Here is a 144,179-nt window from a genome sequence, read left to right as displayed (position 1 = left end):
AAGAGGCCCACTGACACTTGCCCCCACCGGGAGTTTTCCTGGTATCCCGGTGGGCCAGTCCGACACTGGTGCATGGGCATGAGCATCAGGTGCCCCATTTTGGTACATATGAAAGATTTTGGCATGATTTAAAGCTTGCCTTAATAACAATGTCCACAAAATGGCTGCTGCCTGTTTCACATGACTGTGAATCCCAAGACTAAAAGAAACAAGATTTAAATAATTTATATAGTGTAAGTAAAGTTTATTTTGCTTGACTCACATCATAAAACAGGATTAAGAATTATTTTTTAGGATGACAGGTCCCCTTTAAACTGCCTGCATAGTTTAGGTGTGTGGGAGGAAGTACCCAGAGACCATAAGAACTTCCTAAAGAGGAATGAACTGCCCCTGAACTGCCTCCCGCCGGTTAGAATGTAAATCGCCGGCAGGATGGCAATGGGTGCGCTTCGTTTTCCGAAGTTGCCTCACGAGGAAACTTCGGAAAACGAAGCGATCCGAAGATTATTCGCCCCAAAGAAGAGATTTGTTGCTGGGCGACTAATCTCCCCGAATCTGAGCGTGTGTCTCTGCCCTAAGAATTGAATGCTGTAAATCAGAGGAACAAATTGTGTATTCGACTCTAAATCATAAGCACAGTCAGAAGCTCCAGCCTGTTAAGCCGCCTGAGGCAGCGTTCAAAATGCCGCCCCCCCTGCCCGTCATGCTTACTTTGAAATCGCCGACTGGGGTTCGAGGGTGCATCGGTAGCACAGAGAGCGAAAATGCTCTCTGCACTAGAAAAGCCGAATTTCCGGTTTAAAAAACGGAAATTCAGCTCTTAAAGTTACCAGGAGCGGCATTTTTGCCCAGGGGGGCGCTACCACCTGAGGCCTCAACTCGCCCCATTGGTGGAGCGCCCCTGAGCACAGTACATGAGTGTCAGTGTGAGTTTTACATGCTATTAAATTGGTGCAAAGTAATTTGCATGATGGAGTAGGGCACTAATGGGGATCAATGGCACGTGTTATACACAAAGATCCCTTGGCTTAGGCACATAATATACAGCAAAGCTGAAGGTAATGGTACAAATTACAAACCATTGGACACACATTCATCCTTTTTTTGTGCTTAAAGTAAACTAATAAACAGTCACTTTACAGGGAAAGAAAAAAAATATTTGTAGCTGCTGATGGGTATGGGCATGTGCACTTAAAGGAATAGTTCAGTGTGAAACTAAAAACTGTGTAAATACATAGACTGTGCAAAATAAAAAATGTTTCTAATATAGTTAGTTAGCCAAAAATGTAATGTATAAAGGCTGGAGTGACTGGATGTGTAATAAAACAGCCAGAATCCAACTTCCTGCTTTTCAGCTCTATAACTCTGAGTTAGTCAGCGACTTGAAGGGGGGCCACATGGGACATTTCTGTTCAGAGTTTGCAATTGATCCTCAGCATTCAGCTCAGATTCAAAAGCAACAGAAATGACCCATGTGGCCCCCCCTCAAGTCTCTGATTGGTTACTGCCTGGTAACCAGGGTAACCAGTCAGTGTAAACCAAGAGAGCTGAAAAGCAGGAAGTAGTGTTCAGACTGACATGTTATACGTCAAATCACTCCAGCCTTTATACATTACATTTTTGCCTAACTAACTATATTAGAAACATTTTTTATTTTGCACAGCCTATCTATTTACCCAGTTTTTATTTTTACATTTAACAATTCCTTTAAGCCATAAGCTATAGAGCACTGATATACAATACTTTCACTGTTTTACTCTAGTGTTGTCACTTTGGCCTACATTTCTGCTTCTACACACACAATCTATCCCTAATATAACTGTTACTATAGGCACCATCTCTCCCTACTATACCTGCTATCCCACAGTCACACTCCCTTCCCAGAGACTATTATCTCCACTGTTACTATAGACACCATCTCTCCCTACTATACCTGCTATCCCACAGTCACACTCCCTTCCCAGAGACTATTATCCACTATTACTATAGGCACCATCTCTCCCTACTATACCTGCTATCCCACAGTCACACTCCCTTCCCAGAGACTATTATCCACTGTTACTATAGACACCATCTCTCCCTACTATACCTGCTATCCCACAGTCACACTCCCTTCCCAGAGACTATTATCCCACTGTTACTATAGGCACCATCTCTCCCTACTATACCTGCTATCCCACAGTCACATTCCCTTCCCAGAGACTATTATCCACTGTTACTATAGGCACCATCTCTCCCTACTATACCTGCTATCCCACAGTCACACTCCCTTCCCAGAGACTATTATCTCCACTGTTACTATAGGCACCATCTCTCCCTACTATACCTGCTATCCCACAGTCACACTCCCTTCCCAGAGACTATTATCTCCACTGTTACTATAGGCACCATCTCTCCCTACTATACCTGCTATCCCACAGTCACACTCCCTTCCCAGAGACTATTATCTCCACTGTTACTATAGGCACCATCTCTCCCTACTATACCTGTTATCCCACAATCACACTCCCTTCCCAGAGACTATTATCTCCACTGTTACTATAGGCACCATCTCTCCCTACTATACCTGTTATCCCACAATCACACTCCCTTCCCAGAGACTATTATCTCCACTGTTACTATAGGCACCATCTCTCCCTACTATACCTGCTATCCCACAGTCACACTCCCTTCCCAGAGACTATTATCCACTGTTACTATAGACACCATCTCTCCCTACTATACCTGCTATCCCACAGTCACACTCCCTTCCCACAGACTATTATCCACTGTTACTATAGGCACCATCTCTCCCTACTATACCTGCTATCCCACAGTCACACTCCCTTCCCAGAGACTATTATCCCACTGTTACTATAGACACCATCTCTCCCTACTATACCTGCTATCCCACAGTCACACTCCCTTCCCAGAGACTATTATCCACTGTTACTATAGGCACCATCTCTCCGTACTATACCTGTTATCCCACAGTCACACTCCCTTCCCAGAGACTATTATCCACTGTTACTATAGGCACCATCTCTCCCTACTATACCTGCTATCCCACAGTCACACTCCCTTCCCAGAGACTATTATCCACTGTTACTATCGGCACCATCTCTCCCTACTATACCTGCTATCCCACAGTCACACTCCCTTCCCAGAGACTATTATCCACTGTTACTATCGGCACCATCTCTCCCTACTATACCTGCTATCCCACAGTCACACTCCCTTCCCAGAGACTATTATCCACTGTTACTATAGGCACCATCTCTCCGTACTATATCTGCTCTCCCACAGCCACACTCCCTTTGCAAACTCTGTTGTCCCCAGTGATATTGCTGCCATTATTTATGAAATGTTTGTGAGCTTTGTGTCCTTTATCAAATTGTAAGCAAAAAGTACAGCACTGAATGTACAATATGTGTAGCTCCGGCTCTTATGGTAAAGTAGAATCAATCTTATATACAAGGAAGAACAAAATGTCTCCATATGAGAGAATACAGCACAAATAATACAAAAAGTCGCCAAATCAATGAATCACCCTTGTGACTGACGAAACTTTGCTTGGCAGTGCTCTTCTGAATCTATTGTAATGAATTACTTTATGTATCTACAGAGCCCAGGTGTTCTCGAAAAGGTTTAATACAGGTGCACGGGGGGGTGAAATTCTCATTTTGTGTCTGCCAAAACACATGGATAATACCAAAATATATAATAATAAATAAATACATTTAATGTGACTTCAATAAAGCAATGTCTTGATCCCTCTTCTTACAGAACGATAACAATGTTCTGAATTTGAAGATAGTCATGTCAATTCAAGTGTTTTTTTTAGCAGGCTTACTGGGAGAAAAATATGTAAAAGGGTTTATATAACAAATAATATTTCTAATCCATAAAATATAAAGGCATTGTAACACCTATGGTCTTGTGCCTTTATATGGTCACAGAACCCCTCAGTGACTTCTAATATCCTTATCATTTACAGTAGGGGGTACATTATCCCTTATAATACATGAGTGATACTCAGAGTTCCCTGTATAACTCACCCTGCAGCCTTGTGCCTTTATATGGTCACAGAACAACCCCTCAGTGACTTCTAATATCCTTATCATTTACAGTAGGGGGTATATTATCCCTTATAATACATGAGTGATACTCAGAGTTCCCTGTATAACTCACCCTGCAGACTTGTGCCTTTATATGGTCACAGAACCCCTCAGTGACTTCTAATATCCTTATCATTTACAGTAGGGGGTACATTATCCCTTATAATACATGAGTGATACTCAGAGTTCCCTGTATAACTCAGCCTGCAGCCTTGTGCCTTTATATGGTCACAGAACAACCCCTCAGTGACTTCTAATATCCTTATCATTTACAGTAGGGGGTACAATATCCCTTATAATACATGAGTGATACTCAGAGTTCCCTGTATAACTCAGCCTGCAGCCTTGTGCCTTTATATGGTCACAGAACAACCCCTCAGTGACTTCTAATATCCTTATCATTTACAGTAGGGGGTACAATATCCCTTATAATACATGAGTGATACTCAGAGTTCCCTGTATAACTCAGCCTGCAGCCTTGTGCCTTTATATGGTCACAGAACAACCCCTCAGTGACTTCTAATATCCTTATCATTTACAGTAGGGGGTACATTATCCCTTATAATACATGAGTGATACTCAGAGTTCGCTGTATAACTCAGCCTGCAGCCTTGTGCCTTTATATGGTCACAGAACAACCCCTCAGTGACTTCTAATATCCTTATCATTTACAGTAGGGGGTACATTATCCCTTATAATACATGAGTGATACTCAGAGTTTGCTGTATAACTCAGCCTGCAGCTTTGTGCCTTTATATGGTCACAGAGCCCCTCAGTGACTTCTAATATCCTTATCATTTACAGTAGGGGATACATTATCCCTTATAATACATGAGTGATACTCAGAGTTCCCTGTATAACTCAGCCTGCAGCCTTGTGCCTTTATATGGTCACAGAACAACCCCTCAGTGACTTCTAATATCCTTATCATTTACAGTAGGGGGTACATTATCCCTTATAATACATGAGTGATACTCAGAGTTCCCTGTATAACTCAGCCTGCAGCCTTGTGCCTTTATATGGTCACAGAACAACCCCTCAGTGACTTCTAATATCCTTATCATTTACAGTAGGGGGTACATTATCCCTTATAATACACGAGTGATACTCAGAGTTCGCTGTATAACTCAGCCTGCAGCTTTGTGCCTTTATATGGTCACAGAACCCCTAATTGTGTTCATATGAATATTCCTGATTGCTGTTCATTTCTCCAGGGCAGGAATAAATATGTGGCTAAAATGTATTTACTCTGCAGTGTAACAGTACTGGCTCCTATTCCTGTATTTAGCTAAAAAGCTCACTTTGGCACACGGCTTGACTGGGTTTTTCTTATCAGGCTGCGTATTAATCAAATAAAGGGGATATTTCAAGAATAGCAATAATTTCCTTTGATGAAAAGGCAGAGTAGTGGAGGATTCTAAATAAGTGCTGAGATATTGGCACAAGGGACAGAGACGTTCTGCTCACATCCTTTTGTACTTATACATATGGCGCATTTCCGTATTAATAGACTCTCAGGCTAATTACAAGCAAAATCAAAGTCCCTTGTAGACAGAGATCCCATGTCCCACCCAGGGGAAGGTGAAATATGGTAGAGTTAGGATCTATGGCAAAACATTGAATGAAGGACACCAAGACATAAATATGTTAATGATGCACTTACAGATAAGGTGCCATTTATTAAGTGATGTTTACTCCTAATGAAGAGGCTTTTCTGCACAGGATAAACACAGCGGGGCTTGGACCACTTGCACTTCTAACTTCTGATTCCTGTGAATTCCAGACAAAGGCATGGAAAGGTCATTTATTTCAGATGCACCAGCAGTTTGATTCTAACTGAGCTCCTGTAATTGGTTTGGAGAGATTGGAGAGGGCATCGTTTTGTACACAAGTCAATAGACTTAGGAATTGGTCATGGGGGGCCAAAACCTATTTGCCTTTAAGACAGAACAAGTGGGTGTTGGTTGCTGAACACATGGAAGATGCTTTTTGGTTTTACTGGTGGTTCCTCCGTCTTTCCTGTAACATTCTAACAGAAGGTAAGAAAAAATTCCAGCATAAATTTCTACCTACATGTCCTAAGGAAGTGATCCCCAACCAGTGGCTCGTGAGCAACATGTTACTCACCAACCCCTTGGATGTTGCTCTCAGTGGCCTCAAAGCAGGTGTTTATTTTTGAATTCTTGGCTTGGAAGGAAGTTTTAATTGCATAAAACCAGGTGTACTGTCAAGTAAAGCCTCCTGGAAGTCTAAAAGTCCTCATAGGGGCCTTAATTTAGCATGCCTATTGACTTTAGTCATGCTTGTGTTGTTTTCCAACTCTTTTTGCATTTGAATGTGGTTCATGGGTAAAAAAAAAGTTTGGGAACCTAAGGTGAGGCAAAGGTGCAAAGTCCAAGGGCAAATTTACTAAAGGGGAATTTTTGCCTGGAAAGGCTTTGCCACACAATTATTTATCAAAATGTGAGGTTTTATCTCGGCAGATGAACGATGACGAAACTTCGTCAGCGTGGACATTTCTAAGCAAATGTTCTGCCTAGTGAAACTTCGTTAAAATGCTTACGTCAATCTAAATAGGGTGATATACATAGGTCATATATACGTCTTTATTAGAGATGTTGCTGCAAATGCTTGAAGTGGCCACTTATTATTAAAAATGTCCAAGGAAGCAAAATTAAGACAATAGAGATCCTCTAATGTCCTAGACATGAGCCCACCCTAAAACAAATGTGGCATAACCCTCATGACACTCAATTGGTTGGAAAAACTGTTAAAATAAAAATTCTTAAAGGAAAACTATACCCCCCCAAACAATGTAGGTCTCTATTAAAAGATACTGAGTGAAACAGCTCATGTGTAAAACCCTGCTTCATGTAAATGAACCATTATCATAATAATATACTTTTTTAGTAGTATGTGCCATTGGGTAATCATAAATAGAAAATTGCCATTTTAAAAAATAAGGGCCGCCCCCTGAAATCGTAAGATTCACTGTACTCACATACAAACCACATGTAAGGTCACATGAGCCAATTAACAGACAGATTTCTGCCTTTTGCTTCCTCACTTCTTCCTGTTACAGTTAAGGGCAGATTCACTAAGGGTCGAATTTCGAAGTTAAAAATACTTCGAAATTCGACCCTCGAATTGAAATCCTTCGACTTCGAATATCGAAGTCGAAGGATTTAGCGCTAAACGTTCGTTCGATCGATCGAAGGATTTTTCGTTTGATCGAACGATTAAATCCTTCGAATCGAACGATTCGAAGGATTTTAATCCAACGATCGAAGGAAAATCCTTCGATCAAAAAAAGGTTAGCAAGCCTATGGGGACCTTCCCCATAGGCTAACATTGACTTCGGTAGGTTTTATCTGCCGAAGTAGGGGGTCGAAGTTTTTTTTAAAGGAAAAGTACTTCGACTATCGAATGGTCAAATAGTCGAACGATTTTTCGTTCGATTCGTTCGATTTCGTTCGTATTCGAACGAATTTAACCAATTCGATGGTCGAAGTACCCAAAAAATACTTCGAAATTCGAATTTTTTTCATTCGAATCCTTCACTCGAGCTTAGTGAATCGGCCCCTCAGTGTTGTAGTATTTCTGGTCAGGTGATCTCTGAGGCAGCACAGATACAGTCACGAAATGGTGGCTCAAGGCAAGAGATGTAGAAGGGCAATATTTATGTAAATATATATTCCAGTTTGGTAAGATTCTTTAATATATCATTCAATTTGATATAAACTATCTGTTGCTTAAGTATTCATTTTGGGGGTATAGTTTTCCTTTAACAGTTACAACTTTTAAAGACAATCCTTTTTTTATAATTTTGCAGAATACAGGATATGATGTCACTGACATAAGATTGAGGAGGAAGTGGCTTCATCTTATCAGTTCGCCAGGTCTAAGCTGGTGAAGGAAACTCTGGCGAAAGAGGTAACGCTCTGTAAAATTCACATTTGTGGAGTAACGATCGTTCACCTGAGCAAAGAATCACCTGGTGATAGGGCGTGAAACTACACTTGCGACGGTCTCTTTCACTAGCGAATTGTTCTCAACGCCTGCTAGGAAATCGGCGATCTCTCTGTGGATGGGATTTCTGGTGAATTTTCCCTAGCGATGGTCACTTCACCCTTTATTAAATTTGCCTGCCAGAATCTGCATTGTTTGGTAGAGATAAAGATATAAAATGATTAGAAATGAATTACCTAAGACTCAACTGAATCTAGGTAAGTGATCTGATAATGTCTTCTCAGATCTCCAACAACCATTCATTATTTGACCTGACCAAAATAGTCATTAGTGAACATTTTAATTTAGCTCTGCCCTTCCACCCCCAGTTATCTGTTCTCTTTGATCCTCATAACTTTGCATGTTACCAAATGAAGTACTGCTCTATACTGACTCTGAAGGGTATTACCAATAAAGAATAATTAGAAGCATGTTCCTTGTGTATTCCTATCTTTATCACTGTGCAATAATTAGGGGAGGTATTTGCTAAAACTCGAGTTTGACTAAAACTCCGATCTAACTCCCATCCATGAATTTAACTCATTTATCAACAAATCTTCTCAAAAAAGTCGGAGCGAAAAAAGTTGCTGATCACAATATCAAGAAGCATCTTTAGGGACATCTGCCATTGACTTCTACATGACCTTGACAAGTTTAAAAATGGAGTCTTTTCGGATTTGGATTTTTAGCAGCTTTGGGGTATAATAAACCTCTAAAAATTGAGGGTTTTTTTTTCAATAAAATTTCTCGTTTTCCCATTTAAAAACTCAACCAGAAGTAGTGACGGGCGAATAAATTCGCCAGACACTAATTTGCGGTGAATTTCCGTGTTTTGACGCAAGCGAATTAATTAATTCACAAAACTGCAGCGACAATTCGCTGGCGAAAAATCCGCCGTATCAAAAATTATTCAGATGCCCATTGACTTTAATGCATTTGAATCGTGCGTATAGAAATTATTGCTCAAGTCAAAATTGGTGCACGTTAATATCATTTTGATGGCCATTGACTTCAATGCGTTTTACAAATTTTTTGCCATTTCGCAAATTTCGGCACAGATTCGCTCATCACTAACCAGAACAATTGGAGGTTTAATAAATATGCCCCTAGGGGGCAGATTTATCAAGGGCCAAATTAAAAACTTCGACTTCGACCATTGGCCATCTAAAAACTGCCGAATTGCTGTTTTAGCCTATGGAGGACCCCCTAGAACCTATTTGGAGTAATTTTTTTTTTTCGAAAAACTTCGAATCGAAGTAGATCGAATACGATCTTACTTTGATTTGAACGATTTGAATACAGCCTATTCACCCACAGAAAAAAAATTGATTTTTTTAAAAAATATATTTCGGTTGGACATTTTTTCTTCGAATTTCAAAGTTATGGGAGTTCAAAAAAACTCCCGTTACTTCGAAATTTGACACTTGATAAATCTGCCCCTTAGTGTCTATCAGTATGTGCAGGCACATTTTCTGTTGCCTTGTGTGTGCTGTTTATGTGCAAATGTTTGGTGGAATAAAATACTTGTTCGGAAATACCATTGATTCACAGATATATTTTCATGTATCACATTGTAAGAGTTAGAGTGAGGCCCTCTCTTGCTATAAAATAAATTCTTGATAAAACAGTATATCTGAAGTCCAAGATAGGCCCCAGAATCCACAAGTATTAAAAAGGGTAAGTAAAAGGGTAAGTAAAGTCTAAAATAGAATAAGGCTAGTAATGCTGTATTTTGTATACTAAATATAAACATGAACTTACCGGACCACAAGCCTAATCAAACAAATGAGTTATGCTTTCAAAGTTGGCCACAGGGGGTCATCATCTTGTAACTTTGTTAAACATCTTTGTAAGACCAAGACTGTGCACATGCTCAGTGTGGTCTGGGCTGCTTAGGGATCATCATAAGTTATCAAAACAGCATAGGTCAAATAACATCTGCCAGAAACATGACTGATTAATAATCAGAATATACAGACTGCACTGGGTCCTGTGTTGTCATGTAATTTAATGTGGATTTTATAGTTTTTGTATTGTTTAATATAAACTTTCTCCAACTCTGCAGAACCAGTGGCTGCAGCAAAGTAATCTCCAAATAGAATCTGGCTCCATGATCTTTGTCCCTGCAGCTGGAGTTACAAACAGTAAAGGGGATGTAAAGGCAAAATTAAAATCCTATACAAATCTTTACACAGTCTGCGACTGCTCTACAGGGAAACAAACAAAGCTACTTGAATTCTACATGGCTGTGAAGTAAGGCAGGGGCTCCCCCTGCTGTTCATAAGTATGATTGTTTCCCTGCAGAGCAGTTAGGGACCATCTGACAATTCCTATCCACAGCAGTAAATGAAGGGAGAATTTCACTGCATACATTCAGGTTTCTTATAAAAACGATACACATTAATAAAGTGTATTGAAGATAGGTTTCTTTTTCATTAAAGAAAGTAAAAATTCGATTTTATTTTTATGCCTTTACATGCCCTTTAAAGAGGGTGTAAAAATGTTACCAAAGTTCTACAGACGCCCAGAGGTAAGAATGCAGTGGGTCCCTTCGATTAAACTGAATGAAAGCAAAGGGTTCAGTGACCAGGAAAAGTATAAATATATGTGGCCAATCAGGGAGACACTGGGTTAGGGAACAGCAGACTAAGGGTACTATGGGTCACTGGGACCTTTTTTCAAAAAAGTTCATCTTCAAAGTGTCCACAAGTTTAATATAAACATAACTTGAACAAAACTGTAAACAAAAAAAAAGCTAAAAAAGACTATAAATACAGAAAGAACAAATGATTCCTTCTGACATATGATAATATTGGGTGCCGGACATAACAACATGGTGGTTGGTGGGAGCTCCTTCCTAAGATGCTTTATGGTGATATTATCACTGGGTGGGTAGAATTTTAGGGAAATACATGTTGTGTATTAGTGTTTCAAGTGCATTTTACAAATTAAAAATCCTTTTAATTGATATGCTGGAGAGTGCTGTGATTATGGTCCTTTTCGGTTGTTATTGAGCAAATTTTCTTGTTGTTTATACCAGATACTTTGATATGAAAGTCAGAATATACCAGGTCTTTCCATAAACACTGCTTTTACTGTTGATATGGTTCAGAATTTGTCTAATGTTGACTTTGTCTTTCATTTTAGAGGAGATGAATTCACCATGTCGCCATCACCAGCTCAGAAGAATATGCACCTGGCCATTTATTTTATCACCATCCTCACTGGATTCCCAACAAACCTACTGGCGCTCCATGCCTTGATCCGAAAGCTGCGCAACAAGGCCACGCCCAATGCCATCCTCCTCTTCAACTTGACTATTTCAGATCTATCGTTCCTAACGTTCCTCCCTTTCAAGGTAGCTGAAATCTATCAAGGCCAGTGGAAAATGCCATCGTTCCTATGCCCTCTCAGTGGCTTGTTCTACTTCAGCACCATTTACTCCTCCACCTTGTTCCTGACTGCTGTCAGTGTTGAGAGGTTCCTGGGAGTGGCCTACCCTCTAAAATACAAACTGTATCGCAACCCCAGCTATGCCGCAGCTATAAGTGGCTTCTTGTGGGTCTGTTCCTTTGCTCACTGTAGCATTGTCTACGTTACGGAATACAACCATGATGCCAATACCAGTATGAGGATTGTCTGTTACGACAACTTCACTGAGAAACAGATGGAAGTCCTTGGGCCTTTTCGCCTTGAGTTAGGAATAGTGCTTTTCTGCTTTCCATTCCTCATAACCTGCTTCTGCTACTGCAGCTTTATCAGGATTCTGGTATCTTCTCCCCATATCCACAGAGAGAAGAAGCAAAGGGCCATTGGACTGGTCATTACCACTTTGAGTGTCTTCGCTATATGCTTCGCTCCTTACAATGCTTCTCACTTGGTTGGGTTTGTGCAGAGGAAGAACGTAGCTTGGAGAGATGAGGCCCTGCTCCTCAGTACCCTCAACGCTTGCCTGGATCCCATCATATTTTACTTCTCTTCCACTGCCGTACAGCATTCCTGCAGGAGCTGCTTAGTAAAGCTGGGCCTCTGTAAAACTCATTCAACACTTCAAAAAATTATCGGCAAACCCCACATGAAAACTAGCCCACCTGACATTTCTGATAGCCAAATTCATAGTTCAAAGTTTTAATATTTCAAAGTTGTGACCAAGACTTATCATGGTGATGTTACTATTGTCGCAAAACCATCTAAAGGGGGGGATTACTTGGGCCCAGTGCGTGTATCAAAAGGATACAATGGTACATTCCAATAATATACAGATGTGTGACAATGGCTCCTGCAGTGGTATGATCCCAGGACTTTTAGGGGGTTATTTATCAAAATCCAAAAATATCACATTTATTTCTGAAATAAACTCCGACCGAATCCTCAAGGGTTATTTCCCCTTATTTATCAATATATTTTCCAGAAAATTTCATGTGCAGGAAAAAATTGTTAAAAAATCAGAAATGTTTTTGATTTTCTGCCCGAAAACACGAAATCTTCGGATTTTTGCACAAAACCCAACGCAGATCAGAATATCTTCGGGACTTTTTGACTTATGTACAACCTCGGTAGGTCTGAGATGCCGGATTTTCGGATCCTCGGGGTATAATAAATCCCGAAAAACTTTAGGGTTTTTTTTTCACATTTTTGGAGTTTTTGGCATTCAGACTTTAATGAATAACCCCCTTAGACTTTCAGCACATGGTCAATGGAAGAGTTTGAACATGGAAATTATGAGAACATTTTAAAAAAAACTGATATTCCATATACATTTTAGGAATAAATACAAGTATATAGTGTATATCATCTCGGGTACTAAACATCTCAGGGAATAAATAACAGTACAGGCATGGGATCCTTTATCTGGAAATCTCCAAATTACGGAAAGGCCGCTTCCCATAGACTCAATTTTATCCAAATAATCCATATATTTAAAAATGATTTCCCTTTTCTCTGTAATAATAAAACAGTAGTTTGGACTTGAACCCAACTAAGATATTATTAATCCTTACTGGAAACAAAACCAGTTTATTGGGTTTATTTAATGTTTACATGATTTTATAGTAGACTTAAGGTATGAAGATCTAAATTACGGAAAGATCCATTATCCGGAAAACCCCAGGTCCTGAGCATTCTGGATAACAGGTCCCATACCTGTAGTACAAACACCCACATCTCTGTATATAAAAGTCAGTTAATGGAAGATACAGATATTTATTGCAATGACCAGAACATGTGTGATGGATCTGCCTTGTTTATTAGGTTATTATAAGAAATATCAAGCAATGGAAAGTAAATAAAACAAGGATTTACAACCCCAATGGGCATATACCTCTGTAGCAGCGGATATTTTTGTTTTAACCAAGTTGCGGGAATCGTCAGCAGTCACCTTTTGTATCAGTTCTGTGCACAGCTGTTGACTACATGGTGTGTTTTGCTGCTGTGTTTAAAAGCAAAGATAATTTAATATATATATGTGTATATATTTTTCCTTTTCGATGTGTCCTTAGTTATGTGATTAACTTCTTGATTCTCAGGGAGACTCGATGTGTTTCAACTGCAAAAGAAGCCTGAAAACAAAAATATTTAACTTCTAATAAATATAAAGAAAAATGGTGAAGAAACAATTATCAGTGTTAGCATGTTATTCAATACACACAAGATGTAAGATGTTACACAGATTATACTGTAACTGTCAATTGTAGACTTGGATTCAGCCCCTCTCTATCTGTTTGCATTTGGTCAGCTTCCATTAGCTCATAACAAGGTTACAGATATATAGAAACACTGGGGTAACAGTCACCCTGCTATAGTTCCAGGGGTACCCAGGGTACAAATAAACACTCACCCCAAATCTCCCCCTAACTGACCTTCAGACTGGGCCCCCTTAGCTCATAACAAGGTTACAGATATATAGAAACATTGGGGTAACAGTCACCCTGCTATAGTTCCAGGGGTACCCAGGGCACAAATAAACACTCACCCCAAATCTCCCCCTAACTGACCTTCAGGCTGGGCCCCCTTAGCTCATAACAAGGTTACAGATATATAGAAACACTGGGGTAACAGTCACCCTGCTATAGTTTCAGGGGTACCCAGGGTACAAATAAGCACTCACCCCAAATCTCCGCCTAACTGGCCTTCAGGCTGGGCCCCCTTAGCTCATAACAAGGTTACAGATATATAGAAACACTGGGGTAACAGTCACCCTGCTATAGTTCCAGGGGTACCCAGGGCACAAATAAACACTCACCCCAAATCTCTGCCTAACTGGCCTTCAGGCTGGGCCCCCTTAGCTCATAACAAGGTTACAGATATATAGAAACATTGGGGTAACAGTCGCCCTGCTATAGTTCCAGGGGTACCCAGGGTACAAATAAACACTCACCCCAAATCTCCCCCTAACTGGTCTTCAGGCTGGGCCCCCTTAGCTCATAACAAGGTTACAGATATATAGAAACATTGGGGTAACAGTCACCCTGCTATAGTTCCAGGGGTACCCAGGGTACAAATAAGCACTCACCCCAAATCTCCCCCTAACTGGTCTTCAGGCTGGGATTCCTTAGCTCATAACAAGGTTACAGATATATAGAAATATTGGGGTAACAGTCACCCTGCGATAGTTCCAGGGGTACCCAGGGTACAAATAAGCACTCACCCCAAATCTCACCCTAACTGGCCTTCAGACTGGGCCCCTTAGCTCAAAACAAGGTTACAGATATATAGAAACATTGGGGTAACTGTAACCCTGTTGAGTTTTGTTTTTCTGTTAGGACATACAGTATTAGATAATTAGATCAGAACATTTCATTGAGTTCCAGACTAATGTGATATAGTTTAATGGCAAAACACAGCTGCTTCCAGTGAGATCCGACTCTGTAGCTGCCTGAACTTACAAGTCACTTGCTGAATTATTAAAGGTTCAGAGCTGTAGAATTCTGCTTTCTCTCAGTGGAAAATCCCCAACATTCCAAAGAAGTGTCACTATAAGGGCACAGGCACATGCAAAGATTCGGGGAGATTTAGTCACCTGGCAACAAATCGCCTATTCTTCGTTCGACTAATCTCCCCCTAATCTCTAAATCGCATAGCATTTGGATAGCATTTGGATTGCTTCGTTTTCCAAAGTCATCCGAATTTGCCTCACGAGGAAACTTTGGGCGACTTTGGAAAATGAAGAGCCCCGAGTGCCATCCCGCCGGTAATTTCGATTCTAGCCAGCGGAAAGGCTTTTTAGGGGGAATGGCTGTGAATATTTGTGTGTGTCTCTGCCCTAACAGACTGTGTCATGTGCTGGAGAGTTAAAGGGCCTAAAATTGATCCCCTAAGGGCCCATGCAGGGAGCACTTGAACCCATGGCATTCATTGGCTACAGGAAGCCCCAGGCAGCTGGGAAATTGACAATATGTCTAGCCCCATGTCAGAATTCTAAATTGAATATAAAAAAATCTGTTTGCTCTTTTGAGAATTGGATTTCAGTGCAGAATTCTGCTGGATCAGCACTATTAACTGATGTGTTTGAAAAAAAAAACATGTTTTCCCAGTATCACAGTATCCCTTTAATAAATGTGCCTCATGGTGTACAAGACTCAGAAAGTGAATGATAATTCTATAAAGAAAATGATGCTTTTGTTTTGTAGGACTGTCGGAGTGAAACAAAACGTCATCGAATGAATTGTTCTGGGAAAGTGGATTGTCAGACTTGACCTGACACGTTTCCTACAGCCTGAAGAGCCTGAATTTGGCAAAATAAAGTGTATTGTTGTGAAAAACGGTTTGTCCAACAGATTCAGGAAATCCTGTTGGGTCTGTGACACACAAAGAACAAAAGCCGTAACCCCCATGATTCATTTTAGGTTCTGGGAACTACAGTCACAGAGAATCGGAAATGGGTCAGCTCCTGATTTGCACTTTAATCTCACTTGCCAATATGTGCCCATGAGCTTCCCTTGATCCAACAGAACAAACCACCCAACTGTCCCATTTTTCGTGGGACAGTCCTCAACCTAGAGTCCTGCAGCGGGTCGGGTACCCGTGGGTTACCCGCAAAAAAAGAATGAGGGGAGGATTTTCAGGTGCAGGTATAGATGTGGGTCTGCAGGTCGCGGGTCGCGTTGCAAGTCTCATCTAAATTTCTTATCTTATATAATATTGTCTATATTTTACTCCTTTTAAAGTTTTACAAAAGTTTTTTCTGTCCCCAACCACTTTTGATGACGTCACTTCCTGTTTGATGCAGGTCGGCGGGTTGCGGATCAAAGTGGGTAAATATGTGGGTTGCGAGTTCGGGTCCAGGTCTTAGAAATTGGTTATTTGCAGGACTCTACCCACGGTCCTGGATTGTTATTGAAATGTCCCGACTTTCAGCCAGAAAAAGATACAAAGTTTCTAATTTAATGGCTTAGAATATGTGGCAGAAGCATTTAGATACTTTTGTAATAATTTAAGATAAGCAAAGAAACAATTGTAACAATTTAAGATAAGCAAAGAAACAATTGTAAATATTTAAGATAAGCAAAGAAACAATTGTAACAATTTAAGATAAGCAAAGAAACAATTGTAACAATTTAAGAGAAGCAGGTCTCTTGGGGAAACTGTGACTTGCAGCTTAAAGGGCAATTCACATTCATTAGCAAAACTGTAATAACACATAAAAAACACAGAAATGTGTTTAAACTTTCCTAACCTGCCAAATTATGTAAAATGAACGTGGAAATTAGGGGGTGTGGCCACAAAATTGGTGGTCATAAACTTTTTTTCTATTTCCAAAATGTTGGGAGGTATGGTCACACTAACACAGACATAAATATTGTACTTATTGATACTATTTATTAAAGCTACTTGCATCCAAATACACTCCTTGCACATTGTATTCTTCCTGGTGAACCCTGAGCTACTGCCACCTTCAGCATGGTGATAATGTCAGGGATCCCACAGTGGGTTGCATTAAAGGGGTTGTTCGCCTTTAAATGAACTTTTAGTATGATGTAGAGAGTGATATTCTGAGACAATTTGCAATTGGTTTTCATTTTTTATTATTTGTAGGTTATCTGGTTGCTAGGGTCCAAGTTACCCTAGCAACAATGCTTTGACTGCAGTACAAGACTGGAATATGAATAGGAGAGGCCCTGAGTGATGAGTATTTAAAAGCAGCAATAACAATATATTTGTAGCCTTACAGAGCATTTGTTTTTAGATGGGGTCAATGTCAGAAAAGTTGATTATTATTATTATTATTATTATTACAGGTGTGTGTTCATATAATGGATACACTCAGGGCTGTTTATTGTGCATTCATTAAGGCAATATAACAATACAGCGCCAAGAACAGGCTTAAGTAGCTGCATTTATAGCCCCCAGTTACCAGGGTATCTATGGTTATGTACTATTGTTCCCTGTGATTATAATAATATTCACTGAAGCTGCCACTTCACTTACCTGCACTTTATTATCCCTTATCAGTTGTCTTCACATTTGTAAAGCAAATTGATGCTCAAATTGGAAATAAAAGTAAGCATGATGCGAGTTAAATTACAATTATATCATCCTCCTGGATTGTACTTAGTACAGGGAATACCTATGCTGCCATAGTTTTATGGGATCTCTCTGTACAGACTATGAGCAAACTTAGGGGACTGTTCCTGCTGAATTGTGCTTAGTACAGGGGAATACCTATGCTGCCATAGTTTTATGGGATCTCTCTGTACAGACTATGAGCAAACTTAGGGGACTGTTCCTGCTGAATTGTGCTTAGTACAGGGGAATACCTATGCTGCCATAGTTTTATGGGATCTCTCTGTACAGACTATGAGCAAATTTAGGGGGCTGTTCCTGCTGAATTGTGCTTAGTACAGGGAATACCTATGCTGCCATAGTTTTATGGGATCTCTCTGTACAGACTATGAGCAAACTTAGGGGGCTGTTCCTGCTGAATTGTGCTTAGTACAGGGAATACCTATGCTGCCATAGTTTTATGGAATATCTCTGTACAGACTATGAGCAAACTTAGGGGGCTGTTCCTGCTGAATTGTGCTTAGTACAGAGGAATACCTATGCTGTCATAGTTTTATGGGATCTCTCTGTACAGACTATGAGCAAACTTAGGGGCTGTTCCTGCTGAATTGTGCTTAGTACAGGGAATACTTATGCTGTCATAGTTTTATGGTATCTCTCTGTACAGACTATGAGCAAACTTAGGGGGCTATTCCTGCTGAATTGTGCTTAGTGCAGGGCAAAAATATATCAGTCTCAGAGATCAAAATTAACCTTAAATACCATTTTCCATTATGAATTCTTTTGGCCCTTTTGGGTCATGGATCAAAAAGAAACACTAAAAAGATGTGTACTTTTGAAAATAATTTATTTCACCTACTGGTGACACTCATGTATTACATTATATGGATTTTTATTCACAGGAAACAGGAATACCCATACTGGTATATATTTATGGGATCTCTCTTTACAGGTTATGAGCAAACGTAGGGACTGTTCCTGCTGAATTGTGCTTAGTACAGGGGAATACCTATGCTGCCATAGTTTTATGGGATCTCTTATAAGAGGCTTTGATTTAGGAGGGGCCCAATGCGATATATATATATATATTATTTAACAGATACATATCACTGTATTTCACCTTTAAACACAAACAGAAATTGAGATGTAGTTACTTTCATATTGTCAATGTCTGAACTATCTGAAATAGCCTGCTCCATCATTAAGGAAAAAAAGTTTGCTCATAGTCTGTACAGAGAGATCACATAAAACTATGACAGCATAGGTATTCCCCTGTACTAAGCACAATTCAGCAGGAACAGTCCCTAAGTTTGCTCCTAGTCTGTACAGAGAGATCCCATAAAACTATGTCAGTATAGGTATTCCCCTGTACTAAGCACAATTCAGCAGGAACAGTCCCCTAAGTTTGCTCATAGTCTGTACAGAGAGATCCCATAAAACTATGTCAGTATAGGTATTCCCCTGTACTAAGCACAATTCAGCAGGAACAGTCCCCTAAGTTTGCTCATAGTCTGTACAGAGAGATCCCATAAAACTATGTCAGTATAGGTATTCCCCTGTACTAAGCACAATTCAGCAGGAACAGTCCCCTAAGTTTGCTCATAGTCTGTACAGAGAGATCCCATAAAACTATGGCAGCATAAGTATTCCCCTGTACTAAGCACAATTCAGCAGGAACAGCCCCCTAAGTTTGTTCATAGCCTGTACAGTGAGATCCCCTAAACTATGGCAGAATAACTCTCCACATGCATTCTCCATAAACAAAGTTAAAGTTTCCCTGTCTATTAGTATCATGCTCATTAGCAAGCCCAAAACAAGGCAAACCTTTATTATACTTATATACCATAAAATGGTTCCCCAACAACCAGTGCTCACCAGGATCTACCACAAAAATGATAAAGAAGAGCCCATGAAATGGCTGCACCCCATGGGTTGGGCAGATTTGGGCTGAGACATAGAACTGCAGTTGTGGGGTTCAGTAAGGAAGAGAACTAGACTTGAATGATGATGCATCATCCGCTGGTGTTGATTTGGTGTGACCATCACAATGACCTATTATTGTGTAGCAGTTGACCTGAAGCCACCCAATCCTCGGGTCCCGTGGGCTTCAGGTTGGCCATACATCACTACTACAATAAAGTATTCCTGCTAGTAAGTATTCATCTTTATGTTCGAACGACTAATGTGCTGAGACAGCGGTCCCCAACATTTTTTGAACCACGGACCAGTTTCAAGTAAGATCATTTTTACAAGGACCAGGATGGGGGGCGGTAGATGCACGTGGGTGCGTTTCAGGCTTACGAAAAAAACTGTCCAAACAGTATTTTTGTTTTCGCAGCTATTATAGATTGCGGCTGGGACCATAGGAAACTCAGTTTGGCACAGCCTGTGGCCTGGTGGTTGGGGATCCCTGTGCTTGGAGACTGAAATACTAGAGGTTACATATCATTAGTATAAGTGATATATATATATATATATATATATATATATCAGTTATTTAATTCACAGCTCATACACAGGCATCCTGTCACCTTCAGTAAACCACTGACACACAAAAGTGTTCCAATCCTGGTTGGAGCCTTTAAAACTATTAGTGGAGAGTGAATGTTCTGCTGTAGACCCTAATAGCTCCGTCTATCTCCAGTACTGTCAATCATGGTGTGGACTTGCAGTCTCTGCCTACTTCTGATGGGGGGCTTTTTGCCCTAAGGTACGTGATCAGTTGCCCACAAAGTTAGAATTTGGTTATTTGGTTATTTTAGTTGTGTGGGCCAAAAAACACACAATCCATACCCGACCTTAACCCACACCCGACCTGAATCCGCAAAATGTTGCCCATGACCAACCAATTCCAGCGTATTTTCCCTCTGTATGCTATTTATATGTTCTCCTCTGGTTCCAATATAGGGAACATTCAGGAGCAGTGGAAGATTGTACTTTCCCAGTCTAAACTGCACCCAACCCAAAACGGTTGGCCAAATTTCAACCCACCCAGCCAGTGGTCAACCCACAGGTCACCATGGGTTTTAGATCAATCACTAATATTGATCTTTCTGTTAGATGACTAATGTGCTAGGAGAGTGAAATACTTAGGGGCACATTTACTTAGCTCGACTGAAGGATTAGAAGGAAAAATACTTCGAATTTCATAAGCATTTTTTTGGCTACTTCGACCATCGAATTGGCTACTTTGACTTCGAATCGAACGTTTCGAACTAAAAATCGTTCGACTATTCGACCATTCGATAGTCGAAGTACTGTCTCTTTAAAAAAAACTTCGACCACCTACTTCGCCACCTAAAACCTACCGAGCACCAATGTTAGCCTATGGGGAATGTCCCCATAGACTTTCTAAGTAATTTCTGATCGAAGGAAAATCGTTCGATCGATAGATTAAAATCCTTCGAACGATTTTTCCTTCGATTGTTCGATCAAACGAATTACGGTAAATCCTTCGACTTCGATATTCGAAGTCGAAGGATTTAACTTCGATTGTCGAATATCGAGGGTTAATTAACCCTCGATATTCGACCCATAGTAAATATGCCCCTTAATGTTACATATCATTGGTATAAGTAATATATAAAGGTCTTAGGAGCAGACCGAAACGTTGGCCGAATTTTAATGTAAATTAATAAATATGGAATTTTAATTTTTGTATACAAATCCTGGTGTGCATCTTTTTTCTTTTTGCTATTTATATATATATATATATATATATATATATATATATATATATATATATATCAGTTATTTGATTCACAGCTCATAGACAGGCATCCTGTCACCTTCAGTAAACCACTGACACAAAAAGGCAAATTCCATAAGCAGCGAAAATTCGCCAGCGAAGGATTTGTAGCCATCGTTACACTTCACCAGGTGTAAATTAACTAGGGCAACATCAATTCCCTAAAGTGCGAAGTTGCGTAGCTTATTTTTTTTTTTTTTAGAAAACCCTTTACCAAACATAACCAACCACATTTAGGGGGTTATTTATCAATACATTTTCCAAAAAATTTCCTGTGCGGGAAAAAACTCGAAAAAATCATGAAAAAATCGAATTGCACAAATTTTACGCCCGAAAACTCAGATTTTATCAGATTTTTGCCTGAAAAACACAAAAGCTTCGGATTATTGGACAAAACCCAGCGCAGATCAGGAAATCTTCTGTACTTATCCCATTGACTTACTGTATATACAGGTCTGAGATGCCTGATTTTCAGATTCTGACTTTTACTATCCTCGGGGGTATAATTAATCCCGAAAAATTCTACGTTTTTTTTCACAAAAAATTCAGATTTTATATTTAAAAGGTTAATAACCTTAATTTAATATTGTAACCTATATAATCATTAAAATTGGATTCTAAGAAAGCTAAACCATACTGTATCCTTTTGGAACTTTAATTTGTCAGTTTAACTGAAGTGTATTAGTTATTCCCCTTGGGGTCACACACCCCAATTCAAACGTCCAAAAAGCTTCTTTCTGTTAAAGCAACTGATTTATATCCCCACCCCTGCGGGGTGAATACTCCATATTTTTGTGGATCTAGGGTTTTCCAGATAATGTATCTTTCCGTAATTTGGATCTTCATACCTGAAGTCTACTAGAAAATCCTGTAAACATTAAATAAACCCAATAGGCTGGTTTTACTTCCAATAAAGAAGCAAAGAAGCAGAGCATTCTGGATAACAGATCCCATAACTGTAATACAAGCTGTGAACAGAAATCTGTGAATTGGATATAAATGCAACAAAAACCGTAAAATGGGTGGTTCACTTTTAAGTACATTTTTAGTAGGCTATAGAATAGTTAATTCTAAACAACTTTTCAATTGGCCTTCATTTTTTTTATTTATTATAGTTTTTTTTTAATTATTTGCTTTCCTCAGACTCTTTCCAGCCCTCTCCTATTCATATTCCAGTCTCTTATTCTAATGAATGCATGGTTGCTAGGGTCATTTGGACCCCAGCAACCAGATTGCTGAAACTGCAATAATAACTCAAAAACCACAAATAATAAAAAATGAAAACCAATTCAAATTGTCTCAGAATATCCCTCCCCAAGGGTAATAACTAATACACTACAGTTAAACTGACAGGCAGATGGAAGTTCCAATAGGATACAGTATGGTTTAGCTTCCTTAGAGTTAATCCTATTTAAATAATTAAGTTGGTTACGACATGGGCAGGTTATTTACTAAAATCTGAATTTATCTCATTATTTTAACAAAAAAAACCACAACCAAACTTCCATACCCGATTTGACCTTATTTATTATTTAAAAAGCACAAATTCATCGGTTCAGGGAAAAACCGGAAAAAAATTGTAAAAAAAAATCTTAGGTGCAGATTTATCAAGGGTCCAATTTCGAATGTGAAAAACTTCGAAATTCAAATTAAAAAAGACCAACCAGAATTAAATCAAAGGTTATTTTTGGCCGAATAGGTCAGTTTTAGTCCGAATAGGTCTGTTTTCGATCGAATTCAAATCATACGAATCAAAGTAATAGCGCATTCAAATTTTACGATTTAAGTATTTTTCCAAAAGTCCACCAGTTCTAGGAGGTCCCCCATAGGCTCAAACAACAATTCGGCAGGTTTTAGATGGCGAATGGTCGAAGTTGAATTTTTAAAGAGACAGTAAATGGTAAATTTCGAAATTCGAATTTTCCTTTTTTTTTCAAATTCGAATCGAATTTGGACTATTCCCTAGTCGAAGTACACAAAAATTAGCTCGAAATTCGATTTTTTTTCATTTGAAAATTCCCCTTGACCTTTTGATAAATCTGCCCCTTAGTGTATGATTTTTTCCGTTTTTTCCCGATTTGTATCATTTTTTTTTCGGGTTTTTGGGCCGGAATGATCGGATTTTTGGGCTAAACCCAGTGTAGACCACAATAAAATCCAATGCCATTGACTGATACAAAACCTAAGCAGGTCTGAGATGTTGGATTTTTGGATTTGGGCTTTTGCAGCATTCGGCTTTAATAAATATTGAAAAACCTGAGTTTTTGTTTTTTTAAAAAATTTAATTTTGCTCCAAAAAGCCCGACCAGATAAATTCAGAGTTTAATAAATAACCCCCTAAAAGAGGTTGCTTATGTTGGTAAAGGGTTTTCTAAAAAAAGAAAAAATAAGCTATTAGTGCCAGTAACGCAGTATCGTTTGTTACAATGTTTCTTTTGAATGTTATTAATGGCTTTTTCATATGTAATGAGGGTCAGTAACATTCCAATAACACTATAATTACAATTTGATAAAGTGATATTGATGTATTGATTTATATATTGTGGAAGATACTGTCGGTTAATTTTCAAGCCATACAAGAGTTAACTGTGATGATGTCATAATGCAGGGAAGTGACCTATAATGACCTTGCTGTAAAACCCAAGGCAATTACAAAAGGTCATTGACCTCTAAAAGAATTGCTGGTGATGTCATCGTGTTTTGATGATGTCACTTGTGCAAGGTTACGTGTAAACAGCTGTACAGAGATCATTAGGCTTTGGACACTTGTAGAGAGTAGTTCAAAATCCTTTTATCAATCTTTATCAAAACTTTTTTTTATTTTATCAATCAAAAAACATGTCAACTATAGAAAAGAAACGAAGGAATAGTTCTACAGACCAGAATGATTTTAAGATACTGCATCTCCCGCAGATGATCCAGACAAAGAAACAGAATTCTTCCCACGCCAGACGTTTCTTTGGACTTTCAAAACCTCTGATCATATTATTATTTGTCATTTGTGCTTTGATCGGATGTGTTAGTGGCTGGAACTGGAGCGTTTTTAGTGGATTCCCTTCTTTCACGGCCGCAGATGTATTGGAAAAAAAAGCAAAACCGCCAGATTTGTCCATAGATGAATTTATAGAGCAACTGACTAGATCACGGCTCTGGGAGAAAGAATACAAGCTGAGGGAGCTGGTGAAGCAGAGAAAAGAAAACGAGCAGTTTCTGAAAATAACCAGAAACATGGCTGCCAAGCTAACCGAAAAAATCATGGTCATACAGCTCAAACAGCGGGAATCCATATTGATTTCTCAGAACCTACAGGAGAATATGAATCAGCTGAACAAAGCGATGGCTGAAACGAGGGCTGAGATGAAGAAACTTCAAAGTTCAACCAAAAATTGGAAAACCTTATGGCAAAGGCTTGTTTCCCTCTCACATTATGTTCCCAATTTCATCAAAGAAAAGATCTTCTAGTATCTACAGAAGACTCGGAAAAGGAGGAAAACTGACTTATAAAAACAAATAAAATAAAAAAAAAGAAGTTTACAATGTCTTTTGAATTCATTATTTCCATTTAGTCTCCTGTAGGCTAGGTTATAACTTGGGCAGTTCCCCTGACTTGCATGATGGCTAGTCTCAGAGGTTGGGGAGAGCTTGTATTGTGTTTTACGTAGGTTTAATATCAAAGTAAAAGTTATGGAATTGTAGTGGAATTGTAGTGGAAGGTCTGAGCAGGGCACGGAGCAGGAAAGCTACCTGTCTGTTAGGAATTCCCAGAGGGGCTGGAGGTGCTGCCGTAATTATAGAGATAATATTTTGTAGTTACAATAATGGAAATATATATAGGTATGGGATCCATTATCTGGAAAGCTCCGAATTATGGAAAGGCTGTCTCCCATAGACATGGGGACCTTCTCCATAGGCTAACATTGCACCTCGGTAGATTTTAGGTGGCGAAGTAGGGGGTCAAAGTTTTTTTTTAAAGAGACAGTACTTCGACTATCGAATGGTCGAATATTCGAACGATTTTTAGTTTGAATCGTTCGATTCGAAGTTGATGGTCGAAGTAGCCAATTCGATGGTCGAAGTAGCCAAAAAAAGTTTTTTTTTATTCTATTCCTTCACTCGAGCTAAGTAAATGGGCCCCGAAGTATTTCAGTCTCCTAGCACTAGGGTTGCCACCTGGACTGTATTTTTTTGCAGAAAAGATGGCAACCCTACCTAGCACATTAGTCATTCTAAAAGAAAGATCAATACTAGTAGGGGAGAGCGACAGAGGAGGTAGAGGGCAGAGCAGCGGAGGGGAGAGCAACAGAGGGGAGAGTGGCGGAGGGAAACAGAGGGGAGAGCGGCGGATGGGTGGGAGGGGAGAGCAAAAGAGGGGAGGGAGGGGAGAGTGGCAGAGGGGAGGATGGGGAGAAGGGCGGAGGGGAGAGCGACAGAGGGGAGGGAGGGGTGACTGGCTGAGGGGAGGATGGGGAGAGCATGCTTGACAAAAGGGGTTATCCCCGAAACATTGGATTGCACTCCGCTTCAATACAAGATTAAAATTTTCACGCAGACCTGAGTGCCGTGAGGTTTTTTCCACAGAATTGCATTGGAAGGTTGCCGAGCCTCCACCCACATGCACCAGGCTTATCTATATCCGTTTGAAAGGAAGGTGTGTGAATCCACACTACATTGTTTGGACTTGCTGTAATCTGAGCCCAGAGCTATGAGTGAGCAGAGAGAGACTAAGGTAGGAAGTGATGTCACACCAAGCTAATATGGCAGCTGCTATCCTAAACAAACAGAGAGAGCTTCTAGAGCTGCAATAAGAAATTATCCTGTTTTTGTGTATTATCTGAGGGAATAGTAATTTTTTGGCAATACTTTGGTGACTCCTGCAAAGAAGAAGAAAAGGGGTGAGCAAATGTTAGACCGCAACCCAACCTAGTAAGTCTAAATAGCACTGCATTAATGGGATATTGCAGCAATATGCACCACCACAGTTACTCTCCTATAGCACAGTGCATGTCCCTCACCACCATAAAGGTTGAATAGATTGTACCTGGATCATGTGTGTTGTTATGAGCAGTAATATGGTGCTATGGTGCCACATCTCTAGTAGATCATGTATATTTATATAGTAAAATTCAAACAAGTCTTGGGTACTCTCTTTTAAAGGGATTCTATCATGAATTTTTATGATGTAGTTTTTATTTCTAATTTACAATGTTTATACTGCAAATAATTCACTCTACAATATACTATATAAAATTTCATTCCTGAACCAACAAGTGTATTTTTTAGTTGTACTATTGGTGTGTAGGTGCATCTCAGGTCATTTAGCCTGGCCATGTGCTTTCAGAAAGAGCCAGCACTTTAGGATGGAACTGCTTTCTGGCAGGTTGTTGTTTCTACTACTCAATGTAACTGAATGTGTTGCAGTGGGACCTGGATTTTACTATTGCGTGCTGTTCTTAGATCTACCAGGCAGCTGTTATCATGTGTTAGGGAGCTGCTTTCTGGTTACCTTACCATTGTTCTGTTGTTAGGTTGCTGGGGGGGAAGGGGAGGGGGGTGATATCACTCCAACTTGCAGTACAGAAGTAAAGAGTGACTGAAGTTTATCAGAGCACAAGTCACATGACTGGGGGCAGCTGGGAAACTGACAATATGTCTAGCCCCATGTCAGATTTCAGAATTAAATATAAAAAATCTGTTTGCTCTTTTGAGAAACGGATTTCAGTGGAAATCTGCTGGAACAGCGCTACTAACTGATATTTTTTGAAAAAAAAAACATTTTTCCCATGACAGTATCCCTTTAACCTTGTTGTTAACCCAGTTTTCATTATGAAACTATTTCATCACCCAATTACAGTAAAACCTTCATTATTCATTCCATTCCATTCTGGAATTGTTGTTGTTTTTTTCCTGGTCCCACGCAAGCAAACTGTATTGTTTCTTTCATAGATTTTATGTTTTCCTAAAATTCAAGCTGTTTTGACACAAAAGTAAAATTGGAATTCTGCTGTAGACAACCAACAAGAATGGCAACTTCTAAAAATTTGAATAAAGAAAACATGTCAGAGAAAAAAGGCTCCCAATACCGATGTGAATGTCAGCTCCATAATGAATGTTGCCTTTAATTTTAAGTGGGCAAACATGTTCAAGTATCCAGTTCCGTGTAATAAATCCAAGAAGTCCTGCTGGGTCGGTAGAGTAGAAAAGGCACAACTCATGGCCCATTTTAGGTGCAATCTGGAAACTAGAGGGATAATAATAATGTATAAGGTAATAATAATCTCATGATTTTATGTTGTTTCATATATTAAACTCATTTAGTGCTATTCTTCCTAAGAAACTTAGTAGGAATTCATCTGATTCCATGTGGTCAATGTGGCTTTAAAGGAGAACTAAACCCTAAAAGTAAATAAGGCTAAAAATGCCATATTTTATATACTGAACTTATTGCACCAGCCTGAAGTTTCCTCTTGTCGATAGCAGCAATGATCCAGGACTTCAAACTTGTCACAGGGGGTCACCATCTTGGAAAGTGTCTGTGACACTCACATGCTCAGTGGGCTCTGATTGGCTGTTGAGAAGCTAAGCTTAGGGCTCGTCACTAATTATCCAGCAGAAAATGAGCTTCCCCTGTAATATAAGCTGATGCTACAGGTTTGCTGATTATTAAATTCTGATGCTAATTGTATTGGTTTCTGTGCTGCCATGTAGTAATTACCTGTATTAATTACCAATCAGCCTTATATTGTGACAATTCTATTCTATGTGTACTGTATATTGTGAGTGGGTCCCTAGGCTCAGTAAGTGACAGCAGCACAGAGCATGTGCAGTGAATCAGCAGAAAAGAAGATGGGGAGCTACTGGGGCATCTTTGGAGACACAGATCTTTACTGCTAAAGGGCTGTGGTTGCCTTGGGCTGGTACAGAAGCACAAAACATAATGTACAACTTTTCTATCCTACTAGTTAGTTATCCTTTACGCGGCTTTTCACAATACATTCATTTAATTCCTAAAACAGAGTAAAGGGAGTCATATCTCTGCCAGGTCTGTTAATCCTCTGGGGCTTGCAACATGGTTTCAGGAGTCAAAGTCAAGAGTACAGATGATGTAAACAGCTTTCAATAGCAAATAACTTTCAGTCCAGTTAATATATTTAATTACCCATATAAAAATATAATTGCCCCTAATAAAGGATCCCTCCTCCCATTTTTTAATTTTTTAATTCCAATGTATAGGGCCACCATTAGGGGGTGATGGGCAGCAGTCTTCTCAATGGCCCAGATGGAAGGCAGGACCTCCTCTAAATGGGAGTGTTTTGGTGGATTGGGGACACTTTATATTGGTATGATCACAGCCTTACCTAAATGTCCATCTATTTCCTTTTTTTACACCTCTTGCCAACTAGAAAAATGAAAAAAGATTGATTATTACCAAAAAACAAGAGTAACAGTATGCTATTATGTATTCACTAAAAAATAAAGAACATTAAGCACAGAGAACAGGGTTAATTGCTTTGGTTTATACAGAGGGTAGTACTTGGGGATTCAATAGTATTCCATAAGCAACACAATTCCCACTGATTATAAAGCAAAATGCATTCCCTTTAATAAAATATTGGTGGATGGAAATATCATAGGTGGGGGTTGGGATGTCCAAATCCTAGTTTTAATGCACTCCTAATTCATTTTCCTTTCAGGGCTGAATAGAGTATAAGGGGATATACACTAGATTATTGTATATAGAGAGAACCATCCTTTTACAGAAATCTGCCTTCATTCCTGGAAAATTTAATTTTGCTCAACACGGCACAAGCAGTTAGTTCTAAGATCATTGATTGTTTTATAGAGTATCATAAGACTATTGTTTGCTCTATTTATAGCTATAGCAAATGCTTCAGTATAGATAACCAACATGGCAGCTCCTAACAATAAATGCAAGCACACAGCTTAATATGTGAGCACAAATCTGAATTATGAATACTCTATATGGGGAATTCATGGAAGGATAAAATAAAATTCTTGTTACCCTACCTGTTAGTGTGATGCTCATTAGCAGGCCCAAAACAAGGCAAATTTTAATGATATTGAGATATTCCATAAGCTGGTTCCCTGACAGCCCGTGTTCCCCAGGATCTGCCAATAAAATAATAAGGATTTAATTAAATGGCTGCATATAATTATTAACAAATCTTCTTCCCAGAGTTGCTGGGTAAATTTAAAACACAGAAAAACACATTTCTCAAAAGTAGAGATGCACCGAATCCAGGATTCGGTTCGGGATTCGGCCAGGATTCAGCCTTTTTTTCAGCAGGATTCGAATGAATCCTTCTACCCGGCAGAACCGATTCGGAATTTGCATATGCAAATTAGGGGCAGGAAGGGAAATCGCGTGACTTTTTGTCACAAAACAAGGAAGTAAAAAACGTTCTCACCTTCCCACCCCTAATTTGCATATGCAAATTAGGATTCAGTTTGTTATTTGGCCGAATCTTTCGAGAAGGATTCGGGGGTTCGGCCAAATCCAAAATAGTGGATTCTGTGAATCCCTACTAACAAGTGATGAACTGCCAATTTTGCTTATGTGAAAGGTTATTTAATTCAATAAGAATGGTTTTCATTTTCTGAGATTAAGGGGGTTATTTATTAAGGGTCGAGTTGTGTTTTCCATGAAAATTCGAGTTTTCAAGTTGATTTTTTTGGTCAAAACTCACATTTTCAGGTTAACAAAAAAAACAAAATCTTTTTCTAGTTTTTTAAAAAAAAAAAACCTCTAATTTTTTAAGATTTATTATACCCTGACCCTGGAAATAGCTCAAATCCCAAAATACTCCTCTAAAACCTGTCGAGGTCATGTAAGAGTCAATGGCAGAGGTCCCTTGAACCATTTGAAGATGTTAATAGTCTTCATGATGTTTGAGCTTTTTTCGGAGGGTTTTGCCTCTAAACTCGATCAATTTGAGCGATTAGAGTTTTTTCCTGCCAAAAAACTCAATCAAGTAGAGTTTGGGTCAATCAATTGGGTTTCACAACTTGCAGAATCGAGTTGTGAGTTCATTCTAGCTAATTTGAGGTATCAAAAACTCTAACCCCCTAGCTGTTCCATGAAAGTCCATGAATTATACATTCCCGGTTATCTTTGCTTTATGGCAGTTTATACACATACTCTCAACAATAATCTACCTAATCTAGTTTCTAGACTGTACCACTTTTTTACTATAAAACCTTTCACCTCCCACAGACAGATGCACAAAGTACATAGTATTCTAAGCATAATTAATATTGTAACCCTTTAAGACCGCACATAGTAAAGAAGACAATTATAATTCTCTTGCTGTTATATTTAGCAACCAGCATATAATACATGAGTAGACTCGATGGGCTACACCTTCTGTCCATTTACAGCATCCTCGGCAATTGGGTATAGGGTTTTGAACTATTTTCCAAGTAAAAAAGGCAAAAGATTCAGCTCTTAATTTGTTAAAGAGGAAAATTCCCATCAAGCTCACCGTATGTGTAGTTACTGCTCAGCGGCTCCACCAAGGAAACATGTCTAACAGAGCAAGTGAAGGTCTTCCATGTGGAGCTACAGGGTATGGCCACATAATGGATGGACTGAAAGTCTCCAGATTCCGATTTCCAAAGCTCTGCTGGTCCAAGAGCTGTTATCGATAGATCTGAACTATGCCAGCTGAAGTTAACCGGAGCTGGGTGAAAACCAAATGTCCTACATGCCAAAACTATGGTTCCTTCTTTCTGTCCTTGGACCTGGAGGTAAATCTCTGGCTGGTTTGGATGTCCTACAAAAACAGAGGTACACTGACAGTGTATACAACTTTAACACATATATCTGCAAGAGAGGAATACAGTTAATTGGTAAACAAACAAAGAAGTTGTTGTTTGCAGCTCTACATGGTATTTCTATTTTCTAGAAATATTTCCTATCTCTATAAACAAACTTACAGGGTAGTTCCTGCTGAAATGTGTTCAGTTTAGGGGAATACCTATACTAGAGTGGATTTATGGCGTCCCTCTTATCAAGATCCGTATATCGGTTGTTATGAACCCTTAGGTACAGTGCTACTAATCGCTACTGAATGTTGATGCTTCATAAATTGTTGTAGTTCAAATTCTTTTACTGGCCAAGCCCTATTGGTTGTTAGGCTATGTTTTCCATTCTTTCTCTCTCTTGAAAATCTGTCCAACACCTCTACTATTAAGGTTTTCTGGAAACATGAGTGAGAGTCAATATATTCCATGCTTTCTACTGGTGCAATGATAAAGGCTAGATCTGCTAAGCTTTCTATCAAGGGCTCAATTGTGGAACCAATGTTACCATCCTTACCATAAACAACGAGCCGGGTTCCATTACCTTCTTTCTCTTCCTTTCCCCATAACCAGACCTTGCAGACATAGATACCAGCATCTTCCCAGCTTATATTACTGATGATTAAGGAACCATCCCCTTTGCCCAGCGAAGTCCTAGGATAAGCCAGGGAAAAGTGTCCTCCAAGAGATATAGCTCGGCCAGAGCTTCTGTCTTCTTCCAAACTGAACCTGTTCCAGGAGACTGCACCTTTTCCATTAGGGTCTCCAGCTGGGAAGGAACAGTTTAGAATAGCTTGGTCCCCCTTAGTCAGCACAAGAGATGGGGGTGATTGTAAGACATGTAAATCTGCATCAGCTGGAAAAGGAAAATAGATACGGTGCTGTATTGATAATTTGGCACCTCAACCAAAGTGTTTTTGAATTCAAAGCAAGATGCAAGACAGTTGGAGATGTGGAACTTGGTGGAGAGTCAGGAAGGAATTGTTTCCCTTCTAAGGCAAATTGGAGAGGCTTCAAATGGGATTTTTTGACTTCCTCTGGATCAACTAGCAGTTAGGCAGGTTAAAATAGAGTTAAAAGGTTGAACTTCTATGTCTTTTTTCAAATTTTCTAATGAGCGAAGACTGACAATAGCTTACTTCAAAAGTGCTAATTTATTTCTCTCCATAAACTTCATCCATGGGCAAACTTAGCTATCAGTGGTTTACTGAAGGTGGCAGGTTACCTATCCATCAGCTGAAACAACTGATATATTTGTTACTCTTCGCAATAATATGTAAGATGTAGAATTTCAGTCTCCTAAAACATTAGGGGGCAGATTTATCAAGGGTCGAAGTAAAAATTCAAATTTTTGAATTTCAAATTAAAATTTTCAAGTTTTTTATGGCCAAAACTGTTCAATTCGACTAGGGAATTGTGAAAATTCGAGTCAAGTTTTTTTTTAAATTTAAATTAGATTTTTGAAATTTATCATACAGTGACCCTTTAAGAATTCAAATTCGACTATTCATCTTAAACCTGCCGAATTGCTGTTTTAGCTTATAGGGGACATTCTGGGATCAATTTGGAGTTGTTTGCTGCCTTTCTGAAAATCTAGATTTTACCTTTTGAATTGATTCGAGTTTGCGGGTCGATCCTGTTCACCCGAGTACAAAAAATTATATTTTTTTTAATAAATTGCAGTCAAATTTCGAGTTCAAGTTTTTTTATGGCCAAAACTGTTCAATTTGACTAGGGAATTGTGAAAATTCGAGTCAAGTATTTTTTTTTCAATTCAAATTAGATTTTCGAAATTTACCATACACTGACCCTTTAAGAATTCAAATTCAACTATTCACCATCTTAAACCCGCCGAATTGCTGTTTTAGCTGATAGGGGACGTTCTGGGATCAATTTGGAGTTGTTTGCTGCCTTTCTGAAAATCTAGTTTTTTTGTTTTGAATTCGATCCTGTTCACCCAAGTACAAAAAATTATATTTTTTGCTTTAATGAATTTAAAACAACTCCCATGAACTCGAAATTCGACCCTTGATAAATTTGCCCCTAGTTGTTGTAACAGAAAGAGCAATACCTACTAACAGGATTATTTAAGGATAGATAAATTATCTGTTAGGGAGGACTCACTTTTTCGTCCTGGTGCATGAGGCTCCATAAATGCTACAAAAAAGCAAAAGTGTGAATAAACAACTATTAAAAAAAAAGGTATTTCCTAAAGGGCTTTCCAATATGTCCTATTTCCTGAAGCCATCTACTATCTAAGACCAAAAGAAAAGTTCTACCATTTCCCAAATGGAAAGAGCTCTGAGCTAAAACTACAGGTATGGGTCCTGTTATCCAGAATATTCAGGACCTGGGGTTATCTGTATTTTGGATCTTCATACTTTAAGTCTACTAGAGAATCATTTACACATTAAATAAACCCAATAGGCTGGTTTTGCTTCCAATACAGATTAATTATATCTTAGTTGGGATCAAGTACAAGCTACTGTTTTATTATTTCAGAGAAAACGGAAATCAATTTTAATTATTTGGGTAAACTGGAGTCTATGGGAGACGGCTTTTCCATAATTCAAAGCTTTCTGGATACCGGGTTTCCAGATAATGAATCCCATACCTGTACTAATAGTATAAGAGCTTTTTGAAACCACTATTAAACTCAATTTCTCGAAACCCACAAATGCCATGAAAGTTATTCAAAGATCTGAATATAAAAAGTGTGAATGGAAAAAGTGCTGAACGATTGAAAAAAATATGAATATCTCTAAAACCTCAAATGTTTAAATTTTTTGGACAATTACAAGAGAAAAATAATCCAAAAACATCTAAAAGTCTGAATGGCTAAAAGATTTTTCAATAGGATCAGCGCAGCTCCCAATAACTTCTATGGGACCTCGATTGCTTTTACAGGGAGCTGTTTTGTACTAGAGTTTTTTGTAGTTTTTATACTTAATAAATCTCAAATATTTAGGGGGTTAGTTATTGTACACCGAATGCCAAAAACCTGAAGAATTTGTGCTATAAAATCAGAATTTTTAGTGGAAAAAAAGAACACAAATGTTTGGGGATTTATTATACCCCCGTTGATGGAAAAAGTCTGAATCTAAAAATCCGGCATCTCAGACCTGCCGAGGTTGCATATAAGTCAATGGGAGAAGTCCCAAAGATATCTTGATCTGCACTGGGTTTCGTGCAATAATCCGAAGATTTTGTGGTATTTAGGCAAAAATCAGAAAAATATTGAGTTTTCAGGGGTGGAAAATTCAAAAAATTCATATGAGTAATTTTCAGAAATTATTGAGATAAATTCAGACTTTGACAAATGGGCCTCTTTGAGTTTTAGGGGGTTATTTACTAAACTCAAAATGCAAAAATCATAAAAAACTCGTGATTTTTTTTATAAAATCGGACTTTTAATAAATCACAAATTTTTCAGAATTTATTAAACCCTGAGGACGGATAAGTCCGAATCTGAAAATCCGGCATCGATTGCATATAAGTCAATGGGAGAAGTCCCAATGATTTTTTGATGTGCGCTGGGTTTCGGGTAATACCCCAAAGTTTTCTGGCGAAATTTGGATGAAAAGGTCAGAAAAATTCGTGAAAATCTGATTTTTTCCCCACACAGCACATTTTTGGGAAAATGTAATAATAAATAAGCGTTACAAACCTGAGCGGATTTGATGGGAGTTTGTAGCAGAAAATATTGAGATAAATTCGGCCTTTGATAAATAACCCCCCTTAGAGAAATAATATAAACATATTTTTAAAAATGATAAATGCTTGGAATACTCTTCAACATTTATTAAACAGGGAACATAAAGGTTTATTTATTGCTGCAAAATAATTTACATTGTGCAGATGTTTTCTCTTTATCTTCTTTTATTACATTATCAAAAAGGTGGCATTCTGCCCACTAAAAAACAAACAAACTACATTTGTCATATACTTTATCAAAGTCTGAATTTATCTCAATATTTTCTGCTACAAACTCAGATCAAATCCGCTCAGTTTTTTTGCTCTTATTTATTATTACATGTTCCCGAAAATTTGCTTTGTGGGAAAAAAACTGATTTTCACTGATTTTTTTGGACTTTTTCACCCGAAAACTCTGAAATCTACGGGGTATTGACCGAAACCCAGCGCACATCAAAAAATCATTGGGACTTCTCCCATTGACTTATATGCAACCTCGACAGGTCTGAGATGCTGGATTTTCAGATTCAGACTTATCCATCCTCGGGGTTTAAAAAATTCCAAAAAATTTGGGATTTTTCAAGAGTCAGATTTTATAAAAAAAATCAAGAATTTTTCGTGATTTCTGCATTCGGAGTTTAATAAATAACCCCCTTAGTGATCTTCAGTTTCATACTGATCGTATACATTAGATAAAAGGGAAATAAGAGGGATATTAATCCGCATGGGTCACCCACATTAAGAGCTCTAAATAACACTGGCTGTATGGGAGGGTGGTACAAGCCCTTTCTCAATAAGAACATTTGAAAACATCTAAATTTTGCCCAACTGAAATGCAGTTAAATGTTTTGTGGTCAGATGAGACCAAGATACAGCTTTTTGGTTAAAGTTCAAAGTAATATGTGTGTTGCAAATCTACCACTAAAAAACTGTATGCCAAGAGTTCTCTAACATAAAACACTGCCACATAAATACATGGACATTAAACCGTGAACCATATATGATTAAACATGGATGATCGAGGGATACTAGGGCTCATTTACCAAATCAGAGATTCATGCAAAGAACTAAATTTGCAATGTATTGCAAATAAATTAGAAATTTGGTTTTCAAAATAAATTTGAAATGTAAATCTGCATATTTTTGCTCACAATGCAGCATCATTAAATATTCTGCACTATAACTTGCATGAAATGCACCAATGCAGGTTCCGATAAGTATGTGCTCTGGAGAATTAAGGGGCACATTTACAAAGCTCGAGTGAAGGATTCGAATTAAAAAAACTTCGAATTTCGAAGTGTTTTTTGGGCTACTTCGACCATCGAATGGGCTACTTCGACCTTCGACTACGAATCAAACGATTCGAACTAAAAATCGTTCGACAGTCGATAGTCGAAGTACTGTCTCTTTAAGAAAAACTTCGACCCCCTAGTTCGGCAGCTAAAAGCTACCGAACTCAATGTTAGCCTATGGGGAAGGTCCCCATAGGCTTGCCTGAGTTTTTTTGATCGAAGGATAATCCTTCGATCGTTGGATTAAAATCCTTCGAATCGTTCGATTCGAAGGATTTAATCGTTCGATCAAACGAATAATCCTTCGATCGTTCGATCGTAGGATTTGCGCTAAATCGTTCGACTTCGATATTCGAAGTCGAACGATTTTAGTTCCTAGTCGAATATCGAGGGTTAATTAACCCTCGATATTCGACCCTTCATACATCTGCCCCTAAGTGTAAGCAGTGGTGTCGATTTTTTTCAGTGGGATAGTGGGAATCGCTGCACTTTACACCAACAATAACAAGACACAAACAAATTGTTAATTCCAAGGTTCCCTTCTAATCTATGCAGCCTACAGTATCATTTAGATTAGATCTTGCGTGTAATTCTCCAGTAGAGTAGTCTAATCTGGAACATTTTTTCCAGGATCCTACCAAGCTGCTTCAATTAATTTGCCACTAGATGAATCAATTGCCCAAGAAACTGGGGAATAAATATTTCAGAACTGATATCTACAAAAAAGGAGAGAGAAAAACAAACACAAAACTCTACAGGAAGAGTGACAAATAAGCGTGCCTCCTAAAACTCACATTTTAAACTTCATCAAAAATAAAAATAAACTCATTCTAGTTGTGTGGGCAGCTGATCACTTACCTTTGGGCAGAAATCCCGCCAGCAGAAGTAGGTTGAGACTGCAAGACCACACCATGATTGTCAGTACTGGAGATAGAGGGGACTCTGTAATTCTTTAAGCCCTTACAAAGGTGGAGCTATTAGGACTCTGTCTACAGTCAGCGATTTGTCTCTACCTGTGGTTTCTCTTATATATAACAGCTTATTTTATGCAATTACTATGAGAGTTGTGCAGCAACATGGGCAGAGGGTTCCACCCACCCAGTAACACATAGCAACTAAATAACACTTTGTTTTCTTGATTCCAACTGTGCTAGAGCAGCAAAAGCTGAATGGTTTCTATGGGCAGTGGAAAACTTCTGCCCATGTAATTAAAACACAACTGTAATATCCCCTTCCTGCCCACATTGTCACACTGAGGCTTGAACTTTATCTGTCACACTGGTGACAAAGTATGGCTGTCATAAAAAATTAAAATTGCATCTTATACTGATATAATAACTGGGGAGAATGCTTAAGGCGGCCATAGATGTTAAATGGGTGGTTTACATTTAAAACTACTATTAATATAGTTATAGAGTGGCCATTTCTAAGCAACTTTTCAATTGGTCTCAATTCATTTTTTTTATAGTTTTTTAATTATATTTCATTTTCTTCTGATTCTTTCCTGCTTGCAAATGGGGGACACTGATCCCATCTAAAAACAAATGCTCTGTAAGGCTACACATTAAGGGGCAAATTCATCAAGGGTCGAATACCGAGGGTTAATTAACCCTCGATATTCGACTGGGGAATGAAAATCCTTCGACTTCGAATATTGAAGTTGAAGGATTTTGCGCAAATACTTTGATCGAACGATCGAAGGAATAATCGTTCGATTGAACGATTAAATCCTTCGAATCGAACGATTCGAAGGACTTTAATCCAACGATCGAAGGATTATCCTTCGACCAAAAAAAGTTAGGCAAGCCTATGGGGACCTTCCCCGTAGGCTAACATTGAGCTCGGTAGCTTTAAGGTGGCGAACTAAGGGGGTCGAAGTTTTTTCTTAAAGAGACAGTACTTCGACTATCGAATGGTCGAATAGTCGAAAGATTTTAAGTTCGAATTGTTCGATTTGAAGTCGAAGTCGTAGGTCGAAGTAGCCCATTCGATGGTCGAAGTAGCCAAAAAAACAGTTCGAAATTCGATTTTTTTTTTTCTTCTATTCCTTCACTCGAACTTATAGAATGGGCCCCTTATTGTTGTTGTTAGTTTTTATTACTCTTTCTATTCAGGCCCTCTGCTATTCATATTCCAGTTTCCTATACAAATCAATGCATGGTTGCTAGGGTAATTTGGACTCTAGCGACCAGATTCCTAAAATTGCAAAATGGAGAGCTTCTGAACAAAAAGCTAAATAACTCAAAATACACAAATGAAAAAAAATTGAAAACCAATTGCAATTTGTCCCGGAATATCTCTCTCTACATCATACTAAAAGTTAATGAAAAGGTGAACAACCTCTTTAAGATTCTTCTACCTGTTTTTGTGCAATCCAACAAGTCCATCAAATTATCGTGAGTTTAGTGGGGCACCAAATGGTCGTGCATCTTACCATTTTCATCCGACATCAGTCAGAAAATCAATTGGTCAGGTTATAAGATTTTCATTGGTCCAATTGTTTGCAGGGCCAAGCAGGCAATTACCCACAGTAGACAATATAGTTTGAAATTGTAGTTTTTGTACAAATTGTACACTTAAAAAATCATTTCAGGTCCTACGATAACGAAAAGATCTTTTAAAAAACCTAAACCTCTATGGCCACCTTCACTCTTTAAAGCCTCACTTGAAGGGCAGTTAGGGATAGATTTGGCATGAAATTATATTTACTGCCCTGGATATTCTAAGGGCAAATGACTAATAAACTGGTTTCTTCTTATATATATCACCTTGTTATGAGTTTGAGAAGCCCTCACCAAGGGTTGGACATCAAACAAGGGCTTTAACTGAAAAAATTCCAGCAACTACTCCAGAATATGGCTCAAGTACCTAATATATTTTCATTGGTTGGATAAAAAGGAATTTTCCTGCCTGTGACCAGTTATTATAAGATTTTGGGCAAATGACAACGTTTTGCTTATATATGGGTGACTCTTAAAAAGAAGGAAAACAGGGATGACCAAATGTTATGTTATGGTATTATTATTATTATCATCCACTTGGAAGGATAATTATATGGTAATTCTCTTTACATGGTACCTCTGGCTACTCTCTTTTAATGGTGTTGCTCCAATTTAACCATGCGTTTCCAATATGACCATTGTCTTATTTGCATTGTGCAACTCCCACTTACAGTAGAAGCCTAATTTACATTTGTCTGGTCCCATACAGTCCAGCGGTGTTTTCCTGATTTTATGCTGTTTTGACACAGTACCCTGGAAAGTTTCAGTATCCTAAAATTGTTCTGGTACAGTATGTAGAAATATTGGGAATCATTTTACCTCCCTGTCTTTTTACATTCGTTTTGTATCATCATCATCATCATCAAGCAGCTACTGAAGCTATTGCGTGATGTTGAAATAGAGCTTGAGAGATACGTGTGGGTAATGGGACATGTAAGCATCACATATAGGCTGCGAAAGAAGGGCAGCAAATTGCTGACTCTGTGGGTCAGTGGTTGTTTGTGCTAAAATGACATATTTACCTTCCTGTTGCTTTAATAGGAAACCAGAAGTTCTATCTATAATTTCAGTATCTTTTGTGGGGCGATGCTCATAGTTTGTGAGAACAGATTTCCAGTATTACGCACAATTCTTGGGTCAATACCATGGGTTTCTGCATATAAAAATGTTTGAAATTTGGAAAGACCGCAGATCTGCCATGCTATGTATCAAGGAACACAGATGCAGAGGATATATTGACGCGTGGAGTTAATCACATGATACATTATCCCAACTGAAGGTGCCACACAAGCGTCTACCTGTGAATTTGTTATCTAACAGTATATGGCACCCTAGTTATTACAGTTTCACTGAGCAGTGAGCAACTTTCATACCAGTCTAGTTAGAAAATAAAGAATGATTTAATTTTTTATATATTACCTAAATCAGGGAAAGAAGCTGAAAGGAGAAAGAAAAGTTAAATAACTGGGATGTACCAAGTTGTTAAGCATTCCCAAGTGATTCTAGTGGCTTACCTGCTACACCAGGCTGGCACTCCTATTCTTCTTCCTAAAATAACTGAATCACTGAGGGGTGTTTACTTTAAAACATGAGCAATCAGGGTCGGACTGGACATTGGGGGGCCCACCAGGTTCCAAACCTCTGGGGCCCCCCGCATGCACTCCTGGCCCTACACATCTGCGCAAACTCCTTTCTCCCTGTGTGCATGAGCGAACGGTGGCACACAAGCGCAAATGCCGGTGCATATGCGCAAAGTCTGACATGTGCTGCCTCAGTTTGTTTTTTTGGGGGGGGGTCTATGGGAAACAGACATGCTGTAATATGGAGTTCTGGATAACGGATCCCATACCGGTATAATCATTTCAACTTCTACAGCTCAGATCTACTAAGCGACCACGGAAATCGGTGGGAATTGGGTGATTTGGATATTTATGTTTTTGTTTCCCAAAACTTGAATATTCACTTTTTTTTATAATGAAAGGGCTGGAGAATGCAAAGAATGCTGGGATTCGAAAAAATATATATATAATATACTTGAGTATAATTTTTTGATTAAGGCCTTGAGCTATTTCTCAGCTACAGTTCGAATCAAGGAAGTTTGGGATTAGTATAGGTATTCAACGGGGATTACTTGAGACATGACCATGAGATTTTTGATAAATGATAAATGTGACCCTATACATAAGGATTAAATTGATTTGCATAGTCTTCATAACTACGGTATAGTCTGTCTTAACTAATTCAGTTATACCATCAGAGAAGATCGACTAAAATGTTTGTTAATTGCCATGTGCAATATAAAGTGATCGACTAAGCCTTGTGTATTTATACAGTTTTTGATACTTTCTTCAGAGCCTAAATCTTGAATTAACTAAAAAGTAGGATGCTTCATAGATGTAACAATGAAATTTGGGACTCTTGGTAAGTATGTATGTACCGTAACAGGTTGCCAAGACTCTTATTTGGAGTTTTCTTCTCCTTTAAATAATTTGTCTACTAGTCTTCTAGACCAAAGAATGTTTACACTAACAGGCACTGAGTTTCTATTTGTTGATCATAAGATTTTCTTGCCTGACTATCTTCTCATACAGCTTAGCCATCATACACACGCTCTCCTCCATCCCATGTGGCTTCTTCCAGTTTCTAGCAATATCTTTTCTCCATATCCTATTCCATCGACCCTTATTAAGATTTTGCAAAGAGATCAACCAGTGAGCCTGCTCATGGATTTGGAGTTCTTGGGTACACCTTTCTGCTGTTTCTAGTTCTGATTCTACTCTAGATATTAAGTCCACATTTCTTCTTCCTGTTATGACCTCTTCTTTATTTCTGCATTCTGTTCTTCCGTTCATGGATTATTTTATTCCTTCATGAACCTAACTACCATAATCTCTCCAGCCAGCAAACTTAAGCGATACTTGACGACTCCCTTCTCTTTTTTTCAGGTTGATTAGTCAACTGGGATTCCTTAGTTTCACCAGCCCAAAAGCTTGGGTTTCAAAACTTCGAACCTAATGCAATGAATGGGCAGGCACCTGCAAAATAGTAGGAAATCTGGAGGTAAATAACAGAACTGCAGAAGGGTGGCTGCTTCAATATAAAAATGTATACATATATCTTACCTTTTGCCGTCAGTTTTTGACCTATCTACTTGTTCTGCATAAACTGGACATGATTGTCCTTATGTGTATATCAGAATACTCTAGATACTAAGTCAATCTTTCTTCTGCCAGCTGTGACCTCTTCTTTATTTCTGCATTCTGTTCTTCAGTCCATGGATTCTCTTCTTCCATCTTGAACCTAACTACCATGATATCTCCAGCCAGCAAATTTTAGCAACATTTGACGACACCCTTCTTCACTAGCCCAACAGCGTAGGTTTCTAAACTTCGAACTCAATGCAACCAATATCTAACCTTTTCACGGTGGATTTTTGACCTATCTAGTTGTTCTGTATAAAGTGGACATGATTGTCCTTATGTGTATATCAGAAGCCTTTTATTGGCAGGCTCTATCAAAATGACCCACTTATCGGCACTTACTTCCTGAGGCCTGCTCATTTGCAATTTTATTAACATGAATCAATTTTTCATTGGTTCAGAAAAAAATCAGCGGTTGCTGACCTTGCACAACATTATAACATCTGCAGCAGGTGAGGCAGGAAATCACTTTTCTAGGTCACATTTATTTTTGTCACAAGCTCCTTCTCTACTGCAGAGTATATGGCACAATTAACCACAATGATTATATTCCACAACAATTATCTGACGTTTTAATCCTCTCCTATTGGCAAGGCCCCCCTAACCAAACTCCTTTTTATTTTCACCAGCTTTGTCGAACATAACTTTCGTACGATTGCTGTTAGGTGCAGAACATCGACTGATCTGTTCTTTAACTACTTTTTTGATCTGAACGGTTAGTGGCAGGTCGGGAGATGAGGAAGTCCAATCGTTCGATGCCCGGCTTTAGGGGGGCTGTTCCTGCTGAATTGTGCTTAGCACAGGGGAATACCTATGCTTGCATAGTTTTATGATATCTCTCTGTATAGGCTATAAGAAAACGTAGGGGCTGTTCCTGCTGAATTGTGCTTAGCACAGGGGAATACCTATGCTTGCATAGTTTTATGATATCTCTCTGTATAGGCTATAAGAAAATGTATGGGCTGTTCCTGCTGAATTGTGCTTAGTACAGGGGGATACCTATGTGCCATGGTTTTTATGGTATCTCTCTATACAGGCTATGAGCAAATAGTGAGGTGTTACTCGATACAATCATACCATGCTCCCTTTGACCCTTTGACACTACACCCTGCCTCTAACACAACAGGTTATAAGGAAGCTTAAAGGAGAATTCAACCATTTTCAAAAAAAAAAACCCTACTCCCACCCCACGTAGACACCCCCCCCCAGCATAGCTGCCCCCCGGGTAAATGCCCCTAACTTTATGAATCTGTGCTAAAATATGGGGCATTTCCCTGGGGGGCAGCTATGCTGGGGGGAGAGGGAGGGGGTTCTACGGCTGAATTCTCCGGTGTAACACCAAATAGAGCCTCCTGTAGGCTGCCAATTCACATAGGCGCTAACAAATAGCCAATCACAGCCCAATTTGGTACCCCCAAGAACATGTTTCATGCTTGCGTTGCTCCCCAACTCTGTTTACAGTTGAATATGGCTCACGAGTAAAAAAAAAAAAAAAGTTTGGGGAACCCAATCTAGAACAATTTTGTGTTTTCCTTATGCGTCTAGGTTTCCTATGTAAAATAAACAGGCGGTTTATTTTGCTGATGATGAAACAGTCCCTAGACTATGTGAACTAGTGATGTGCAGGTTGGGTTTTTCCCGACCCGCACAAAGCTGCTTGCCCTCCCTCCACCAGCCTACCAGCTTCCTTTTATATGCCAACATGCCAACCTGCCCCACCAATGATGTCAAAAAAAGAGGTGGGGCGAGCAGTCAGAAGCCGGCAGTGCAAGGTGGCGGGCGGGGAGAGCAGGAGAAGAGCTCTGGTCACCCGCGAAGAGAAGTTCGAGGTTAGCCCGAACCCACCTGACCCACGGGTATCGGGTCGGCCAGCACATCACTAATGAGAACGTAATATAAAGATTGTATTATTTTACATAAAGGATAGAATAATAAACAGACAGCGTATATTTACCAGCCCTGCATACGATCATGTATAACAATCCACAGCCGCAGCTCATAGAACAACTACTGCGTGTTTCGCTCTTATGAAAGAGAGTCTATTAGTAAGATTAATAATAAATAAACCAGCCTCAGGGTTAATCAGCTTTCTGGTTTCCATGGATCCATTTTGCTTAATTTGCCGCCACAGATTATTGGGAGATATCAGTGTGCGCGCATGGAATACACAAGACTGCCTGTTCTTGCCACTGAGGATCAATTAGAGCAAGTTACATAGTAGCTGAGATTGAAATAACGCCTGGTCAGTAATATTTCACTCTTAAAGGGATACTGTCATGGAAAAAAAGGTTTTTTTCAAAATGAATCAGTTAATAGTGCTGCTCCAGCAGAATTCTGCACTGAAATCCATTTCTCAAAAGAGCAAACTGATTTTTTTTATATTCAATTTTGAAATCTGACATGGGGCTAGACATATTGTCAATTTCCCAGCTGCCCCAAGTCATGTGACTTGTGCTCTGATAAACTTCAATCACTCTTTACTGCTGTACTGCAAGTTAGAGTGATATCACCCCCTCCCTTTTCCCCCCAGCAGCCAAACAAAAGAACAATGGGAAGGTAACCAGATAGCAGCTCCCTAACACAAGATAACAGCTGCCTGGTAGATCTAAGAACAATACTCAATAGTAAAATCCCATGTCCCACTGAGACACATTCAGTTACATTGAGAAGGAAAAACAGCAGCCTGCCAGAAAGCATTTCTCTCCTAAAGTGCAGGCACAAGTCACATGACCTGGGGCAGCTGGGAAATTGACAAAATGTCTAGCCCCATGTCAGATTTCAAAATTAAATTAAAAAAAATCAAGTTTGCTCTTTTGAGAAATGGATTTCAGTGCAGAATTCTGCTGGAGCAGCACTATTAACGGATGCGTTTTGAAAAAATTTTCCTATGACAGTATCCCTTTAAAGTATACTGGAGATAGATTTATTTTTCATTTTGCCTTTACATCGCCTTTAAGGTGGCAGTGCAGAAGGCAATATAAAGGCTGGTTGCTACGGGTTACTGGACGTGGAGTAGATTTTGCATTATACCCCTTTCAAATGGCTGCCTACACAGCAAGCAGAGGATGTGCCAGGGTATCACACTCAAATGAAGCAAGTTTTATAGTCATTTATAGTGAATTTTACCTCAGAAAGTAAAAGCTATACACACTAGGGCCAGTTACTGGCAACATTTGGATCAGATGCATTTGTTGAGGGTGGCACACAATACACTACAGTACATTACTGCCAATATTTCATAATTATGATCAGGGACACTTTGTTGGTGGTAGTAAAGGCGGGAATACACCGATATAAAATGATTATTTGGCCTATATCTGTCAGGTTTCACGTATTATTGTTTCTGCAGCCTGGTAGTCTCCAAGTTACCCACAATTCCCCCGCCCGCCACCAAACACGTCCCTGACAGCTCTTTACTCCGCCCCCTCAGACAGCGGGCGTGGCCAGTCTCTCCCGAGCTCCCGCTTTGTCTATTAGTAAGGGCGGGGTTGGGCGCTACAGCGCTCGTGCACGCGCACCATAACAGGGACGACAATCCCCAGCAGGGGGCGCAGCTTTATAGGACAGTGCAGCCTGATTGGGCAACAGCTGCTGGAATCATGAAACTGTGGGCAAAATAAATTGGTTCGCTTAGCCTAATAGGGTTCCTCTGTTTCCCAGTATAAATGAACTCTGCCTTTTTCCCGCCCGCTATATAAATGTTATGTTTCTCTGTCTCAAGCGCGTCATGAAAATTTTTGTTGTTTTGTTCTCAGGCCCGCCCGCTCTATAATAATAATTTTTTCAAGGTTGCCGCCACACGGAAGCTTTAGGGGTGCCCTAGTGTCGCACACCCGGTCCATTAATCCACGTTTGTTTCTCCGTCGCTTGTGGCTTCTCAGCAGGCCCGCCCGCGTCTGTCAGCCTGTAGTTTGTCGGGCCCGCCCGCGCTCTTGTGTGAGTGCAGTTGTTTGGGCCCGCCCGCGCTCCTGTATGAATGCACTGCGTGTCGGGCCCGCCCGCTTCTCTTTCTCGGCGCAGTTTCCGTGTGAAGCGCGTTCCCGACGTTATTGCCGTTCGGTGACTGTCGGTTCCGGAACGCTCTAGCTCTCTCCCGTGCGTAACGCATTAGCCACAGACACAGCGTGTCTCATCTCCACGCCTCCCTCCTCACGTGTCCCGGCGGCGGTACAGGACAGGCAGGGAAGGGAAAGCTCCTCACATGACCCGTCTGTTTGTCCCCGTGATCAGGAGAAGCACCGCCGGCTCTCACGCCTCCCCCTTTCCGGGCCGCCCCGGGCCCTGGGCCTGTAACGCCTGAGTCTGGGGGGACTCGGGCTAAAGATTCCGCCCGCTGCCTCCCAACCCAGACGCTCGACACATGGACATGCTGGATCAGGGCCTCGACTCCGCCAGGTGAGCTAATCTAGGCCCAGGCTGTGCGGCCTACACTCCCATAGGCTTTGGCTGTGACTTCTCTCAGCACTGGGACTGACTGAGACATCATTAGGGTCAGACTGATTCCTATAGAAATGTTATTATTCATAGGGAAAGCTTTCTCCCTGCCCCTCCTCCTCACCCACTTCTATTATTATTATTATTTCATGAACATCCCAATATATATTCACTGACCATTTCCACAGTATAAAGCTGATAGATTAGCAACGTTTGTTTATTCTTCTGACTCTTTACAGCTTTCAGGGGTCACTGACCCCATCTAATAAACAAATGCTCTTTAACACTTCACATTTATTGTTATTAATGCTTTTCTATCATACTAACAGTTCAAGGTATGGTGGGTAGGTAATATGTTATAGAATGGTCAGTTCTAAGCGACTTTTTAATGGGTCTTCATTATTTTTTTTTATAGTTTTTGAATTGTTTCCCTTCTTCTGACACTTTCCAGTTTTCAAATGGGGGTCACTGACCCCATCTAAAAAAAACAAATGCTCGGTAAGGCTACAAATGTATTGTTGTTGATGCTTTTTTTTCCATACTAATATTTAAAGGTATGGTAGGTAGTCTGTTAAAGAATTGTCAGTTGCAAGCAACTTTTTAATTGGTCTTCATTATTTATTTTTTTTTATAGTTTTTTGATTTATTTCCCGTCTTCTGACACTTTCCAGTTTTCAAATGGGGGTCACTGACCCCCATCTAAAAAAACAAATCCTTTGTAAGGCTACAAATGTATTGTTTTTATTACTTTTTATTACTTCTCTTTCTAAACAAGGCTCTTCTATTCATATTCCAGTCTCTTATTCAAATCAATGCATCGTTGCTAGGGTAATTTGGACCCTAGCAACCAGAGTGCTGAAACTGCAAACTGGAGAGCTGCTGAATAATTAGCCAAATAACTCAAAAACCACAAATAATAATAAAAAAACCAAATTGAAATAAGGTTGCCACCTTTTCTGGAAAAAAATACCGGCCTTCCTATATATTTATCTCTTTTCCCTATTAATAACATTGGGATCAACCATCATTTTTACTGGCCAGGCCAGTAAAATACCAGCCAGGTGGCAACCCTAATAGGAAATTGTCTCACAATATCACTTTCTACATCATATTAATAGTTAAAGGGGTGGTTTACAGTTGAGACATCTAGAATGTCTAATTCAGGCCTCTCCTATTCATATTCCGGTCTCTTATTCAAAGCAGTCCAGGGTTGCTAGGGTAATTTGGATCCTAGCAACCAGGTGGCTGAAATTGTAAACTGGAGAGCTGCTGAATAAAAAGCCAAATAACTCAAAAACCACTAATAATAAAAAATGAAAACCAATTGAAAAATTGTCACGTCATACTAATAGTTAATGGGGTGGTTCTTCCTTAAGTTAACTTTTAGCATGTTCTAGAATGTCTAATTCTAAGCAACTTTTTATTTGGTCTTCATTATTTATTTTTTGTTGTTTTTGAATTATTTGCATTCTTCTGACGCTTTCCAGTTTTCAAATGGGGGTCACTGACCCCATCTAAAAAAACAAATGCACAGTAAGGCTACAAATGTATTGTTACATTGATTGATGCTTTTTATTACTCTTATTTCTATTCAAGCCTCTCCTATTCATATTCCAGTCTCTTATTCAAATCATTGTATGGTTGCTAGGGTCATTTGGACCCTAGCAACCAGAGTGCTGAAATTGCAAACTGGAGAGCTGCTGAATAATTAGCCAAATAACTCAAAAACTACAAATAATAAAAAATGAAAACCAATTGCAAATTGTCTCAGAATATCACTTTCTACATCCTACTAACAGTTAAAGGGGTGGTTCACCTTTAAGTTAACTTTTAGTATGTTATAGAATGGCTAATTCTAAGCAACTTTTCATTCAGTCTAAATTATTTATTTTTTTATAGTTTTTTAATTATTTCCCTTCTTCTTACGCTTTCCAGTTTTCAAATGGGGGTCACTGACCCCATCTAAAAAACAGAAACTCTGTAAGGCTATAAATGTATTGTTATTGCTACTTTTTATTACTCCTCTTTCTATTCAGGCCTCTCCTATTCATATTCCAGTCTCTTGTTCAAATCAATGCATGGTTGCTGGGGTCATTTGGACCATAACAACCAGATTGCCTTAAATTTAAAACTGGAGAGCTGCTCAATAAAAAGCCCAATAACTATAAAAACCACAAATAATAAAAAATGAAGACTGATTGCAAATTGTCTCAGAATATCACACTCTACATCATGCTAAAAGTTAACAACCCATTTAGTCAGTTGGCTTGCTGCACTGTTTCAGGAGTCAGAACCAGTAGTGCAGAGAATATAAACAACCAGACTGATCCTGCTGTCAATAGCAGTTACATTTACAGATAACGTTAATGTGCATCACCATTTTAAAGAGGCAGTAAACCAGATTTTTCTACATGAGCTCAGTGCATAGGACTTGTGCCGAACATAGTTTTTGCCTATCGTTTTCATAAAGAACGAGCTATGGTTTTAGTTATTACTAACAAACAAGGAATAGAAATCAAATTTACTTTCCCATTTCCTCTTCTGCCGAGTCACTTTACAGAGGAGAAGCTGATCTAACAAATTACCAGTCTGCAGATAAGCCTGCTGTGAAGTGAGCTGATATTTACTACAAAGCCTGAATCTTAGGGAAGGGGCACAGGTTGTTTATACAGGGAACCTTCTCTCCATAAGTACTAATTACCTTGTTTATAAGGGGAGAGGAGGGTGTGAATTAAGGTAAGGACATATTTTCCATTAGTGCTTTATAATAGTTGAAAAATAGGTATATTTTGTTATACAAGCACTACCCATGTTACGTACAAGGTAGGGGGTCTGTAGGTTTGTTCTTAATTTGAATTGGTATTTAAGTTGAAACCTATATATTTACTCATTAAATGCAACAAGATAGATGTTTGTCTTAAAATAGTATTTATTTTTACCTTTCTGTGCTCTGCAGAAGATAACACACAGCAAAGGGGATATGGGCAGGGGGTTTATTAAAGCTAAATGCTTATAAAGGCCAAGCAAACCACAGTACGTTAATGTAATAGCCTCTGTAAGTATGAGTTGTATGTACAGTTAGGCCCATAAATCTTTGGACAGAGACCACTTTTTTCTCATTTTGGTTCTGTACATTACCACAATGAATTTTAAATGAAACAACTCAGTTGAACTGCAGACTTTCAGCTTTACTTCAGTGGGTTGAACAAAAAGATTGCATACAAATGTAAGTAACTAAAGCCTTTTTTTAACAGTTTCAGTAATTCAGTTTCAGCAGTTTGTTTATATAAACTATAGTAGTACTGTTGTTATCTATTGTGTATCCTGTGCTTGAATGGCTGCCCCCATGGCTACACATCAGCTTGTTTATATAAACTATAGTGGCAGCTTGTTTATATAAACTATAGTAGTACTTATCTGTTATCTACTGTGTATCCTGTGCTTGAATGGCTGCCCCCATGGCTACACAGCAGCTTGTTTATATAAACTATAGTAGTACTTATCTGTTATCTACTGTGTATCCTGTGCTTGAATGGCTTGTCCCCATGGCTACACAGCAGCTTGTTTATATAAACTATAGTAGTACTTATCTGTTATCTACTGTGTATCCTGTGCTTGAATGGCTGCCCCCATGGCTACACAGCAGCTTGTTTATATAAACTATAGTAGTACTTATCTGTTATCTACTGTGTATCCTGTGCTTGAATGGCTGCCCCCATGGCTACACAGCAGCTTGTTTATATAAACTATAGTAGTACTTATCTGTTATCTACTGTGTATCCTGTGCTTGAATGGCTGCCCCCATGGCTACACAGCAGCTTGTTTATATAAACTATAGTAGTACTTATCTGTTATCTACTGTGTATCCTGTGCTTGAATGGCTGCCCCCATGGCTACACAGCAGCTTGTTTATATAAACTATAGTAGTACTTATCTGTTATCTACTGTGTATCCTGTGCTTGAATGGCTGCCCCCATGGCTACACAGCAGCTTGTTTATATAAACTATAGTAGTACTTATCTGTTATCTACTGTGTATCCTGTGCTTGAATGGCTGCCCCCATGGCTACACAGCAGCTTGTTTATATAAACTATAGTAGTACTTATCTGTTATCTACTGTGTATCCTGTGCTTGAATGGCTGCCCCCATGGCTACACAGCAGCTTGTTTATATAAACTATAGTAATACTTATCTGTTATCTACTGTGTATCCTGTGCTTGAATGGCTGCCCCCATGGCTACACAGCAGCTTGTTTATATAAACTATAGTACTTATCTGTTATCTACTGTGTATCCTGTGCTTGAATGGCTGCCCCCCCATGGCCTACACAGCAGCTTGTTTATATAAACTATAGTAGTACTTATCTGTTATCTACTGTGTATCCTGTGCTTGAATGGCTGCCCCCATGGCTACACAGCAGCTTGTTTATATAAACTATAGTAGTACTTATCTGTTATCTACTGTGTATCCTGTGCTTGAATGGCTGCCCCCATGGCTACACAGCAGCTTGTTTATATAAACTATAGTAGTACTTATCTGTTATCTACTGTGTATCCTGTGCTTGAATGGCTGCCCCCATGGCTACACAGCAGCTTGTTTATATAAACTATAGTAGTACTTATCTGTTATCTACTGTGTATCCTGTGCTTGAATGGCTGCCCCCATGGCTACACAGCAGCTTGTTTATATAAACTATAGTAGTACTTATCTGTTATCTACTGTGTATCCTGTGCTTGAATGGCTGCCCCCATGGCTACACAGCAGCTTGTTTATATAAACTATACTAGTACTTATCTGTTATCTACTGTGTATCCTGTGCTTGAATGGCTGCCCCCATGGCTACACAGCAGCTTGTTTATATAAACTATAGTAGTACTTATCTGTTATCTACTGTGTATCCTGTGCTTGAATGGCTGCCCCCATGGCTACACAGCAGCTTGTTTATATAAACTATAGTAGTACTTATCTGTTATCTACTGTGTATCCTGTGCTTGAATGGCTGCCCCCATGGCTACACAGCAGCTTGTTTAAATAAACTATAGTAGTCTTTTTGAAGCAAACACACTAGTGGTACCAGTGCAGGGCAACAGTACATTATATTATCATTCCTTTAACCCTTTCCCTGCCAAGAACGTAGCTCCTGTAATTGCCAAGAACGTAGGAGCTACGTTCTTTGTTTAAACGGCTGCCTCTCTGCACTTCTGCCAGAATCGAAGTGCAGAGAGGCTCTCCTGGCTGCTCAACCCCCTAGACAACAAGCCGAGGGGGCTGCCACTAGGGTCTTGTGATGCGATTGTCGCAGGACCCGACTTCTTACCTGATCCTGTGTGTGCAGATCTGCTTCTAATTGTTTCTTCTCCAAAAAACACTAAGTGCCCTTCTATTTACACAGTAACACACACACATACATGCAATTACACATACACAGCACACGCATAACTAAAGGTAGATTTTTTTTTTAATTTTCTGGCTTTTTTTGTATTTTACAGTGTCACATACAGATATGCACACACTTATACACTTGTTAGAGCTGTACACACACGTTTACACAAAGCCACACTTATAGGTCCTTTTTTTACTTTTTTTATTTTTTTAGTTCTTCATTTTATCAGTTTCCTCCTTGTTATTCCCCTAAAAGCTGTTGCTTTCCCAGTGTGACTATTGGATCAAACATTCTGACCACCAACCACGCTGTTGGATCAGTTATTTGATTTGTATTTGATTTTTGTGATTTGTATGCTTGCATTGTTGTTCCTTACATTTTTTTAGCGCCATTTGCTCTTTGATCATTTGGAGTACAAACACATTTTTAGCAATTTGGATTCGTCAGAATGTGTACTTTCCAAAAATATATGGTTTTGTTGGTCTTTGTGCTGTTAGGAGGGTCTTGTAGCACATAATAAGCAGTCTGGGTCTATATTCACAAAAGGCGAATTGGCAGCCAAAAAAATTCATATGCCCTGTTTTTATTTGGGGTCTGCACATGCCAGCTGCTTTGGTTTATCTTTGCATATTGGGCATCAAACTGTTCATTAGACCCTTGGGGGCCGATTCACTAACTTCGAGTGAAGGATTCGAAGTAAAAAAAAACTTCGAATTTCGAAGTGTTTTTTGGGCTACTTCGACCATCAAATGGGCTACTACGACCTTCGACTGCGACTTAGAATCGAAGGATTCGTACTAAAAATCGTTCGACCATTCGATAGTTGAAGTACTGTCTCTTTAAGAAAAAACTTCGACCCCCCTAGTTCGCCATCTAAAAGCTACCAAACTCAATGTTAGCCTATAGGGAAGTTCCCCATAGGCTTTCCTACGTTTTTTTGATCGAAGGATATTCCTTCGATTGTTGGATTAAAATCCTTCGATTTTATCGTTCGATCGCACTATTTGCGCTAAAATACTTCGATATTCGAAGTCGAAGGATTTTAATTCCCAGTCGAATATCGAGGGTTAATTCGACCCTTTGTGAATCGGGCCCCTTGGTGTCATTATTTAGGGTGTTTTACAATTGTATGTAAGAAATTGGGTGAGATAAATGCGGCCAATTGCAATGTTTTTAGGCGATTTTGAGAAATATCATAAAAACTTCTGCCTTTAGCTTAGCGTTGCAGTATGGTAGTTTGGCGTAGACAGACATAATTACCTATTTTTGATTCCTCAGAATGTGTACTTTCCAAAAATATATGGCTCTGGGGGGTCTTTGTGCTGTTAGGAGGGTCTTGTGGCAGACAATGCGCAGTCACAGGTCTTTGTCCACAGAAGGCGAAGCAGAGAAAAGTCGTATGCACTGTTTTTATTTGGGGTCCGCACATGCCATCTGCTTTGGTCTATCTTTGCATATTGGGCATCAAACTGTTCAGTCAACCCTTGGCGTCAATATCTAGGGTGTTTTCCAATTATATGTAAGGAATTGGGTTTTACGTATGAGCTGATTTTTGCTATATTTATAGAGACCTACATTGTTTGGGGGGGGGTATAGTTTTCCTTAAGTTTTTCCCTAATTTTATTACATAATTTTTTTTCGTGTGTGTGGTCCCACCTATATGTCATGTTTAATACATTTCACTGATTTTACATTTTCCCAGATTTTATGCCATTTTTTTCTGGTACCCAGAAAAAGAATTAAAATGGAGGTTCATGGATGTTGTTTGCTCACCCCTTTCCTGCTATTGGACTATTCCTTTACCTTGCTGTAATGTCCTCTTGACACAGGCCTCATCATAATATATGACATGCTTGTATATAGATGAAAAATAGTTTCCCCTTTATTCTTTGTGTGTTCACAGCAATTATTTCTGATCCCAGTTTTTTCCAGAATGAGCTGTTCCTTATTGTCGGATCAGTGCTTTTACTCCTGCGTGCGACACTTTATATTGAGCTGCTGTTTCTTCCGTTGTGAGGATCCTGGGCCGTAGCAATCGGATGTGTAAAACTGAACCTGCTCATCCCCCCCTGTGTACCATTGCCCAGCATTATAAAGATGCCATAATGATCTATACACAATCCCTGTTCATTTATTCATTCTTTTACTGGATTCCCCTGTAATTTTATTCCTACATCTCATAACTTTGAACATCTGCTTGGAAGGAAACAAAATAACCCCACAGGCAGAGATGTTTGTGATTGTTCCTAGCGCTGCTTGTGATTAGTAACTTATTAGAACATAGAGAATTCACTCTTCCCTGCTTTTGTATCCACCTTTCACCTTGAGCTCTTGTCTAGTCAGGCTGTGCCTGTGATTGGCCGTTCATTGAGCACCTCCTGGTTTACTTTGCCCTTGAGCTGGGATGGGTGCAGCTATGGTTGTTCATTCTGAATGCGTCACTCACATTTATCCTAGGGTGTATGTGCACTAGTGGTGAGAGGGCCCTCCTGAAATCTGTGGCACTTGCAGGATGGGGCCGATAAATCTGTGGTGAGGGATACAGCCTATGGTGTAGCCTACCTGCCCTCTGTCTGGGCAGGGTACATCAAACGCCATTTGGACAGATGGCATCTCATCTGGCCCTCTTACTGGGCAGGGTACCACTCATTCGGACAGAGGTTCTTACCTGGGCCTCTGTCTGGGCAGGGTACCACCCGTTTGGAAACAGGGCATCTTACTAGACAGGGTACCACCCACTTGGACAGAGGACATCTCATCTGTCCCTCTTACTAGACCTTGTACCAACCACTCAGACCAGAGGGCATCTCACCTGGTCCTCTTACTAGACAAGGTACCTCCCACTCAGACAGAGGGCATCTCACCTGGCCCTCTTATTAGACAGGGTACCACCCACTCAGACAGAGGGCATCTTATCTGGCCCTCTTACTAGACAGGGTACCACCCACTCAGACCAGAGGGCATCTCACCTTTTCCTCTTACGAGACCTTGTACCAACCACTCAGACCAGAGGGCATCTCACCTGGCCCTCTTACTAGACATGGTACCACCCACTCAGACATAGGGCATCTCACCTGGCCCTCTTACTAGACATGGTACCACCCACTCAGACATAGGGCATCTCACCTGGCCCTCTTACTAGACATGGTACCACCCACTCAGACAGAGGGCATCTCATCTGGCCCTCTTACTAGACAGGTACCACCCACTCAGACAGAGGGCATCTCACCTGGCCCTCTGTCTGGGCAGGGTACATCTGTGGTTACAAATTCTGTATGTACTAGCTTTAGCAATAATAATAAAAAAAGCAGTCAGATGTTCTGAAAAACACACAGAATAACTAGTCTGATGAGACAGCTCACTGGTTTCCTTGATCTGAAGGCAACGTATCACAGCAAGTAACGAAGTGCCCGTGGCGTCGGGGGAATGGTTAATGATCACACAACTCCGTGGATACTAAATTAATCAAATGACCCAGAAATCTCCGCATGACTGCGAAATAAGAGTCTCTATGGGATGTTAATCTGCTTTAATTGTTAAAATATCTAATTATACTGGGGTACCGGATCGGAAACTTTATAGTGCAACATACAGATGCGCAGAGCTAATAGGGGAAATATGGCATGCAAACGTATCTGACCTTTTATCCCTTTGGCTAGGGTTTGTTTACTGACTCCGCTCCATAGAAAAGCTTTGCATATCATTGGATGCTTTTGTTTACGATTCTTCTTAAGGGGGTTGTTCACCTTTAAATTAACTTTGAATATGCTGTAGAGTGATATTCTGAGACAATGTGTAATTTGTTTTCATTATTTGTGGTTTTTTAGTTATTTTGAAATGTATTCACCTGCTCTCCAGTTTGCTATTTCATCCATTTAGTTGCTAGGTTCCAAATTACCCTAGCAACCACGTGTTGATTTAATTAAGATACTAGAATATGAATAGGAGAGGCCTCAATAGAAAGATGAGTAATACAAAGATGCAATAACAATACATGTGTAGCCTTACAGAGAATTTGTTTTTTTAGATGCGGTCAATGACCCCCATTTGAAAGCTGGAAAGAGTCAGAAGAAGAAGGTGAATAATTCAAAAATAAAATGAAGACAGATTGAAAAGTTGCTTGGAACTGTCCATTCTATAACATAATATATATTAACATAAAGGTAAACCACCCCTTTAATCTGAGCATCAACAGAAGTCGCCCGTAGTGCACCTTTACCTCATACAGTCGCTGTACTCAAGCCCTTCTGTTTTCAAATAAAATATAATCGTAATGGGAGTAGTGGTAGCCAGAGTGTTGGGCGTCTAAGCTTGGGCATAGACTATAAAGATTCTAAAAAGGGTGATGCCATTATACCCAAATTAAAAATACAAAGCACTGGTAACGGCTTTGCTCTCTAAGGTTGTCATTTTTTTTTCTAGTCACGACAAAGGACAGGAGACGGAAGAAGTTGTAGAGTTGCATGAAGGTGAGTGTTGCTGTCATGATGGAAGCCACATCTTTAAGCATTATGCTATTGAGGATGTACAAACTGCAAAAGCAACATGATTTTTACTTTCTTCTGTTTGCTTTTCCCAACACAGGAGATGATACGAGTGCCGAGGAACATACTGCCGTGGCCATTGCCACTGTCCAACAAGCTGCCTTCTCAGACCACAATATCCAGTATCAGTTTCGCACAGAAAACAATGGAGGACAGGTAACAAAATTAACACGGGGCTACTTAGAAGACTGCCTCTAAGGGTCAGGGCACACTTATCTCCCAGAACTGCCTTCCCACCGGTTAAGATACGAATCGCTCAGAGAGCCATCCCGCTGGCGATTTACATTTTAGCCGGCGGGAAGGCAGGGGAGCCAGTTCGGGGAGGTTAGTCATCTGGAAGAATAGATTTGCTCTGACCCTTAAAGGGATTCTGTCATGATTTTTATAGTGTAGTTTTTATTTCACTGTTTACACTGCAAATAATTCACTCTACCATATAAAATGTAATTCCAGAACCAGCAAGTGTATTTTTTAAGTGGTAATATTGGTGTGTAGGTGCATATGAGGTCATTTTGCCTGGTCATGTGCTTTCAGAAAGAGCCAGCACTTTAGGATGGAACTTCTTCTGGCAGGCTGTTTCGCCTACTGAATGCGTCTCTGAATTTTACTATTGAGTGCTGCTCTTCTACCAGGCAGCTGTTACCTTGTGTTAGGGAGTTGCTATCTGGTTACCTTCCCATTGTTCTCTTTGGCTGCTTTAACTTGCAGTAAAGAGTGACTGAGCACAAGCCACCTGACTGGGGGGGGTACGTGGGAAACTGACAAGGAGTCTAGATTTCATCACTAAATATAGGCTGCTGGGGGGGTGATATCACTCCAACTTGCAGTAAAGAGTGAGCACAAGTCACGTGACTGGGGGCAGCTGGGAAACTGACAATATGTCTAGCCCCATGTCAGATTTCAAAATTAAATATAAAAAAATCTGTTTGCTCTTTTGAGAAACGGATTTCAGGGCAGAATTCTGCTGGAGCAGCACTATTAACTGATGTGTTTTGGGGGAAAAAACGTTTTCCCACGACAGTATCCCTTTAATATGTATGCTGCGTTGTCCGTACTAGATTTGCTGCAGGACTGCATATTCATCTTAAGGTGAACATTGTGTAAAGTTTTGTATGTTAAAAAGGGACAGCCTGAAATGAGGATTTTACATTTTCTGTTCTATAGGTGACATACAGAGTTGTCCAGGTGACAGATGGTCAGCTGGATGGCCAGGGGGATGCATCAGGGGCAGTCAGTGTTGTGTCAACAGCAGCCTTTGGCGGCACTCAGCAAGCCGTAGCACAGGTAAGAAGTGACTGATATTTTTGCAATTGTTGACAGTTGGCTGCAAGCAGATTAAAGGAGAATTCAACCCGTAATTAAAAAAAAAAAAACCCTCCCCTACCCTGGGTAGACCCCTCTCCCTTCTCCCCCCCCCCCCAGGGCAAATGCCCCATATTTTTTACTCGCCCCTCCGTGCAGATTCTGGCAACGGGAGTTCACGGGCGCAATCTTCTTTCCTCTGTATTTTTTGGGAAGTTTCAGCAAACTTCGTCTATTGACTGCATTTTCAGTGCCTGCGCGCAGTTGGAGTATTTTTCCGGTCCTGAACCACAACGCATCTGCCGAAAATTTCCGAAAAATTTTCTGAAATTTTCGTGACTTTCATGTGCAGTTGTTGGGACTGGAAAATTTCTCCTACTGCACATGCGCTGAAAAATGCCATCAATACATGAAGATTACCGAAGAAGACAGCTGCTGTGAACTCCGATGCCAGAATCTGCACGGAGGGGTGAGTAAAAAAAATTAGGGGCATTTGCCGGGGGGGGGGGGAGTTGCAGGTAGCCTGAGGGGCAGAAGGGAGGGGGATCACCAGAAATAATGACATTTTCCAATGATTTCTATTTTCTATATGTGACAGTTATTCTAATATTGAAGCGTCAAGAGTCTTTTTTCACCTTCTGAAGCAGACCTGGGAGATGGGGTCGTCGACCCTGTAAACTGTTCTAAATGGATACATTACTTATTTTTGTCTCTGCTGAGCAGAATCCCTGGGTTTCATTACAGGCAGCTGAACCTGAATTACTGAGCTGCCAGACTCAAACACCAGAGACAGGGACATTAAACTTTACACTTATATTTTGGGAAAAACAGTAAAAAATTAAATAATGGAAACTACTGATTTGAAAACAGTGTTTGGAAGGTGACCAACCTCTTTAATTTATTTTATTTTCCACTTAAAGGAACAGTAACACCAAAAAATAAAATCATTTTAAAGTAAATGTACTGTATATAATGTTCTGTTGCCCTGCATTGGTTAAAGTTATGTGTTTACTTTAGAAAGACTGCTATAGTTTATATAAACAAGCTGCTGTGTAGCCATGGGAGCAGCCATTCAAGCACAGGATACACAGTAGATAACAGATAAGTACTACTATAGTTTATATAAACAAGCTGCTGTGTAGCCATGGGGACAGCTATTCAAGCACAGGATACACAGTAGATAACAGATAAGTACTGCAGGTATTGGACCTGTTATCCAGAATGCTTGGGACCTGGAGTTTTCCAGATAACGGATCTTTCCATAATTTGGGTCTTCATGCCTTATGTCTACTAGAAAATCATTTAAACATTAAATAAACCCAATAGGCTGGTTTTGCTTCCAATAAGGATTAATTATATCTTAGTTGGGATCAAGTACAAGCTACTGTTTTATTATTACAAAGAAAAAGGAAATCATTTTTAAAAAATTTTAATTATTTGGATAAAATGGAGTCTATGGGAAACCGTAATTCGGAGCTTTCTGGATATCGGGTTTCCGGATAAGGGATCCTGTACTATAGTTTATATAAACAAGCTGCTGTATAGCCATGGAGGCAGCCATTAAATCTAAAAAAGGAGAAAAGGCACAGGCTACTTAACAGATAAACGATAAGCTCTGTAATAGAATACAACTGCATTCTACATTGCATCTCTTTTTTGCTCTGTAACCTGAACTTTTGAATGGCTACACAGCAGCTTGTTTATGTGAACTAATAGGCTTTCTGAAGCAAACACACCGTTTATTATATTTTAATTACTATGGAACACTTTCATTTTTGTTGGTGTTACTGTTCCTTTGATGAATAAAATATAGAGCTCTGTAGCAGTTCTAGCTGTAGTGTGTTTACATTCCAAAACGGGTCACATGTTCTATCAGTCAAGCGTCCGATGCCAACTGGTAGTCACATGCTTTGACTTTACTTCGTATCGTGATTAAGCCAGTTTTTTTTTCCTGCCTGAAACATCTAAAAGTTAGAACTGTGGCTCTGCTTTATATGGCAACTCTTTCACATATCTGTATTCTGTAATGCCGTTCACATTTTGATTAGGACTATTGCACTTGTACTAACATCTAATAAGTCTAGTCCTGCACTGCAGTAGATGCTCATGTAACAACTGTACATGCCTTATTATAAATAACTTGTGCTATCACCTTAATACAAACTGTAAATTAAAGGGTAACTATTGCAAAAATGAAAATTTAATATAAGCTTCATCATACTGAAATAAGAAACTTTCTAAATACAATTGATTAAAAATTCTGTACCATTTCTGAAATAATCAAGTTTATTTTTACTGTTCCTCTCTCGGCATCTGTTTCTCTTCATTCTGCCTGCATGCAGGAGTTGGGTGTCACATATTCATTGACAGTTAGATCTAATATATTTTATAGGGCGGTCATTTTGCCTAGAAGATGTATTAAAGGAGACATTTTGTATAAAAAATAAGAATGTACCAGTGCGTTATACTCCTTTAGATATAGAAGAATTTTGCTTAAAAAAGTAGTGTTTCAGGCTGAAGTATTGATTATTTCTGGAAAAAACCCTATTAATCCCTCCCTTCTCTTCCACTTCCTGCTCCCTAAATTCCCAGGCTGTGCAGGGAAACCGGCAGCTCTCATCTCACTACACTGTAGGACAGGAACCAATCAGCAGCTAGCAGGACCTGATAGGGAACTGAAGCCTGTCTGTGCTTGTGTGACTGCAGGGCTGTGATTGGCTGTCCCCCTCCTACTGTGCTTCTGGCAGGGACCGTTAGGACATGCCCACCCCTCATTTTAAACACAGACATGGATCAGAGAACATCTTTAGGGAGCTACAATAAAGGGGGGCAATTTTTTAAAGATATTAATTTTAGCACCATGTAAAAGCAACATTATATATTACTGAGAATTGCCTACAAAATAAGGGGTTTTTTTTTCTTCATTTATGCTATGTCTCCTTTAAAGCTCACGCTATTAAAATCACCAGACGTCATGTCTCTCAGAATTTGTGCAAAAGGCCGTTATTTTGTTACATTTTGTTTGTACTGGAATCAGTTATTTGACTGACCTCTAATACATCTGCTAGGAAAGGGAGCCCTCCTATAAGATATATTGGATTTAACTGTCATTGATTATCTGACACCCAACTGCTGCATGAAGAGAAACAGATGCTGAGAGAGGAAGCTTATATTAAATTTTCATTTTTGCGATAGTTCACCACAAAAATACCCTACAGTTTAACGTTTAACCTTCAACTCTTGTATATCCATTTATTCTTTTATCTGTTGCAGGCTGTGATCCAGAACCAATTCAGCAATGGCGGAAGCCCTACCTCAGATGCAGTTGGTGGGGAGGCGCGCTATGCTTATTTTCCAGCTTCCACAGTGGGGGACACTACAGCTGTGTCTGTGCAGACGTCTGACCCTGCACTGGCACAAGCAGGAGGTGAATTTCAACTTTGCATAAACAGATCCGCACACATTGTTAGTAGGGATGCACCGAATCCACTTTTTTGGATTCGGCCGAACCTCCGAATCCTTAGCGAAAGATTCGGCCAAACCGAATCCGAACCCTAATTTGCATATGCAAATTAGGGGTGGGAAGGGGGAAACATTTTTTACTTCCTTGTTTTTTGACAAAAATTCACGCAAATGCCCTCCCCACCCCTAATTTGCATACGCAAATTAGGATTCGGTTCGGCTGGGTAGAAGGATTCGGCCTGAATCCCGAACCGAATCCTGGATTCGGTGCATCCCTAATTGTTAGAAGCTACAGGAATAGTTTATAGACAATCTCTTATAAGAACATCACCATATTGTTTGTAGGGTAGGCACTCAAAGAGCAATCCTCCAGGCAGTAGTAGTAAAAAAAAAAAAAAAAAAGTATATATTGCAAGTATAGATTACAGCCTTACGTGTTTCGTGTTCTCAAACCTAATACACCTAATCATAGGCTACTATGCAATATGGTGATATCTGCTCCCTCGTGCTGAAGGCTCAGGGGCAGAGCACCCGGGCCTCTCCATATACAGTAGTACCCCCAATTTACGTAAAATCCGGGAAAACTGAAAATAAGGGAAACATGTTAAGGATACAGAAATATGTAGGAGCCTTTCTATTTTAAAACGAGTTTGTAGCTTAGTTATTTAACATGCTTCAGCAACAAAGTAAAGCTACTTCACCATTTTTGTGACTTTCTCCTATTCCTTCCTTTTCCAGTCTTGTGTGCTGGTCCCTTTCTCTGCCTTCCCAGTCTGCTTCTTTCCCCCCCCCCCCCCCCCCCCCCGCCTTCTCTTACACCGCAGCCACTTCACTTGTCTTTTCCCCCGGTCCCTTCAGCCTGACTCTCCAGACGGCTTTTAAAGGGATACTGTTTATATATATATATATATATATATATATATATATATATATATATATATAGATAGATATAGATAGATATAGATAGATATAGATAGATATATATATATAGATAGATAGATAGATAGATAGATAGATAGATAGATAGATAGATAGAGATATATATAGATATATATATAGATATATATATAGATATATATATAGATATATATTTTTAAACACATCAGTTAATAGTACTGCTCCAGCAGAATTCTGCACTGAAATTCGTTTCAAAGGAGCTAACAGATTTTTTTTATATTCAATTTTGAAATCCGGTGGGGCTTGAAATATTGTCAATTTCCCAGCTTCCCTCAGTCATGTGACTTGTGCTCTGATAAACTTCAGTGACTCTCTACTGCTGTACTGCAAGTTGGAGTGATATCAACCCCTCCATTCCCCCCCCCCCAGCAGCCTAACAGAACCGAACAATGGAAAGGTAAACAGAGAGCAGCTCCCTAAATGTGGCCATACACGGGCAGATTAAAGCTGCCAATATCGGTCCGGACAGGACCTCCCGATCGATATCAGGCCAAAATTCAGCCAGGTATCGATCGGTCAAGTTTGATTTTTTTTTTATTTTGTACGATCCAGGACCACATGCACTACTTGATGCAGACCCGTCGGAGCCAATTCGTAGCATTGCAATCGGGTTAAGATCCGCTTGTTTGCTGACCTTGCCAAACGAGCAGATCTTATAGTGTATGGCCACTTTAACACAAGACAACAGCTCCCTGCTAAGAACAACACTCAATAGTAAAAGCCAAGTCCCACTGAGACTGATTCAGTTACATTAAGTAGGAGAAATAACAGCCTGCCAGAAAGTAGTTCCATCCTAAAGTGCAGGCACACGTCACATGACTGGGGGCAGCTGGGAAACTGACAATATGTCTAGCCCCATGTCAGATTTCAAAATTGAATATAACAAAAACTCTGTTTGCTCTTTTGAGAATTGGATTTCAGTGCAGAATTCTGCTGCACTATTAACTGATGTGTTTTGAAAAAAACATGTTTTCCCATGAGAGTATCCCTTTAACTCTTTCCCCCCAACCCCTCTTGCTCCAGAACACTAGCCGTTTCTGTATCTACAGTACTCACAATTTTGTGCCCCCGGGTCTCTTTCTGCAACTGTAGCCTGCCCGCCTGTTTTGTCAAACGGTTTCTTGGAGCTTTCTGTCACTCTCATCTTCCTCAATCGAGCAGCCGTGTCCCGTTTCTAGTAGTGTTCTTGTGTCCCAGTCCCTTCTGCTCCTGCAGAACCTCCCATGAGCGTGCCAGGACACACATGCGGCTGCATGTACTAGAAACTTTACAAGGAAGTATGGACGCTGAAAATAACAGGTATTTTGCGAATATAATATAGCGCTTGGCAAGGGACAGGGCTCATTTACCAACGTAAATCCGGGAAACCAAGACGTAAATCCCCAGAATAGACCCCATACAAATGGCGGAACCTCAGAAAAAAAAAACCATAAAATGCGAGGAAAATGTATAATCCGGGGTTATACTGTACGTAGTGAGTCTCTTGAAAAGAACCCATTTTTGATACTCGTATAAGGCTAACCTTTCAGCGACTAGTTAGGTCCGAGAGGCTTATGTTGCCTGAAACAGATTTTTGCCCTAACAAGTAGAGATGCACCGAATCTACTATTGTGGATTCGGCCGAACCCCCGAATCCTTCGCTAACGGTTCAGCCGAATACTGAACCGAATCCTAATTTGCATATGCGGGATGGGAAGAGGGAAACATTTTTTACTTGTTTTGTGACAAAGTCACGTGATTTTCCTTCCCAACCCTAATTTGCATATGCAAATTCGGTTTGGCTAGGCAGAAGGATTCACCCGAATCCTGCTGAAAAAGGCCGAATCCCGAACTGAATCCTGGATTCAGTACATCGCTACTAACAAGTAATTTTTCCCAGATAACAGAAGATCGGTTTGTCTTCTTCACTCTCGTTATCAGTTACAGGGAAAACGCTGCTTTCTACCTTGTTTTCTGTGCAGATACAAGGTTACTCTGTTACTAATGGACCTTTGCTTTACAAACCTGTTCCACACTTGTGTTAGAAGAACCACGTATGCGCGGACTTCAGAATGCATTGTGCTCTCTTTTTGGAGCTGCATGGAAATTGAATATCACTCGAATGCCTTTCAAGAAGTCTGACCTGACTTTGCACTGTGAAATGTTTTTTTCTTTCTAAATGCGTACATGAAAATAATTGTATAAAGTGCATAAACCCTCAACAGAAGAGCTCCTGATACTTTTGCTAACGTTCTATTTTCCATCCATAGGGCAGTTTTACGTCATGATGACCCCCCAAGATGTACTTCCTGCTGGAACACAGAGGACGATTGCTCCACGAACTCATCCCTATTCACCGTATGTATATGAGCAAGGGCTTACTATTCTTATGCCTTACTGCATGTGTAACAACATCCTTCTCTTTAGTGCTGTGCTACAATTCCCAAACTCTAATGCTAATTAAGTCGTGTATTGCTTTAAAGGGGTTGTTCACCCTCCAAAGCAGGGGTCCCCAACCTTTTTTACCCGTGAGCCACATTCAAATGTAAAAACAGCTGGGGAGCAACACAAGCATGAAAAAGTCCCTTGGGGTGCCAAATAAGGGCTGTGATTGGCCATTTGGTAGCCCCGATGTGGACTGACAGCCTAGAAGAGGCTCTACCTGGCACTATACTTAGTTTTTATGCAAATAAAACTTGCTTTCAAGCCTGGAATCCGAAAATAAGCACCTGCTTTGAAGACCCTGAGAGCAACATCCAAGGGGTCGGAGAGCAACATGTTGCTCACGAGCTACTGGTTGGGGATCACTGGTCCAAAGCGAAAGAGAGGATAATGTTACAGTCAAGGAGAGAGAGACAATAGATCTGCCAAGATTCTTGCATTTAAACAGGTGACTAGTAAATGCTACCTGTTGATTGGTTGCTATGAGTTACTGCCCCAGGGCAAACTTAGTGCCTTTTATTACATAACCCCAATAATGTCTAAGGCTTAATGAATTAATACTGGACCAAATCAAAATGACAAATACACAACATATATAGATATAAATAATGTAATGTAATTACACACAGTCCAAAATTCATATATATTAAATTAAAGATCCTTATGTTGAAGAAGCATGGCACGATACAAGTCCTAAAATAATATACCAGAGGTAAAGGATTAAATTATATAATCTCACAATTTGTCTAAAAAGCGAAATATGATCATTAAGGTGGCAAAAAGCATCAAACCCAATCGGCAAATATATATCTGGCCAAGAACATGACAAATAGTTGATCTACAATCATAACCATAAAGGAGCAAACTAACGGTCTATAAAGCAGTTCAGTTCCCAGTCTCTGAGACCATTGGGTGTGACTGTATTAAGTTTGTATATTCAGAAGGCTTCCTTCCTAAGTAGAGGCAATTCAGTGTTTCCCTTCCGTGTATCCATTACTACCCTGTTTATAATTTTGGGCATGTACACATAATTTGTTGCCATGACATTCCATTAGGTGTTTCGCAATGGCGGAACTCATTTTTGCCTTCACTAAACTCTATAAGAAGAGTGTTTCAAATGGCAGCGAAAATTAACTTTTGTCCACTGCTGGGCAAGAGTCTGTGACTATGTTATACATTTGTGCTTCCTCCAAATAATACGGATTGTGCAGCACATCTAATGTGTAGCTCCATAAAGTTGCCCATAGATGGCACTAGCATATCCGTTCATAAAACCATCATGAAAATGGAGAAAATGAATCTGAGTTGCTGGTAAGACAGTTGCATTATTGTGTTTGTGTATTAAATGATCTAAAGGAAATGTAAAGCCCTTGTGCAGGGCTCCACACGAAGAACAAAGACAAAGCTGCAATATTCCTGTGTATTACATGTAGTGGAAAGAGCGTATCCCTCCTGCTTGATTTTTGTTTCCAGTGTAGCTAGGAGTACAGAGTCATAGGGGGGAATTCACAAAAGTGCTGACATTGAGACAAAATCAAAGTGGAGATAGAAATATAGGATTTCCCACCACATTCACAAACCCCACTTTTGTGAATGTGTCTGTTAAATGAGAATTCAACCTGTAGTTTAAAAAATAAAACCTCCCTCCTCCTCACCCCCCCCCCCCAGACAAATGTCCCTAATTTTTTACTCACCCCTCCATGTAGATTCTGGCCTCGGAGTTCATGGCAGCCATCTTCTTCTCCGGTAATCTTTGTGTATTGACGGCATTTTCGGTGGAGTAAATTTCCGGTCCCGAACAACTGCCCCGAAAGTCACGAGAATTTCCGAAAAACTTTTTGCCATTTTCACGACTTTCGGCGCATGCCCAGTGGTACGGGACTGGAAATTTACTCCAACTGCGCATGCGCCGAAACTTCAGGAAAAGTCAGAAGAAAGAAGATGGCGTCCGTGAACTCCCGTGCCCAGAATCTGTACAAAGGGTTAGTAAAAAGATTTGGGACATTTGCCTGGGGGGGGGGGAGTAGGCAGTGAGGGTCTACCCAGGGTAGGTTTTTTTATATTTTTATTACGGGTTGAATTCTCCTATAAACAGACAGTTTTCAGATTCTTTCAGACAACATCTTAATGTTTTTTTCTTAATTTGGCTTTAACTCTTACTAAACCAGTCAGTCATCAAATTGGCATTTCCTGGGGGGGGGGTTACCTAGGAAAATTGTACATCATTTTTTCGGGATAACCTGGGCTTTCTAAATCTGCCTACACGTTTGTGAAATTCCACTTCTGTTACAAGAAACGAGGGTCTAAATACAAAAAACAGGAAATGGTTATACAGAGATTTACTCCATTTTTAAAATGTCGGGAGAAGATATCGTTTAAAATGTCTTTTTTAAGCCATTTTTATATCGTTAGACAAATTTTGTGGCGGTTGATTCGGAATTTTGTCGGATTTCTGTTTGTGAATATGAACACCAGTTTACCACCACTTTTACTCCAAAAATGGGCTCTCTCCACTTTTGTGAATTCCCCCCATAGTGTCCATTTTTAAAGGGTTTTTTTTTTTTTTGGTCAATTTAAATTATAGATTACCAATCTAAAGGGAAGAGATGGAAGCCTATGATGTGGGGTTCAGTATGTTTGGTCACTGTTTTTATTTCTTTTTGCCACCAGTAAGATGGATGGGAACAGAACGCCTCGCGACGAGAGACGAAGAGCTCAGCACAATGAAGGTAAATGGGATTGGGAGCTAATGATGGAGGAATTTATGCCAACTAGATGGGCTTAAAGTTATGGATGCATCCAATGCACTTTTTTTTTTAGCATTTGGCCAAATCCTTTGTGAAAGATTCAGCCGAATACTAAATCTGAACCCTAATTTCCATATTTAAATTAGAGAAACTAGAGTGAAAGAACTGCTCACGCAGTGCACCGTTAAAGGGATACTGTCATGGGACAGCATATTTTTTTCCAAATGCCTCCGTTAATAGTGCTGCTCCACCAGACTTTTGCATTGACATCCATTTTTCAAAAGAGAAAACTAATTATTTTATATTTAATGATGAAATCTGACATGGGGCTAGACATATTGTCAGTTTGCCAGGTGCCCCCAGTCATCTGATAAACTTCACTAGTGTACTGCAAGTTGGACTAATATCACTCACCTTCCTTTTCCCCCCCAGCAGCCTAACAAAAGAACAATGGGAAGGTAACCAGATAGCAGCTCCCTAACACAAGATAACAGCTGCCTGGTAGATCTAAGAACAACACTCAATAGTAAAATCCAGGTCCCACTGAGACACGTTCAGTTACATTGAGTAGGAGAAGCAACAGCCTGCCAGAAAGCAGTTCCATCCTAAAGTGCTGGCTCTTTCTGAAAGCACATGACCAGGCAAAATGACATGAGATGCACCTACACCCCAATATTACAACTAAAATTGTACTTATTCGTTCAGGAATTGTATTTTATATCGTAATTTGAATTATTTGCAGTGTAAATAGAGAAATTTAGGAATAAAAACTGCACCATAAAAATCATCAGAATCCCTTGAAAACAATTTTGACTTCTTTGTTTGATGAAAAGTTTATGATTTTTTGGGTTTTGATTTGATTTGGTTCGGCCAGGCACTTGTATGTGGCCAAATCCGAATCCTTCTGAAAAAGGCAGAACCCCTAAACTGAATCCTGGATTTGATGCATCCCTAGTTAAAATGCCTTCTAATGTGCCCCCAAGTCTCCCTTTAAAGGACAAGGAAAGTTAAACTAAAGAAGTAGCTAGAAATGTTGTACATTATGTTTTGTGCTTCTGTACCAGCCCAAGGCAACCACAGCCCTTTAGCAGTAAAGATCTGTGTCTCCAAAGATGCCCCAGTAGCTCCCCATCTTCTTTTCTGCTGATTCACTGCACATGCTCTGTGCTGCTGTCACTTACTGAGCTTAGGGACCCACTCACAATATACAGTACACATAGAATAGAAATGTCACAATATAAGGCTGATTAGTAATTAATACACATAATTACTACATGGCAGCACAGAAACCAGTGCAATTAGCATTAGAATTTAATAATCAGCAAACCTGTAGCATCAGCTTATATTACAGGGGAAGCTCATTTTCTGCTGGATAATTAGTGACGAGCCCTAAGCTTAGCTTCTCAACAGCCAATCAGAGCCCACTGAGCATGTGAGTGTCACAGACACTTTCCAAGATGGTGACCCCCTGTGACAAGTTTGAAGTCCTGGATCATTGCTACTATTGACAAGCTCAAACTTTAGGCTGGTCAGTATATCAAATAGAATTTTCCCTGTTAAAAGACTAAAAAGCTATTATACAACCAGGCCATAATGTGTTTAAAGGAGAACTAAACCCTAAAAATGAATAGGGCTAAAAATGTCATGTTTCTTAACCGATTTCTGTTTTTTGCGGCATTTTAATTATCAAGTTGTTTTGGGCCAAGCTTTTAAGGGAATTTTACTTTAGCCTTTTATTCCTTGCTTTTGCCACACTTACTCAGTTTATTTTTTTTTTACTTTTTCTAGTGGAGAGGAGACGGCGAGATAAGATTAACAACTGGATCGTTCAACTGTCAAAAATCATTCCAGACTGCAACACAGAAAGCGCCAAAACCGGAGCCGTGAGTGCAATTTCTTTTTTATTTTTTTTATTTAAAAAAAAAAAAAATCCGCCCTCCCCTTGTTACACATACAAAGGAAAAAAATGTCTCCATACCACCCGATGAATGGGTGGCTGATGCTGTTTACTTCCTCTGTGGCCAATCGGCAACACCACCATCTTGCTCCCACGCTCATACATGGCTTATTTGTCAAAAATCCTTTTATTTTTTTTTATTTTTAACAGAGTAAAGGTGGTATACTGTCTAAAGCTTGTGACTACATCCGTGAGCTCCGGCAGACAAACCAACGCATGCAGGAGACCTACAAAGAAGTGGAGAGACTGCAGATGGACAACGAGCTGCTGCGACAACAGGTCAGTTGGTGATTTAATTGCAGGCCTGCATCAGTTGGGTTGCTTGTCCATGTTTAAAGGAGAAGGAAAGGCTAAAACTAAGTAAGCTTTATCAGAAAGGTCTATATAAATACACCTGTAAACCCCCAAAGTAATGCTGCTCTGAGTCCTCTGTCAAAAGAAACACCACATTTCTTTCCTTCTATTGTGTACTCATGGGCTTCTGTATCAGACTTCCTGTTTTCAGCTTAAGCCTCCAGGGCTTGGGCTTGAGCATGCTCAGTTTGCTCCTCCCTCCTCCCTTCTCTGCTGTAATCTGAGCCCAGAGCTATGAGTGAGGAGGGAGAGACTCGGCAAGAAGTGATGTCACACCAAGCTAATATGGCAGCTGCTATCCTAAACAAACCGAGCTTCTAGAGTTGTTTACTCCGGTATGATAAAGCATTCTGCAGAATAAATATAGTCTTATAGCTTGCACTATTGTGGCTATTCTATTAGCAATAAACTGCTTCAGTAGCTTTCCTTCTTCTTTAAGGGATTAGATATTCATCTTGTGGTACTTTCTCCTCTATTTGCAGATGGAAGATCAGAAGAACGAGAATGCACTTTTGAGGGGACAGCTACAGCAGCACGGCATCGAGGTGGTGGAAGAATCTCCGAGGCAGTAACATTCTTCACTCGCTCATCAATAAGAGTAGATGGGGAAAAAAGCCACGAAGCGGAACTATCGGCACCCTTTTCTTCAGTGGCATCTCACTTGCCACCACCCTTCATTCACAGCACACCTCTCCCTGCATTTTTTTTCTCCTTTAACTTTATGGTGTCAAAAAAAATATTTCCCTGATCCTTCTAAAGGACTTTATGGATTGTTGGCTACAAGGGTGGGGTTTCAACAATAGCCATTAACGCTCGTTGGGAGAGATTCTTTTTCACCCCCCCCCATTCCACTGCAGATTGGGACCTGCACACTATTGCAATGCAGTAGGTTCAAGGTCTGTGCTTAGGAGCAGAGGGTTAATGAAGAATTGCTTTCCTTTTTTTTTTTTTTTTTATTATTATAAATATATATATATATATATATATATAAATATGAACATACCTTAGACTTTTAGCAATTGAATATAGGTAACACAACCTTTTTTTTCTTCTTTGCTTTTTTAAAACTATTTTTAAACCCGAGTGTGTGGATGAGCAGATTCTAGTATTATTTCCTCTTATGCTCTGAGTTTTTTTTTCCCCACAAAAACTTGGGGTGATTTTGCAGCCTTTGAAAGGATCATGCAGTAAATCTCCAGTTTACAATGTACTCGCATATAGACGCCAAAAGCTATATTCACTATCCTCTTTGAACAGCCATTTTTGCAAGTGCTTCGGAGCCGTCCGCAGCAGCGATATACTAAGCAGGGCCTGCTGAAATGCGTCCGAATACTTGCATCTATGCATCCCTGTACTTTATTCTGATTTTAAAGGGAAAGTGCTACCAAAAATAAGCTTGGATTAACACCTTTACAATTAAACAGTTTGCATTTCCTTGTAAAGTCTGAAGGTGATGTCATGATTTTTGTATATAGGCTGTAGAAGGATGTTTTCCTTTGTTAAAGGAGAATTCAACCCTAACGTTTAAAAAAACCCGACCCTCCTCCCACCAGCCTAAGTGTTACCCCGGGCAAATTCCCAAAGCGTTTTACTTACCCCTCGGTGCAGATTTGAGCATCTGAGTTCACGGGCACCATCTTCTTTTCTTCGGAATGAGACCGGCATGTCGTTGCATGCGCAGTTGGAGTAATTTTCTGTTGCGCATGTGCTGAAACTCATGAAAATTGCCGATGTGCTGGTCTCATTCCAAAGATTACCAAAGCAGCTAAAGATGGCGGCCATGAACACCGATGCCTGAATCTGCACCGAGGGGTAAGTTATACATATGGGGCATTTGCTGGGGTGGAGGAGGGAGGGGGGTCTATGTAGAATAGGGTTTTTTTAACTTTAGGGTTTAGTTCTCCTTTAAGGGAATAGTAACCGTTTTAAAGTAACGAAAATATCATGTAGTGTTGCCCTGCACTGGTTAAACTGATGTGTTTGCTTCAGAAACACTACTATAGTTTATATAAACAAGCTGCTGTGTAGTCATGGGGGCAGTCATTCAAGCACAGGATACACAGTAGATGACAGATAAGTACTACTATAGTTTATATAAACAAGCTGCTGTGTAGTCATGGGGGCAGTCATTCAAGCACAGGATACACAGTAGATGACAGATAAGTACTACTATAGTTTATATAAACAAGCTGCTGTGTAGCCATGGGGGAAGCCATTCAAGCACAGGATACACAGTAGATAACAGATAAGTACTACTATAGTTTATATAAACAAGCTGCTGTGTAGTCATGGGGGCAGTTATTCAAGCACAGGATACACAGTAGATGACAGATAAGTACTACTATAGTTTATATAAACAAGCTGCTGTGTAGCCATGGGGCAGCCATTCAAGCACAGGATACACAGTAGATAACATAATTACTACTATAGTTTATATAAACAAGCTGCTGTGTAACAATGGCAGAAATTGAAAAAAGACTATATGGCACAGGTTAAATAGTGGATAACGGATAACACCATTATGTTCTACAGAGCTTATCTGCTGTGTAACCTGAGTCTTTTCTCTTTTGAATGGCTGCCCCCATTGCTACACAGCAGCTTATTTATATAAACTATAGTAGTGTTTCTGAAGCAAACACAGCAGTTTTACTAGTGCAGGGCCACACTGCATTATATTTTTATTACTTTAAAACACTCATTTATTGATGTTACTGTTCCTTTCATTTTTGAGATTTTATGCAGCTCTTGTGGCCCAAGTATGGAGACGTTTCAAGACCACCATGAGCTGATCAGTCAAGTACTGCTTCTATAGGGATGCAAAATTAACCCGGGGGAGTCCGTTGGGCAGGGTAGTAGTTTAAACTAAGTACATGGTAAGATGACAGTATTGAGTGGTTGGAATGCAGTGATCACCAGACTTTATAGGTTTAAGCTCCCTTATAAGGCCCAATGTTTAGCCAATAACAAGGCAAGAATAGATGAAACCATTGCTGCATCGGCCATTAAATAAGTGTTTACCCAAAATATTGCTCTACAGTTTGGGAGCTACTGCTATAATGAGTCAAAGAATGTGACCCACTCTTAAGAACTGGCAAATTCAAAGGGGTTGTTCACCTTTAAATTAACTTTTAGCATGCTGTAGAGAGTGAGATTCTGAGACCATTTGCAATTGGTTTTCATTTTTTATTGTTTTATTTTTGAGTTATTTAGCTTGTGCTTTGCAATCTCAGCAATGCGGTTGCTAGGGTCCAGATTACCCTAGCAACCATGCATTGATTTGAATAAGAGACTGGAATATGAATAAGGGAGGCCTGAATAGAAAGATGAGTAATAAAAAGTAGCAATAACAATACATTTGTAGCCTTACAGAGCATTTGTTTTTAGATGGAGTCAGTGTCCCCATGTGAAAGCTGAAAATATTTAGAAAAAGAAGGCAAATAATTAAACTATGAAAAATAATCAATGAAAACTAACTGAAAAGTTTCCATTCTATAACATTAAATTTTAACTTAAAGGGGACCCGTCACCCACACCTGAAAATCTGTATAATAAAAGTCCTTTTAAAATGAATCATGAAACCCAAATTATTTTTTTTATTAAACAACTATACTGGTTATAACTCATTTAAAACTCTCAGCTGTCAATCATATATTGCCTGCCCCTCCTCTATTCCTTAGGCATAGAGGCGGGGCAGTCAGTTACTTTCACTTTCAATTAGGGATGCACCGAATCCAAGATTCGGTTCGGGATTCGGACAGGATTCGGATTCAGCCTAATCCTTCTGCCCGTCTGAACCAAAGCCTAATTTACATATGCAAATTAGGGGCGTGAAGAGAAATTGCCTTTTTGTAACAAGGAAGTAGAAAACGTTTTCCCCGTCCCACCACAAATTTGCATATGCAAATTAGGAACTGGGTCAGTATTCGGCTGAATCTTTCGAGAAGTATTCGGGGGTTCGGCCGAATCCAAAACAGTGGATTCGGTGCATCCCTACTTTCCATTCTGCAATTTCTAGATGTCGCTGCAATCTCCAACATTTAATTTAGTAGCCAGTGCTTGGGCATCAGGTCCCCCATTTTGGTGCATAAACAAGATTTTGGCATGGTCTAAAGCTTGCCTTAATAACAGTGTCCACAAAATGGCTGCTGCCTGTTTCATGTGATTGTGAATTCGAAGTCTAAAAGAAACAAGATTTACGTTTTTTTTTTTTTGTGTAAATTAAGTTTATGTTGCTTGACTCACAACATAAAACAGGATTTGGAATTATTTTTTATGGTGACAGGTCTCCTTTAAAGGTGAACCACCCCTTTAAGGAGATGGGCAGGCTAAAATCCCCCTGATTGGCTGCAAGTGCTAACTGGTCTCTGAAACACAAGGGCCATGTTTATTTATTGGTGATGCTCTCCATTTAAAATAGGTGCGCAGCAGTGTTGCCGAGCATCCTTGAAGGGTCCTCATAGGCCCAGCAAAATAAAATTGTTGTGATAACATTCGCCTGGAATGGTCACCGATTCTGCACTTGTGAAATAATTGTCCCCATGTTTAGAATGCACAATATTTGTATATAAAAGGGAGCTGTATTTTCACTGGGCCCACTTCACAAATATGTCTCAGTTGAACTCCGTAGGACAAGTGGATGAGGGCTTGGATTAGAAAGAAGATAGAATGTTTAAAAATGTGTTCTGCCTATATTGTTTTAAAAAAAGGAAAAACAATCACTGTAATCACTGTGTCTCCGTTTTACAGATGAGGAGGAGTCCATTTCACAGGGTTGTTTTAGGGTCGCCCAGCGACAAATCTCCTCGTCTTTGCGTCAACTAATCCCCCCCAAACTGCCTCCCGCCAACTAGAATGCAAATCACCAGCTGGATGGCACTCTGAGCGCTTCGTTTTCCGGTTGCCCGAAGTTTCCTAATTTGGGGCGACTTCGGAAAACCAATCTCTCCAAGTGCCATCCCGCCGGCGATTTACATTCTGGCGACTAATCGCCCCGAATCTCAGCGCCTGCCCTGACCCTAAGAACGCCACAACTGATTTAAAGTACTCCGACTTCCCTTTATTACAGATAGGCAGGAGGCATTTTGGAAACAATATCATTGGGCCCGTGTTGAACTATGTGCTTTTTTTTTATTTTATTTAAAGCAAAGCTTTTTTACATATTCAGGCTAGAATAAATAGTATGTTTAGTGAAAATGATTGTTTTCATTTTTGGTGTTATTGACATTTTTTAACCCAGCCTGTCCTGTATCCATGCCCTTTTGTTTGGTCATGTGTTCTGGACAAGTTTAGCACAGCTGAGAGACTAGTTAAACGTTCCTTGTCCTTTAACAAAGAAGTAGACTAGAAATGTTGTACATGATGTTTTGTGCTTCTGTACCAGCCCAAGGCAACCACAGCCCTTTAGCAGTAAAGATCTGTGTCTCCAAAGATGCCCCAGTAGCTCCCCATCTTCTTTTCTGCTGATTCACTGCACATGCTCTGTGCTGCTGTCACTTACTGAGCTTAGGGACCCACTCACAATATACAGTACACATAGAATAGAAATGTCACAATATAAGGCTGATTAGTAATTAATACAGATAATTACTACATGGCAGCACAGAAACCAGTGCAATTAGCATCAGAATTTAATAATCAGCAAACCTGTAGCATCAGCTTATATTACAGCCAGGGAAGCTCATTTTCTGCTGGATAATTAGTGACGAGCCCTAAGCTTAGCTTCTCAACAGCCAATCAGAGCCCACTGAGCATGTGAGTGTCACAGACACTTTCCAAGATGGTGACCCCCTGTGACAAGTTTGAAGTCCTGGATCATTGCTGCTATTGACAAGCTCAAACTTTAGGCTGGTATATAAAACATTGCATTTTTAGCCCTATTCACTTTAATGGTTTAGTTCTCATTTAAAGGCCAATTATACCTCCAGTTGTTTTACCTTTGTATGTTTAAATAATAAGAGGTTAATGTATTTTTTTTATTGTATTTGGCACTTATCCATGCTGCCACAATTTTCTTATGACGTACAACCTATAGCTGAGTCATAACCCTTCCCATGAAGCCTAAATGGACATGGCCTAGCAACATAAAGGGTTGCTAATTCTCTGGGTGTCCATGGGGCATTATCAAAGGATAAGTAAACCTTTAAAATAAGAGTGTAAAATTGACGAGGGGGCTATTCTAAGCACTTTTGCATCATACATTCATTTTTTTTTTTTTCCATTTCAAGATATTAAAGGATACATGTACTGTTAATATGAATGAATTTTGTTACAACAGCTCCACCTGCTGGTCATTTTCCCACCAGTCTGACCACCAAGTAGTCAAGGAAGTTGTCAGGAGAAAGAAAGAGGCTGCTCTGATGTTCTTCTGGTTAGGAAAATAATTAGAAACCTTTCTCACATCTTTCCTAAGCAGAAGAACATCAGAGCAGCTTCTTTCTTTCTTTCTTTCTCCTGAAAACTTCCTTGACTACTTGGTGGACAGACTGGTGGGAAAATGACCAGCAGGTGGCGCTGTTGTAAAGAAAGTCATTCATATTAACTGTACATGTATCCTTTAATATCTTGAAATTAAAAAATAATGTACAGTGCAAAAGTTCTTAGAATAGCTCCCTCATTCATTTTACATTCTATTATTTTAAACTTATCTTATAAAGGTTTATGTCTGAAATCACAGTAGTCCTTTTTACTATTAATCAGTACTGACCATGATACTGACCATAAACCTTGTATTACCCTGAGACCCAATAACTTGCATGGATGTAACCACTCCAGCGCCCATTATGTGCTACATAAAGTTGGGTATATTTTCTATTCTCTTAAGGCTTCACTTTACACCAGGGATTGAGTTGCCCTTTAAAGGATCTGTAACCCCAAAAAAAATGTTTGCTTGATGCCTTCTAATTCACTCTGCGCAAAGAGATTTTTTTTTTTAGAGGCGGCCACGCTTGTCTTTAGGGCAATGGCACATGTAAAGCTTCTCGGCCAGTGTATTTCAGATAGATCCCTCTCAATGCCACCTGCTATTTGGATAAGTAGAAACCACTTGTCATCACTCATGACGGCAGTTTGTGGCCCATAAATGCACATACGGTGGCAGGGAAACATGGCTGCTGATGGCCTTAGGGTGCACTTCAGAACGTTGTTAAGTTTTTGGTGCTCTTTATAAGTGTATATAAAGTATTTTCACTTTGATTTAGTCATTTGTTATGGTTATTTCCTTAAGGTTTATTATATGTAGCCATCGGGGAGAGGCAGTAACAGCTTTGACATCCAACAGTGTCACCTGCTATCATTAAAGGAGAAGGAATATCGTTTTACTATTGGGGTGCCAAAAGTTACGCACCCCCAAGTGACTACTTTTACTTACCTGACCCCCCGGGACGGTGTTTCTATCAGCAGAAAATCTGAAAACCAAAGAAGCAGGAAGAGGATCTCTCCGTGGGGTTCTTCTAGTGAGCTCCACCGAGAGATCCCCTTCCGGCTAATTTGGTTTTCAAATTTCCCAGGGCAGACACATGCGCAGTAGAACGAAATAGCCGGAAATTGTAAAATGCTATTCCTTCTCCTTTAATGGAACAAATAATTCTGCTATAGGATTATAGCCGTGATCCCAAACCAGTGGCTCATGAGCACCATGTTGCTCTCCAACGCCTTGGATGTTGCTCCCAGTGGCCTCAAAGCAGGAGCTTATTTTTGAATTCCAGGCTTGGAGGCAAGTTTTAGTTGCATAAAAACCAGCTGTACTGCCAAACAGAGTCTCCTGTAGGCTGCCAGTCCACATTGGGACTACCAGTAGCCAATCACGGCCCTTATTTGGTACCACCTGTGAACCGTTTTTATGCTTGTGTTGCTCCCCAACTCTTTTTACATCACGGGTAAAAAAAGGTTGTGGACCCCTGGATTATAGGATCCGTATCCAACTGTAGTGCAACGTCCAGGAGCTGTAGGACTGTGGGTTGGACCTACCTCCTGAATAACTTTTATATTGTAGTTTAGGAGATTTTGAAGTAGTTTTGTTATTCTCTAGTGACGAGCCAAGGCTACCTAATGGACACGTTGATATCAAACAACGTTTTTCTGTGTTTTCTTTTTGTGACTGTCGTCATTTGCTCCTTATAGATAGATCTTAATCATGGTAGGATGTTTCTGTAAATCTGAATGTAGATAAACTGGGTTATGGAACAAAAGGTGCAACGTTTTCTACAAGTCTTATTACCTACATCAGTCAATCACCAAGGAGCATTTAGTGTCAGGGCACACAGGCAGATTCGGGGAGATTCTTCGGGGCGACTAATCTCCACAAACTGCCTCACCCCCGGCTAGGATGTAAATCACCCATGGGATGGCACTTGGAGCGATTCATTTTCCTCACGAGGAAACTTCAGGCGACTTTGGAAAACTAATCGATCAGAGTGCCATCCCGCTGGCGATTTACATTTTAGCCGGGGGGGGAGGCAGTTCGGGGAGATTAGTCGCCCCGAAGAAGAGATTTGGAGACTAATCTCCCCAAATCTGCCGATGTGCCCTGAACCTTACTGGTTAAAAGCAAATATCCTACTGGTTGCTGGGTTGTTGCACTTGGGCAAACTTTGTGCCTTTTTATTACACAGGGGGGTACGTGGATGGCCTTAATCTGCCGTATTGGAGACCATTTCCACACGAAAAAGAACAAAAATGTGATGTCAAACAGAGCTTTTATAAGACAATTCTGCTACTCTGATGTGTCATCGTCTGGCCCTTAGGATTGTTTTTTTCATTGTAATCTATACATTCTACCATTGAGCATTTTAGCTCATGACTAAAGCCTATTTATCAAAAAAAAATGGCGGGCCTAATGTCCAAAATAATCCCTTTTCAGCCTTCTCTTAATCTGCCTGTAATTCAGTTTGGTCAGGCTTTTAGTAGGAGGTCGTATATATTTATTAGGATGGTCAAACATTGGCCAATAAAACTAACCTTTCAGACCCTGTTGGCCCATGTGTGGGTCTCAATCAATTGACTGTCCAACCAAGTATCTATTGGGGAAGTTTTGAAATTCAAAAAAGATCAAATTGGGCTGTGATTTGCTTGTTGGTGTGAGCAGATCTTACTGGGATTGGTTAGCTTTACCTGATTGACTATAATAGAAAGGGAAGGGCGTTGCTTTGGGTTACAAGACCCCTGTTACTATATAACCTCAGACTAGAGGCCGAATGGTGGAATATCAGACTCCCACATGCCACTAAGTAGGTAGTATTTATCACTCGCGTCTCCTTATCCGACTTCTTCCACCCCTGAGCAGGTAGCAGTATTTTTATGTAGGATGTTTTCCTATGGTTTATAAGACTCTGGATGAGATGAAGTTCTGTTGTGAGGATGTTGGAATGCCATCATGCCAAAACATTTTTGTTATTGCCTTTATGGCTCGTAAGGACAACACCGCCGACTTTTAGCAACCTCCTGTACCTTCATTAAACACAACTGCCATGGGGAAAATACTTTTTTTTGGGGGGGGGGGGTTCTTTTGTTCACTGGATGACGTGTAACAATGTAAATAACACGTTTAAAGGTGATAAAACACTTTTATTTAAACACGTCCGTCTCGCTTGTTTTTATTTGCATGATATTGATTCATCGGACACGGGTTTTGCAGTATAATATGAATTATTAAAGGGGAAATGGACCCAATAGGTTACCTCTAAAAACGCTGACTTCTACACCTACCACGAGGGATGGCACTTTAATATACAAATATATATGTAGTGTTATAGACCCTTTACAGGAGAAGGAAAGCTACCAAAGCAGTTTATTGGCAATCGATAGTGCAAGCTATAACACTATATTTATTCTGAAGAATGTTTTACCATACCTAAGTAAACCGCTCTAGTAGCTCTCTGTTTATTTAGGATAGCAGCTGCCATATTAGCTTGCTGTGACATCATTTCCTGCCTGAGTCTCATAGCGCTAGGCTCAGATTACAGCAGGAAAGGGAGGGAGAGAGGAGCAAACTGAGCATGCTCAAGCCCTAGCCCTGGAGGTTTAAGCTGAAAACAGGAAGTCTGATACAGAAGCCCATGAGTACACAATAGAAGGAAAGAAATGCTGTGTTTCTTTTGACAGGGGACTCAGAGCAACATTACTTTTAGGCCTTACTGGTATATTTATATAGACCTTTCTGATGAAGCTTACTTAGTTTTTTAGCACAGGGACGAGAAGGCTCCTTTGGAGGATTCTGCAAGGAGTAGGTACAAGGGAGTTTGAATACCTTTGTTTTGGTATGACAGTGTGTGGCTGTTGGTCTGGTTGCAGTGAGATTGATCATAGAATATTCCAGGAAGGAACTGATGAGAAAGACCGCCCCAAGGAGAGTGGGGAGAAGTAAATCTGACTGTATGGTTCCTATACCCATACAAGCTTTGTGGCCCTTTTGATTGGTTCTCCCACCAGGCATGTGATTTGTTAAACAAACCATATTATAGTCTCATTCCCAAACCAAGGGTATTCTTCTAAAGCTGCTCCTCCTCGTGCCCTTCCACTAGATGCTGGGACATTGTTTGTGGCAGTTGCTCCCATTCAGTCAAGAAATATCAATGAGGTTGGGGATTGGGCCTGGATCACACTGGGGGTTCCATTTGGTTGGGGGGGGGGGTAAGGGCTTTGTGCAGTCAGGTTCTTCCACCCTAATCTCAGCAAACCTATTCTGTATAGACTTGAATATGCACATGAGGGGGTTATTATAGTGCTGAAACTAAATTGTTGCCACAAAGTGGGAAGAGCAGAATAGTCAATAATGTCACTGTGCTCTAACCTTAAACTTTGCTTTCAGCTGAACCAGGACCTGGCCCAAAACCATAGAAATCAGCCCCTGGACATCATTCCTCCTCCACTAAATATTACCATCTCCATTTATTGTAGTAGTGTAGGCTGGTCGTGCTCTCCTGGCATCTGCCACATAGTCAGACCAAAACAGTCAGACTGCCAGATGAATGTAGATAGATAGACTGGATAGAGAGATAGATAGAGATCGATAGATAGATAGATATGATAGATAGATAATGATAGATAATGATAGATAGATAGATAATGATAGATAGATAATGATAGATAGATAATGACAGATAATGATAGATGGATAATGATAGATGGATAATGATAGATGGATAATGATAGATGGATAATGATAGATGGATAATGATAGATGGATAATGATAGATGGATAATGATAGATAGATATAATGATAGATAGATAGATATAATGATAGATAGATAATGATAGATAGATAGATAGATAATGATTGATAATGATAGATACATAGATAGATAATGATAGATAGATAGATAATGATAGATAGATAATGATAGATAGATAATGATAGATGGATAATGACAGATAATGATAGATGGATAATGATAGATGGATAATGATAGATGGATAGATAGATAGATATAATGATAGATAGATAATGATAGATAGATAGATAGATAGATAGATAATGATTGATAATGATAGATAGATAGATAGATAGATAGATAGATAGATAGATAGATAATGATAGATAGATAGATAGATAGATAATGATAGATAGATAGATATGATAGATAGATAATGATAGATGGATAATGATAGATGGATAATGACAGATAATGATAGATGGATAATGATAGATGGATAATGACAGATAATGATAGATGGATAATGATAGATGGATAATGATAGATGGATAATGATAGATATAATGATAGATATAATGATAGATAGATAGATAGATAGATAATGATTGATAATGATAGATAGATAGATAGATAGATAATGATAGATAGATAGATAATGATAGATAGATAATGATAGATAGATAGATAATGATAGATAGATAATGATAGATGGATAATGATGGATAGATAATGATAGATGGATAATGACAGATAATGATAGATGGATAATGATAGATGGATAATGATAGATGGATAGATAGATAGATAGATATAATGATATATAGATAATGATAGATAGATAATGATTGATAATGATAGATAGATAGATAGATAATGATAGATAGATAGATAATGATAGATAATGATAGATAGATAGATAATGATAGATAGATAGATGATAGATAATGATAGATAGATAGATAATGATAGATTGATAGATAGATAATGATAGATTGATAGATAGATAATGATAGATAGATAATGATAGATTGATAGATAGATAATGATAGATAGATGATAGATAGATGATAGATGATAGATAGATAGATAATGATAGATAGATAATGATAGATAGATAGATAATGATAGATAGATAGATAGATAATGATAGATAGATAGATAGATAATGATAGATAGATAGATAGATAGATAGATAGATAGATAATGATAGATAGATAATGATAGATAGATAGATAGATAATGATAGATAGATAGATAATGATAGATAGATAGATAGATAGATAGATAGATAGATAGATAGATAGATAGATAGATAATGATAGATAGATAATGATAGATAGATAATGATAGATAGATAGATAGATAATGATAGATAGATAGATAATGATAGATAGATAGATAGATAGATATAGATAGATAGATAATGATAGATAGATAGATAATGATAGATAGATAATGATAGATAGATTGATTGATAGATAAAGATAGATAGATTGATAGATGATAGATAGATAATGATAGATAGATAATGATAGATAGATTGATTGATAGATAATGATAGATAAAGATAGATAGATGATAGATAGATAATGATAGATAGATAGATAATGATAGATAATGATAGATGATAGATAATGATAGATAATGATAGATAGATAGATAGATAATGATAGATAGATAATGATAGATTGATAGATAGATAATGATAGATAGATAATGATAGATTGATAGATAGATAATGATAGATTGATAGATAGATAATGATAGATAGATAATGATAGATTGATAGATAGATAATGATAGATAGATAATGATAGATTGATAGATAGATAATGATAGATAGATAATGATATATAGATAGATAGATAGATGATAGATAATGATATATAGATAGATAGATAGATAGATAGATAGATAGATAGATAGATAGATAGATAGATAGATAATGATAGCTATACAGGATTGATAGATGATTGGTAGGTAGATAGATGGATAGACATTTGGACAATGTAATGCAGTGTTTGCTATGGCAATACGTACTTCTACTTTCCGTACACATATTTGTGTGTGTTTTTTATACATAACCTTTATCAGGAGTGAGGGTTAAAAAGCCCTAAGGTCCTTGTCCAGTGTCCCTCTCCTCTGTGTCCCAGGCACTGGCCAGTCTCCCTGACGCCCCGGCTACTAGCGGCGCCACTGCTGTTTGCTGTGTTTGAACTTTACCTCTGTCTCCTTTCTCTGTCACAACATGTTGAAATCGCTGGGAAATGACAAGAGCCGGGGAATACACAAGCCCTCCTCTCTGACGTGCAGTCCATTCATAACTGCTTGCTGTACTATGTGCTGATTTATTGATTCTCATGTACAAAACGCCACAAACCCATTGTTTCTATGGAAAATTTAAGTAGCGCTGGCTAAAGCCATCCAACCATTATATCTTGCTCTATACTGGAATCATCCAATCTCTCCCTCGCCTTGTTCCATTGTGGAGTGAAGGATTCTGGGACATGAAGTCTCTCTGCTTGCCATAGTGGGTGGTGCGTAGAAAGCCATGAAGTTTCCGATTTCTTTTTTCGCCACCAAATGCAGGCGAATACAGGTAGAAAATCGCTCAGGCGAACATGGCTGCCGTGAACTCAACAGGAGAGGAATTGCACGGAATGGCTTCCTTTCAATCTGGGCAGTGTCTTAAAAAGATGTTACTGGGCCCTACTGTAAATTAATTTGAGGGCCCCCAACATATACAGAGGTTGAACTGTTTTATCAATATATGTTGAAATTGTTCATTAATGTGGGCCTCATGGGGCTCCTGTACCTCCTGGGACCACTGCAGCCGCAGGGTCTGCTTCCTCTGTAGTTACGCCCTTAACCTGGGCAATCTGTGTAAAAAGCTTGTGTCAAAAAACAAATTTTTCCCTTTAAACCTGTAACAGTACAAACCTGTTCCCCATTAGGCTTAAAGGCACACACACCTTTTTCTATTGGAGGCAGCCATATTGGTTAATAGCTATTATGATCTTCCAATATGTAGAGAACATTCATTTGATAAATACCCTCAGATACACATCAAATATTGCTTAAATCAGGCTTTTTTTTCCCGTGAGCCGCATTCAAAGGTAAATAAAAGTTGGAGAGCAACATAAGTATGCAAAAAGTTCACGGGGGTGCCAATTATGGACTGTGATTGACTATTAGTAGTCACATGGACTGTTAGCCTATAAGAGACTGTTTTACAGTACATCTGGTTTTTATGCAACCAAAATTGTCCCTCAAGCCTGGAATTCAAAAATAAGCTCCTGCCTTGAGGCCACTGGGAGGAACATCCAAGGGGTTGGTGAGTAACATGTTGCTCATGATCCACTGGTTGGAGGCCACTGGCTTAGATAATAGATAGGAAACTAGTACAACAACTATCTAGTACTAAATCTGTACAGTTAAGGAATACGTTATCCAGAAACCCATTATCCGGAAAGCTCCAAATTACAGAAAGGCCGTTTGCAAAAGACTCCATTATAATCAAATAATCCACATTTTTAAAAACTATTTCCTTGTTCTCTGTAATAATAAAACAGTCGCTTGTACTTGATCCCAAACTAAGATATAATTAATCCTTATTGGAAGCAAAACCAGCCTATTGGGCTTATTTCATGTTTACATGATTTTCTAGTAGACTTAAGATACAAATTATGGAAAGATACGTTAAATGTAAAACCCCAGGTCCTGAGCATTCTGGATACTAGGTCCCATACCTATACTATAATCATCATCGAAGTATTAAAGAGATATGATATGCACTTTGACACATACCCACAAAGATCCTTTCTCTGGTTGAGGCCCTGGGTTTTTTTTTCTGCTCTGCCAAGAGGACTATCGCCTTCAAAACACAAATACCATAACTTTTTCTTGAAGTACTTCCTGGTATTCTCCCTCCATAACTTGCCTTAGGAAAGTAGCCATAGGCTCTAGCCACAATACCAACCCAGTCATCCAACATCTTTCTACCTGTTGTGGTTTTGTGCCATGATGCTTTGGTTTTTCAGATAATTGTGTAGACTACAATTCCAAATGACTGAGCATTCGCAATCATGGTTAGACAGGGGTTGTGAGATATCAGACGGTGGTGTTGAGTTATGGCGGCAAATCTATGGTGTTCTGGATAAACTAATTAGAATCTCTAGACATTGGATGTCTGAGGGTACCTCTGGTAGTATCAATCAGCAATAAACAGAGAGAGCAACTATTAGAACATCACCCACCATAAATGAGAGACTATCCACAGAAAGTGGGCGTGCTGGTACTTGTTATATATTATTTACAAAGATTAGAACTTCTGACTGGAGATAGTAAAAAGGTCTTTTCAGGCGATTATCTCAACAGCCTGCGAATAGGGCCTTCAAGGCCCGTTATGTGGACTTCAGGAAATTCATCTTCCGGGGCCTCCTATTCATCTGAAAAGACTGAGGAGTACATAGTTCTATAAACACTTGCCCAAATTGATCAGCTCTCTGGTTGTTTGGAGATTGAGTCAAGTGTCAGTATTAGGCAGATGCTAATGAGATATACAAAGTGTTGTCTTTTTAACATTTTACCACCTTTGTGGAATAAATTGCCATATATACATTATGTTTTGAAGTCTCGGTCAGCACTTTGTTTGTTGTCAAACAAGTCTCCAAGGACTGAAATATTTCTCCCTCCCCTTTGGAGTGAGGTCGGTTGATGTCCTCGTCTCAGTTGGCGCCTCTGGGTCTGCCAGTGGCTGACTGGAAGGTCTGGACTTCAGCCCAACACACAGGTCAGAGGGAGGAACCCGGCACCTCTCCAGGGAGCCTATTCCAGCAAGGGGCTTTGTTATTCAGACATTAATCAGCACTTTATGGACTGTCCTAGTATTCTGTACAATGTTTGTTTGTTGAAATAAAGTCATCAGGCTGCTGGGCCACCACAAAATTCCAGTATCCTATCAGAGAGCAGCACCCATGATGATATTGCTTGGGGGGGTGGGTGGTAAGATGGAGGTTATATGCGGTCAAACTCAATGTCATCCAACAACTCAGTGGTACCTAAAGGTCTCACTGGTACTGCAATATTAATGGGGGCTTTGTTACTCCTTCTGCCTTCTTCCTCCAAGATATACAAGCACAGGCCAATGACACATTTACCAGTTTGTACCCTTGAGTTTTCACACTGGTCATCGGAGATGGACAACTGGGACTGCTTAAGGGCACACAGAGAATTTTAGTCCTGAGAGGGGGTTATTTCATTTTATTTTATGTTTACAAACAACCCCAATCCATTTAATTGAATTGGACTACAACTAAACGTTGATGGGAGCCCTGCCTATCATACAACTATAGGCTGGATAAAGCTTGGAGATCAAGGTTGATTTGGAGGAACTGGTTCCTCCAGTTACTGAACTGGTTCCTACAATGACTGAACTGGTTCCTCCAGTGACTGAACTGGTTCCTACAATGACTGAACTGGTTCCTACAATGACTGAACTGGTTCCTCCAGGACTGAACTGGTTCCTACAATGAATGAACTGGTTCCTACAATGACTGAACTGGTTCCTCCAGTGACTGAACTGGTTCCTCCAATGACTGAACTGGTTCCTACAATGACTGAACTGCTTCCTACAATGACTGAACTGCTTCCTACAATTACTGAACTGGTTCCTCCAATGACTGAACTGGTTCCTACAATGACTGATGAACTGGTTCCTCCAATGACTGAACTGGTTCCTACAATGACTAAACTGGTTCCTACAATGATTGACAATGGAATATTGTCTGATGTGTGTCCGGTGAGCAGACAATCTCACTGGAGTGAATTACCAAACTAAGGTGATCCCTCTACATGGGCCTGAAGAAATGGAAGAAGAACTCCACCTCCACCAAGGCCACTTAAGGTGAGATTTGGAGAATGCCTATTTGCTCTCCTAGATACATATAGGTGCCCACCTTAAAGGTTAATAGCAATGATATTTGGGATGAACCCTAGTTATTCTTGGGACTATGAATGAACTGGAGATACTGCAAAGTTTTCATATATCTGTAACTTTGGGATGAGCTAATGGGGGGCCCTAACCAAACATGGGAAGTTAAATGGGTTGTTCACCTTTAAAGTAACTTTTTAGTACGATTTGTAATTGTTTTTTAATTTTATTTATTTGTGGGTTTTGAGTTATTTAGCTTTTTATTCAGCAGCTCTCCAGTTTGCAATTTCAGCAGTCTGGTCAATAGGGTCCAAATTCCCCTAGCAACCATGCATTGATGTGAATAAGAGACTGGAATATAAATAGGAGAGGCTTGAAAAGAAAGATAAGTAACAAAAAGTAGCAATAACAATACATTTGTAGCCTTATAGAACATTTATTTTGTTTGATGGGGTCAGTGACCCCATTTGAAAGCTAGAAAGAGCCAAAAGAAGAAGGCAAATTATCCAAACAGAAAAAATGAAGGCCAATTGAAAAGTTGTTTAGAATTTGCCATTCTATATCATACTAAAAGTTAACTTAATTGCAATTACAGAAATGTGATCCATTATCCAGAAACCCGTTATCCAGAAAGTTCTGAAATATGGAAAGGCCGTCTCCCATAGACTCCATTATAATCAAATAATTAATTTTAAAAAGTATTTCCTTTTTCTCTGTAATAATAAAACAGTAGATTGTACTTGATCCCAACTAAGATATAATTAATCCTTATTGGAAGCAAAACCAGCCTATTGGGTTTATTTAATGTTTACATGTTTTTCTAGTAACTTTAATGTATGAAGATCTAAATTGCGGAAAGACCCGTTATCCAAAAAACCCAAGGTCCCGAGCATTTTGGATAATAGGTCCCATACCTGTATTATAAAGGGATACTGCATTAATTCATCACTTTGGATGCTGTAATGTGAGAGTCCATAAGACTCCTGGCACTATGTAATCACTTCTACAAATTTCCCAAATCTGGATTTATGATTTTTCAGTAGATATCAGGAATTCACATTGCCTGTGTGATAAACAAACAGATAATAAGGAGGGAAGACAGCCTGGCGCATGGGATTATCAGCAATGTGACCTACTGAGTGACCCGGGAGCTGCCTATAAATACGTGTGTCTGAGGGCAGGTGAGATACAATCAGCTCTGGAGTCGCATTCGCCAGTTCAACAGAGAGTCATAGGCACTTCAGGATCATGAAATCAACCCCAATCTGCTGCCTGCTGCTCCTCCTCTCCCTGATCTGCTACAGGGGCCACAGCGCCTCCCTCTCTGGGGTAAGTCCTGGCCACAAAGACTTCGGGGCAACAAATACAGCCTGACTCACTCACATTCTCTCTCCCATTCTATAGAAATTTATAGACGTGTGTTTTCTTTAACAGAATGAAATCAGGGTGTCGGGAAACCAGATCTCTGAAACAGCAATGGAGGAATCCAATGTTCTGGTGAGTAAATCTCCTCTTACTCTCGTAGAATGTCTGCTGGGTCAGACTTTAATTTCAAGCAGAGGGGCATTGGCCCCCAGTATCATAGGGTTGCCACCTCACTCGTTTAAAGGAGAACTAAAGCTTAACTAAAGAAGTAGCTAGAAATATTATATATTATGTTTTGTGCTTCTGTACCAGCCCAAGGCAACCACAGCCCTTTAGCAGTAAAGATCTGTGTCTCCAAAGATGCCCCAGTAGCTCCCCATCTTCTTTTCTGCTGATTCACTGCACATGCTCTGTGCTGCTGTCACTTACTGAGCTTAGGGACCCACTCACAATATACAGTACACATAGAATAGAAATGTCACAATATAAGGCTGATTAGTAATTACTACACATAATTACTACATGGCAGCACAGAAACCAGTGCAATTAGCATCAGAATTTAATAATCAGCAAACCTGTAGCATCAGCTTATATTACAGGGGAAGCTCATTTTCTGCTGGATAATTAGTGACGAGCCCTAAGCTTAGCTTCTCAACAGCCAATCAGAGCCCACTGAGCATGTGAGTGTCACAGACACTTTCCAAGATGGTGACCCCCTGTGACAAGTTTGAAGTCCTGGATCATTGCTGCTATTGACAAGCTGAAACTTTAGCCTCGTGCAATAAGTTCACTATATAAAATATGCCATTTTTAGCAACATTCCTTTTGAGGGTTTAGTTCTCCTTTAAAACCAAACACATATGGAATCCACAGCCTCCATGGATAATTAGCAATTCATTTGCATGGCTGCACATAAATCAGTTCAGTCTGTAGCATACATCTAAATGAATTGCTAAGTAGCCATGGAGGCTGTGGATTTAAAGGGTTTTAGAGGGGTGAGGTGGCAACCCTATAGTATCATCAGGGTGCTGAGGTTAACTAGATAAACATACCAAAATCCTGACATCCACAGCCAACTCCTTACTGTTATCTAAAACTACCAGGCCCGGACTGGCCATTTACTGGTTCGGGCAAATGCCCGACGGGCCATTTGCTTTGAAATGTAAATGGGCCGCTTGACGAAAAATGCTAATTAAGCCCGCCTTTAATATGTAAATGAACTGTCCCCACAACAGAGGTTAACACCTTCGGCAATCAACAAACCGAATAATAGAACAAACAGCCTGCTTTGAACAGAGTGGCATCAGAGGTGGAGAGACTGGAGATATGCTAATCACTGTTCTAATAACAGAAAATGCCTCACCATCTAGTGGAAGTGTAGGGGAAGTGCATATACGGGATGAAAGGTCACAGAAGAAGGCCAGTAAGCTTTTCCAGTTGTGTTAATATAGAACCGAACGAATGTGTCTGTGTGCACCCAAAGATAGGCATTGGCATAAGATCTGCCCGACTTCTCAGGTAATTGCAGGCAGTTGGGCTCCAGCCAGGCACGCAGTATGGCAGCATTTACTGTGGGAAGTGTGTTTGGGTTCTGTGAAGACATGTTTATTGGTTACTATTCCTGGGGGAAAACGTAGTGCTTTTTTATTACTTATGGGGGAATGGGAGTAGCCACAGGAACAATCTAAGAGACAATTAGATGATAATATATAAACATAACATTTTGGACTGTGACACATGGTGATTAAGCTCTCTTAGGCCACGAATCCAATCCACAGAATAGCTGTGATAGAAACTGGGGTGAGATATTTGTTGCAAGGGTCAGTTTAAGCATTTAGGGTGTACAATAATGCTGGTGATTATATGATAATGGACCCTGCTTGGTACAAGAAATAGAGCTCTTAAAATATTTATTAATAAACACTAGTTCTAGTTCACCCTATTCCTTGGGGTTGAAAATATATATATCATGCTTTGCATTGGCGAGAATACATGGGCTGCTTTGATACTTTTGCCAGGGCTGCTTTTTCCTCCCAGTCCGGCCCTGAAAACTACATTTTATAGGGATGGAAATCTTCTGCTTCTGGTCTTGTTATGCTGCAACTCTCAGAATCTTACTATCTTCACCTTTAAATTAACTTTTAGTATGTTATACAATGGCCAACTCTAAGCAACTTTTCAATTGTTCTTCATTATTTATTTTCTATAGTTTTCTTCCGACTCTTTCCAGCTTCCAAACAGAGGGTCACTGACCCCATCTTAAAACAAATGCTCTGTAAGGCTACACATTTATTGTTATTGTTACTTTTTATTACTCATCTTTCTATTCAGGCCTCTCCTATTCATATTCCAGTCTCTTATTCCAATCAAGGCATGGTTGCTTGGGTAAGTTGGACCCTAGCAACAGATGACTGAAATTGCAATCAGGAGAGCTGCTGAATAAAAAGCTAAATAACTGAAAAAACACAAATAATAAAAAATGAAAACCAATTGCAAATTGCCTCAGAATATCTCCCGCTACATCATATTAGAAGTTAATTTAAAGGGGAGCAACCCATTTAAAGGGGTCTATCATCACAATCATACAGTAGTATTATGGGGTGGGGGAGTTGGGCTTGGGCCACAGGGTCTGCTGTATAATAATTAGGGATGCACCAAATCCAGGATTCAGCCAAGATTCGGGCCTTTTTCAGCAGGATTTGGATTCACCCGGCTGAACCGAATCCGAATACTAATTTGCATATTCAAATTAGGGGCGTGGAGGAAAATCGCATGACTTTTTGTCACAAAACATGCAAGTAAAAAATGTTTCCCCTTCCCACCCCTAATTTGCATATGCAAATTAGGATTTGGTTCAGTATTCGGACGAATCAATCATTATGGTTCCTTAAAGGGCATGTAAAGTCTAAAATAGAATAAGGCTAGAAATGCTATATTTTGTATACTAAATATAAACATGAACTTACTGCACCACAAGCCTAATCAAACAAATAATTTATGCTTTCAAAGTTGGCTACAGGGGGTCACCATCTTGTAACTTTGTTATACATCTTTGCAAGACTAAGACTTTGCACATGCTCAGTGTGGGCTGGGCTGCTTAGGGATCGTCATAAACAAAGCTGCTTGAGTTCTGCATGGCTGGGAAGTAAGGCGGGGGCTCCCCCTGCTGTTCATAAGTATGATTGTTTCCCTGCAGAGCAGTTAGGGACCATCTGAAAATTCCTATCCACAGCAGTAATTGAAGGGAGAATTTCACTGCATACAGTCAGATTTCTTATAAAAACAATACACATTTTTTAATTAAAGTATATTGGAGATAGGTTTATTTTTCATTAAAGAAAGTAAAAATTGGATTTTATTTTTTTGCCTTTACATGCCCTTTAATGAGCTGTTATAACTCAATCAGAAATAGAGATCCCAACTTGGATCCTTGGCCTAATACTGCACATTCCTATCCCAGAGCTTCTCTCTGATAACTGCCATCTTTATCTTGCAGGAGCCTCTAATTAGGAGCAAGAGACATTCCCACCTCTCCATCTGCATCCACTGCTGCAACTGCTGCAAATTCAAGGGCTGCGGCAAATGCTGTCTCACCTAAAGACTCCGCCTTCTAATCCAGAGGGGCGGGGCCTAATCAACAAAACGAATCCAGAGGGGAGGGACCTAATCAAGGAGCACAATGTCTGGCTGGAGAAAAGGTCCAAACTCATGATCAGAGGAGGCCAAGCTTTGGATCTTCCATTGGGGTTGGACATCGTCTCCCAGAACAAGATATAGTCTTGCCCATTACTGTTTCCCACCATCTGAATATATTTATTTATTATATTTCACACTCTCTCTGTCATACCAGTGGCCTCGGCCGCTCCTTTATATTTATAACTTGGTTTGTGTTACATGTCAAATGTTTTTATTTAGGGATGCACCAAATCCACGATTCGGCCTTTTTCAGCAGGATCCCTTGTGCCTGGCCAAACCAAATCCTAATTTGCATATGCAAATTAGGGGCAGGGTGGGAAATCACATGACTTTTCATCACAAAATAAGAAGTAAAATGCGTTTTTCTACTTTTTCCTTTCCCAGCCCCTAATTTGCATATGCAAATTAGGATTCGGTTTGGTATTAAGCCGAATCTTTCACAAAGGATTCAGGGATTCGGCCAAATCCAGAATAGTGAATTCGGTGCATCCCTATTTTTTATTTGCTTTTGCAGAGAGAACAGTTTTGGTTTTATAAATTGACTGTGTATTTTAGTTATTGAAGTGTTAGATTAGATATATTATGTGTGTGTGATTAAGAGGTAAAAATAAAAATATATATATTTGCTAATAGATGTGAAATCTCTATTATATCAGCTCTTGCCATAATGACGTTTATTTATTACTGAAGCCCTATGTCGCCTTCTCATATTCATGACTCATATATGAGATTTGAGATCATTCACCCAAGCAACACGCAATTGTACTTCCAACCCACCCCAAACCTCACCCATTTTTCAGTACACACGGACACCATGGGGGTTATTTATAAACACTAGCAACCAATCAGATGATTACTTTCAGCGTTCAACCTGCTGCTGGCTGAAGGAAAGCTGATCACTGATTGGTTGCTAGGGGTTACTGCCCAGGGGCAAATTTTCCCAATGTTTATAAATGAGCCTCATGACTGTGAGAGAGAGGAACACGTGGGAGGCACCTGGGTTATGAACACTGGGCATCAAGAGAATAATAAGAAATATAAAATTGGGGTCTCAAAATGAACAGTCTTTAGCTGTACTCAACTACACTGCTGCATTCAGCCAACCAACGAGAGAGGTGGGATAAACGAGAAAGCTGGAGAGCCATAGGCCATAGACAGACAGACAGATATCTCTACATACTGGAGTTATTTGGCCACACGCAGGTTACTAAAGAACTTTTCCATGTCTTTAGCTCTCAGATCCAATGGATTAGATTCTCCTATACATGAACATCTCCCCCTGCAGCCCATACAATGCACCTAAAATGCACACTTGTGTATTATAAGGGATAATGTACCCCCTACTGTAAATGATAAGGATATTAGAAGTCACTGAGGGGTTCTGTGACCATATAAAGGCACAAGGCTGCAGGCTGAGTTATACAGGGAACTCTGAGTATCACTCGTGTATTATAAGGGATAATGTACCCCCTACTGTAAATGATAAGGATATTAGAAGTCACTGAGGGGTTGTTCTGTGACCATATAAAGGCACAAGGCTGCAGGCTGAGTTATACAGGGAACTCTGAGTATCACTCGTGTATTATAAGGGATAATGTACCCCCTACTGTAAATGATAAGGATATTAGAAGTCACTGAGGGGTTGTTCTGTGACCATATAAAGGCACAAGGCTGCAGGCTGAGTTATACAGGGAACTCTAAGTATCACTCATGTATTATAAGGGATAATGTACCCCCTACTGTAAATGATAAGGATATTAGAAGTCACTGAGGGGTTCTGTGACCATATAAAGACACAAGGCTGCAGGCTGAGTTATACAGGGAACTCTGAGTATCACTCGTGTATTATAAGGGATAATGTACCCCCTACTGTAAATGATAAGGATATTAGAAGTCACTGAGGGGTTGTTCTGTGACCATATAAAGGCACAAGGCTGCAGGCTGAGTTATACAGGGAACTCTGAGTATCACTCGTGTATTATAAGGGATAATGTACCCCCTACTGTAAATGATAAGGATATTAGAAGTCACTGAGGGGTTGTTCTGTGACCATATAAAGGCACAAGGCTGCAGGCTGAGTTATACAGGGAACTCTGAGTATCACTCATGTATTATAAGGGATAATGTACCCCCTACTGTAAATGATAAGGATATTAGAAGTCACTGAGGGGTTGTTCTGTGACCATATAAAGGCACAAGGCTGCAGGCTGAGTTATACAGGGAACTCTGAGTATCACTTATGTATAATAAGGGATAATGTACCCCCTACTGTAAATGATAAGGATATTAGAAGTCACTGAAGGGTTGTTCTGTGACCATATAAAGGCACAAGGCTGCAGGCTGAGTTATACAGGGAACTCTGAGTATCACTCATGTATTATAAGGGATAATGTACCCCCTACTGTAAATTATAAGGATATTAGAAGTCACTGAAGGGTTGTTCTGTGACCATATAAAGGCACAAGGCTGCAGGCTGAGTTATAAAGAGAACTGTATAACAAGGAACTTAATAAAGACATTTTTACCTTATTTATTATTAGCTACATCAGCAAAATCGAGTGAAAACCTGAATCGTATGATTTTTTTGGACTTGACTCCTGAATCGAAAAGTTTTCAGATGATCGGGCTAAACCCAGCGCAGACCACAATATCTTTAAATTGGAATAGGGACATGTCCCATTGACTTAATACAGGACCTCAACAGGTTTGAGATGCCGAATTTTCGGATACAGGCTTTTTGCAGCAACGGAGTATAATACATCTCAAAAAATTATAGTTTTTCTTTTCCTTGAAGAATTCGAGTTTTTGCCCCAAAAAGCCCGACCAGAAATAACCCCATGAGTAACAAGTACTTAAAGGGCTGACATGTCTGACAAATATGTTATTAGCTGTGGCCAGTAGGTGGTGCTGTTATAAACTTAAATACATCACACAAACTATATTCATTAAACTATATTAATTAAACTATAAATTGTTCCAATGTTACACTACACAGGTAACCCCGGTATAAGGAAGAATTATTATCATGCTTTATTTATGTAGCGCTGACACATGACTGTCCTCATCTGTTGGTGGGTGCCAGAGTTGCCTGCCAAAAAAAGTGCACTGGGATAAATGAGACCAATTTTATGAAAACATGATAAATTGAAAAATCACAATTTTTTTCCAGCACTGCCTGATTTGAATCCTGACAACCATTCTCACCCGATGCCAAAGATGAATAACTATAGGAGTTATTGTGCAGCATCTGTATGGATTATATCTAAACACTCACATTTCATCCCCACTATAATTTAAAAATGTTTTGTGCGGAGTAACTGTCTCTTTTTCTGCTGTTCCCTTCTAGCCAACACCTTGCACTTGCCTTATTGTCCTTTTCTTGGCCGGCTGGAAGCATCTTACCTTGTTGTCTCCATCTTGGAGGGCAATTAGGATAAGAGGACAGACAATGTTGTATCTTCTCTATCTAATGTACTTTTATCACCTGGCCCTACTGGCTTCATCTTGCTCTACTGTTATCATTTTATATTCCCCCACTAGGTCCATCTTGTCCTGCTATCTCTATCTTCCCCTTATTTCTCCATCTTGCCCAACTTGTTCAATCTTGCCCTAGTCATCATGTTGTCCTAGTGGCCCCACCTCTTAATTTATTGTCCCTATCAGTTGGGATCATATTGTCTTAATTTCTCTATCTTGCCCTACTGTGATCTTATCCTAGTGACTTCATCTCTTGCCTTACTGTCCATATGTTGCTCCACTAGGACCATCTTGGACTAAACTGCTGTCTCCATCTTTCACTACTTTCCCCATCTTGTCCTAGTGACCTCATCTCTTGTCTTCAGGGCCCCCATCAGAAATCACGGGGTCCTGTACAATAAAAGTTTCTGGACTCCGCCCACCCCCACCGCAGGCCCCCGCCCCAGACCCCTGCGCACTCCCATCACAGGATCTGCCCCAGACCTGTGGTTTCCTTTTCTGGAAAAAAATACCAGCCTTCCAATATTTTTGTGGTTTTTCCCCTATAAATAACATTGGCATCAAGCAACATTTTTACCCTACCTACCCTACTCACACCACAGTAAAAAAGCCACATAGACAAGAGCACTAACACAATTGTGGCCGGTAGTGATGTACGGGTTGAAAAAACTCAACTTACACCCCACCAGACCCAAACCCCCCGCACCAACATTCTGCTCTCTATTTATAGCCCGGCCGACCAATGACATCACAAAAGGGGCGGGGTTATGAAGTGTAAAAGAGGAAGCAGGAAGCCCACAGTGTAAGGTCCATGACCCGCAAAGGGTTTGCTGAGGCTGAGGCCTCCACATCACTAGTGGCCAGGTTCCCCCCTACAAGTTAAAAAGAACCATTGGTCAATGGCCCAAATAAAAGTTAAAAAAACAACATTGGAGGCCAGGGCCCCTCCTTACAAGTTAAAAAAAACTAGGGATGCACCGAATCCAGGATTTGGTTCGGTATTTGGCCAGGATTCTGCCATTTTTAGCAGGATTCAGATTCGGCCGAATCCTTGTGCCTGGCCGAACCGAATCCGAATCCTTAAAATCATATGAGTTTTCTTCACAAAAAAAGAAGTAAAAAAAAATAAATTTCTTTGTGCATGGCTCTCTTTTTCCCACCCCCTCATTGATTTCCATATGCAAATTAGGGTTCGGATTTTGTTCGGTATTTGGCCAAATCTTTCACAAAGGATTCAGGGGTTTGGCAGAATCCAAAAAAGTGGATTCTGTGCAACACTAAAAAAAATGGTGCTAAGGGCTTTCCTAGAAGTTAAAAAAAAAATCACTGGTGGTCAGCCCCTCCCCCCACACAAGTTAAGAAAAAAAGTATTGGTGGCCAGGGACTACACGTTAAAAGAAAAACCCCTACAAGTTACTTACTGTCACTACCTGCCCATCTGGCCCTTATGTCTCTATTTTTCCCTACTCTCTCCATATTACTTGATTGTCCCCCTACTGTATGTATGGTAAAGCCCACATATTTCTACCCCATTAAAAGAGAGTTTTGATCACTTTAAATATGTAAATCATTTTGTACCACACTAGTCTTTCTTTGTACAAAGGACAAGCTCTATTCTGGCACAAAAACAACCTTTGGCTTTTGGGAAATCTTGGGGCTGATATTAAAAGTCAATGGGTCAGATACACACAATACCTTCTCTATAAATGGGAATTTGCCCAAAAACCACAAATACAGGGATCCATGTTTGTGTGTATTTGTACTTAATACATGTATTTTATTTGTATCGCTTGTCATTTTATATTCCATGATTCAAACTTTGTATTTTTTGTTCTATGTCTCATTTAATTTCTTATCAGATTCTCTGTGTGACTTCCCTCCCTTTTATCTTTGCCAGGAAGAGCAATTCGCAAACAAATATTTTGGGGAAATTTCTCTATACTTTTTGTCCCATATGCACAAAGAGCAGGAATTCCCCCGGTCCCTCCCCAGTTTGGTCAGTTTAATGTCCTCATCTCGGCTGGCGCCCCTGGGTCTGACAGTGACCGACACCTGGGAGCCGAGAATTTCTGGACTTCAGCCCAACACACAGGTCGGAGGCAGGGACTCGGCTCCTTATCAGGGAGATTATTACAGGAAAGGTCTTTGTTGTTGTGATGTTAATCAGCCCTGACTGTGTCACTATACACTGTCTCCCCAACACACCAACAATATCCTCAGTTAAAGACATTGAACACATATATTTGGTAGAGATGTAATTTTATTGGGGATCAAAGTCTCCAGATCAGAACTTTCTGCTTTATTACATTGAATTAAAAAATCTGAATCACAGTTGTGTTGAAAATATTAGGCTCCCAGGCTTATTGTATCAACGGTTCTTTTGCACAAGATGAATGAAAGATCAACCTGAAAACATTAGACCAGCCTGTCCAAAAAAACCTTCTTTCCTCCTGTCTCCATTCAGTCCTTGCCCCCTATTTTCCCTCATCATTAAAACATTCTGGGGCTCATTTACTAACATAGGAACGAAATGACCCCAGTGCCCATACCAAGGAGTGTGGGCAGTGGGTGCAGCACCTCAGTATAGAAACCTCCATTTATAGTGATGAGCAAATTTATTCGCCAGCCATGGATTTGTGGCAAAATTCCGCATAAAAATTTGCAGAGAAAAAAACGCTCATAAGAAAAAAGTCCATTGATAATGTATTTGGACAAAAAAGTCGACATACGGAAAATGCTCATTGAATGAAATGTATTTTTTACAAAAAAGTTGCCATAAGGAAAAACTCCCATTGACTTTAATGCATTTGAACAAAAAGTCGCCATAAGAAAAACGTTCATTGACTTAAATGCATTTGGACAAAAAAGTTACCATAAGAAAAACGCTCATTAACTTTAATGCATTTGGAGCAAGGAAAATTGTTGCGTGTAAAAAAAAAAAATTTGACACCCATTGACTTCAATGCATATTTCAAATTTTTTCGCCATTTCACTCATTTTTTTACAGTTTTGCGATCCGCTCATCACTAACCACCTAATGTGCTGTACTTTCTAGTGTTGCACAGGTAGTCCTAAACCCCACAAGACCCATAGGTTTACCCCAGTTCAGGTCAACTGGTTGCCCCCTGCAATGGGTCATTGACTGCCACTTGCCCATTCCAGTCCTTCGCTGTCCTGTCCCAACTCCCAACAGATACTCAGCACCACTGTTATTTATATACTGGTGACATCAGAGATGGATGTTCATTGTTGGACTGTATTGGAGACCCACTGGAGGGCTGTCACCCTATCATGATGGACCTTCACCTCAAGGGTCCATCAACCCAGTCGTGGAGGTCCCCCTACCTGGTCACAAACCCCAATGCCGGCATCATGGATTTCTGTCAGTGCCGCACTATTCCAGTCTGAGACTGTAGGAGTGCTGGACATGCTTATATAAATCACCATGTTGTGGCCAGGTCAAGCAATTGGATGCTTTAGGACAGTTTAGGGTTGGCATGGGTTAAAAAATATTTCATCTGCACATCACTAGTGTCTTGGGAAGGAGGTGGACTTGACCACCTGTTCCCCTTACCTGCAAACACAAAAGTGACTATGGACTGAAGAGCATCAGTACACAGTAAACTGTAAAATGCTTATGGGGCCCTATGCCTGTTGGGCCCTCCAGCAGTTTCAGGGTCTCTTTAGTGATGCCCCCTATTTAAACACCAGCAAATTCCAGATGGTTTGTATGTAAAAGTTACATCTACAGCTCATGAACCACAGCAATGTCCTATGTGGTGCCCATTACTGACTGGCACCCCCTGATACACTGCCAGAGAAATATCTCTCTATAGGAAACTGGACATATTTTAGTATACTGTAACTATGTATGGTGTTACATCTATATATTTCCTAACTCTGGATTTTTCCGTGTGGATAACTGGAACTCGGATTGCCTGTAAGAAAGGAATAAACAAAGCAGATAAGGAGGAGGGGAGATAAGGAGGGAGGACACCCTGGCGCTTTGGTTTATCAGCAGTGTGACCTATTGAGTGACCCCTGAGCCAGGCACTGTCCATAAATACGTCTGTCTGAGGGCAGAGGAGACAGAATTAGCCATTCACCTGGACAACCAAGAACATGAAGTCTCTCCTACTCTGCTGCCTGATGCTCCTTCTCTCCATGATCTGCAGCAGGGGCCACAGTGCATCCCTTGGTGGGGTAAGTACTACTCACAAACCCGTCTGGGATACACTTACTCCTAGTTGGGTGATTGTTGACATTGGATGTTGTATCTACCTAAGCTGCTAAATGGTTTTAACCATGGGATAGAGTTTATAGTAAGGCCAGATGGTGTTGGGAGATGATCAATGGTGGGATGTTGGCTATAGTAAGATAATTGACTTTGACCATATTACCAGTTCATCTGGGTACATATGGCACCCTGGGGCCAGAATTTTTGACAGACATTTTTACAGAGAACAGCCAGTCTGTCCAAAGTAAAAAACGGTTCTCCTGTTGCCTCTTCTTGGCCAGGAGATGGGGTATCAAAAGATTAAGAAGCAGAAACAGCCACAGTTCTGCACTTCCCAGCTCCACTTAACTTCAATTAACTATAAGGAATGTCAGCCAAAGTTTAACTCAACAATGTACCTCCTGCTTTTGTTGAACTACAAGTCCCAGCAGCCTCTTATACTGGGCTTCAACATCAGCTGAAGATCTGTATATTAACATTGTCATATTTTATTCCCTTTAACAGAACGAAATAAAGGCTCCCGAACACTTGATCTCTGAGTCTCAGCGGGGGGAATCTGATGCCTTGGTGAGTAAATCCCCTTTATCCCCATTCAGTGTAATATCCCATATGTCTACGGCGCAATGGAAGCCAAAATTACACAATTATCTCCATATGGAACGTAATCAGCATTATCATTGGTGAATTCTCTTCCATCTGTAATTAAGGTTTTGGTTAGAAACCTAGGGGGCGCAGCGGGACAGGTTGAGTGTGGGAGTCCAAGTCTGATAGTAGGAGGAATAGTAGCGTTAGAAGATAACATTACCCACAGTCAGTACTTAATGGCAGGGCAAGGTTTGGACCCAGAAGTTGACTTAGAACATGCAGTCAGGGGCGTAACTATAGAGGAAGCAGACCCTGCGGCTGCAGGGGGGCCCAGGAGGTATAGGGGCCCCATGAGGCTCTAGTTCATATACAATTTCAATAAATATTGAAAAAACAGGACAACCTCTGGATATGTTGGGGGCCCTAAAATTAATTTGCTGTGGGGCCCAGTAACATATAGTTATGCCACTGCATGCAGTGTTTTATTAATATCTTCCCCTTCCCAGTTTCCCCGGCCAGAATCCCTCTCTGACATCCGCTGTCTTCTTTTTGCAGGGATTTCTGCTGAGGACCAAGAGGGAACCCAGCATCCACATCTGCTTGTACTGCTGCAATTGCTGCAAAAAACAGAAGGGCTGCGGCATGTGTTGTCGGACCTGAAAATTCTTCGTTTTGATTTAGGAACATCCTCAAAGGACACCAAGCAAGACCCAACATCAAGGCTGAGCAGCCACAGACAATCCCTTGCTCTAGGCCTTGTGATCCTGATGGTCTTCGAGGATCAGAATCAATGGTTCTTTGGAGTCATTATACCACTCCCCTAAAATCCAGGTTCTGACTGAGACTTGCCTGTTACTATAAGGAGTAAAACAGTCCTTAGCAGTCCTTACGAGTGATTCCTTTTGCCCCTCAATCACTACATGTATTTATTTATTATAATGCTGCTTCTCTCCTCATTTATTTATATTCTTTTTTATATCATTGTATAAGATCTATATCTACTGACTCTTCTGTATAAGAACTATTTCATTGTAGTTGACTCTTTAATACCTTCATGTTTGATTTAGTATGTGCCAAGCAGTAACAATAAAATTTCTTATCTAAGAGATCAAAATCTGCCTTCTGTATACATACATATATACACAGGTTTTGGGGGGGACAGTGTTAGCATTCCCTTTAAGGAACTAAGTTTCTAGACATTCCATGTTGCTCTTCTTTCAGCCATGATAACTTTCTCTCCTACTTTCCCTTTCTCATTCCTGCTCTCCTGCCCTTGTTCTTTAACTTAACTCTAAATGTTATTCTACCACTTCTTTCCCTTTAGCCATGTTCATTTCTTTCCATTCTACTGACCCTGAACATTGTACTTCCTTTTTCCCATTGCTTTTCCTCATTACTTTCCCTAACTTCTCATCTGACACTTCTTTCCCAATAGTGGCCACTCTCTCATCTCTACCTACTTCTCCAGCCATGTCCCTAGTTGTTCCTCTTTACTGATTTCCTCCTCTCTATCCTTGTATGTGCCAGTTTCTCCCTTCTGCTTCAGTATCTAATAGTGAATAATAGGGTTTGGAGATATCCCACAGCTTCCCAACATCTCTTTTAAAAATGGGTAAGTTGGCAAACCACGCCAGGAAAGATGTCTCCAAATATAATTCAGCCCCGACATTTTCCTAAGGGAGCTGGTCACCATTTTCTACTTGCACCTGTAGGGGGCCCAAAGGCTTCATCTTCTCTACTTCTCAGGAAGTCATAGTTCTGTTATCTATGCCCTGTATGAGAGATCTTTCCCTAACTGACCGAGGGATCTTATGACCCTTTCCCATCCCTAGATCAGGGGTGCCCAAAAGGAAGATCGGGATCTACCAGTAGACCTTTAGCTGGTGATCAGTAGATCTCAAGACACTGTTAACAAACAGCTTGTCTAAATCATCCTCCTGTTTCATGGTTTTCATTTAGATATTTATTATGTTTGGGTTACATAAGGAATAGTTGTCAGTTAAATATAGATGGATGTGGATCATAATGGAACAACATCACTAAAAGTAGACCTCATCTTAGTAAAGTATGGGTACTCCTGTCCTAGATTATATAATGGGATGGAGAATATGACAATATCTCTTTGGTCTCTATCTAGTTCCAGGAGCACATGTGCTAGGGGCCTGGAGTGTAAGATCCCAGTATCAAACTTAGGCCCTTGGAGAGCACAGTCATTCCAGAATTTGGGGGACAATGTACCTGTGAACCAAGTTAGAGCAATGGATAGCAGTTTGTGCAATAGCACACTCATTGGAGTTGTAAGTTAGACAGGGGAGCTTAGCAAGAGCAGTATTAGGCTCCACCGAGGAGTTATATTGTGGATGTGGGGGGACAAGATATATTGGGCAGGAGTTATGGAGGAAAGTTAAAGTGAAGGGTTAGTAAGTATTATTATTATTAATAAAGAAATGTGAAGAGTGAGAGAGGAGGAAGATGGGGCAGAGGAAATGTTTAAAAAATAAAGAAAAATAAGAGAACAGGAGCGGAAGGAGATACAGAAAAGGGACTACAAAAGGGGAGTAAGAAGAAAGGAACATACAGGGATAAGAGGGGCTCTCACCATTAGAATTGAAAGAGAGATTTGACACAATCCTTACACTCCTATGACCTAAGGGACAAGGACAATCTTTCTGCCAGCTAGAAACAAATGGTTGGCACTTGAGGAAACAGCCCATTACAGTGGACGGGTGACGGCCCCTAGTGGGCCCCAAATAAATTAGTCTGACTTTGGACGAGCAATTAGTGAACAGAAATGGGGCAGAAGGGTATGAATATAAATACAATGCTAAGGGAGGAAGCAGGTCTCTGAGCTGATTTGGTGCTGACCAAACTTTAGATCTCCAAGGGGGGTCTGAACCAAAAACTGAAAAGGGGGTACAAAGCTTGCTCCGGGTTTAGTTACCCATAACAACCAATCAGCGCCTACAACTCTGCTGTCTTAAAGGAGAACTAAAGCTTAACTAAAGAAGTAGCTAGAAATGTTGTACATTATGGGTAAGCTCATTTTCTGCTGGATAATTAGTGACGAGCCCTAAGCTTAGCTTCTCAACAGCCAATCAGAGCCCACTGAGCATGTGAGTGTCACAGACACTTTCCAAGATGGTGACCCCCTGTGACAAGTTTGAAGTCCTGGATCATTGCTGCTATTGACAAGCTGAAACTTTAGCATCGTGCAATAAGTTTGGTGAATAAAACATGGTATTTTTAGCCATATCCAATCCTTTAAAGCAAGCAGGTAATTAGTTGCCGTGGGTTACTAGACCTGGAACAAGCTACAAGATTAGAAATGGGTTCACATGTAGTAACTACACTTGATCCGCTGTCATTGATAGAGAATCGAGCCTGTTCTTATGTGTGTGTAGCAGTGAATGTTTATGGAGACGGATTGCTGTCACTGATTGGCTAATGCTTCTTGTTACATGTGTCATAAAAAGGCACCTTGGTACCAGCCCACAGCCTGTAACTATGTACAACTCCTGATAAGGCCTCACACGTATCTGCTTGCATGAGCCGCCCCACAATGAAACTAAAGCAGCAAACCTTTCCTTTTAGGGTTAAAACCTCTGTTTGCAATTAAAGGGATATTATCATGTCCGAATCAGATTCTGGTTTTTTTTTTCAGAGACTGGTCTAGTTACCATAAAATAACATGTATGAAATCTGCCCTGAAAGTGTTTCCTTTGCTTTCTTTTTAATTCTGCCTCCCAACTAATAGAGCAGTTACACTTGTGGACATGGGGTATTTTTAAGGGGTTGTGCACCTTTAAACTAACTTTTAGTATTGTATAGACATTGATATTTTAAGACAACTTGCAATTGGTCTTAATCGTTTTTATATGGTATGGTTATTCAGTAGTGATGGGCGAATTTATTCGCCAGGCGCGAATTTGCGGCGAATTTGCGGGATTCGTCGCCAGCGAATAAATTCGCGAAACGCCCACGAAAATTCGCGGCAAAAATTCGCCGGCGTCACAAATTTTTTTAAACAAAAACGAGACGCCGGCGCCGTTTCGCTAATTTTTCTCCATTTCGCATTTTTCGGCGAAGCGAAAAGGCGCAAATTCGCCCATCACTATTATTCAGCTCTCTCTGGTTTGGTATTTCAGCAGGTACTTGGTTGTTAGGGTCTTATTCAGCCTAGCAACCAGGCAGTAATCCAGGCAGTAATTTGAACAAGAGGCTGGGATATGAACAGGAGAGGCCTGAATAGAAAGATGAGTAATAAAAAGTAACACTAGCAATACAATTGTAACTTCATGGAACAATCGGTTTTGACTGCCGGGGTAAGTGACCCCCATTTGAAAGAGTCAGAAGAGGAAGACATATAATTAAAAAACTATACAAAATAAATAATGAAAACCAAATGCAAATCTGTTAGGAATAGGCCAGTTTTTGACATACTAAAAAGAAACTTAAAGGTGAACCTCCCCTGCAGTAATGTGAACAAGGGTTTTTAGACAGGATCTCACTGGGACAGAATGCTCTGTTATACAGATAACTAGAATCTCAGCTGCCATAAAGCAGGACAGGACTGCTGCTTACAATGGGGATCAGATAGGATCTGTGCAGCCACTGGAACAGAATGTTCTGTTATACAGATAGCTAGAATCTCAGCTGCCATAAAGCAGGACAGGACTGCTGCTTACAATGGGGATCAGATAGGATCTGTGCAGCCATTGGGACACAATGCTCTGTTATACAGATAGCTAGAATCTCAGCTGCCATAAAGCAGGACAGAACTGCTGCTTACAATGGGGATCAGATAAAAAGCCAGAGTAGGGACAATGCAAATGTATATGCTGTGTTCTAATTCATTGATGGCAACCCTACAGCCTTCTCCCAGTTCCCAGCATCCTTCTCTGGTTCTCCACCCTGATCCCTATGGCACCAATTATGAAACCTACATGCTGCCCGGCCACTTTGTAATTGACGCAGATACAACAATTCTATAATGCCACTGGAACTGCTTACTAAGAAATCATGCAGCCTGGGACATCTGTCAGCATGTGGCCAAAATGAAAGGCCTGAGATGGCAACACTGGGGGTCATTTATCAACACTGGGCAAATTTGCCCATGGGCAGTAACCCATGGCAACCAATCAAAGTGCTGCATTCATTGTTTTACTTGCAGTTGGCTGCTAATCACTGATTGGTTGCTATAACTGCCCATGGGAAAATTTGCCCAGTGTTGATAAATGAGCCCCATTGTGCCCCAATAATGTGAGAAGTAGAGAAACAGCAGGTTAAACATTGCAGTACTAGTTAATTAATGTGCTGTTGTCACTCTCAGCGTCACGTACTACACAGCCCAATGGACTTCATATTAGGGTGTGGCCCCTGCTCCGTGCAGGTATAATCTGAACAGTACTTTGGACTCGTGCAAAATGCTCAAAATGGATTTAGATCAAATAGATTTGAATGCGAGAAGCTCAGAGCCGTGACCGTGCCGTCCAAGGTAGGTGCCCCATTACCGGCCCTTTCTCCTTGTCTTTTGCCTGGTTCTGGATATGGTTCCATGTCCTGCTGAGTGGAGTCATGCCTTGCAATCATAGCCCCCCAAATGTCACCCCATCTGAGAAACTGAGCTATTAGTTCACTTTGAAGGCTCACTCACCCCTGTGGTCTATGTTAAATGTGAAAAGAATCAAATATAATTGGGGCATGCAAAATTTTAACTTCTTTAAAGGAGAAGCAAACCCAAAAGTTAAAAAGAAACTCCCCCTACCCTACATAGACCCCCCTCCCTCTTCCACCCCCCCCAGCCTAAGTGTTACTCAGGGCAAATGCCACTTAGTCTTACCCCTCCATGCAGATTCTGTCCAGAGGAGTTCATGGGCGCCATCTTCTTCTCTTCGGAAATTTTCGGAATGAGACCGGAGGAACGGCGCATGCGCAGTTGGAGCAATTTTCCATTTCACAACAACTGTGCATGCGCCAAAACTCACGAAAATTGCCGATTACCGATTCGGCTGAAAATGGCGCCCATGAACTCCAATACCTGAATCTGCACCGAGGGGTAAGTAAAAAGTTAGGGGCATTTGCCTGGGTAACACTTAGGCTGGGGGGGGAGGAGGGAGGGGGTTCTATAAAGGGTAGGAGGGGTGGGTTTTTTATTAACTTTTGGGTTTGCTTCTCCTTTAAAGAAGTTAAAATTTCACATGCCCCAATTATACAGATAGACCACAGTGGTGAGTGAGCCTTCAAAGTGAACTAATAGCTCAGTTTCTCAGATGGGGTGACATTTGGGGGGGAGGAGGGAGGGGGTCTATGTAGGGTAGGGTTTTTAAACTTTTGGGTTTGCTTCTCCTTTAACCTCATTAACTGCTCTGCCATCAACTCGATATTTTGCTTTTCTAATTTACATTAACTATTTATTTTGTTTTTATTCCAAGATATTAAGGGATACATGTACTGTATAATATAAATGAACAGCGCCACCTGCTGGTCATTTTCCAACCATTCTGACCACCAAGTTAGTCAAGGAAGTTGTCAGGAGAAAGAAAGAGGCTGCTCTGATGCTCTTCTGTTTAGGAAAGAATTGAGAAAAGTTTCTATTTTCTTTTTCTAAGCAGAAGAACATCAGAGCAGCCTCTTTCTCCTGAATTTCCTTGACTACTTGGCAGTCAGAAATGACCAGCAGGTGGCGCTGTTGTAACTACATTCATTCATATTTACAGTACGTGTATCCTTTAATATCTTGGAATATAAACCAAAGCAGAAGAACATCAGAGCAGCCTCTTTCTCCTGAATTTCCTTGACTACTTGGCAGTCAGAATGGTCAGAAAATGACCAGCAGGTGCCGCTGTTGTAACTACATTCATTCATATTAACAGTACGTGTATCCTTTAATATCTTGGAATATAAACCAAATAAATAATGAATGTACATTGCAAAATGACTTAAAATAGCACCCTCATCAAGTTTACATTCACTTGTTTTAAAGGTTTATTTATCCTTTAAAACAAACTTCTTCCCCATTATATTATGCTGCATTAAATATGAACTGTACACTTGCTGCATTCAGCAACGCTCTGATGATGAAAATGATGAAACATGGAAAACATGGAAAACAACTGATTCATTCATGATAAAGGAGAAGATAATGGTGGCAGAATACGCTCTTCATCATAAAAGCAGTAAACATTGGCAGATATGGTCTACTCAGGTGATTTTCCTGCAATTAAATAGGATCGGACTTCAGTATCTGACATAAATGGAGCTGGTTATGTAACAGAGCTATTCAACTTCTTCATACAGTATCAGATACAGAGAATCCCATGTAGTTATAGAGCTGTGTAATGAATAGGTGCAATTCTCTTACTCAAGAATATCTTCTCTTTCTGAAATTGTCCCATTGACTATGACACAGTAAATTTCTGGAGAACATCAAAATACACACCTTGATAAATCAAGGTTCGTTTTCGAAAATGAATATTGAAAGCAGAATCTTGTCCATCAGACGTGGCCGCCAATATCAGCCCCAGGAATGGCCAGCCTAAGACTAGTCAACATTTTTTTTGGTTATTTGCCATCACTATGATGTCATCAGTGTGACCGACTCCTTACTGATAGGAAAACCTAAGCACATTTGAATGTATATTACTATGCAGTTGACATGGTCCTCCATAACACAGAGTTTTCATGCTAATGGCTAATTATGTTCTTTTCTGTAGATGTCTTTGAAAGAAAAATGTCTTGGTGAAGTCCTGTTGATCCGACCAGATTTAACCAACTGGTTGTCAAGAAATCCAGTCGTGATTCTCAGGCACATGTATGAAGAGGGGCATTTCTCCCAGGAGAAATACTTCAAGCTTCTGGAATGCAGACCAGAAATAAACCAGGTCATGTCCATGTTAGAGATGGTGACCAAGGATGACGAGGTGTGCCGGAAGTTCATCCATGTTCTCCAGCAGGTCAAGGATTATTACTGCCCAGAACTACAAAACTGGATGAGGAACACCTTCCCGGTCTACTTCAAGCAAACCCCTGGGTCAATCGGTATTGAAAAGGGAATGGGAAAAGTATTGAGGTTCATTAACGGTTTGTAGAAGGTGGTAGGATCATCTAAGCAGGTCTCACCAGGCTTATCCTGGAAGTGCCAGAAAGGGAAACTGGTCATGAACTGTAAATGTATAGTGGGTTTATAACAGAGGTGACCACCTTTAGTGCCAGCAACTGTTAGCAATGGAAGATGGTGTCTGTGAAATTTTGTATGGATGGTCTCCAACCTGAAGGCTGCATATAGATAGCCATGCAGTATATGAATAACAACACAGGATATACTTTTGCATATTAGGAGTTTAAATAACAGTACTTGCTTACATTTACTATATTGCTCCAAGCTGAGAAGACTCAGTGAGTGTTTAATTTATAAACACTGGGCATATTTGCACCTGGGCAGTAGCTCATGGCAACCAATTAGATGATTGCTTTCAATGTTCAACCTGCAGCTAGCTGAAAAAAGCTAATCACTGATTGGTTGCTATTGGTTACTGCCCAGGTGCAAATTTGCCCAGTGTTTATAAATGAGCCCCACTGTCTATAATGCATGGAGGCTGAAATGGTGATGTCAAAAACCCTTTTAGACTTAAGGGGGTAATTTGCTAAGTGGCCAACAGGATGCAAAGGGTAAAGACTGTATGTACTCCACCATGTTGTATGCACTTTGAACACTACCCTGAACTACGATGAACTTCTGCAGGTCTCTACCCATTCAGAAGTTTGGGAGCCCTTTGCTTATTGCCTGCCCTATGGCACTGAACTATCATAATGATCAGATTTGATTAAGGTGCTAGTGAGATCAACACATCACCATGGTCCTTGCTGGAGACTATTTTATAACTTGCTGAATAAAGTCATTGTCAGAACAATCTGAAGGAGATGAACCTGGTTCCTCCCCATGATGACCCTATGATATCTGGCCAATTTTCTGGATATATATCAGTTGGGCAGGCCATTGGAAGGGTCCCAGGCACATGTTGATTAACTGCAGGCTCCATTTGGAGTTTAGAAAGGATTTTGTATGTTGACCTAATCCATATAACTAAATAAAGCCTATGAACGAATTGCTTTGATGATGGGACCTTTACTTAATGTCCCATTTCAGAAAAAGAAAAACCTGAGAAAAAAAGTACATGGAGCAGAATTAAGAGAAGCCTGAGTAGCAAACACACGTTCAAGTTGGAGCAACTGGGTAAGTCAAGAACAAATTACCAGTACATCTGAAGGTGATGAACCTGGTTCCGCTCCATGATGACCCTATGATGTCAGGCTCCCCTTATTGTTATGTCACTGACCTTACAAGCCCCAGAACCTGTCCAAAAGGAAACCCCCCTGGTGGCCACCTCTCATTCATTCCTTGCACAGGAATCATATGGCCTCTGTGTTAGTATTGCTGCTTATACTATGAATCAACATATACCACTCATGGGCAGGAGACCATTGTACTGCATGTAAGAACCTGAGCAAGAGACCCATGTTGTTTATTCTCCTCTCTACAGACACACAAAGGAATCCATTGATCATATTTTGCCAGCTGAAAGGTAAGTGAGAACTTGCAAACATAGGGAGAAAAAGGACATTCCTTCCATGGGCAGATTGTAGATCCATGTGATCTTAGTTGGTCTTTATTATGTGGTGTGTGTTTTTTTTTATTTCATTGGCTCTTTTCTGGCATAACATTGGTTGCTTATAACTGTTAAGGTCTCACTCCAATTAATTTCCTAAAGTGAAACCATACATAATTTTACTCTCCTAGGGACACATAAGGAATCTCATGCTCTGCTTGACAATATTCCCATAAATATCCTACTGAAGAGAGAGATACTGTATGTCTGTATTTCCCTCTGGCAAAATTGTTGAAGCTCTTTCTCAGTGATTCTCAGACTGTGGGGCCGGACAATTAGGGAGGCTGGGAGCAGTTGCAGAGGGAGTCAGTTCTAGGTTAGTTAGGTTGTTATATGAGAAGACTGGCCCTTTGCTCCTAGATACACCTGAAAGCCTAGTAAGAAGATCCATTAGGGTGAGATTTGTGGTGCATATATATTTATTGTCCTAGATATTTATGAAACCATGACTGAATGGTTAATATGCCAATTTTCCTGTATCTGTATTCATTTTATGAGCTATGAAGAGCCCCAACCAAAGCTTGGCTATTCAAAGTCTTGGCTAAAAGTTGGACCTTCAAGTGGGACTTGAACTGAAGAAGTTTAACAACCACTGCTCTATTTTATAAATATGCACCGTCATGTTCATATTCAAGGAACTTCACAGCAGAGGGACAGGCCAAGCACAGGAAAAGCAATTGGAGTACTTGAAGGAGATACAGGCCCATGTTAGGTAGGGTATTTCAAGCCCCTGGTAGATAGGGTATTTTAGGATGTCGTAGCCATAGGGCTTCTTACATCTGCCCACTATGCTCTTCATGCTTTTGTCATTTTAAGGTTTTCTGATTGCATTTATGGAATGTTTTCTAGCTCCTTGGCCCACTATTCTGTTTGGGTTTGCTACTCTTCTAACCTATACCACATCTAGCTCTGCTCAATGGAAACCCTATAACTGAGCAATATATCACTAATCATATTTTAAGATCTAAAAGTAATGGCAGCTTCCTTATTCCTTTTCCAGAGAGTCTGCGCTATCACAAGCATTCCATTACATTCCAAAAGAAGAAGATCCAAGGGAACCTGGATGCTTCCCGCAGCTGCTGTGAGCTGATTGAGATCAAGTACACCGAGCTTTTAATCACCAATGAAGACCCTGTGGAACTTCCTGACCAACACGAGTACTTTATCCTTGCCAATCGCCGTGCTCGCATCTATGCCCATAACAAGCACCAAAAGATCACTTTAGGGGACCTTCTAACTCCGATGGCTTCTGAATCAAAAACACCACGTAGAGTTCTTGTCACTGGGATTGCTGGAATTGGAAAGAGTCTGGCAATGCAGAGGCTGATCCATGACTGGGCTATAGGGATGGTATACAGAGATATCGCCTGCGCTGTACATTTTGCACTGCGGGAGTTAAACTTAGCAAGAGGCCCGGTGAGCTTCATTGATCTTGTCAAGCGCAACCATGTCCACTTAGATGATGTGGTGGAAAAACTATGTCTAGATCCCCGAAACCTCATGATTATTCTCGATGGTCTGGATGAATTTCAGTACTCCATAAATGAAGGGAAGGCTGTGAAGAGCATCAGTGATGCTGTACCCATCAAAGACCTTGTTTTTAGCCTTATCAAGGGATATCTGTTACCAGGGGCTTCTGTCATGGTTACCAGCAGGCCACGGCCATCCGTTCCACTTGATGCTTTTGACCGTCGAGTGGTTATTCTAGGATTTGAGCAGGAGCAGGTGAGAGAGTACTGCTTCAGGTTCTTCAGAGACAAAGAACTATCAGAGGATGTCTTCCAGTATATAATACAAAATGAGAATTTATCAGGCATGTCCTTCATTCCACTCTATTGCTTCATCATATGCACCGCCCTCAGTTCCTTCTTTCAGTGTCGTGAGAATGGCTCTTGCACTGAAAAGCCACCCCAGACTATAACTGAGGTTTACCGTAGCTATCTCTGCACCATCATGCATCACCACATGAGACAGTCCTCAAGCAGAGACAATGAAACTGACTCGGAACCCATTGTACTCTGCAGCCCTCCTATCTACACAGCTATGAAGGATGTCCTTTATCAACTGGGGAAACTGGCATACTATTCACTGTTAGAGAACAAAATTCTCTTTTACCCAGAGGACATCCAAAAGTATGGGTTTCACCCTACAGAACTACCCGACAGCTTCTTGCAACGAATCTTTGTGCCGGAATCTGGGCAGCAGCGGGAGGTGTTTGCATTCTTCCATTTAACTCTTCAGGAGCACCTTGCTGCCCTCTACTGTGTCATGTCTCTCACTCCCATGGCAGAAGAGCTGACGCAATGCCTTGATCTCTGGTGCTTTGGAGTCATACCTGAAGACCCAGTGCAATGTGAGCTTCTATCCACCACTCTGGAAATACAGACAGACAACCAATGGGAAAGGCTGCAGATGTTCTCCAGGTTCTTTATGGGTCTTCTCTGTTATAGAATAGAAGGGAAGCTGAAAGGGCTGGTAGAGTGCCTGAGCTGTGACATCCTGGATCCTCTGACAATCTGGTTTAAAGGGAAAATTAGATATGAAGTAAATCAGAAGCTCCTCAATCTGTTGCACTGCCTGAGGGAGCTCCAGCAGGAAACGGTGGTACGAAATGTGGCCTCTGAGATCGATGAAGTCAATTTTTTCAAGGTTACACTGAACCCCGCTGACTGCGCGACTCTATGCTACGTTCTGCAGCACTGCAACACCAGCCTCAAGATCTTAAACATCGGCTATGCCAATATTGGGATCCAAGGGTTGCGGATTCTACAGCTTCTATTACATCGCTGCCAAACCCTCTAGTGAGTATTGGCTGTAACACTGCTCCTCTGTGTATGGACACTAGAAAGTAATGCCTTATGAGACAAAGCAATTCAAGTATAGTAACCTAGAGCACTTGGCTTCTAGTAGCACAACAACTACTAGCTAGCAATCCATAGCTACCATCTAATAAAACAGATGCACAGTTTGCTCCAGGTTTAGAGATCCAGAGCAACTGATCAGACATAATAGAAGCACAGTCAACTCCACAGAAAATGTATCAACAAATCAATTTTAATACATAGGCTAAAGAGAAAGATCCAGGAATGATAACTCTCCCTTTGCATTTTTTCCAGCCTTCGTTACAACTCTCTGACAAAGGAGGCCGCCATGATTGTGTCCAAGGTGCTGAAGTCTGACTGTGAAGTGAGAAGTCTCCTGTAAGTTGTAAAGTCACTCTGTGTGGCCTTCTGAAGGCTCTACAGGTCTGAAGGACAATTTGTCAACAGTAGGGCAAAATGGAGACTTTATATTAGGGATGCACCAAATCCAGGATTCGGTTCGGGATTCGGCCTTTTTCAGGAGGATTCGGATTCGGCTGAATCCTTCTGCCTGAATCCAAATCCTAATTTGCATTTGCAAATTGGGGCATGGAGGGAAATCGCGTGACTTTTTTAGAAAACAAGGAAGTAAAAACTGTTTTCCCCTTCCCACCCCTAATTTGAATATGCAAATTAGGGTTCGGATTAGGTTTGGTATTCGGCCAAATCTTTAGCAAAGGATTCGGAAATAGTGGATTCGGTGCATCCCTACCTTATATTAATTTTGTGTATCAGGGGTTCTGGGAGTTATAAATCAGACATTATTGCTCATGGGTTCCCTGTACATGTTTTTTCTCCATGGCTTCAACACAAATGCACAACCCTAATAACTGCTGCCCCCCACTAAAATTAAATGAGGGATGGAATAATTAGGCGAGTAAGCCTGCTGTCTTCAACCAGTAGAAGGTGGTGTGTAGCCGGCACTTTTGTTCAACAGTCCAGTTCTCTCAATGCTAATTCAAGGGCTGATAACAAAATACAATAAGCTCTGCTCCCTTTATTGTTACACCACTATATTTTCATCATATTAAAGTCCATTGCCTCACCATGACCTTCTCCCCTTACTACAGGCTCTTACCACAGTCTTTTAACCTTATTCTGCTGTTTTGTTTCTAGAATGTGCGGCAATAGCATTGGCTCAGAAGGTGTGCGGTACCTGTGGGATGCGCTCAGTAGTAACGACACCCTAGAGGAGCTTTATGTAGACATCACCGGCATCACAGACAATGGCCTGGACAACTTTGTTTCTTGCCTGACACACAATTCCACTCTGCGGCTTCTAACGTGAGTTCTGCTCTTACTCTGTCCACCAAAAACCAATGTGGGGGCCATGGCCTTAGATCAGTAATTTTGTTTTAATTAATGATAAGTACAAATATTCAGGCAGGGTCAAGAATATCCTATCAACAGTAGTACTGTGAAGAAGGCGCTCCTCCTATTGTACATAGATGTTGCAACAGCAGAACAAATAATGGAGCATCTTTGAGAACTGATGATGGAGCTCCAACACTAAAATAATGACTTGAATTTCACCCCTAAATGACAGTTTAGAGAGACATAAAAACAAAAGAAACATTAATTAAAAAAGACCATTTACAAAGTTGCAGAAACCTGTGGGAAAAGGGTCTCATTCCTCGGGGGTGTACTTACAGCTCTTAACTTCTTCTGCCCACAGGATCGCTGGCAACAACCTGACAGAGAGTGGCAAACACCTTCTCGTGGAGCTGCAAGAGTTTAGGCAAGACCTGAAGATCCTCCGGAGCTTTGCAGGGGACATGGGGCTGCTCCAGGCGTATTTGGACTGGGTGGAGGATCTGAAGAAGGACCCGCAGCAGCTGGAGTCAGCCAAAAATGCCAATGCCCTGCGCAATGTTCTGTGGGAGCTTGAGAAAGAGGAACCTGAGGTGGAAGAGAACAATATTAAAGCGAGGATACTTCTCCTGAAGAAGGAAATAACTGAACTCCTAGAGTCTTCTTCTGGGGTGGTATGCTAAGAGAAGTCCATCCATTCCAAAAAAAGCATACAAAAACATACAAACTCTGATACTTTAAGGGAGTTCTAGTGGCTCTGAATCTGGGGTCTAAACCCATTACCAATCTATAGGGGAGCTTTGGGTTGATGTGCACCTAGCCCTAATGTTCTAATGCCCCCTGATCAACTGATCTAGGCCTCCACTGGTGATGTCCTTTAACCCAACTAAGACTTCTACTGGAGATATCATCAAGCCTCAAAGCAAGAAATCTAGTCTGCTCCCCTTCTTTATAAAATCTAAAGGGCAGTCACAAGGGACATCAGACACACCTTACCTGCGGGGTTGTGCCGAGTCCTCCCATTACTTCTGGGAATTACTCTCAACACATAGGTTCCTACTAACTGCAGGTGCTAGAGGGGAGTCAGTATACAGAACCTCCATAACACAATTCCAGCAGGCTCCATGATGGACGAAATCCCAAGTAAATCCTCGGAAACAGCTTTTGGCAAACATTTCTTAATCAACATCATTGTAGTTCTTAATTTCCCAAAATTCGGTTTTTGAAACACTTTGAAAATGAATTGACACTTCTAATTGGGGAGATAAAATGAATTTCCTGCCCACTCAATTATTACAACTCTGCTCCCCCATTAAGTCTTTGATAAAACCCTTGTGCATATTCCTCAAGCCTCACAAACTCATGAAGAGTGATGATGTCATTGCAGTGATTACATCATTACACATCTGTGCTTCTGGCAGCTCTAGAGTGATCCACTGGCAGCTCAAAGTGGAGCCAAAGGAGAGTAGAGGCTTTTAAAGAAGAAGGAAAGCTACAGAGGCAGTTTATTGTCAATAGATTAGCCACAATAGTGCAAGCTATAACACTATATTTATTCTGCAGAATAAACAGCTCTAGAAGCTCTCTCTGTTTGTTTAGGAAAGCAGCTGCCATATTAGCTTAGTGTGACATCGCTTCCTGCCTGAGTTTCTCTCTCCTCACTCATAGTTTTGGGCTCAGATTATAGCTGGGAGGGGAGAGGGAGAGGGAGAGAGGAGCAAACTGAGCATGCTCAAGCCCTAACCCTGGAGGTTTAAGCTGAAAACAGGAAGTCTGATACAGAAGCCCATGAGTACACAATAGAAGGAAAGAAATGCTGTTTCTTTTGACAGAGGACTCAGAGCAGCATTACTTTGGGGGTTTACTGGTGTATTTATATAGACCTTTCTGATAAAACTTACTTAGTTTTAGCCTTCCCTTCTCCTTTAATGAAGCGGAAAGCCTGGCTAAATTGATGGGGATGTGATCACCAGTGATGGGCGACTTTATTCGCCAGAATTTGCGCAATTCGCCACCGGCGAATAAATTCGCTAACTGGCCGCAAAAATTCGCAGGCGTAAAAGAAAAATGGACGCCAGCGCTGTTTCGCGAATTTCACGCGCAAACTCGCCCATCACTAGTGATCACATATAAGACGACACAGAAAATATACCTGTAACACTAAGGAGCTTAATTTGAAAGCACCTTTTTGTCCCGCAATATGGAAATCCAGCGTACAGAGAGAGACAACTAAATTAATAAATCCTTCCAACCTAATACATCTATGATCTAAAGAACTTTGTTCATGTTTGTATATTAAAAATATGTCTTGTTTTTATAAGAAATAGGGTAATTGATGACAATATGTTCTTAGTAACAATCAGAAAGTAGAATGTAACCCTTTTCCAAGCTACAGGCAGGAAAAATACATTAAAGAACTTACATTTTGTAGGTGAAATATGTTGAGTTGGACAAAGCCAAGTGCCTGGTTTGTATTATTGTGTGTACTGTACATTATACCTCTATCAGTCATTTCATATCTCCCAACATTTAAATGGAAATAGAAAGAGGGATAAAAAGATTCTGGACGCGTAGCGAGGCGAACATTTTTGACCATGCCCATTTTTCTGGCCACACCCCCGAATTATAATGTTTATTTTACAAGATTTGGCAGGTTATGAAAGTCTGAACACATTTCTGTGGTTTTTATGTGTTATTACAGTTTTGCTAATGTAGGTGAATTGGCCTTTAAGCTGTGAGCCTAAGTTCTCCCAAGAGACCTGCTTATCTTAAATTGTTACAATTGCTTCTTTGCTTATCTTGAATTGTAGCACATGTATCTAAGTGTATCTGACACTTATTCTGGGCTCTCTGCTAAAAGCTTATTAAGTTAGAAACTTCGGATCTTTTTCTGGCTGTTCAGTGCAGGAGATCAAAGAGAAAGTCGCGACATTTCAATAACAATCCGGGACTGCGGGTTGAGCTGTCAAAATCGGGACTGTCCATCGAAAAATGTGTGAGGTATGGTCCTTATTTTGGCTCTGCCCCTTCACAGATTATATTGGGTCCAACAAAGCCTTAGATAAAACATATTTATGAGCTGCTACAACCCTAACAGAAAAACTACATGTATTTCCATGTCCAGCACTTTCTCTGTAGTAAATCATTGAGAGCAGCATTCTACAATACAGAGAAGAGGCTACAATGGCCAAAATCCCTTGTCTACTAGTTTTGCAGTCCATGGAATATCCAGCAGCCAAGTCAAGCAATAAGGTAGCTCCAATGCATGTACAGGTATAGGATCTGTTATCTGGAAACCCTTTATTCAGAAAGCTCTGAATTATGGGAAGGCTTTCTCCCATAGACTCCATTTTATCAAAATAATCCACATTTTTAAAAATTATTTCCTTTTTCTGTGTAATAATAAAACAGCAGCTTGTACTTGGTCCAAACTAAGATATAATTAATCCTTATTGGGCAAAACAATTGTATTTTGTTTATTTTATGTTTACATGATTTTCTAATAGACTTAAAGGGCTTGTTCAGCTTTAAATTAACATTTAGTATGATGTAGAGATTAATATTCTGAGACAATTTGCAATTGGATTTGATTTTTTATTACTCGTGGTTTTTCAGTTATTTAGCTTTTATTCAGCAGCTCTCCAGTTTGCAATTTCATCAATCTGGTTGCTAGGGTCCAATTTACCCTAGCAACCATACCATGATTTGAAAAAGAGACTGGAATATGAATAGGAGAGGCCTGAATAGAAAGATGAGAAATAAAATGTAGAAATAACAATACATTTGTAGCCTTACAGAACATTTGTTTTTAGATGGGGTCTAAGGCAAATAATTCAAAAACAATAAGTAAAAGTTGAAAAGTTCTATAACATACTAAAAGTTAAAGGGATACTGTCATGGGAATTTTTTTTTCAAAACACATCAGTTAATAGTGCTGCTCCAGCAGAATTCTGCACTGAAATCTGTTTCTCAAAAGAGCAAGCAGATTTTTTTATATTTAATTTTGAAATCTGACATGAGGCTAGACAAATTGTCAGTTTCCCAGCTGCCCCCAGTCATGTGACTTGTGCTCTGATAAACTTCATTCACTCTTTACTGCTGTACTACAAGTTGGAGTGATATCACCCCTCCTTTCCCCCCAGCAGCCTAATAACAGAACAATGGGAAGGTAACCAGATAACAGCGCCTATAACACACAATAACAGCTGCCTGGTAGATCTAAGAACAACACTCAATAGTAAAATCCAGGTCCCACTGAGACACATTCAGTTACATTGAGTAGGAGAAACAACAGCCTGCCAGAAAGCAGTTCCATCCTAAAGTGCTGGCTCTTTCTGAAAGCACATGACCAGGCAAAATAACCTGAGATGCACCTACACACCAATATTACAACTAAATACACTTGTTGGTTCAGGAATTACATTTTATATTGTAGAGTGAATTATTTGCAGTGTAAACAGTGTCATTTAGAAATAAAAAAAAACATTATAAAAATCCCTTTCACTTAAAGGTGAACCACCCTTTAAAAAGATCGAAATTACAGAAAGATCCCTTATCCGGAAAACCCCCAGGCTCCGAGCATTCTTGAGAATACGTCTCATACTGGTAGTAAACATGCTGGGAAAGAACGTTCCTTACAAATAATAAGCCATACAGAATAAAACTGTAATTACCATTCATATTCCCTCCTTTACTTTTTTGTAAAACCTTCATTTGCAAGTCGTTTTTTTTTTTATCCCGGTGTCCAGGAAACAGTTACAGCCCTTCACATGGATATCTAAGTTTCTAAGAAAACTCATTAAACAGATGTAGGGTCTAGTGATGGGCGAATAAATTCGCAAAGGTGTAAATTTGGGGTGAATTTCCACGTTTCGCCTTCGGCGAATAAATTCACGCGAAAATTCGCCTGTGTCAAAAATAAAAATTGGACGCACGTCAGAAAAGATGCTCGCGAAAAGCCATTGTGCGTCAACACTATTCAGATGCCCATTGACTTTAAAGGGATCCTGTCATCGGAAAACATGTTTTTTTCAAGTTAATCAGTTAATAGTGCTACTCCAGCAGAATTCTGCACTGAAATCCATTTCTCAAAAGAGCAAACAGATTTTTTTGTATTCAATTTTGAAATCTGACATGGGGCTAGACATATTGTCAATTTCCCAGCTGCCCCTGGTCATGTGACTTGTGCCTGCACTTTAGGAGAGAAATGCTTTCTGGCAGGCTGCTGTTTTTCCTTCTCAATGTAACTAAATGTGTCTCAGTGGGACCTGGATTTTACTATTGAGTGTTGTTCTTAGATCTACCAGGCAGCTGTTATCTTGTGTTAGGGAGCTGTTATCTGGTTACCTTCCCATTGTTCTTTTGTTTGGCTGCTGGGGGGAAAAGGGAGGGGGTGATATTACTCCAACTTGCAGTACAGCAGTAAAGAGTGATTGAAGTTTAACAGAGCACAAGTCACATGACTGGGGGCAGCTGGGAAATTGACAATATGTCTAGCCCCATGTCAGATTTCAAAACTGAATATAAAAAAAACTGTTTGCTCTTTTGAGAAATGGATTTCAGTGCAGAATTCTGCTGGAGCAGCACTATTAACTGATTCATTTTGAAAAAAATTTTTTTTCCCATGACAGTATCCCTTTAACACCGGTGTCAAATTGAGTTCTGCAAATTTTTCGACATTTCAAGAATTTCACAGGAAATTTGTCAAATTTACGGTGAAGCGAAACTGGAGAAATTCGCCCATCACCAGTAGGGTCATTATAACAACCACACCCACTACATCACTGAAAATGCAATTAATTAGATCAATACCAACACCCACCAGGCAGTGGAAGTAAATAAAAAGATATTAAAACAATAAAAATCTGCTGTCTGGTTTCTATGGGTCACTGACCCCCAAACAGCATTTTATAGTTTAGGCAGCAAATGTACAAAACAAATAGACAAAGCAACAATAACACATCAGTCCAACAGCCCCAGAATATCACAATATCACACTCGAGCCCTGGGCTGAGAAAGAATTTCCCAGGAAGTCTGCCCATTGGCTCTTCCCTACTAAACGCTCCGCGGCTGGGCGTGGCTTGTCTCTCGGTGCAGTAAGTGTAGGCGGGGTGTGGCTAATCTCAACCCTTCGCGCATTCTACAGGCTGGGCGTGGTCAGGCTCATCTTTCTGCGCATTTTACTCTCTGGGTGTGGCAGGTGACGTGAGGAGCTACTTAGTAGTTGGATCAGAGCGGATCTCATTGCGAATAGTGAAGGAGAGTCATGGAGAGTAACGCGGCTGGAAACCCGCGGAGCAGGTGAGGAGCCCGTTTTCTACAATTAAAACGCAAACAGTGCTCTACTGTATAGGGTGTAAACCTGAGAGATTGTCTGTTCTTATCCCCATTACTGTCTTGTTCTTCTGTTCTAGCCGTTCTGAGTTACTTGTGTCCCCTCTATATCACTCCTGCTTGTCCTACATTTCTCCTGCAGGACCTGTGTCCCCTCTATATCACTCCTGTGTCCTAAATTTCTCCTGCAGGACCCGTGTCCCCTCTATATCACTCCTTTTTGTCCCAAATTTCTCCTGCAGGACCTGTGTCCCCTCTATATCAACTCCTTTTTGTCCTAAATTTCTCCTGCAGGACCTGTGTCCCCTCAATATCACTCATATGTCCTAAATTTCTCCTGCAGGACCTGTGTCCCCTCTATATCAACTCCTTTTTGTCCTAAATTTCTCCTGCAGGACCTGTGTCCCCTCTATATCACTCATGTGTCCTAAATTTCTCCTGCAGGACCTGTGTCCCCTCTATATCACTCCTGTGTCCTAAATTTCTCCTGCAGGACCTGTGTCCCCTCTATATCACTCGTTTTTGTCCTAAATTTCTCCTGCAGGACCTGTGTCCCCTCTATATCACTCCTGTGTCCTAAATTTCTCCTGCAGGACCCGTGTCCCCTCTATATCACTCCTTTTTGTCCCAAATTTCTCCTGCAGGACCTGTGTCCCCTCTATATCAACTCCTTTTTGTCCTAAATTTCTCCTGCAGGACCTGTGTCCCCTCTATATCACTCATATGTCCTAAATTTCTCCTGCAGGACCTGTGTCCCCTCTATATCACTCCTTTTTGTCCTAAATTTCTCCTGCAGGACCTGTGTCCCCTCTATATCACTCCTGTGTCCTAAATTTCTCCTGCAGGACCTGTGTCCTAAATTTCTCCTGCAGGACCTGTGTCCCCTCTATATCACTCCTTTTTGTCCTAAATTTCTCCTGCAGGACCTGTGTCCCCGCTATATCACTCCTGTGTCCTAAATTTCTCCTGCAGGACCTGTGTCCTAAATTTCTCCTGCAGGACCTGTGTCCCCTCTATATCACTCGTTTTTGTCCTAAATTTCTCGTGCAGGACCTGTGTCCCCTCTATATCACTCCTGTGTCCTAAATTTCTCCTGCAGGACCTGTGTCCTAAATTTCTCCTGCAGGACCTGTGCCCCCTCTATATCACTCCTGCTTGTCCTACATTTCTCCTGCAGGACCTGTGTCCCCTCTATATCACTCCTGTGTCCTAAATTTCTGCTGCAGGACCTGTGTCCCCTCTATATCACTCTGGCTTGTCCTAAATTTCTCCTGCAGGACCTGTGTCCCCTCTATATCACTCCTTTTTGTCCTAAATTTCTCCTGCAGGACCTGTGTCCCCTCTATATCACTCTTGCTTGTCCTAAATTTCTCCTGCAGGACCTGTGTCCCCCCTATATCACTCCTTTTTGTCCTAAATTTCTCCTGCGGGACCTGTGTCCCCTCAATATCACTCATGTGTCCTAAATTTCTCCTGCAGGACCTGTGTCCCCTCTATATCAACTCCTTTTTGTCCTAAATTTCTCCTGCAGGACCTGTGTCCCCTCTATATCACTCCTGTGTCCTAAATTTCTCCTGCAGGACCTGTGTCCCCTCTATATCACTCTTGCTTGTCCTAAATTTCTCCTGCAGGACCTGTGTCCCCTCTATATTACACTCACATTTAATTCCCTGTGTCCCCAGTATATCACTCCTCCTTATCATCTATGGTCATCTAGGTTGGACATCCTTGACAATTTATATCTTCCACCTCCTCACTGTCAGTTGAGCCTGTCCTGGTGGTCTCCAGCCACACACCCTGTATATGTTGAGCAATAGACAGTTTGTATTGTTTGATTGGCTAATAGCAGAGGAGGATCTAAAATAAATATATTGTGAGCCATTATACCAACATTTCGGAAAAATGCATCACACTGTACTGTCATTGACTTCATAATGCAATGCAATTGGTCACTACGTCCCCTGCTGATTGACCAATCATTCTGCAGTGTGTCTGTATATATAAAAGGAACATGCCACACTGCCTGATTAACCCCATTATGGGAAAAGACCAAAGGTTTAAAATCTCTGCCTTGAGCAAAAGATAACTCTGATTGGCCCTGCCTGATTGTAACATAAACAGTGAGTGCGGTTCTTTAGTGTTGAACCCAGGGTACTATACTCTTAATTAGGGGACACCGTAGACACATTTTTACATTTATTGCAAATTTTCTATAGTTTGTAAGTTATTTTTTATTTATTTTATTTTATTATAGTCTTTTATTAGCCAAATTGTTGTTTTGTGGTTGACTTGCCCTTTAACTGTGGATGGTTTCTTTTTGCCAACAATTTAGTTTTCTTCCTTTCCAGACAAGCTGAAGGAGACAGAGCATCTACGTCTCATGATGCCCTCAGCAGAGATACTGCTAGTACGGACACTAATACAAATCCACCAGCAGAGGGCTCCAAACCTGCTGAAAAAAAGCCACATAATCTACCCACCAGGTCCTCCTCGTCTAGTTCTTCTCACCAGAAGCCTTCTCACTCACTTGTGCAATCCACCCATTCCACTGGGGCTGTGGATGTTCATCCATCTGTGTTTGGGCGAACTGGATCTTCCATTTCTGCAATGACTGTTCCAATCCGCTTGGATGCCTTGTCATATCTACTCAACAATGCAATAATTGGGGCCTACAGGATGCTTCCCCAGAATCCTTACTATGGTGGGTCATGTCTCCCATCTACTTGTCCTTATCAGACAGGATATAGTCCCTGTATGAACCAGAGTCGTTGCTTTACTTCTTGTTCAAATCTGTCTGGCAGCTGCCAGCCTGGATATATGCCATGTCTTAACCAAGAGGGTAACCAACCGTATCCTCCTTACCCTTCATGTTTCATGCAGGCCTCAAGTAGTGGAAAAGTTGGCCTAAACAATAGCTCGTTTGTCAACTGCTCTGCTCAAAGTGGAATTACATGGAATCCTAATGGCACTTCTTCAGGACAAAGCAACAATAGCCACCAGCAGCCTGAGGTTCATAACATTGGCAAGTCTAATGACAGGTTCTTCAATCTTGCAAATTACTCAGGACAAAGCAACATCAATGCAAACAGGTCTGAGGGCAACAGCTGGAACAAAAGGCCAAGTGATAGGTTTTCAGATTCTGCAAATGACACACCAGAGGGAGAAAGGCAAACGTTCCCACCACAAAAAAGTTTTGGAAGGTTTGGAGATAAACAGGAGGGAGATGGCTGGCCTGGAAGGCAACAGCGAGAATTCGGCAGGGGAGGTGGAAGGGGTAGAGATGACTTTGGAATGCGTTCCTGGCAGAATACCTCAAGAAACCAGGACAGAGAATCAAGGTTTGGAGACAGAAAGGACTTTACTCACAGAAGGGATCAAGACAGCCCAGAAAGATTCCAAGGCAGAGGACAAAATTTCAAAAGGGGTCGCTGGTCGAACAGTAGAGAGACAGGAGGAGAAACCCGAGCTTCTTGGCAACAAAGAACCGAGAACAGAGTTAATGACACCTCCCCATGGTCTGACATAGCAACCAAGGAAAAACAGTCTAGTTTATTTGGAGAAACAAAACAAACTGATAAAGATGAAGATTGGGAGACAGAGTATCCTGAGGAAAAGCCTCATTCCAAGTCGTCAGACCAGAACTCTGCAAATGTGGACACAGTTATGGAGCATTCGGTGACAGAAGAGTGGGAGATAAAACATGAATCCCCTGAAGCAACTGAGTCATCAGAAAATGTAACGTCAGTGTCGGCCAGTTTGACAAATGAAGAAGAACCCAGTTCCTCCAAGGAAATGGAGGAGGAGAATGGTGGGACAACCATCAAGATCATGAGAGGTTCCAGTAAGGTTGAAGAAGATGCTGATGCCAAATCCGAGCAGATAGAGGTTGAAATTGCTACTGGCCAAGATCATTTACCATCTGATTCTCTGTCTTCTACCAGTGTTCATCCGGAGGAAAAGAAACCGTTCGTCCTTGAGACTCCTGGATCAAACCCAGGGGCATCAGGAACTGATATTTACACGTTGCTTGTTTCTGTGCCGGATGAGGATAACAAAGAGATCGTGTTGGAGTTCATAGATGCCACAAATGGTTAACTGGAGGATCATGGGAAATATGCTTTTGGCAGTGATCTCATTGAGGTTGTTTCAAGTAAAATATGCAAAGTTTAACCCCTGCTTTCTTATTCCCGAATGCAATGATTCAGAGGGCAGGTCCCCCCCTAAACATTGCATTCACTCCATAAAAATGCAGGGATTTACCCAGTTTGCTGGTATATGTTTTCTGACGATTAAAGGATAAGTAAACCATTAAAATACGTCAATGTAAAACTGACGAGGGTGCTATTCTAAGAACTTTTATAATTTACATTCATTCATTATTTATTTTTTATTCCAAGATATTAAAGGATACATGTACTGTTAATATGAATGAGTTTTGTTACAACAGCGGCACCTGCTGGTCAGTTTCCGACCAGTCTGACCAGCAAGTAGTCAAGGAAGTTGTCAGGAGAAAGAAAGAGGCTGCTCTGATGTTCTTCTACTTAGGAAAGACGTGAGAAAGGTTTCTTATTATTTTCCAAAGCAGACGAACATCAGAGCAGCCTCTTTCTTTCTCCTGACAACTTCCTTGACTACTTGGTGGACAGACTGATCAGAAAATGACCAGCAGGTGGCGCTGTTGTAACAAAATTCATTCATATTAATACTACATGTATCCTTTAATATCTTGGAATAAAAAATAAATAAAAAATGAATGTAAATTACAAAAGTGCTTAGAAAAGCCCCCTCATCAATTTTACATTCACTTATTTTAAAGGTTTACTTATCCTTTAAAAGGGCTGGCTATAAAGCAGATAAAGGATACCGGTAACCACATATATAAGATGCTACTTTAAAAAGAAGCTTACATTTTAACATTCCTAGCATTTAGCCTGGAAATGATACAAGCCGCCATGTTTAATAATCAGCGGGGTTTGTGAGCATGAGCAAGATGGAAGCGGGGGGCGGGGCGTTAGCACTGACTTTACTGACCTTAACGATAAAGGGGCCACATACATAATATCCTTGTATTAAAATGCAGATAGATATCTGTTAATATCATTTCCAGTGAAAACTCTATTACATGGAACTAGTACACCAGCCTTATCACCCAGCTGCTTCTGTTTCTGGCATCCCACTGGCTCCGCCTACATCTGTGTAGTAAAAGTCACTTCCTGCTCATCATCTCACAGGGGGAGGAGTTACACACCAGGAACTAGGCACGCAGCGATTAAAAATGTTTAGAGCACCCAGATTTTGTTGAGCAACAAGTAATTCATTATTCATTATCAGTATTTATTTTATTTAAGAAGGCTTTAGCTTCCCTTTAAATGGCACTTTTCAGCCCCGTGGCGCATGCCTTTAAATTAAAATATCAGCAGTTCTGTTTATGTTGGAATATTTTGTAAACGTAGACCCGTGTTTAATCTTTGCAGTCCAATATATCAGTGATCTGCAGGGCTTATTCTCTGTAATAAGATATGTGCAAATTTGGTCCAATACATCAATGGTACCGGTTGAGAGACAGGTTTTCTTATGTTAAAAGTTAAAAAAAAAATCCCTAAACAATAGTTATGTAACATTCTATTTTTTATGGAGATTCTATTCTATTTTTGCATGTTTGGTAAAATTAATAAAAATGTTGATTTGTTTCACTGTTTTGTGTCTTCAGTAACCCACAGGCCCAACGAGAGCCACAAATAACCTGAAAATATATCCTTATATTAAATAATCACTTATAGTCAATATTGTATGATGTCACCCGTTACACAACATCATAAAGGCACAGGGCGGCAGAGTTATACAGGGGATAATGTACCCCCTACTGTAAATGATAAGGATATTAGAAGTCACTGAGGGGTTGTTCTGTGACCATATAAAGGCACAAGGCTGCAGGCTGAGTTATACAGGGAACTGTGAGTATCACTCATGTATTATAAGGGATAATGTACCCCCTACTGTAAATGATAAGGATATTAGAAGTCACTGAGGGGTTGTTCTGTGACCATATAAAGGCACAAGGCTGCAGGCTGAGTTATACAGGGAACTCTGAGTATCACTCGTGTATTATAAGGGAAAATGTACGCCCTACTGTAAATGATAAGGATATTAGAAGTCACTGAGGGGTTCTGTGACCATATAAAGACACAAGGCTGCAGGCTGAGTTATACAGGGAACTCTGAGTATCACTCATGTATTATAAGGGATAATGTACCCCCTACTGTAAATGATAAGGATATTAGAAGTCACTGAGGGGTTGTTCTGTGACCAAATAAAGGCACAAGGCTGCAGGCTGAGTTATACAGGGAACTGTGAGTATCACTCATGTATTATAAGGGAAAATGTACCCCCTACTGTAAATGATAAGGATATTAGAAGTCACTGAGGGGTTGTTCTGTACAGTACAACTATTTATTACATTATTTTCCAACAAGAGACAAATATTTGCACACAATGGGGGCTAATCTATAAAGCTGTAGCCAAATTGGCACAAAACCTGCAGGGAAAAGCTTTTCCTGAGTCTTTTAAAATTTACAGCACTGTTGCCTGGAAATACCTGAGGCTGATTTAAAGGAGTGTTTCACCTTTAAGTTAACTTTTAGGGTTTTTTTTATCAAAGTCCGAATATATCTCAATATTTTCTGAAAAAAACTCAGACCAAATCCGCACAGGTTTTTTGGTCTTTTTTATTAATACTAGGGATGCACCGAATCCACTATTTTGGATTCGGCCGAACCCCCGAATCCTTTGTGAAAGATTCGGCTGAATACCCTATATTTGCCCATATGCAAATTAGGGGTGGAAAGTGGAAAAAAATGTACTTCCTTGTTTTGTGTCGAAATGTCACGTAATTTCACTCCCGCCCCTAATTTGCATATGCAAATTCGGTTCGGCCGGGCAGAAGGATTCGGCCGAATCCGAATCCTGCTGAAAAAGGCCGAATCCTGGATTTGGTCCATCCCTAATTAATACACTATCCCGAAAAATTTGTTTTTCGGGAAAAAATCGTGAAAAACCTGATTTTCACGATTTTTTCTGATCTTTCATCCGATTTTCACCTTTTTTTTTATTTTTCACCTGAAAATTCTGAATTTTGCCAGAAAACTCAGAAAATTTCAGGGTATTGCCAAAAACCCAGCACACATCAAAAAATCATTGTGACTTCTCTCATTGACATATGCAACCTCAACAGGTCTGAGGTGCTAGATTTTCTGATTCTGACTTTTCCCATCCTCTGGGTCTAATAAATTCCGAAAAAATTTGTTATTTTTTACAAGTCAGATTTTGTATAATAAAAAAACACAAATTTTTCGTGATTTTTGCATTCGGAGTTTAGTAAATAACCCCCTAAGCATGTTATAGAATGGCTAATTCTAAGCAACTAACTTCATTATTTATTTTCTATAATGTTTTAATGATTTGCCTTTTCTTCTGACTCTTTCCAGTTTTCAAATGGGGGTCAGTGACCCCATCTAAAAAACAAATGCTCTATAAGGCTACACATTTATTGTTATTGCTTCTTTTTATCACTCGTCTTTCTATTCAGTCCCTCTCCTATTCATATCCCAGTCTCTGGAATATGAATAGGAGAGGGACTATATGCATGGTTGTTAGGGTAAGTTGGACCCTAGCAACCTGAAATTGCAAACTGGAAATCTGCTGAAGAAAAAGCTGAATAACTCAAAAACCAAAAACAATAAAAAACATAAACCAATTGCAAATTGTCTTAGAATATCACTCTCTACATCATACTAAAAGTTAACACAAAAGTGAACAACCACTTTAAATGGGGGGTCACTGACCCCATCTATAAACACATGCTCTGTAAGACTACAAATATATTGTTATTACTACTTTTTTATTTGTAATATTTCTATTCAGGCCTTCTGCTATGCATGGTTGCTAGGGTAATTAGGACCATAGCAACCAGATTGCTGACATTGCACAATGGAGAGCTGCTGAATAAAAAGCTAAATAACTCATAAACCACAAATAATAAATAATGAAAACCAATTGTAAATTGTCTGCATCATACTAAACGTTAATTTAAAGGTGCACAAACCCTTTAAGGTAGGAAGTGTTTTACCTAGTTCCCTGCATATAAACATAATAAATGCAACAATAGTGTAATTAAGGGGATAATATCAATATGCAAAGCACTAAACCTTCCCCCCCCCCACATTCCAGTGATGAATCATGTACCAAACAATGTGCAAAAGTGTTTGTCAGCAAGAAAGGGGTTAACCCTGGCTGCATTGTTTGGAGAAGAAAGAAAACTGTCATTCTCATCACATCCATTCAGGTCACTAGTGCCAGCTAAGCACATGCCTTTATCATGGACCATACCAGTCAGGGAGAGAGGGGTGGGATCTAGTAACTTCTATTATCAGGTAATGGGGGGGGAGTAAACTGTTTTTACCTGCGTCAACAAAAAAACAAGCAAAGTGTTTGGGCATCATGAGGTTTTTTTTTGGAACGCAGCCTAGTCTGAGTCTTTTCAGCTCTGCTCGGCTTGAGAGAAAGATCTCTGGTAGCTCATCTCTTGCAAAGGAACCTCACCTAGGTAAGCACCTCTTGCTACTGACATGGGACATGACAACTCAACCTAAAGGGGTCCTCCGCCTGAAAGCCTTTTTTTTTTTTACATTTTAAATATTGTTCCATGGTTTTGAAGTTTTTTTGTAAATGTAATTGACGTTAGAAGCATTATCTGCACTGCTGGTTCTGACTCCTGAAAGAAGACTTCTCCTGGAGGAGAACTGACTTCTGCCTCGACAGAAAGACACAAACACTGCTCTCAATTATACTCGGCAAAGAACTTCAAAACCATTTTCATTTCTTAAAGAGATCTTCATTAGAAAGTTGCTTAGACTTAAATTTTTGGGTGGTTTCCCTCGTTTATAATAAGGGGTCTGCTGTCCCAACATGAAGCTTATAAAAACCCATAGGTGTGTAATCAATTATATTATTTGCATGGGTTACCGCTTTCATTGTTTATGTTGGGATTGGGCAAATATTTGCATATCATATTTCCCAAAAGCAAGGGGGGCCATCACAAGAGGATGCACCGAGGATGCACTGAATCCTCTAATTTGGATTTGGCCGAATCCTCTGGCGAAAGATTCGGCCGAATAACAAATCCGAATCCTAATTTGCATATGTAAATTAGGGATGGAAAGGGTAAAATGCTTTACTTTCTTGTTTTGTGACAAAAAGTCACGCAATTTCCCTCCCCGCCCTTAATTTGCATATGCAGATTCGGATTCAGTTCGGCCGGGCAGAAGGATTTGGCCGAATCCTGCTTAAAAAGGCCGAATCCCGAACCGAATCCTGGATTCGCTGCATCCCTAGTCACAATATTTTTTTTTATGACATCGTACCTGTAATAAAGTTGTGTTTAGTACAGGTACATTTTTTGGGGACCTACAAGAGTCAACAAGAAAAGACAGAGAGTAGTGATGGGCGGATTTGTCCCGTTTCGCTTCACCACAAATTTCGAGAGTTTCCTGTGAAATTCGCAAAACTGGCGAAAAATTTGCAAAACGGCGATTTGACTTTCACGGCAATTCTGACGCCGGCATTGATTGATGGACTTTATTGGGCGCTGGCGTCAACTTTGACACCGGCGACCTATTTTGACGCCAGTGAATTGACGCTGGCATTCAAAGTTGACGCCAGCACCCAATAAAGTCTATGGGTGTCCGTTAATCGACTCCGGCGTCAGAATTGCCGTCAAAGTTTTTCCGACGCCAGCGAATTTTAGCTCCAAATTCATGAATTTATTAGCCGGCAGCAAAACGCGCCAAATTGCGCCTGCCGAATAAATTCGCCCATCACTAATAGAGAGATGTTGCAACCCAGGGCTCTGTGAGCTGCCAATAAAGTATCTCCTATAGGGTTGCGTGCAGTATACATGTGTCATGTGTGGTGTGTGATACACAAAACTCAAGGGACATCTACTATTCTAATCTCCATTTAACCATAGGTGGAACCACACGAACGCCATGATGTACAGTTTTATGGGTGGAGGACTCTTCTGTGCCTGCGTGGGCAACATCTTGCTGGTGGTTTCTACAGCCACTGATTTCTGGATGCAATATCGACTGTCGGGTGCCTTCGCCCATCAGGGTCTGTGGAGATACTGCGTAACCGGCAAGTGTTACATGCAGACTGAGAGCATCGGTGAGTGTCTCTTCTCAACCTTCTATGTTATTTATTAAGCTCAGGTTCAGCATTTCCAGGATTGTTAGACAACAACCCTGAGAAAGATCTTTTTCACTATGTGTATGGTTAGCTTAAAGGAAGACTAAACCCTAAAAATAAATATGGCTAAAAATTTAATTTTTTATATACAGAATTTATTGCACGAGGTTAAAGTTTCAGCTTGTCAATAGCAGCAATGATCCAGGACTTCAAACTTGTCACAGGGGGTCACCATCTTGGAAAGTGTCTGTGACACTCACATGCTCAGTGGGCTCTGATTGGCTGTTGAGAAGCTAAGCTTAGGGCTCGTCACTAATTATCCAGCAGAAAATGAGCTTCCCTGGCTGTAATATAAGCTGATGCTACAGGTTTGCTGATTATTAAATTCTGATGCTAATTGCACTGATTTCTGTGCTGCCATGTAGTAATTATCTGTATTAATTACTAATCAGCCTTATATTGTGACATTTCTATTCTATGTGTACTGTATATTGTGAGTGGGTCCCTAAGCTCAGTAAGTGACAGCAGCACAGAGCATGTGCAGTGAATCAGCAGAAAAGAAGATGGGGAGCTACTGGGGCATCTTTGGAGACACAGATCTTTACTGCTAAAGGGCTGTGGTTGCCTTGGGTACAGAAGCACAAATTATAATGTACAGCATTTCAAGCTACTTAATTAAACTTTAGTTCTCCTTTAAACCAGTCCTTTTTTATCTTTATCTTTTTTATAATGTTCCGTAGTGCCTGCCCATATAGCGGGCCATTGGTTTCCTGACATGGGCATTGCGTTAACCTTGTGGGCTGTTATTTGTAGCTGTATCTGGGATTTATGTTATTCCATGGAAACCATTGTCTACAGGTCTTCTAGGGCTCACCAGAGAACCGGATATGAGAAAACAACAGTAATTAAATATAGATTATGTATAGGCTTTTTAAATGGCCCACGGTGGAAATAAGGATGGGTTCATGGAAATTCTCTTAAGCTTGGGTCCACAGGAGATGCTCTAGTGGCCAGTCGACTATTCAGTAACAATATGTAGAACTAGCCAAGTCCTTCATTATTCCATAGGGACTACTCCCTACAGTGTATATAATATCTCCAGCTCAATGGAACCTGCACTCTTTTCTCTGAAGGGCTTGTGGTTGGCCTGTGTCCAACGTTACTCAATGAACTACTCAATAAAAGATAACTGAACCATGGATATAAGGATTCACAGGATAATATAAGATCTGTAGAAATTTACACCAGTTGGGGCCACGTAGGGATTGAGTTAGTGACATAAGTGCTGAACTGCGCCAGTTCCATAGCCCATGGCAACTATTATAGTCTTTGCTTCTTGTTCCATATCTATTTATTTTACTATAATTATATGATATTATAAGGTATCGGAGTATCATTTTAATAAAATGTTGGTTTTTGTTGTGGCAGCTTACTGGAATGCCACCCGGGCCTTCATGATTCTCTCCACTTTGAGTTGCTTTGGTGGGGTCATCGCTGGAATTCTCTCCTTCACTAACTTCTCTACCTTCCAAAAGTTTAACAGATCCTTCACTGCAGGCATCATGTTCTTTATTTCCAGTAAGTAGTCTGGGCATAAACAGAATATATATATATATATATATATATATACATGAGGTTATGTTAGTTGTTTTTTGTCCATTTCTTCTCTTATTACCACTGTCTTTGCCTTTTCTCCCTAGCACTCTTTGTACTGTTGGCCATGGCTGTCTACACTGGAGTAACTGTCAATTTGCTGGGCAAGCGTTTTGGAGACTGGCGATTCTCATGGTCCTACATCCTTGGTTGGGTGGCTTTGCTCATGACCTTCTTTGCAGGTATTAATTGTGTCGTTGCCACTAGTGATGTGCGGGACGAGAAAAACTCAACCTGCACCCAACCGTAACTCGACCCTGGAGAACCTGCATCTGATCCTAACCCGTTGTGATGTCACGGAAGGGGGCGGGCTGACCGGTGCACGTATATAAAAAGGAGAGCAACCAGACCAAAGTATCACAAACTTGGTGCAGAAGTCGCCCAGAACACGCCCAACCCATGAGTCCTATGGCCCTCGGGTTGGCCCACACATCACTAGTTGCTACTACATCTCATTAATTGTGCGTGTTACCTCTTAATGATCAGTGCCTTCCCAATTTGCAGTTTAGTTACTCAGTACCTTTTTATTTGCAGGTATATTCTACATGTGTGCTTACAGAATGCACGAGTGTCGGCGAGGATCAGGACCTCGTTAATAGTGAAGAAGCCCCTTTAAGGATTAACAAAGCAATTCCTGATTGAGAAATGAACCTCCAAAATGAAAAGACCTCCAAACCTTATTCTCTGTATCCACAAACCTCATGTTTCTCAGGTTGCACAGTACATCTATGCATTATGTACTAGGGTCATCTGTTAAGTCCTAACTTCTTTTTTTATGCCAAACTGATTTGAGATACATTTTTGAGAGGATATCCAATGTAGTTCAGCTCCTGTGTCTAAGATGTACAGATTCCAGGACTATAGATGGTAGTGGGTCCTGGAAATGTTTTAGAAAGAGCTGGATGGAAGCTTAGTACAGTAAAAAGTGAATTCATAATCTCTTGTCCATCATAGTCTTCTCCTGCCTCGGTCTTTAGCATGTGCCAAGTGCATGACTTAAGGTAGGACCAGATTCCTAACTGCTGAACACTGCCCAATATATGATTTCTGACAAGTAAATAAAACACCTTTAATTGTGGATACAACCAGTAGGAACTACTCAACCCTAGAGGCAACCAAAGAAAAGATCAGGGTTGGCTCCTGCTAGATATCTTGAACGATGTATCAACAGCAGCTGAAGATCCTTTAAGAATATAAGAGGTCAGCTATAGATAAATATGTATGCACCCAGATATTAGAGGACTATACTGAACAGAAGATCTTAAATGCAGTTGACTTGTGATTGTCCTCTCATCAATGTGTCTGAAGATGGTAGAGCTTTAAAAAGAGGCTACAGGGAATGATCACAATGTCAATTCAACTTTCCCATTCTTCTGCATTTGCTGAGCATATTTTGGGTTATACAAACAACACCAAACTGTAGTTATTTAATCAAATCTCCTTCTGGGCTTATATTGGTCACTCCTGTGGTCATCAATTACCCCTAATAACTGCCCGTGTCACCTTTTTAACCAGTTGCCCCTGAGTAAACATAAACATGTCAAGGTACTTGCAAATACCTCATGTATTACAAGTTCTGATTTGCCCACAAATGTGTTTATAATAAAAGAGAAATCTGATGTTTTCATCAAGGTTTCAGTAGTGAAGTAAAGCCATGAATGCTTGGTTTCCTTTCTGGTAGTGTGTATTTTATTACTTTTATTTAATAAAGGATTAAACACACGCACACACTGTACCCAAACACACCATCCCATGTATAAATGGGAACTGTCAACCAATCGCCATCATCACATGATTTCTGGTGTCAATGGGTCCATCATGGTACCATATGAGAAGATGTGATGAATAAGATCTAGTCCACATAGTCAGCTTTGTTTTAACACATTTAATGAATACAGCCAGAGCCCACCCAGAACGGTTTTTATTATTCATGGGGATAATGCAGGATTCTACACATAAATAATTGACAGGTTGGAAATATTTACCTATGGGGGTCAAAAATATGTACATGGGATTTTTATTATGAGCAGGTCTGCTCCAATCATATTTTTTGGTCTAGTGCAGTTTGGGTGGGTGGATAAAATAGCGGCACATGGTGAGATTAAGATACAATAATAGAGCTGGGGGGTTGGTCTTTTATGGTGGTTATAGCAACTGGGCTGGTTCCAGAGGTGGGTGTAGTATCAGGTGTTTCTGGTTCTATCCTGGCATGATAATAGCTCACCCCTCCTAAAACAGAGAGAGAAAAAAAACATGTTAAAGATCAACCCAAACAAGGTAAAGAGAAAGTACTGGGGCAAATTTACTAAACTCATTTGTGGGGGTAATGTGGAATGCTGCAAATTAAAGATGATGATACTGCTTTAGTTTAATCCAAACTCAGATTTTTTGATATAAGTCCCTTCAGATGAATTACTACACCCCCTAGCACCCTATGAGAGATTTTGGCTGTTGTGAGTGCTGAAAGTTGTACCTAAACTAAAAACTGAAGGACCAAAAGTGTTACTGTAACTGTCTTGCCCTAATGTCTCCATGTTACATCTACTGTCACCATAACATTTTGCCCTTGTGTCTCCATATTGGCCTACTGTCTCCATCATGCCCTACTGTGTCCACCTTATTCTACTGTCACCATATTGGCTCCAACTTTTTCTACTGTCTCCATTTTGTACTACTATCTCCAGCTCATTCTTCTGTCTCCATCTTGCCCTACTGTCTCCATATTATTCTACTGTCACCATATTGGATCCACCTTATTCTACTGTCTCCATATTGCCCTACTGTCTCCATCTTATTCTACTGTCACTATATTGAATCCACCTTATTCTACTGTCTCCACCTTGTGCTTTTGTCCATATTGGCCTGCTGTCTCCATCATGCCCTACTGTGTCTACCTTATTGTGCTGTTACCATATTGCCCTACTTACTCCATCTTATTCTACTGTCACCATATTGGCTGTACCTTTTTCTACTGTCTCCATCTTGTCCTACGGTCTCCAGCTTATTCTTCTGTCTCCATCTTGCCTTACTTTCTCCACCTTATACTTCTGTCACCATTTTGCCCCACTGTCTCCATCTTATTCTACTGTCACCAAATTGGCTCTGCCTTATTCTACTGTCTCCTTCTTGCCCTACTGTCTCCATTTTATTCTACTGTCAGCATATTGTCTCCACCTTATTCTACTGTCTCCACATTGCCGTACTGTCTCCATCTTATTCTACTGTCACCATATTGGCTCCACCTTATTCTACTATATCCATCTTATTCTACTGTCACCATATTGTATCCACCTTATTCTACTGTCTCCACCTTGTGTTTTTGTCCATATTGGCCTACTGTCTCCATCTCGCCCTACTTTGTCTACCTTATTGTGCTGTTACCATATTGCCCTACTGTCTCCATCTTATTCTACTGTCATCATATTGGCTCCACCTTATTCTACTGTCCCCATCTTGTCCTACTGTCTCCAGCTTATTCTACTGTCACCATATTGGCTCCACCTTATTCTACTATCTCCGGCTTATTCTTCTGTCTCCATCTTGTGTTTTTGTCCATATTGGCCTACTGTCTCCATCTCGCCCTACTTTGTCTACCTTATTGTGCTGTTACCATATTGCCCTACTGTCTCCATCTTATTCTACTGTCATCATATTGGCTCCACCTTATTCTACTGTCCCCATCAAGTCTTACTGTCTCCAGCTTATTCTACTGTCACCATATTGGCTCCACCTTATTCTACTATCTCCGGCTTATTCTTCTGTCTCCATCTTGCCCTACTGTCTAAATGTTTTGAGTGCTTCCATTTCTGGGAGATGGTTATTGGAAGGCTATTGGAGTTGGTTGCTAGTATTTGTGGCTTTGCCAACTTGCAACTACTTGCTGTACCACTACACCCGTGTTTTACTAGGAGGAAAACTTTTTCACAGGCTGCTAACTAGGCAGGGACAGAGTAAAAGAGTGGAGGACACCTTTCTAAAGCCACCCAAGCATTAATTTCCCTGTGACCAACAGTTTCTTTATCCCATCACTAGAGATGCACAATATAACCTTATCTGTTGGATTAGCTGCGGCCATTTTAGCCCTAACTTATAATTGCCACCTCATGCCTTTAATACCACCCATATATCACTTGTATATGGCTTATTAGTAATAAGAAAAAATGGATGCTGGAAGTAGTAAAAATCTTACCTGCTGTTAATGCAAGAACGACCGATATCCAACCCACTATCAGTGCCCAAGAAACACTCTCATAAAATATGGAGAGCACAAAATGAATCGTTCCGTGGGTCATTCCATAAAACTCGAACAATCCTGCAAACACAGGGAAAAAAAATGAGCCAAACCCCTATGCTTGTCATCTCTTCAACATGACATAAAAGGAATAAATCCCCCTGTGGGTGGTTCTGGGGATCCTCAGTTATATTTCAGCCAATCAGAGCATTAAAACATTAAAATGTATCCAGTTCCTCAGGTTTCCTTGCTCAGCCATCATCAGTGTGACCCTAGTGTCTGTATCAGGGAATTGGTGGAGAGACTGATTGGACATGTTATGTGATATATAATATGTCAACCCTATCTTAAAGATAATTAAAGAACCATAACATATGAGCATGACTCATCTTTGCTATCCACAAAATAAATGGTCCTACCTTGCGACCAGTAGGAATCATGTGAAAGCTACTTTATGGAGGGTAAATAAAGGATACCAATAATACCAAGGGATATATTATTTTTATTACACATATGACACTGAAGCACAGGTAGGGCTGTGCATTCTGTAAATATGTTTTGATTAAATTGACACCCTCTATTGAAAATAATATTTTCATATTTAGGGGTCCCTGCCCTAAAGTCATGTGTGGGGTGAAGACAAGGCTAGTGATAGGTATCTCCTAAGACAATGGTTCCCCTTCCCCTCAGAATAATCTAAAGCAGCTGGAGTTGGGCACATCCAGAAGAAGACATTTTATTTACAGAAGGTGCACAGACCTGTTACAGACCCTACGACTGTTACACTAAGGGTAAAGGCAGCACTGGAAATATAGGAAGGAACAGCCACTATCTGAGAAGGAGAAGGAAAAATTAAAAAATCCAAGATCCCATTCAACTACAGCTGCAGGGTTGCAAGGTTCAACATGGCTGATATGCACTAAAATATCTTACAGAATATAACTGGCCCCTTGTCCTTCTGTTTACAATACTGGAATCCTTAAAGGGGAACTATCATGAAAAATTCAAAATTCAATATAACCTTCGTCAAACTGAAATAAGAAACTTTCTAAATACAATCAATTAAAAATTATTATCAAGTTTATCTTCACTATTCCTCTCTCAGCATCTGTTTCTCTTCATTCTGTCTTCATGCAGCAGTCGGGTGTCAAATATTCATTCATTGACAGTTACATACAATATATATATATATTATAGGGGGGCTCCTTTTGCCTAGAAGATGTATTAGAGCTCACTCTATTAAAATCACCAGAGATCATGTCTCTCTACATGCAGGATTTGTGCCAAAGGCAGTTATTTTGTTAGATTTTGTTTGTAATGGAATCAGTTATTTGAGTGAGCTCAGTATTTACCTATGACCAGCATCCCATATCCTATAGTTCTCTTGAAGTTGGAAATGGTGGAGAAGTCGTGTGAACGCATTAAAGACCATGGCGAGGATAAAGCAGAGAATGAGGGCGGCTTTGACGTACCCTGAAAGAGAGAGAGAGTTGGTACCAGTCTGGAGACAGAGGCACAAATACATGTACAGAATCACTAAATACTAAAAGAGACCCCATTTGTCCTATGGAATAAGACAGATATGGAATTAAATTCATCGATTTTATCTTTATTTGGTATGTCTGGGTCTATGGCATTCTATAATATTCTATTTTATTCTATACTGTTCTATTCTATACTATTATATTCTATACCATTATATTCTATACCATTATATTCTATACCATTATATTCTATACTATTATATTCTATACCATTATATTCTATACCATTATATTCTATTCCATTATATGCTATACTATTATATTCTATACCATTATATTCTATACCATTATATTCTATACCATTATATTCTATACCATTATATTCTATACTATTATATTCTATACTATTATGTTCTATACTATCATATTCTATACTATCATATTCTATACTATCATATTCTATACTATTATATTCTATACTATCATATTCTATACTATTATATTCTATACTATCATATTCTATACTATTATATTCTACTTACATAGTCCTGTCTGGGAATAGCACACATTGGCATTGCAGCCTTTCCATAGGCCCAAATAGAGTATCCCATTGCGAGCATTGATCCAATAATCCGATACCAAGGTGATGAGCAGGAAAAGATTGCTGGCGGTTATCAACAGTGCCACTGCCAACCTCAGCCTATAGGAAGACTCTGCACTGCCGACACCGTAACATCAGGGACATGGGCGAGGGTCAAGAAGAGAGACACAGGGACAAGGAAGGGAAACATAACGAAGGAAGGATGTAGATAAAGAATTTCATTAATACAGAGGCAATAAATACAAAGTCACAGTAGCAAGATAACGATAAAGTTATTTTAAATTAAAAAATGCCAAGTTACTGCGGTCAATGCACCCAGCAACCCGATAATGCTTGGACAGCCAAACAACAAAAGAGTTTGGTCATTGGCTATGTTATAGAAACACAATGTAACTTTTATTCATAAATAAAACAACCACACACTTCCAATATATACTGTATATTGAACCATAAATATAGTTATTAATTATTAAGTGGGGGCCTGGAACTTAGTACCTGCACTTTGGCAACTCCAGGTAGGGAAGTAGAGGTGAAAAGGACAAAATGGAGACAGTAGGGCAAGAAGGAAATAGTAGGGCCAGATGAAGGCAGTGGGGCAGAGTATAGACAGTAGGACAAGATGGAGAGAGTATGGCAAGGTGACAGTAGGACAAAATGTAGGCGGGGGACAAGACGAAGACTGAAGAACAAGACGGAGACAGTAGGACAGGATGGAGATAGTCGGGCAAGATGAAAACAGTAGGTTAAGATGGAGACAGTAGGACAAGATGGAGACTGTAAGGCAAGATGGAGACAGTAGGACTAGATGGAGACAGTAGGACAAGATGGAGAGAGTAGGACAAGATGGAGACAGTAGAACAAGATGGAGACAGTAGAACAAGAGGGAGACAGTAGGACAAGATGGAGACAGTAAGTCAAGATGGAGACAGTAGGACAAGATGGAGACAGTAGGACAGGATGGAGACAGTAGGGTGAAGATGGAGACAGTAGGACAGGATGAAGATAGTAGGACAAGATGGAGACAGTAGGGCAAGATGGATACAGTAGGACAGGATGGGATGGTCGGGCGAGATGCAGACAGTAGGAAAAGATGGAGACAGTAGGACAAGGTGGAGACAGTGGGACAGGATGGAGACAGTAGGGCAAGATGGAGACAGTAGGACTGGGTGCAGATAGTTGAGCAAGATGAAGACAGTAGGACAAGATGGAGACAGTAGGACAAGATGGAGACAGTAGGACAAGATGGAGACAGTAGGGCAAGATGGAGACAGTAGGACAGAAAGGAAATAGTAGACCAGATGAAGACAGTGGGGCAGGATGGAGACAACAGCTCACTATGTAATAACAATAATTGAACCTTCGGTATAGATTATCAATAGCTATAAAACATAATTAGGACATTTTCTTGGTACAGGTATTCAGAGAATTATAAAAGGGAGGTTATTATGGATCAATGTAGACAAAGCAGGAGTGGAATTAAGGGAGCAACAGTGGAGGTTCTCTAGTCATGCACTTCTGTTGCCTACCCCTAGCCCCCCCTTGTACCCCCACTGGTGGTGCGTCTTTCTAAACTGCCTCTTCCACGTGTGTGTGTGTGGCTAGCTGTGTTGCCTAGGATGCACTGAAACCAAGACATTGTTAGATAATATCCATTAGTTCTAATAGTTGTTGAAACATTTCTCTTCCTGACTGTGCAACTCTGTGGTATGTCGTTTACACCAGCAGCTAATAATAAACACTCAGTGATTTCAACTAGAAAGTTAAAGAGGTTGTTCACCTTTGAGTTAACTGTTAGTATGATGTAGAGAGGGACATTCTGAGACCATTTGTAATTGGTTTTTATTTTTTTTTAATTATTTGTGGTTGATTTGAATAAGAGACTGGAATATGAATAGGAGAGGTCTGAATAGAAAGATGAGGAATAAAAGTAGCAATAACAATAAATGTGTAGCCTTACAGAGTATTTGTTTTTATATGGGGTCAGTGACCCCTGTTTGAAAGCTGGAAAGGGTCAGAAGAAGTAGGCAAATAAATAAAAAAAATAATAATAAATGAAAAAAAAAATAGTGAAGACCAGTTGGAAGGATGCTTTCAATTGGCTGTTCTGTAACATAATAAAAGTTAATTCAAAGGGTTGGTTCACCTTTAAGTTAACTTTAAGTTTGTTATAGAATGGCCAATTCTAAGCAACTTTCCAAATCGTCTTCATTTTTTTTTTAAATTATTTGCCTTCTTCTTCTGACTCTTTCCAGCTTTCAAATGGGAGTCACTGACCCCATATAAAAATCCAATGCTCTGTAAGGCTACACATTTATTGTTACTTTTTATTCCTCGTCTTTCTATTCAGGCCTCTCCTATTCATATTCCAGTCTCATATTCAAATCAATGCATGGTTACTAGGATCATTTAAACCCTAGCAGCCAGATTGCTGAACTTGTAAACTGGAATAAAAATCTAAATAACTCAAACAAAAAACACAAATAATAAAAAATGAAAAACAATTGCAAATGATTCCACAATATCACTCTCTACAGCATTCTAAAAGTTAACTTAAAGGTGTACAACCCCTTTAAAGGTGAACCGGTGAAAAGGTAAGTATTTTCAAAATGTAAAAATTTTTTTTTAAAGTATTTTAAAATGACTGGAGCCAAGAACAGGGAAGGAGGAAAGTGTTTCCCTTGAAGGCAAACAGCTCTAGTAATAAAGATATTTGTGACGCGTATAGATAATAATATATGCAGTATTGTTCATACAATTACAGTAGCGCGTCACAATGCCTATGCTACAGCCGTTACAGTCCCCATAACAATAGCTGCAGGCTAACAGGGAATTGTGGGAGTTGTAGTTCACCAACAGATGAAGAGACCCAGGTTGCATATACTTATCCCTCCTATGTTTAAGGCAAAGGGAAGGTCTAGCCATTACCATGGTGGACGTCATTATGGAAAGTCCTACAAGAGAAGAGTTGACTTACCTTGGCTGGTTGCTAGGGTAAATTGTACATAACAACAGTGTTGACTTACCTTGGCTGGTTGGTGTTCATAGTGATTGTGGGAGATGGCGAGTGCAGGACAGATGGCCGGTTGGTTGGTTTGAAATTATCTCTTGCTGAATTGCCCAACACGAGCAGCAGGAACTAATTATGTAATCGACATGGGGAACTGGAGTCACAGGATGTGGTTGCAGCAGCATCAATATGTCTTTTTATTGGAAACTCAGGTGATCAACTACGTTTGTACGTCTGCAGTTCCCGGGACTCCCTGCAAGCTGTCTGGGAGTTTTATTGAACTGAGGGACCCACACTTCATATCTGACACTGACTGATTATTTCACTGCAGGATTTTGAGTTCTTTGTAGGATTAAAGACATTGTTGACCCTTAAATTAACTTTTAGTATGATGCACAGAGTGACAGTTTGGTTGGTTTTCATTTTTTTTTTTTTACATCTGGTGTTTTACTGTTTCAGCAGCTCTCCCATGTGGAATCCAACAGCTTGTTGTTATGTATAATTTACCCTAGCAACTTCACCAAAGTTGAGAACAGACAGGACGCTGAAGCAGAATTACTGCTGATATGCTCTTTTATTTTCCACCCTAGCAACCAGGCAGAGGTTGGAATGAGAGGCTGGAAGATGAATAGGAAAGGCCTGAATAGAAAGATAAGAAATACAAAGATAATAATAACATTTTAGCCTCACTGAGCAATCGTTTTTTGACTGCTGGGATCACTGACCCCTTTTTGAAGATGAAAAGAGGCGAGAAAATAAAAAATAAAGACCAAATAAAAAGCTGCTAAGTTCTATAACTTACAAATTACCTCCACGTGTAATATAAGGCACTAAGTTTGCCCAGGAGCAGTAACCCATGACAACCAATAAGATTGTTGCATTTAAGCAGGTGACTAGTAAATGCTACCTGCTGATTGGTTGCTATGGGTTACTGCCCCAGGGGAAATTTGGTGCCTTTTATTACATAACCCCATTAAAGTCAAAAGTCAGCTTAAAGGTAAACTATAGTTTTAATTAAAATAATGCAATAAAAAAAACTGTAAAAAGGCAAAGGAAAGGGTTTCACTGAAATTAAATTAGGGTAGGACAAGATGAAGACAGTAGGGCAAGAAAGAGACAGTAGGACAACACGAGAGACAGCAGGGAAATATGGAAACAGTGGAGCAAGATGTAGAAAAAGATTGAATTGGTACGGCAGAGACAGGAGGGAGACAGTAGGGAAAATGGAGACAGTAGGGCAGTATTGAGATGGTAGGGCAAAATGAAGACGATATAAGAAGATGGAGACAGTAAAGCAAGATAGAGATTGTAGGGAAAGATAGAGATGTAGCGGAAGATGGAGACAGTCGGGCAAGATGGAGATAGTAGGGCACAATGGAGGAGGTAGGGCAAGATGGAAACAGTATGACAAGATGGAGGCGGTAGGACAAGATGGAGACAGTAGAACAAGATGGAGGAGGTAGAGAAAGATGAAGATGATAGGAAAAGATGTAGACTGTAGGGCAAGATGAAGACATAGGGCAATATTGAAACAGTAGATGGCATCACTATATGAGTGTGGCCCAACTTGTGGTTACATAATTGATTAGACCTCCTGTTAAACAGCATCTACTAACATCTGTAGTGCTATAGGTTGGATTGTGCTAATACAAGATGGAGATAGTAGGGCAAAATGGAGGAGGCAGGACAAGATGGAGGCGGTTTGGCAAGATGGAGACAGTAGGACAAATGGAGGAGGTAGGGCAAGAAGTAGATAGATAGTCAGACAGTAGGACAGGATGGAGACAGTAGGACAAGATGGAGACAGTAGGACAAATGGAGGAGGCATTTCAAGATGGAGGAGGTAGGGCAAGATGGAGGCAGTAGAACAAGATGTAGACAGTATGACAAGATGGAGGAGGTAGGGCAAGATGGAGACAGTAGAACAAGCTAGAGGAGGTAAGGCAAGATGGAAACCGTAGGGCAAGATAAAGACAGTAGGACAAGATGAAGGAGGTAGGGCAAGATGGAGACGATCAGAAAGATGCAGACTGTAGGGCAAGATAAAGATATAGGGCAAGATGAAGACAGTAGATGGCATCACTATATGAGTGTGGCACAACCTTCAGTTACATTGTTGACTAGACCTCCTGCATCTACTATCATCTGTATATGTCTGATATAGGTTGGATTGTCCTAATACCAGTCCATTTCCTCTGGGCCCCAACAGCACTGAATATGGTCCTGAAACATGAAATCTGTGGCCCAAAATGTGTTGGCTTGTTATGACACTTTCCTCTTTGACATATTGTTGTACTAATACGTTGTACAGTCATGTGATGTATACAAGATTACTACTAGGCCTAAGCTTCAGCTCATCCTGGGGGATAAATAAAGGTCACTCCCAATACATATGCTAGGGTTGACAGGTCTGGGTTAATTCTACATTTCCAGGTTTCATTTCAACTGATCTTCAGTTTTTATTCTTTTGTATGTTTTATTTATTTTCTCTTCTGCCTCTTTCCAACTTTCAAATTTAGGGGTCACTGGCCCCGGCAGCCAAAAACCACTGCTTTTTGTCGCTTCAGATTTATTATTTATTTTTGTTACTGATCTGGCTATTCAGACCCTCTTCTCTTCATCTTCTAGTCTTTCATTTATTCCACTGCTTGGTTGCTAGGGCATGTTGGAACATAGCAACAACTAGATATCTTCTGGAAAAAAAAAACTTAAAAACCCTGAATTGTCTGTGTCATACTAAAAGCTAATTTAAAGGTGAACTACCTCTTTTTGGAGCTTAATTGGAGATCCCCTATATATAATTAACTACCGTAAGCAGTTTAAGTAGATCATTATTTTCTAAACTGCCCTATTTACTAAGCATTGCACATACATTCTACTTCTTACAACAACTTCCCTCTATTGCTTCCTCTCTGGCAGTTATAATGG

The 144,179-nt window shown here is 40.1% G+C and overlaps 9 protein-coding genes across 9 annotated transcripts in view; 7 read left to right on the top strand and 2 right to left on the bottom strand.

The window, feature by feature from the left end:
* The first annotated feature begins 11,268 nt into the window (after nt 1–11,268).
* On the top strand, nt 11,269–12,474 carry LOC121395784 (free fatty acid receptor 2-like). The gene has a single exon (XM_041570069.1). It carries the CDS (start codon nt 11,269–11,271, stop codon nt 12,235–12,237), a length of 969 nt encoding a protein of 322 aa, XP_041426003.1. The 3' UTR covers nt 12,238–12,474.
* A 14,553-nt stretch (nt 12,475–27,027) lies between these two features.
* LOC108696830 (tapasin-related protein) lies at nt 27,028–37,597 on the bottom strand. Its single transcript, XM_041569725.1, has 7 exons — nt 37,017–37,597; nt 33,298–33,330; nt 31,691–32,029; nt 30,855–31,145; nt 29,380–29,481; nt 28,710–28,750; nt 27,028–27,592 (listed from the first exon to the last, which is right to left on the bottom strand). The coding sequence occupies exons 1-6, from the start codon at nt 37,069–37,071 to the stop codon at nt 28,722–28,724; spliced, it is 849 nt and encodes a 282-aa protein (XP_041425659.1). The 5' UTR covers nt 37,072–37,597; the 3' UTR covers nt 27,028–27,592; nt 28,710–28,721.
* Nucleotides 37,598–45,874: 8,277 nt separating this feature from the next.
* Nucleotides 45,875–70,869, top strand: usf2.L (upstream transcription factor 2, c-fos interacting L homeolog). The gene is given in 10 exon segments (NM_001094665.3): nt 45,875–46,254; nt 56,099–56,145; nt 56,261–56,376; nt 57,385–57,504; nt 60,796–60,949; nt 64,191–64,278; nt 67,033–67,091; nt 68,898–68,992; nt 69,217–69,345; nt 69,903–70,869. Coding segments are annotated over 10 exon segments (933 nt in total). The 5' UTR covers nt 45,875–46,219; the 3' UTR covers nt 69,993–70,869.
* A 15,431-nt stretch (nt 70,870–86,300) lies between these two features.
* LOC108696829 (hepcidin) lies at nt 86,301–91,828 on the top strand. The gene is made up of 4 exons (XM_018226486.2): nt 86,301–86,476; nt 87,544–87,832; nt 87,938–88,000; nt 91,365–91,828. Exons 2-4 carry the CDS (start codon nt 87,752–87,754, stop codon nt 91,464–91,466), a joined length of 246 nt encoding a protein of 81 aa, XP_018081975.1. The 5' UTR covers nt 86,301–86,476; nt 87,544–87,751; the 3' UTR covers nt 91,467–91,828.
* Nucleotides 91,829–99,086: 7,258 nt separating this feature from the next.
* On the top strand, nt 99,087–100,977 carry hamp2.L (hepcidin antimicrobial peptide 2 L homeolog). The gene is made up of 3 exons (XM_018226485.2): nt 99,087–99,244; nt 99,783–99,845; nt 100,419–100,977. Exons 1-3 carry the CDS (start codon nt 99,164–99,166, stop codon nt 100,521–100,523), a joined length of 249 nt encoding a protein of 82 aa, XP_018081974.1. The 5' UTR covers nt 99,087–99,163; the 3' UTR covers nt 100,524–100,977.
* A 6,694-nt stretch (nt 100,978–107,671) lies between these two features.
* LOC121395514 (NACHT, LRR and PYD domains-containing protein 3-like) lies at nt 107,672–115,249 on the top strand. Its single transcript, XM_041569092.1, has 7 exons — nt 107,672–107,900; nt 109,009–109,095; nt 109,403–109,444; nt 110,529–112,329; nt 112,645–112,728; nt 113,506–113,673; nt 114,065–115,249. Exons 1-7 carry the CDS (start codon nt 107,672–107,674, stop codon nt 114,381–114,383), a joined length of 2,730 nt encoding a protein of 909 aa, XP_041425026.1. The 3' UTR covers nt 114,384–115,249.
* Nucleotides 115,250–119,810: 4,561 nt separating this feature from the next.
* LOC121395653 lies at nt 119,811–124,379 on the top strand. The gene is made up of 2 exons (XM_041569724.1): nt 119,811–120,000; nt 122,382–124,379. Exons 1-2 carry the CDS (start codon nt 119,966–119,968, stop codon nt 124,126–124,128), a joined length of 1,782 nt encoding a protein of 593 aa, XP_041425658.1. The 5' UTR covers nt 119,811–119,965; the 3' UTR covers nt 124,129–124,379.
* Nucleotides 124,380–128,597: 4,218 nt separating this feature from the next.
* lim2.L (lens intrinsic membrane protein 2 L homeolog) lies at nt 128,598–133,579 on the top strand. Its single transcript, NM_001095912.1, is given in 5 exon segments — nt 128,598–128,635; nt 130,058–130,254; nt 131,704–131,853; nt 131,976–132,110; nt 132,463–133,579. Coding segments are annotated over 4 exon segments (522 nt in total). The 5' UTR covers nt 128,598–128,635; nt 130,058–130,079; the 3' UTR covers nt 132,525–133,579.
* A 94-nt stretch (nt 133,580–133,673) lies between these two features.
* LOC108696827 (lens fiber membrane intrinsic protein-like) overlaps nt 133,674–144,179 on the bottom strand; it is a 19,964-nt gene continuing 9,458 nt past the window's right edge. The window contains exons 1-5 of the mRNA XM_041569723.1: nt 141,268–141,425; nt 138,186–138,356; nt 137,512–137,632; nt 136,118–136,240; nt 133,674–134,157 (exon numbers count right to left, since the gene is read on the bottom strand). Of these exons, the coding sequence (XP_041425657.1) occupies nt 134,030–134,157; nt 136,118–136,240; nt 137,512–137,632; nt 138,186–138,263 (450 nt within the window). The 5' untranslated portion in view covers nt 138,264–138,356; nt 141,268–141,425 and the 3' untranslated portion in view covers nt 133,674–134,029. Of the gene's footprint in view, nt 134,158–136,117; nt 136,241–137,511; nt 137,633–138,185; nt 138,357–141,267 lie in introns of the transcript that reaches the window.

This window comes from Xenopus laevis, chromosome 7L, assembly GCF_017654675.1.
Source record: "Xenopus laevis strain J_2021 chromosome 7L, Xenopus_laevis_v10.1, whole genome shotgun sequence".
In the NCBI taxonomy this organism is placed as follows: Eukaryota; Metazoa; Chordata; class Amphibia; order Anura; family Pipidae; genus Xenopus; species Xenopus laevis.
The sequence above is the reverse complement of the archived record's forward strand: the minus strand, read 5'-3'. Positions and strand labels throughout refer to the sequence as shown.

Coding starts and splice junctions, on each gene's coding strand:
- LOC121395784 (XM_041570069.1), top strand. CDS start 11,269: ATGTCGCCATCACCAGCTCAGAAGAATATGCACCTGGCCATTTATTTT.
- LOC108696830 (XM_041569725.1), bottom strand. CDS start 37,071: ATGGTGTGGTCTTGCAGTCTCAACCTACTTCTGCTGGCGGGATTTCTG. Junction 33,331..37,016: donor GGCGGGATTTCTGCCCAAAG/GTAAGTGATCAG, acceptor GCTTTTTTGTAG/CATTTATGGAGCCTCATGCA. Junction 31,146..31,690: donor AACCCGGCTCGTTGTTTATG/GTAAGGATGGTA, acceptor CTGTTTTTGTAG/GACATCCAAACCAGCCAGAG.
- LOC108696829 (XM_018226486.2), top strand. CDS start 87,752: ATGAAATCAACCCCAATCTGCTGCCTGCTGCTCCTCCTCTCCCTGATC. Junction 87,833..87,937: donor ACAGCGCCTCCCTCTCTGGG/GTAAGTCCTGGC, acceptor TTTCTTTAACAG/AATGAAATCAGGGTGTCGGG. Junction 88,001..91,364: donor TGGAGGAATCCAATGTTCTG/GTGAGTAAATCT, acceptor TTTATCTTGCAG/GAGCCTCTAATTAGGAGCAA.
- hamp2.L (XM_018226485.2), top strand. CDS start 99,164: ATGAAGTCTCTCCTACTCTGCTGCCTGATGCTCCTTCTCTCCATGATC. Junction 99,245..99,782: donor ACAGTGCATCCCTTGGTGGG/GTAAGTACTACT, acceptor TCCCTTTAACAG/AACGAAATAAAGGCTCCCGA. Junction 99,846..100,418: donor GGGGGGAATCTGATGCCTTG/GTGAGTAAATCC, acceptor TTCTTTTTGCAG/GGATTTCTGCTGAGGACCAA.
- LOC121395514 (XM_041569092.1), top strand. CDS start 107,672: ATGTATGAAGAGGGGCATTTCTCCCAGGAGAAATACTTCAAGCTTCTG. Junction 107,901..109,008: donor GCAAACCCCTGGGTCAATCG/GTATTGAAAAGG, acceptor GTCCCATTTCAG/AAAAAGAAAAACCTGAGAAA. Junction 109,445..110,528: donor CATATTTTGCCAGCTGAAAG/GTAAGTGAGAAC, acceptor TTCCTTTTCCAG/AGAGTCTGCGCTATCACAAG.
- LOC121395653 (XM_041569724.1), top strand. CDS start 119,966: ATGGAGAGTAACGCGGCTGGAAACCCGCGGAGCAG. Junction 120,001..122,381: donor GCTGGAAACCCGCGGAGCAG/GTGAGGAGCCCG, acceptor CTTCCTTTCCAG/ACAAGCTGAAGGAGACAGAG.